Source organism: Hemicordylus capensis, chromosome 5 (genome assembly GCF_027244095.1).
Source record: "Hemicordylus capensis ecotype Gifberg chromosome 5, rHemCap1.1.pri, whole genome shotgun sequence".
NCBI classification, from domain to species: domain Eukaryota; kingdom Metazoa; phylum Chordata; class Lepidosauria; order Squamata; family Cordylidae; genus Hemicordylus; species Hemicordylus capensis.
In genome coordinates, this window is record NC_069661.1 from 145353976 (window position 1) to 145498154 (window position 144179).

The 144179-nt window shown below is 44.2% G+C and overlaps 1 protein-coding gene and 1 long non-coding RNA gene across 2 annotated transcripts; both read left to right on the forward strand.

The window, feature by feature from the left end:
• Positions 1-43441: 43441 nt before the first annotated feature.
• On the forward strand, positions 43442-48340 carry LOC128326003 (uncharacterized). Its single transcript, XM_053252016.1, has 5 exons — positions 43442-43458; positions 44567-44595; positions 45751-46425; positions 46606-46731; positions 48074-48340. The coding sequence occupies exons 3-5, from the start codon at positions 45876-45878 to the stop codon at positions 48268-48270; spliced, it is 873 nt and encodes a 290-aa protein (XP_053107991.1). The 5' UTR covers positions 43442-43458; positions 44567-44595; positions 45751-45875; the 3' UTR covers positions 48271-48340.
• A 2880-nt stretch (positions 48341-51220) lies between these two features.
• LOC128326004 (uncharacterized) lies at positions 51221-100287 on the forward strand. Its single transcript, XR_008307793.1, has 4 exons — positions 51221-51327; positions 96340-96468; positions 97091-97188; positions 99744-100287. It is a non-coding gene; the product is annotated as an uncharacterized LOC128326004 (long non-coding RNA).
• Positions 100288-144179: the final 43892 nt, after the last annotated feature.

Here is a 144179-nt window from a genome sequence, read left to right on the forward strand (position 1 = left end):
GAGATGAAGGGGCAGTCTTCTGGCCTGGGGTCTGGCATTCTTCTTCCTCTGCTTGATCTAATTCTACCTGTTGCTGGTGATGGTGTGGGAAGGGCTGGTTCTTGACTGGGCTCAAGTTCTAAGGATGTCACTTCAGGGGCTCAGACTCTGAGGGATCTGTTTTAGGGAGCTCTTTCAGGCTGAGCGAGTGTCAAGGCCTGGAAATGCCAAGCTCTAGTGCTGGTCCTGCCTCCTCAGAGTTAGTCTCAGAGTCAGGGCAGAGGTTGTGACAAATAACCCAGCCCTAGCATGTGGGGCTTGAGTTTTTTGCCCCTGATACCCTGCAGAAAAACTTACAGAAATTTACAGACAAAGAAATCAACCATGCTATTAACATAGCATGTAGTTTTGCTCAGTATTTTCAGGAAAAAGTCTGTGAAGTTCAGATTTGCATAAAGGTGGTGCTGGCATCCTATGACAAAAGTCTTCTGGAAGATGTATGCTCTTTTTCATTGAGAAAAAACTTTGTTTCCTGAAAAAAGTGGAGATTTGTAAATTTGAAACGTTTTGTGTTTATATTGTATATCAGGTTTACATTGCAAAAAATAAAAATGAAAGCAAGCTACTCATGTCAGATTTACCATTAAGGGAAGATGATGCTTTCTGAGGGGCGTCTTTTAGAAGATGTATGGTGAACAGAATGTGTGATTGTTCTGAGGGGTGCCCATTCTCTGAAAGTTTACCTCAAAGAGCTTGAAATTCTCTTTTATGCCTGTTTTGTTAACTAGGTTCCCCGAGAAGCAACAAATTTGCATGAGAAAATGACACTGCTCTGATCTTTTTAATTAAAGTGTGTAATGCATCAGTGGCTGACTAAAAACAAACATCACAGTCATCAGCTGCACTGCACAGCCACACAAAGCATCGTGAAAGATAAACCAGCCCTTCTGCTTAGAACACATAAAGCAAGCCATCAGCCACGTAGAGAGTTGGATTTTATACATCAAGAGCTTGAGGAATATTTTTGGCTTCCACTCTCTCAGCTTCTTCAAATGTCACTGATTTTTGTCTTCATTGAATTCTTCATTGTGTTATATGGCCCTGATCCAAAGCCACTGAAATCCAAGCAAAGTGTGACGAGCAAAACTATTTCTTTCTATCTCTTGTTGAAGCATTCATCCCGTTGAAAGACATATCATAGATCTCCCATCAGTCTGCCCAACTCCCCACCCAGTGTGCTTAGATAATTTCTGAGACCCAGTTCTAGGAGCCATGGCTTCAGAGGCTAATACTAGTGGCTATGAGGAGCAAGGCCTTTTCCAAGGAACTCTTCTGGAGCTCCTTCTGAGACACAGGCTCAGCAAGGTTGCTCCCTGCTATGTTTTAGAGAGCAAAACTACTTTTGTTTTCAGAAAGTCTTTGGTGAATCTTAAATATTCACTTATCCCTCCCACATTCAGTGAACATATGAGAGGGACGTGGGATTGTGTCCTCATAGGACCAGCGGAATGAGTGAGCGCCTTGTACTCTCATGAACTCCAGAAACTTGGCCTGGAAAATGTTCTGCCATATATTAGACATTGAGTTGCTGCCTCATATTCAGGTCAAAAAAAAGGTGGGCTTCTCTTTTCCTCTACCCATCAAGGTAAGGTAACCACCTATCACATCAACTAACTGTGGAAAGAGAGTGGACTTCATAGGATGCATGAATAATCTCAGAGCATATTAGTTAGCACAATGTCCTTACTCCTGCAAAAAAGGTCACATAAGAAAGCATCCATAGATCATCTTATATTAATTATTTTTAATAAACCTCATTAGAAATTGACAGTCCCTTAATGAACAAGGTAAGATGATATAGTGCTATATTTATAAATTGTGCTATATTTAGTGCTAGTGCTATATTTATAAATTGACTCTGCTATATTTTTACCCCATTCTTCAAAGTTTGTTTGTTGTTTTTTTTAAAAAATTCCTGCTTTCTTAGTTTCCAACCTCTGATGCAGGTAATATTTAACAAAATAATCCAAGATGTATTTGATTTTAAAAGGCTCTGTCAACAATAAAGAGATTATCTTTCGGCACAGTTTACAGCATCATATGGTGACTAAGCAAGTGGCAAAAAATGCATACTTAATATGCAATTCCGCTGATTTATGCTTACCGACCTCCTGTAGAAAATTACAGTTCCTTTAATAAAAATCTCATTACTTTGAGAAGGATGTGTTTGCAGACAGAAATTATATATAAAACATTGACAGTGTACTTTCAAAGATATTAATGGTCTGTAAAGAACTACAGTAGTGGTAGATATCGGTGATATCTGATTTGTTCTGTCTGTTTAACTCCTGTTGTCAGAAGTACTTCTCAAAACAACTGCAAAAGCATTTTTTAAAAGTTTGTTTAATATATTTATGAATACCACATAATCAGCTGTGTTCACCAGACTACTAGTTAGGGCTTACCCCTCAGACCTGTTTGGGTGCTTTGACTTAGACCTAGAACATGTGAAAAGTGTGCGCTTCATAAACATATGAATTCTACTTAGATCAGCACATGCTTTACTTCATGATCCCTCCACTCAAGAGAGAAGCATCATTATATATATTTTAATAATACAATAAACAAAGTCTGTGCTCCGAAGGAGCTTACAATCTAAATTTGGCCACTGCAAGACAACAAGGGAAGGGAGAGGCAATGGTAAGAAACAAGAGAGAAAAGGGAAGAGTAGAAAGGCAAGAGAGAGCCAATGGATTATATAAAGGAAAGCAGCAGCAGTTATACAAATGTAGGCATCAATGAAAAACAAGATGAAGACTAATGGCTTCATGGCAAAGGAAAGTTTTGTAGAGAGAGATTTAAAGGAAGAGAGAAGATGTTATAATACAGGAGCCTGGAAGAGAGTTATTAGCATAAGGGACAACAAGGGAAAGTGGACACCCATTTGGTTGGCAGTGGCACTTAAAAGAATTTTCAGCTATTTTTCAGTCCATCCTTCTGTTGTTAGTGGCAAGTGGATATAAAATGCAGCTTCCCTCCCAGGCCTTTGGTACTGCCTTTGAGTGTGAAACAATAGAGTATAATCTGATCTGGTCAATCCTTCTGCCTAGGCATTGTTTTATGCCTAGACGGCTGCTGTTATTTTTATTAGTTTTTAAATGCTGATTTTGATGTTATATGATTGTATTCTATCCTTATCCACATACACACACAGGCTCAAGATAGTTCACAAAAATGCAACATAACCATATACATTCATAATTAAACATAAAAGAATGGTAAATTCTGGTAAATGGTGAACAAATAGCTGCAATTTGCTGCTAAGAATTATCAACCCAGGAAAATTCTCTCATCAAGCCTTGATAAGCCACCCTAAATAGCTGCAATATTCTGGACCAGCTACAGGTTCTGAGTTGTCTTCAATGTGGTTCCACAATCCACATAAAGCACATTACGTAATTAATCTTTAAATTTCCAGAAGCAAGGACTCCCACCTTATAAGCAGAGAAGTCGGTTTTTAAAATGAGCTTATAAGGCAGGTGGATTTTAATATGTGCACAATATATTTCCCTCACCACTGACTAACCACAGGCACCTGGAATCCAGAGTGCAAAGAAAGCTTGTACCTTAACACCTACAGAAAGAAGAGAAAGATCATTTGTTATGACTGGAGCAAATAGGCTTATAATTCCTAAGTAAGAAACTCACCCATTAAATATTTTCCCTATATTGACAAACTGAGAAGAAAGTTGAGTGTAGCATGCATTCACTTGTCCCCCCCCACCCATGAATATCTGTTGTTTTGAGAGAGTTATTATTATTCATTGTTGCACAAGTGTTAAAATGAAGATGAGAGAGAAATCTGTACTCCTACAACGTAAATTCATGACATAAATGAGACCTGATCAGAGACAAGTTCAGGTATCCATCTTTTGGTTCCCAGTGTTTTACTTAAATGGATGCTGATGACAGATCTGTTCCTGGGCAAATAGTTATGGGAGGGGATTTTCATCAGGAGCATGGTATGGAGCCAGGGGCATAGCAAGGTTGGAGTGGCCCCAGAGACAAGATTTTAAAATGCCCCCCCCCCGAAGCTCAGCTCATGAAGTAAAGAAATCTTATATGAGGCTGAATAGTGGTAACAAAAAGCAGTTTTGTAAATTGTGGACAATGCAAGTCATTTAATGGTACTAGAGAAAGACATGCTGTTCTGGTAGCTCCAGGTCTTAACACTCACATCAGTTTCGGAGGATGAATACAACTGAAGGAAGCCTGGGCGGATGTGCAGCTGGGGGAGTCAATCATGCGACTTGCCTCTGGGGGGGCCTCCAAAGGCAGTGGGCCCCCAGACAACTGTCTCCCCTTGCCCTATTATAGTTACGCCTCTGTGTGGAGCTAAATGATTAACCTCCCTACATGTTGTGGTCCTAATCCAGCTCACCTGCCCTTGGTTGCTACTTTTTTTTTTTAAGGGCTCCATATATTCAGCTTTGTCTACCAGATCATTGAGGAGAAATGCATGGAGCACCTAGCTGTGCCTACAAGTTTTGCTTCTAGTGAGATATATACACACAGGAGACTGTTTCTGTATTAATGTGTACTTCTAATGATATAAGTGAACTTACTTGGGAAGAAGTGAGTTGGAGGTTATTGTATATTGGAGGCTCCCACCCACTCCCATGTTGGAGTCCCAGATAGATATCAAGTCAGCAGATTGAACTCTTGTTAGGCTGCTTTACATGAATGAGATCAGCTTTTGGTGCGTTACTAAGTAGTGCAGGCCTTTTCTAGTGGTTCCATCCTAAAGTTCTATAATTATGGGATGAAAATAAAACCCCAAGTGTTTATTTTTTAAAACTGTATAAACAAATCCAGATAGAATGCCAGTTAAACCATTCAACCCCACCGGAAAATACAAAGATAATTAAGCCTGCTGTCAATTTTCTCGGGAAGAAAAGTACTGATCTCAAAGGATAGCTTTGACAGTTGTTTTTCATCATCCTAGAGATAGTTCACAGGAATAAACTGAATATATATTTCTGAAAATATTCATGTTTTGGGCATTAATTATAATTATTACAAAAAGGCAAAGTTTCCAATTACCATGCAAATACACACCAAATGTTTCTCTACTTATTCTGATCTGTAAAGTTGCCCTAAATTTTGCAACAGATTTTTCTTTCCATTAAATGATATTCCCCATCACCACTTCTGCAAGCATTTTAGATCAGAACAACCCTGCAATAAGTGCTGTAACAGCACTTTTACTGTAAATACTGTTAAGTGAACCTTGTAATCCTATGCAGCTGACCCCCTTTTCCTCAATGCAAACAGGAGGGTTTTTTAAACATCTTGTCAAAATTTCTTTTTTCTAGGTTAATGTAAATGTAATAAAACAAAATGATAGCAGCACTTTCCCACTTGGCTTGCAGGAACTCTGTGTGTGTGTGTGTGTGTGTGTGTGTGTAGTTGCCAACACAGCGCAAAGCATTGGCCTGTCTTTGCCAATGGCTACTCTAAACTGATTAGTAGAAAGTTGACAAACCTTATCATAGAGGTTTGCAACAGAGAACCGATATACCTTTGGGTACCAGATGCTGGGGACAAACCAAAAAGGTTGATTAGCACCTTACCTTTGAGATCCTTCTTGTGCAAAACATCTACAGAATTTCAAGCAAAAGGGTTGAATATTTTTTTTATTTCAAGCAGAAAGCATTTGAATATTTGAGTTTTGTCCATAGAAGTGAACTAGATATAGTTCCGGCCCAGAAAAATAGTTTTAAATATATCAGAAGAATCTTGCATCTTTTATGAAGTGAGATAATTCTCACTTTTACAGATTAGAGCTTAAGCGGCATATCCGTTAAGCAATCATGGTCTCCAGCTATAACTTCACATGGCTAAAATAGGTTCCTTTCATACCATGTGTATTTTGCACATGTTGAGATAGCAGTAGGAAATATTTGGAGTTTGCTTATTCACCATATTATTGTCAAAGTATATATATATATGATGGCTGACTAAACTAAAAGGACAAGTTAGGCAAGGCCTCATCATGGATTGTAAGCCAATGTATTCCATTCAGAAATTGGACAGTTTACAGAGATTCAAAATGGATAGAATATGCCTATATATAGACAGGTTCTGTCCAGTATAGAAAAAAACATAAGAGGAAGCATAATGCACAAGGAAAGAGACTGGGAAATGAAAGGGGGAGAGGAAGCAAATTATTTAAGGAAGGTCTGGATGAAGGGACAAATTTTTCAGTTGGCACCATGTTGACTGTATGGTAATGCAACATGAAGGGACTTCATGCAGAGATAAATTGAGGTTGACTTCATCTATGAGCAAAGGTTTTAGGATTTGCTTTCACAGTTTAAAAGGCATATTATTGCAACTACAATCTAGCACTGAAAATGAGAATCAGTACAAGAACCTATAAAATTTCTCAGGGCCTTGCTAATATTACATTTAAAAATAATAATAATACTGTGCAACTGCAGTTGTATGGAGGGCAATCTCCTCCATTGGTGGTTCCCTGTTTTCTCTTCTTACAGATACATCTAAAAGCCAATTGACTTTCTATTCTGTATGCTGGTAGATAAGACAGGACTTCTTTGGCCATTCCCACATTGTATATTAAATGCTTCCTCCAAAATGGGTATTAATGCTTTTTTTTTTTTAAAGGAATGTGGTAAATGAGATGCCACAAAGATTTAGCTCGTGTGTAATCTGTGGCTATGATGCCATATTGTAATTGTCAGTTTGAGATTAGTTAATTATAATAATGACTGTTAAGTTTCAGACACCAACTCCATAGATCTTTGGACTATGAGAAGCCTTATATGATATTTGCAACACATACACATCTCCTTTTGGAATGAATTTGTAGCCAAAACATTGGGCCAATGTTTCCAGCAACACATTGACGTCAATAGCCTTCACAGTAAGCTGTCTGAGAGCTGTGGTTTCCAAGAGACGGCAGCAGCTGTGTCGTTCTTTGAGATGTACCCAAATGTGAGTCCAGCAAAGCACTTAAAATGGGAAAACAGACAGCTCAGTAGCCAAACCTACTATCCCAATGAGGGAATGCTGCAGGGTATAATAATATTATATAAAATAGAATCCCATTAGTTGGATGATTTCTCTGGTCTCAAGGAGGCTTAAGATGCTGAAGATTTATTCCCCTCTTCAAAATGTCCTGAAGACTGGTTACAGCTAGAACAATAGGCATTAGTACCATGCCCTCCTTGGAAGCAAAAAAAAAAATTAGACTTGTAGATGTGGCTTACAATCTCAGATTAAAGCAGCATGCCTTAAAAGGAGATGTTACAATGTGAGAATTAAAAACTTCCACTGAAATGTAGTATATTAAATGAAATCTGTTTTCCTAACAAAACATAATAATAGTCCAAAAGGTCAATTTATTCTCTCTCCAAACTTGAGTATTTACATGATTTCCTCTATTTGATAAGGAGGTACTTTTTAATGTCCACCATTCTTTTACCTGGCTTCATAATATTTTCTAGAAATATTTTTCAAAACTGTAGCCTTTCTGCAGCTCTTATGATGACGACAAATATTTATATACCACTTTTCAACAAAAGTTCCCAAAGTGCTTTACTTAGAGAAATAAAAATAAATAAAGATGGATCCCTGTCCCCAAAGGGCTCACAGTCTAAAAAGAAACCTAAGATAGACAACAGCAACAGCCACCAGAGGGATGCTGTGCTGTGGACTGGATAGGGCCAGTTGCTTTCCCCCTGCTAAACAAAAGAGAACCACCACTTTAAAAAGGTGCCTCTTTGCTCAATTAGAAGGGCCCAGAACAGTTATAAGCCAAAATAGCTTTCATGCAGTCATGGCTTACGCTTCTAAAGACAGCATGCCTAAGTCTGCTTCTTTCTTGATAGATAGGCTCCAGCATACCCTCCAACATTTCACAGATTAAAACATTATTGTGTACACTCTTGTGTATTTGCAAAACTCCATGCTCATACCAAGAATGCCTGAGATCACTGTCTCTCCACTCTACAATTGTACATTACCAAAGACTCTTCCGTTGCTGTACACCATGGTGGCTGGGAATGATGGGAGTGAATGAAGTCCAACAACATCTGGGGACCCAAGTTTGAGAACCCTTGCTGTACATTGTATTAATTAACTCTGTCATAGCCTGTTCTGCATTGCCTACTACTGTACAGCAGATGTGTTAGTAAATAGAACATAATAGTATTCCATGCTACGAAAACAATGTTTGTGTTTAATATCAGAATGGATCTATTTATATATACAGTATTACAGACTAGTGAAATTCAAACACATTCAGCAACATTTAGTATAAGGATATGCATTGCATTTTATGGGGAAAGAGGGAAGAGAAGCAGTACACTGGTGTTTTGTGTCCATGGTCATATATTTATATGCATGTGCTAGAGTCTAGATGGATCTGCCCCCTCCTAAGTTATTTAACTCTTAGAGACCTGGGGCAGGAGGATAATCCAGAAACACTGTACTGTACATGTATGCACACAAACACTTTTGAAAACGCATCTTCCAAATATCTCATTTATTTATTTAGTACATTTATATACTGCCCCATACAAAAATGTCCCTGGACGGTTCACAATATTAAAACATAACATAATTAGATCAATTTAAAATACAATAAAAACTCTAAAACTGCAGCTTTGAAACTATAAACTAAAAGCCTGACTAAACAGGTATGTTTTTAGGTCCTTAAAAACATTCAGAGAAGGGCAAACTCTAATTTCATTAGGAAACACATTCCAAAAATATCTTTCCAAAATGGTAGATACAAAATAACAATAGATATTTACCTGGACTGGTATCAGAAAGTCTGTTCCTGGTAAACAGGGGCAGATTGAGCATATGGTTACAATCCTTCCATCTGTAGATGCAGAGGGGGAGTGGAGGGGGAAATTCTGACCAAGCAAGAAGCAAGTCCCAATAAAATGTGATGCTTTCTGAATTATTCTCTTGTGCACTGTGGCACAATGGAACTGAAATAACCTAACCAACCGAACTGAATTCAGCACCCATGAAGTGATTCAAAAGGAATGGTTCTTTTAGTTCCGAACCACAAATTTAAACCTAATGTCTGTACATCTAACTGGGTCATTAATGATGTCTGTTTCCCATCTATCTCAGACCACATCAGCTATGCTCGAATCATATTGCCAGTGACTACACTGGCATTGCCTGTGTCAGATATTCTCCTCTGATAATATTAATAAGATTGGTTGGTAAGGGTCAAGAAATCCACTTTATTACAGTCTCATCATGACTCCTGCTGTTACAGAAGTGCTCCAACCACACTAATCCCAACTTGACCAGCATATTTCCCTCCCATTGTTCAATTCTGTGGGCATATGTACTCTTCAGATGTAAACTGGTTTAACTGTTATTGCCTTCTTATTACCCTAGAATTGTAGTTCTGTGAAGGTTAAGATATTTCTAATTGAGAATTCACAGCAAACTACAATCAATCCCCCTCGATTATTGGCAAAAAGGAAGCCAGACCAGCTAAACTGGCACATAACTGATACATTTGTACTACATATTAGATATTGCATGTCTTGGTATAGCTATACACCGATTTCTGATGTGATATACATGCAGTTGTTGGACTAAAAGGTATAGGAACAGAGAGTATTCAAAAATTGTCCTTGCAGAACTCACAGTTTTCACATACTGCTAACGTATACATTGTATATGTCAAATTTGAGAAGTTGTATTACAAAAGGAAGTCATTTGCTTAGTTCATAAGACTGATAACACGGCTCCAAATAGTACAGCTATGACGTTGTTCTTACATATTCAAGCATGAGTCATTCCACTTTTTCAATGTATATTTAACAATGACATAAAATAAGCTAGACAATAGCTTGCAATGATTTAATAACTTTCATGTGCCAGCCATTTCTATAAAAATTTAATGGAATACAAAGTGAAGAGTTTAATGTATTCTGGAGAATGCAGACAACTCTGTAAACTACTTTTTTTTAAAGGGGACTGCTAGCAGTAAATACAAAGTTTATTAAAACAATATATTATGTTAGGATTATGAAAATAGAAGACTCAAGAGTCATATCACTATTTTATTAGCTAACAGTTTTTAGAAGTTCATTTCAAAGTGAAGCGACAGAAGGTCAATGGAATTAAATTCTATAAATTGTCTTTGTCTTTAGCCTTTACTGAAAATGTTTTTAAGTCTAGTAAAAAAGAGAGAGGCAACATATTACCTGATATTCAGTGAGTGCCACCCTTAGGAATGTGATCATGGTACTTTATTGTTCTCGACTAGAAATAGATTCCAGACAGAAATCAAATTTTGAACCAGGGGCTGATCATCCTTGAGGTCAAACTAAGGGAGAACTGAGCATGAGAAAAACCACACAAGGACAACACAGTACATTTTAAAAAGTTTTGTAAAATGTGGTCTTCTTGGATCATATAATAAGAGGAAAAGAGCATATTTCCTTAGGCTTACATTGTCTAAAGTTCAACTTCCTAGATTTTTAACTTTCAAAGTTGTAAAAAGTGCAAAGCCAAGCTCTCTTGTGCTTGACCCGAGGAGTATCTGGAAAGAAGGGACATTTGTCATACTTTAAAGAGCAGCTCCTAAAGTAAAATAAGCAAGTTTCTCCTCCACCTATTGATCTGCTGTAAATTAATGCTATTAGAAATGTATAGACTGTGTGAAATGTGAAATTTAATTACCCCTTGTATAGCCAGTGTATTTCTGCTGCAAAAGCTGTTTCTTCCATGGATTATGCTTTGTCTTGGACCTGATTTGTGATCAGTGGCCTTCTCAAATATGCAGACAGCATTTTAGTTCTTTAAATAAGTCTTGAATCCCTAAGTCTCCTTGGTAAGTCTAATTTGATGTAATCCTGGAGAAAAGAAAAATGGTCCATAGGTACAAAAATGCCTTGTTTTTAAGTATTGTGCTTCCAAACTAAACTTGCTTGAGTGCTAAACCTGCCCAGTTATAATTACCACTCATAGAAACTTGCGGATATCATGGATTCTCTGTGTGCTTGTCTTTGACTTACGGCTGGTTTACACACAGGCAGGTTCATCACTAGATGATTGCAACTTCAAATGCTGACTTGTATGAATGAATGAATCATCAGCAGATCAAAACCATATATAAAAGTTTCCTAAAGCCGTTCTTGACAATAAAGACAGTCCATATACATCAAGTTGCAAATAAGCAAGAACTGGACTAAATGGAATTTAAATTTTTATTTCTTGCCAAGTTTACTGCAATATTTTGGTAAATTAATAGAATTTACAGTCAAGACACTGAAGTTCAAAGTGGAGAAAATTACTGCAGGTTCCAGGTAGTTCATTACCACAGAGATGCATTTCTTCAGGTTTTGATTATTCCTGTGAAGAAGACAATTTCTATCCTGGTCGATATCCAAACATGTATCATTCAAATGACAATTCCAACCATAGTCCATGGCTAAGGTGACAACTGTTAAGGTGCAAGTGCCTGATGGGAGTAGACTCAAACTGCTGTTGCTTTTACTATAGGCCACCAATAGGAGTCTTGTTTGCTTATTACTGTACTGTCTGAACATGAAGCAGCTGAGAAAGACAGTCTTTCTGTCACAGCTTCAGTCTGCCTGCTGCTCAGACATTCTTCGTCTACTTCCCACTGATTATAAAACAAGCACGTGTATTGCTGTTTTAGATTACTGCTGTGACAATAATGTATTAATGCATTACTAGCCAACCCGCACCGAGCATCTGTGCGCTCTTTGGGGCTGGCTGTTCCCTTCTCCCTCCTGCCCCACTCTCCCTCTCTCCCTTCTGCCCCACACTCTTGCCTCTCTTCCCCTCCCTCCCACCCCACTCTCTCTTGCCCTCTCTCCCCCTCCCTTCCACCCCACTCTCTCTTGCCCTCCCTCCCCCTCCCACCCCCCTCTCTCACCCTCCTCTCCCTCTCACCTTCCCGCCTCAGTCTCTCCTGCCCTCCCTCCCCTGCTCCTCTCTCCTGCCCTCCCCTCCCCCCTGATCCTCTCTCCTGCCATCCCCTGCCCCACTCCCTCTTGCCCTCCCCCTCCCTATTGCTCTCCCCTGCCCCACTCCCTCTTGCCCTCCCCTCCCCCTCCCCTCCCTTTTGCCCTACACTCGCCATCCCCCACTCCCTCTTGCCCTCCCCCTCCCTATTGCTCTCCCCTGCCCCACTCCCTCTTGCCCTCCCCTCCCCCCTCACCCTCCCTTTTGCCCTACACTCGCCATCCCCCACTCCCTCTTGCCCTCCCCCTCCCCCTGCCCCACTCCCTCTTGACCTCCCCCCTCCCCCTGCATTTTTAAAAGTTCTACTTACCGGGCCGCTGCTGCTGCTTCTCCTTCCGGGCGGTGAACAGGAAAGTCCCGCCACCCGGTTCCCTCCCACCCCAGTCTCCCATGGGCTCCTCCTGGCCTCGGCGGCTGGTCCCGACACCACCAGGCCGAGAGCCGCCTCTGTGGCCTGTCCCGCCGGCAGGCCCGTCACGCCAAGTGCCGCCTCTGTGGCCTGTCGTGCCCGCTGCCGTTGCTTGCCAGTCTTTGCGGCCAGCCCCAGGCCAGCCACCTCTCCCCCCACCTTCTGCCCTGGTATTGGGGCCCGCGGCCTGGCTGCTAGCCACCGGCTGCCTCACCAACTCGGCCCTCGGCTGGGCCTGCCACCGCTTTGCTGCTGCTGGGCCAGGCCCGCAGCCCTCACCCATCGCCAGGCCGGGCCCGCCAGTGGCCCTGGCTTGCAGGCGGCCAATTCTCCTCCTCCTGGGTGTCCCAGCCAATCAGGCGCCTCTGCAGCCCAGCCAATCAGCTGGGCTGCCAGGACGCATTTTCCCTGGCACACCCAGGTGAAGTGTGTGTGTGTGTGTATATATACACACACACATTATTGCAGTAACAATACTGCTGTAGCAACAGCCAACATTTTAGAGAACCTTCAGCAATTTCACTCTACAATGAGCAATTTTTCCATGATGGTATTTTGACCGGGACTGTCTACAGTTTGACCCTATGTGTGTTCCCTTAGAATTCAATGGGACTTACACAGAAGTAGGTGTGCACAGAATTGCAGCCTCAATTAATTAATTCATGTAGCAAGTAAAAGTTGATGTTATGGTATGAGACAGGAGCCTGAACACATTTAGGTAACATTATTTCTAGAATAAAACACTTGAAGTGGAAGGCGATTATTTGGAAAATCTTCCTGAACGTAAGGCCCAAATGGACAAAGGCAGCCAGTCCAGATTAGGCAACAAATGGACTCCAATACAACAAGAGTGATCTGCAGGTGCTTGGGAAAGTATCATGATCCTGGACCCCCAAACCCTGGGGGATGGAGTAGGGAGTTCAGATGAGAAAACTGACTGGGAGATATCAGCAACCCATGCACACTACAACCCTGTGCTTCTGGGACCTCCTATATGAGGTGAGCCAGTGGATCCCCAAGCAGTGACCCCATGAAAACATGAAATCCATGTCTTCTAAGTCAGAAGAGTCTCCAGTGGCTCTCCAGCATTGCCAGAGCAAATGCCTGCAATATCAGGCATGGCTCCTTTAAACACCAACGCCTGCCTATGGAAGGCGTGAGGCCGAGTCACCCATCCTGCCTCAGTAGCAGACTATAAAACTGATCAGTTGCTTAAGAGACACCACTGTAGCACCATTCCTTTGTTGCATTATCTAGCCTGGGCAGCTCCAGCTCCTGGCCACTTTCCAGATTAGACCCTGCAACGGGGTCTGCGAAGTGTGCTTCTGCACTTTCTGTGTTGTGACACTGCAGTCCTTAAGCTGTCAGCAGAGTGCCATTCACATTTCAGATGTTGCCTTGTTTTGGATTTAATCACTGTGATTTATTGCTATAACATATGTCCGGCGTAAAAACTTTGCCTTTCCAGGTTACCCATGCAACAGCGGCAAAATGTGTTGGTTCGGGCAAATTGCCTTCAAAACATAAATAGCAAAGCTACCAGCAGGGGGAGCAGTCTTGCAAAAACTAACAACCTGAAAAAACAACAACTTTTTAACGCTGGAAATACAACGTTATAGCAATAAATGGCAGAGATTAAATCCAAAACAAGGTATCCGAAATGCGAACAGCACCCTTCTGACTGCCCAGGGATTGCAGTGTTACAACACAGGAAGTATGGAAGCACACTTCGCAGATATGTCTTGACCCTGTTACAGGGTCTAATCTGGAAAGTGTCCTGGTGAGCTGTAGCTGTGGTTCTGACACTGGCAGGTGTGAGGCATCCCTGGTCTGTGCTGTTGAGGTGTACGGACCAGGCTTTCAAGTGCTGTTCTCATTCTGGATCAGGTACCATGAACATAAAAGAATGCCACAAGGGGTAAAGCTCTCACATCCAACTCTTGGGGCTGCAAGCAGTGTCCTATGTGGGATTGGATCCATATGCATGCCATGTTGCAAAGAAGCTGCATGACCTTCAAGGCCACTTTTCTTCAGTCTATATACACACTTGTTATAATGCTAAGAATTCCAGCTTGCCTGCTTTTTTAAAATGGTGAGGTCTTCTCTTTATTAGTGCTCCACCCATCGTCATACATGCAGTTTAAGAATAACTAAATGGCCTTAAGCAACCTTAGCCTCACATTCACCAAGTGATACTCCCAATTATGTGAGGAAGCTACCCCTTTCTGCGGGGAGGAAGCCTGAAAGTGCTTACCTCCCCACAGGCGATCGCAGCCAGGGCTCTGGGTGGGCACATAGGAGACACAGACAAGTGGCAGCTCTCCTGCCACCCACCCACACCTCACCTGGCAGCTCCAGGGGTTGGGTGAAGGGAAGCACTCCTATGCAGCACCCCACCCCTGGATCCCCAGTAATGTACTGTGCGAGTGCGCAGTGCATTTCTGGGAGCTCCCCCACCAAGTGTCAGTGTATCAGACACATGGTCTGATAACCTGATTCTTGGGTGTGCCCATGCCCCAAACCCAGGTTAAGCGGCGGGCTCCATAAGTGGGCTTGCCGCACGACCCAGTGGTTCTCACAACCAGCAGGAACCAGGCTGGACTCCTTTAGACCAGCTCCTGCTGGTCATAAGAATAGCCTCTATAAGACAAAGCTTTCATGACCCAATTCTGAGTTGACTCTCATTGCTGAACAAGTTGCCCTTCCTTGACAAAGTATTTACAAACACTGCAATTGCCATCAGCTCAGTTTACAATTGAGGAAATCTTCTGATGTTACCTATGTTGGCATGGAGGCTGCTAGAGTACAACTACTTGCCATATCACTTGGTAATGCAGAAGTCTGAAGTCCTGTGGAAGGAATCCAGACCACAGTTTCTTCCCAGGCCAGCATAGCTTCAATTCCCAAGAGGGACAATATGATGCATGAAGCAAGTGTAGGCACCTGATGTTACAGAGTAGCCATCTCTCCAGTGCTGCTAAAGGTGATGTTGGAAGAAGACTTTAGCAAGATGGAGATCAAAATGGTCAGAGAAAGCTGGTTTCTTGGACCAGAGGGTGTCTCCCAGGCAAGGTAGTAAACTGTGCCCATGTAGATCCTGTTTTGAGATTCACAATGCCTTATCCATAAAAAATTGTCACTAATCAGGTATGACAACACTGGACAATAAGGGCAATTGGTCTGACTTAGCAGAAGGCCATATTTATCCTGAGAAGTGGCTCACTGATGCAACATAGCAAAATTGATACACACTCTGTGATCAGTACAGCACAAGGTAATGCAACTAGGGAACACGACGCATCAGGCAAGGCAAAGCCCTTCACTCCTGCCAATCTTCTGATGTATTGATAATGTCAGGCAGTCATGTCATTGACGCTTTTCTCAGAATCCTTTCCAGCAAGTGTTTCTATTACTTCTGTTTTCAGGGTGTGTTGTTTGTTTGTTTGTTAAGTTACAGACCAGATGATCACTAGCTCAAAATTTCATCTTGCTAACTTTTTGAATGGCTAAGGTGAAAAAATCACAAGTAGATTGTTTATCGGGAGCAGATTTAGAATATTCGATTCCAAGCAAGGGCAATGTTTTCTGCCGTAAGGGATTAAAGCCTTTGTCTCAGAGCTAGCTCACTTGAGGGGGAAAAATGCCGGGTCATCTCTGGTGAGCAGCCTGGCTGGACTTCTCATAAAACTATTCTATATTTCTGGTAGATTGAAAATGCTGCCGCCACCACCCCTCTTATGGACAGAGCCTGAACCTCCTTGGGCTTGGGGTGGACTATCCCAGATAAAATTCTCTTAATTTTGTTATTGGATAAGTCATCTGAGGAGATGCGTCTCCAGTTACTGCCAACTTGTTTGGTGGCTACACAGAGACGGGCCTTCTCGGTCACTGCCCCGAGATTGTGGAATGCACTCCCTGCTAAGATACGATCCTCCCCATCTCTGGCAATTTTCAAAAAACACCTGAAAACCCTTCTTTTCACCCAAGCTTTTTCAGCTTCCTAAGTTGTGGGGGTTTTAATTTCTGGTTTATTTTAAAATTCAAAACCCAATTTAGGGTTTTTAAATGTTGTAATTATTTAATTGTTGTTTTAAAATGTTTTTAAATTGTTAATTGTTATGTTGTTTTTTAATTTGTTTTAGCTCTTTACTGTTTTAGTGGTGTGTTTTAATTGTAAACCGCCCTGAGCCATTTTGGAGGGGCAGTATACAAATCAAATCAAATAATCAATCAATCAATCAAACCAAAAAACCTTCCATGAGTATGCCTATACGTGGTGAGAATAGCTACAGAGCTCTTGAGGATGCTTTTGCACCAGAGAAATCTACCTTCTGCCCCCCCACTTTTCCTGAGTTAAAAACCAAATCTGAGATGCTTGTGAAAAAGAAAAGAATTTTTTAAAAAAAGACCCAGTTTTATTCAATTACTACAGACTGTTTCCATCTGAGGCTTTTAGCTTTTTGATACACTTCAAAATACTTAGTAGGTTACAAAAATAGGTTGTCTTAGGCAGGGGCGTAACTACCATTAGGCAAGGGGAGACCGTTGTCTTGGGGCCCCACTGCCTTGAGGCCCCCCCCAGAGGCACATCACATGACTTCCTGCCCACCCATGTTGCACCCCCTATGAATTATGTTGAATCTCTTGGAGATCGGCAGTAGCAGAGAGTAAAAAAAAACTAGATTCAATGTGAACTAGATATTCACCGTATTCATAATGGGGATGTGAGTGTGAGTGCACTATATACTGTGAAGTGTGTTTGTGTGTGTATATCAGCGAGGGGCCCTATTTTAAAATCTTGTCTCTGGGCCCACTCCAACCTTGCTATGCCCCTGGTCTTAGGCTTCAGTTTTAGGTTGCATTTAGGCACACTTAGATGTTTACTGAGTCTTTTGCAATGTCTTTGGTGGGTTGAGATTAGGCTAGTGTTTCTTATTTTAATTATGTTACAGGTAAACAATAATAGAACAGTATAAGGGACTTACAAAGCACACACTCAAATCAAAATAAATTTCCTGACACAAATTCTGTCTACTCAAACTATCCCCTAAGATGGGTTCCCGATGCCAAAAGCCTTGGCTTCTCCATTTCCTTGAAAACTCACCAAAACTCCTGATGAGAATCAAGCTTCCTGCAACCTTGTCTTTCAAGGATCTGCAGAGTTACTCCGTGAGAGAAACCTCCATGCTGGCTTCTGCCATGAGGGAGCAAGACTCCATGGCCCTCACTAAGCCTTTTCGCATGTGCTCCTCTCTCTAATTTCCTCCTTCTTGTTCCCAGAAAGCTCAGCAACAACTCACATGTCCCACCACCTGTTGGATTGATTGGTCAATCCCTGGAGGTCACCAGCCTGGCATTCAAGATGGGTTCACTTCCAGTTAACCCTTTAGAGGGAGAGGAGGCTGGTCACTACACTTGCCCTCATGGATTTGGCTTTGTAACAATATCAAATCTGATTAGCTTCATGATGTGACATCATAGCACTGCCGAGGTGATTCACCTTTAAAAACAATTGTTCCAACACTACAGATTGGGAAAAGAAGCAACTGTGAACAGTGAACTGTGCATGAAAAAGCAATGAGGTGGGTGGTGAAACTTTCCTTGACCTGCTCTGCTCTTTTGTGTCCCAGGTTTTCTTGGATAACAGTTCTGCACAGCCCTAATTTAGAATCCATCTGCACTAAGCAGCCATTTCATTCCTGTTGCTTCATACTTTTCAACAACAACAACATGTTCTCTTCTCTTGTAATCCAATAACATGAGCGATATAGTTCTTTTCAGTAAATTCAGCGAGATCATGAGGTTAGAATTCTTTTTCTAACCTTCAGTCTACAGCTATTGTGTAAGCTTGCAGTCTCATGTATGACAACATGTCACAAATGGCACACCATTTCTGTAATACTGCATGACAAAGACCCATTACTCACCTATAATCCAGTCACTGTTGGTTGCAAGAGGCAAGGCAGTCAAAATGATTTTCTTTTTTGATGGAACAAAAAAAGAAGAGGACAAAGAGGAGCTATATGACAGGCTGACAGATATATGAGCTTTCTATGGGTTATTTAATCAGGCCTTCACAGACTTCCCATTCACAGATATAATGAAAGTGGAATTGAAGACCTTGACCATTCACTGAATAAAATACCAATAATGGAATACTGGGTGGAATGGAGAACAGTAATAAAAATAATCCCAGTAATTTATCTTAAAATGCCCTTGTCAGGGTTAAATGGCATGCTGTCAGGGCTGGCAACACCGGGCAACTGTCAAGGGTCCAGGTTCATAAGAAGGGTCCACTGCTGATCCCGGAGACCATCTATCTTTCTGCCCATAGCCTTTGGGTGTGGCGGCAGAATAACTGTCAGCCAAGACAGCAATTCCTTTATTGCCTCTCCTCTCTCATACCATCTGCTAAGCTAAGTCCCACCACGATCTCTAGTGGGGTTCAGGTAGAACTACCATGAAGGCAGTTCGCTGGTGTTTCTACTGCTAGAAAGCAAGTGAGGGAAGGGCTTGCCGCTTGTTTGCCCATGGGGGCAGCAGCAGCACTGCTGACAGGGAAACTTGAAGATTTGGGTTAAAAAAAAATGACTGACATCCAGATTCACAATAGTTCTGGCCAATGGGTGACCTAGGTCTTTTTTATTTCCTTGGATCTAGAAGCGGTGATTACTAAATTCTTCTTTTCTTTTCTTTTTTCTTTTCTTTTTTTGCAGAGTGGGTCATCGCAGCACTGTTGGAATTTGATAGATTTACAACGTTGTATATTAATTTATATCTACCAGAGGCATAACTATAATAGGGCAAGGGGACACACTGCCTTGCCCCCACCCCCCGGCAAGTCACATGACTGACTCTCCCAGCCACGCACCCACCTGGTGCATGGCTTCAGTTGTATTCAGTTGTATTTATCCTCTTCCTTCAGTTGTATTCATCCTCTGAAACTGATGTGAGTGTTAAGACTTGGAGCTACCAGAACAGCATGTCTTTCTCTAGTACCATTGAATGACTTGCATCGTACACAATTTACAAAACCTTTTGAAAATAATTTAGGATGATGTTCTATTGATGTGTGTGTGTGTGTGTGTGTGTGTGTGTGTGTGCGCGCGTGTGCTTTTTGTTACCACTATTCAGCCTCATTTAAGATTTCTTTACTTCATGAGCTGAGCTTCAGTGAGGGGGGCGCCATTTTAAAATCTTGTCTCTGGGCCCGCTCCAACCTTGCTACGCCCCTGATCAGTACCTCCACAAAATATTCATGCTCAGGTTAGACATCTTTGGAAGCAAGTGGAACAGTATCTTGAGACACGTGTAGACAAGTATCTTTCCACAAATACTGTATCATCTTAGGGGGATATTTTAATGCCATAATAGTGCCAATAATACTGCCTTATTTTCAGGCTACCATGAAGCATAGCTCTCCCCTCTTTCCTAGGACATCCAGGGATGTAATAAGTAATGTGGCTGGCTTATGTTTAGCCCATCTTGCCAATATGCTGGACCTGTTTATCCTGAATGGCACAGTACCAGATGATTATCTGGGCCAGTTTACATTGTGGTCTGGTCATAAATTGTCTACTATTAACTATCTTCTGATTTTCCTTTATTTGATTCACTTCCTTATACACTTATACGTGGCGGTCAGACTGGAAAGTGACCACCTACCATTGATTTTCATCTGTAAGCCCCTGGTGAGCAATGTCAAGGCCACTTATAATCTGATGCTTTAGAGGAAGCTGGACACCTTAGAATTAGGTGATGTGGACAAATTAGTGAACTGTCGAGCAGTTGGTTGAACTTGGAGGAGGGTTCCTCACTGCGTTTAGCAATGGTGAATGCTGAAGCAGACCCCGCTTTGGGTTCTATCTTGGATCTCTATGAAACCCTTATTGAAAAGTTGCATGTATTCATTATGAGAAGCACATCTAAGTCACCGCAGAGAAGATTCAGATCCAAAGAATGGTTTGGCTATGAATATTGCACTGCAAAGAGGGAGTTAATTGACATTTTTATTCAAAATACGAGGGACCCCTCATCTGAGTCCAAACAGATTATAAAGGATGTAAAAAGACAGTGCAAAGACTTGCACTGCTGGGCAAGAAAAAAGACTAGCTTTGCAACAAGCTGATAGAAGCAACAGCTGATAGAAGCAGCCAGACTTAAAAACTCTTCTTTATTCTGGTGAGTTATTTCAGGTTGCTCTGGTCGGGACTCAACATCCCTGACTTGCTGCATTCTAGCTACAGTGTGGGAGGCATGTTTTAATGCACTTTTTGGTCGTGCCAATCATCCCACCCCTGAGGCAGAACTCTCACTCAAAGTATTCAGAATTGGCCCCCAGTATCAACTGCAGAGGCCAAACAACTTATTGATCAACTTAAAGAGTGGCAAAGCCCCTAGAAATGATTTTATCCCAGTTGAGATGATCAAGGCAAATCCCAAGTGGTATGCACAAGTGTTGGCAGCTTTATTTACCAATATAAACAATTGAGCCCACATTCCAGAAGACTGGGGTCTGGCAACTGTGGAACCTTTTTTTGAAAAGGGTACTAGAAATGTTCAATCTAATTACATACCCATAAGCCTACTTAACATTATTAGCAAAATGTATGCTAGGCTATTAAATTCTCCTTCTCTCACAACACTCGAACCAGGGGTCACCCCATGAATCTGAAGGTTGGGAAATTTAGGACCGACAAGAGGAAGTACTTTTTCACACAGCACATAACTAATCTATGGAATTATTTGCCATGGGATGTGATGATGGCCAGCAGCTTGGATGGCTTTAAAAGGGGCTTAGACAAATTCATGGAGGACAGGTCTATCAATGGCTACTAGTCTGGTGGCTGTGGACCAACATAAGCCCCAGAGGCACAATGCCTTTCAATACCAGTTTCAGGGGAGCAACAGCAGCAGAAAGGGCATGGACATGCCTCTTGCCTGTGGGCTCCCCAGAGGCATCTGGTGGACCACTGTGTGAAACAGGATGCTGGACTAGATGGGCCTTGTGCCTGATCCTGCAGGGCTGTTCTTATGTTCTAAATCAGAAACTCATGGACTGGCTGGCACAGGAGCAATTCCTGGAAAATGTGCAGGCAGGTTTTAGACCAGGGCATTCTATTATTAACTACTGTCTGGTCGTACAACATTTAGTTGAGAAATAGACAAGATCCCCAAATCTACCCCCCCCTTTTTTGCTGCATTTATGGACTTTAAAACAGCGTTTGATTCCATTTCTAGAGTATGCCTATGGTCCAGGCACCTTGATTGATAAGAGGCTCTTGCTGATCATGATCAAACTGTATGACAATACAAGCATTAGAGTGAGATGCAACCAGCAGGGTCAGTTATCTAGGCCTATTAGGACATCTAGGGTAGGGGAGCATGCTGGCCCCTTCGTTGTTCAATATCTATGTAAACTGTTTAATCAAGTGCCTGCAGGGCTTAGTTATACACACACCAACGTTGGCAGACAGACGGCTTCCTGTACTTTTATATGCAGATGACACTGTGGGGATGAGAAGAGCTCTTAAGGCCTTAGCCTTCTATCAAAAGGAAGAGCAAATGGATATTAATGATCAGAAAACCAAAATCTTGGCCTTCTCCAATAGGAGGGGGGGAAATAAGGAGGATTGACAATCAGGATATAGAGCAGGTTAAATATTTTAAGTATTTGGGGGTTGTATTTCAGGAATCTGGGATGAAGACCCCCCCCCCAATCAGTTATGCTGCTGCTCAGGCACAGATTCTCAGCTTCCACAGGCAGCAAGGAGAGATGTTCATTCCAGCTGCCATAAACTTATTCAAGGTGAAGTCGATGGCTCAAATGTTATATGGGGCACAGCTGGGACCTATGCTAACTATTTCCTACTGGAGTGGGTCCAAGCCAGGTTCTTAAGAACATTATTTCTAACCCTGAAATGTATTTCTAATGCCACTCTGAGACTGGAATCGAGAGTTATCACGATAGAAGCCAGAGCTTGGTATCTAATAATAATAAACTGGGCAAGAATCAACTTAATGCTCTCTGGTCTCCTTCCCTTGTTATTATTGGATAGGCACTGCTCGAGCTGGTGGGAGAATTGTGTCAGGAAACTCCGTACCTATGGTATTTCACCTGAGGCAATCTTCTCTGTGGGTTTGGTCAGGACCAAATAACTTATTTTAAAAAGGATCTGGAAATTTTCTGAGTTTCAGAAAGGCCTGTGGACATCTGGGTCAATCCATCTGCTCAGTGGTGGGATGAGACCTTGCCCAGCATATGATCTATTCCTCCTTACTTTCCCTAAATATAGATGTGCCATTTTGAGGGCCCATATGAATGCTCTCCCTTCAGAACTTTTGGCTGGTAGATATAGTAGAACTACAGTTGAGCAGAGATATTGCCCTAGCCCAAATATTCTTCATGACATTCATTGAATTTAGTGAAATGAATGCATATACAATGATTTACATGGAAATATGTTTACATGTAGACATTTGCATGTGTGTACCACATAACTTCTGAATAGCCTTTTTTGCAACATTTGAATCAGGTGCTGGGGTATGCAAACCGGCTTGGATCCAAACCAGTTTGACATTGAACTGGTATGGTTTGAAGGTTCGGGGTTGAGCTGAACCACCCCCAGTTCAGTTAGACTACAAACCACCACCCCTCACATTTGAGAGTTCGTAGAGCTTTTTAAATCCCCCCTTTTAAACTTACCCCCTCTGCGGGGCTTCTCCAAGTTGTTGTTGTTGGTGGTGGGGGTCCGCATCAGCCCTTTCCAGGCCTATTCCTTGGTGCAGTGGACATTTTGGAGGCCGTTCCTGCACAGTGGGACCCTGTGTGGCCTGGGTGACACAGGCACGGCCTAAAAAATGGCCATCGCACCAGGGAATAGGCCCAGAAAGGGCCAAAGATTCCTGAACTGGGCAATTTTTAAGAAAAGGAAGGCTGGCAGGCGGAGGAGGAACCTCTGCGGACCCTCCCATCACCTTGGAGAAACCCTCCGGAAGGGGTAATTAAAAAAAAGAAAAAAGAACATGGGTTTTTTTAAAAAAAGTTTGTCATCCCGCCCCCCCCAAACCAAACTGACCTGGTGCAGTTCGAATTCAGTTTGAACTTGAATCAAATCGGGTCAGGTGGTTTTGTGCACACCCCTATCAGGTGCAAGTGTCACTGAAGTAAACCAGGGAGATGGTGGCAGGTTTGTAAACAAGTGTGTCTGAGGGACATGTCATCATTCATATGCATGCTGAGGAACATTCTGCACATAAAATCGTAATGTCAAACACATGTTTCCAACTGCATGTTTTAAGCAGACACATGCAACAGGGAGCTGGAATGGGCTTTCCTTCCTTGCCCTGGCCCTCGTACTCTCAAGAGAGCATGCATGGAGTGTTGGAGATGGAGTTCCAGTGCATTGAACTTTGGCGTCAACTATCCTAATGACCACTAGGGACACCGGGAGTAGAGGTAGTGGTAGTTAGTGAGGGTCTCCTTACCTGTCCATTCCTGCCTCTACTATATGACCCATGCTTTGACACCTCAAGTACTTTCTGTAGTGAATCAGTTGTTCTCCTTTCCTCCTAGAAAGAAGATGGAAACATCTCTCCCAATCCCTGCCTTTTCATTATGTAGCCTTTAGATAGGATTAGGTCTTTCCTATCCTAATGTATTTCACCTAGTTACGTAACTTTGACTCTGCAATGATCTCCAGGGGTGTTCTTTAAGTAGCTGCAACAATTAAACTCCACACTCTGTAACTGGAATGGTAACTTCCTTGGCACTCTGGCTAAATAATCATAACTCCCAACATGGAGCACATGGGACTATATGCTCATAGCCCTCGAAAAAGGTAAGTTGAAATCACTCCAACCACTTGTTTGGTAAGGAAGGGGGAAAGCGGGGCTAAGAGCATGTAGCCACAGCTATGGGACTGGTTTGGAGAAACAAGCATGCCTGATTGCATACATCATTTCCCATCTAGCTAGGCACCCATGTATAGAAGTCTGTTTCCATGTGCACATATTACCTAGCTGAATCAGGGTGAAGGTGCATAAGTGGGGAGAAACCATGCATAACTGAATAATGTATGAGGTGGTCTAACCATTACAATGATGCAAATCTTCAGCGATTTTCAGGTTGAAATAAGTAGGGAGACAATGCAAAGAAGGAATTAAAGTTAGAAGTGCTCATAATGCGTCAGCCCTTGGAAATCTCCAGAAAGCCTCACACACAGTCACGAAAAGGGAGTCAGGACAAAAGACTAAACTGAATTCAAGGTGGAAATCTGGACTCAAGGTTAGAGATCTGGAGTATGTTTTATAGTGTTTCTGTGCTGTAGTGCAGAGCAGAGCAAACAGTGGGTACTCAATGGTTTTGTCACGGCAATGCTTTGTGTAAGCATTATTCCTCAGTTTTCAAATGAAATGGTAACAGAGGAAGAGGGAGGTAACTAGTACACTGCATCTCTTCTTTTGTATATGCTGCAGCAGAATGGTGAATGTCAAGGTTTGTACCTCATTTGTGGTTACGTTATGAAATGATTTCACCTTCATCCCATTAGAGGTATCAACATGCACAATGGGGGTTTACAATCAAATACAAAGAGAAACATCCTTGGACTCAGAAATCGTGCTTCTCCATTAGCTGTGTAAAATAATGGGTTTCTGGCAGGTGTTGGTGACTGATGATGGGCCAAGAGTTCAGGGTTACATCCCTTTCATGTTCCAAACTGAGTTCAGTTCAGTTTTTACCAGATTATTATTTTTTTTTAAAGACCACATATTTTGAAACCAAAGGGAGTTCTAAGTATATAGTTTAATCAAAATAGACCTTAAAATGCACCTCCCTCCCTCCCACCAACAAAAAGTCAAGGCGCAGGGACGGGCCTTCTCTGCTACGGCCCCGAGACTTTGGAATGCGCTCCCTGCTGAAATAAGAGCCTCCCCCTCTCTGACAACTTTAAAAAAGACAACCAAGACACATTTGTCCACCCAGGCTTTTAATTAGTTCTACAGTTTTTAAGTTTTAACATTTTATTATCTTCTAAATTATGTTGATGTTTTAATTTTTTAAAATCTTGTTTTAATTTTTATTTCATTAAAAACTTCCCAGAGACATGAGTTTTGGGCGGTATACAAATATGTTAAATAAATTAAAATAATAATAATACCAGGGTGCATTAATGCAGATTTGTTGGGGGACAATAAGCACAATTATCTTTAAATTCACACACACAGGTTAAAGTGATGGCTATGCAATAATAGGAATTGTTAAAGTGAAGCTACAAACTACTACAACGGATATTTATATACTACTCTTCAAGCAAAGTTCTCCAAGCGGGTTACATAGACAAATAATACATAAGGAAGATGGTCCCCTGTCCCCAAAGGGCTCACAATCTAAAAAGAAACATAAAGCAGATACCAGCAAAAGCCACTGGAGGGATGATGTGCTGGGGTTGAATAGGGCCAGTTGTTCTCCCCCTGCTATATATAAAAGAATCACCCCTTTAAAAGATGTCTCTTTGCTCAGTTAGCAGGGATGCAATAATGGGAATTACCCACTGCTGGATAATTCTTGGAATGACCAGAGGTCTGGACTACCATATCCAATAGTCCTGTATATTTATCTTGTATATTTTCATATACAGGAGAGGCAATTCCAGCAAATGCAGCTTCTCATGCACTGCTACCCCTGCTGGGAAATTTCCAATTTCACACAATTATTAAAAGGTATAGAGGCCTTTTACTGCATAGATTTTCCTTCCAAGAGCCAGTGTTCTGTGGTGACTGATATAAGGTACTAAAATCCATTCCACCTGATGAAGTTATCAAGTGAACACAAATATTTACATGTGAATAAAATCCAGTGATGGATTTTGAACATGTGAAGGAAAAATAGAGTATTAGAATGCATGTCCAGAGTAGGGATGAGACTGAAGCATTTCGGCGCCTCTTTGGACGGCTCCTTGACACCAAAACATTTTGGCACGGGGCGAGGGGTTCCCTTAATAGGAGGCAGGCAGGTCCTACTGGAAATACCTCTGTGCAAGTGGCAGCTTGTGCCGCTTGCCCCTTTAAAACGCCACACTGTGGCAATGGAATGCATTCCCCGGCATCCCTTGCATGGCGTTAGCATTGCCAGCCCCACAAATGGTGCTGACGCATGCACTGCTGCCATTTATGTGTTGATGCCACGTGAGGGATGCTGGGGATGCATCCCATCACCTCAGTGCAGCATTTTAAAGGGGCAAGGGGCACAAGTTGCCACTTGCACTGAAGTAGTTCCATTTAAACAGTGCCGCAGTGGGGTGGTGGGGGCTTGGAGGACGGGCAGGTAGGACCTGCCCGCCTCCTCTTAAGGGAACCCCTTGCCGCCCTTGGATGTGCACCAAAGCGATTTGGTGCACATCCCTAGTACAGAGTACACGTGTGGGGGAAAACAATATGTATTTTGAATATCATCCATATTTCTTCACCTCTCCTTGAAACACCTGTTTTGTCTGAGTAGTGCTCACCAAATTCACCCTGAAATTTTGCTTGATGAAAAACCCAGTGGCAACTTTACTACAGAATAGGGATGTGCGTTTTGTTTCAGATACAAAACATTTTGTGCACAAAACAGGCCATTTCGGCTGTTTTGTAGCCAAAACAAAACACCCAATGCTCAAAACAGAAAATTTTGTAGCCAAAACAAAACGTCCCTGTTTCAGATACAAAACGTTTTGTTGTTTCAGCTGTTTTGGAACTCCATTTTGCAGTCGCAAAAAGTCTTTCTCCTTCAGTCTCCATTTTGAGTTTTGACATCTGTTTGAATTTCCAGCCCTTCCAGCCCACAGATTGGCCAGTGAAAGCATGGGCTGATCTGCTGGCAATTGCCTCCTTATTCCTTTTAAGCAAATTTAAGGGTAAATTTTACCCTCATTGGCTAGTGGGGCAGTGTGCATTTCCCCTCATTGGCCAGTGGGGCAGTGTGCATTTCATTGTTGTTGTTTCACACTGTTGCATGTAGATCAATTGCATTTCAGGCAGGGAGGATGTGGATGTGCATGACCTTTGGAAATCTGCCTGATTTTTTCCCAAAGCTCTGCTGTTGTTGATGTGTGATGTTGATGTTATTTGGGGTGGATTCGGGGCAGAAAGGGAGCTTTGGGGGCAGAAGAGTGGTTCAGGTGGTAGTGCCCCAATGGGTGCCTGCTACCACCCAGATTCCAAAGGAATTGGGAAAAGGGCTGATTTTTAAAGGATTTCTGAAGTTGACATGTCTTTAGGGCAGATTTGGGGCAGGAAGGTGGCCTGGGGGCCAAAACAGTAGGTTGGGGGGCAAAACAGTGGGTTGGGTGGCAGTGCCCCAAGGGGTGCCTGACATAACCCAGATTCCAAAGGAATAAGGCAAAGGGCTGATTTATTAGGAATTGTTGAAGTTTACACTTCTTTAAGGTTTCCCCCCCTAGGGAATAATGGAGGTTTCACCAGACCCATAACTCCACCTGGGGGGGCACTGGGGTGGCTGGGAGCGAGTGGTGGTGTAGTGCACATAGGGTGCCAACCACCCCCATGGGTTGCTAACCCATGGGGTGCTGGGTTCTTGTTGTTTCTGAGGTGTTCTGAGTGTAGATTCTCTGGTAGCATATGAGATTTTCAATGACAAACCATGAATCCACTCTCATATGCTACCAGAGGATCTGAATCTACACTCAAACATCTCAGAAACAACAGAACCCAGTACCCCATGGGTTAGCAACCCATGGGAGTGGTTGGCACCCTATGTGCTCTACACCACCACTTGCTCTGGGCCACCCTGGTGCCCCCCAAGTGCAGTTATGGGGCAGGAATTATGGAGGTCCATCATTCCCTATGGGGAAGAACTTTACAGACGCGCAAACTCCATTACATCTTTAAAAATCAGCCCTCTGCCCAATTCCTTTGAAATAATTCTGGCAGCTTCCTTGCCCCCACTATCACTACCACCCACCCTACTATGCTCTGGGCCACCCCTTTCCCCCCAACATGAAGCTATACTTTTGCTGAAACCTCCATTCTTTCCTATGGGAAAAATCCTATACTTCAAAAAATTCACCCAATATCAGCCCTTTGCCCAATTCCTCTGAAATTTGAGTGGTAGTTTCCACCCATTGGGCACTACCACCCAGGGGTGGAGCCACCATTGGGTGAAAGGGTTCAAAGAACCCAAGCCGCCAATGGCGAGAAGCCTCCGAGAGAGCCCCGCCCTGTGTGGCTCGGGCTCTATAGGAGCCCAGAGCGAACTCCCCCCCCCATGCCCGGGCCACCGAGAGCCCGGGCAAACTTTCTGCCAAGTATTTCAGGCAGCTCCGACTGCCTAATAGAACTTTTTTCCCTTCCTCTCCCTCTCTGGAGGGAGGGGGGGGAAATGTCCTATTAGGCAGCCGACCCTGCCTGAAATGACGCTCCGAGAGCTCGTTCGGGCTCTCAGCAGCCAAGGCCATGCCCCCTTGCACGTGACAAAGTCACATGACAAGGGGGTGTGGCCTGGGTTGCCGAGAGCCAGAACAAGCTCTTGGAGCGTCATTTCAGGCAGGGTCGGCTGCCTAATAGGACGTTTTCCCCTCTCTCTCCCTCCAGAGAGGGAGAGGAAGGGAAAAACGTTCTATTAGGCAGTCGGAGCTGCCTGAAATACTTGGCAGAAAGTTTGCCTGGGCTCTCGGCAGCCCGGGCGTGGGAGGGGGGAGTTTGCGCTGGCCTCCTATGGAGCCCAAGCCACGCCCCGTGCGTGTGACATCACGCGCACGGGCATTTTGGAAGGGGCCGCCAAGCAGGGCTGGACACAGGCCGCCGCTCGGCTGGCTCTGCGCCTGCTACCACCCCCACCCACTAGTTTCCCCCCAGGGCCATTTTTAAAAATCCAAAATATTTTGGATTCAGATTTTGCAATTTCGAACAAAGAACAAAATTGGGGTGTTTTGGATTGGCTGATTTTGAACAAAGAACAAAATGGGAGTGTTTTGGATTCGGGCCAAAAACAAAACAGAAAAAAGAAGAAAACGCACAACCTTACTATAGAATAGCCACATTTAGAGCCTCTGCTCACGATCATTGAGAAGGACTAGAGGGCTGTTTGTGGGGAAGGTGGGTTATACTTACCTTCCCCACAGACGATCGAGCCAGCATTGCTGGGTGTGCTCCCTGTGTGTCCAGATGATTCCCTGCATGCTGACACAGTCAGGAAGGCTGGGGGCCGGGATGTGTCATTCTGGCTCCTGGAAATACATTGTGTGAGTGCACGGTGCATCATGGGGATCCCCCCTCCCCATGCTCCCTGCAGTGTGGCAGCAACGGCTGCCACATTATCAAGAAAATTGGGTTAAAGGAGCGCTCATTCCCTTAACCTCGTTTTCAAAGATGGCTACATAGGCAAGTTTGCTGCCGTGTTGCTGCCGGGATCGGACATGATCCCGGTGGTTCATGCACAAGTGCAAAACTGGGCTGGGCTCCCTCAGCCCAGTTTCGCACGCACGTGCCAATAGCCTCATACATACATAAACATACATATATTTATTTATTTCAAAACTTATAGACCACATTTTTGCCCAAAGTGCACAACAAAACAAAAAGGTAACAATAGAAAACAAACAGCAAGATTCAAAGATAAAAATATTCCAAAATCAAATAACAGAACTTCCAAAGAGCAGAAAGACACATAATTACAACTGATGAAACTGGGATGAAAATGAAAATAGTTGACAAAAAAAGGGGGGGGGGACTATTTGCTAAAGTATGGTGAAAGAAATGTTTTGAAAATAGGTCTAAAATAATAGGATGTGATTGTCTGCCATGCCTACAGGGAGGGATAATTCCAGATGCCACTATTGAGAAAGCTCTTTCAAGTAGCAAAGAGCTGGACCTTCTGAGGTTCCTCCTTCTGAGGAACAAGGCCTCCACATAGCAGCTGGGAAGTCTCATAGCAAAGAAAATGTCCCTGAAACTATGCTGCACCCACACTGTGTACAACTTTGAAGGTCATAACCCTCATTTTAAACTGAACCAAGAAGCATGATGACAGGCAATGCTAACTAGCCATAACATATATAATATGGGTTTTCCATCCTGCCACTGTCATCAAGCAGGCAACCACATTTTTCATAAGCCAAAGCTTCCAAACTATCTTCAAGGACAGCCTCATGTGGAGCATGAGGATGAGAGGTAGACAACACATACGAACTGGCAGTGGTCAGAGCTTGGTCATCTGAAAGAGAGGCATCAGGCATATCATATGTAATTGAAAAGGCACACCCTTGGCCATGCTCCATCTGGGCATCCACAGGGAGAGCTCTAGTCAGGAGTACATTACACCAAAGTGCAAACCTGAAAATTCAAAGAGAATGTGATCCAATTAAACACAGGCATTTTCCTCTCACCACAAAGGCTGCCAATCATCAACAGTTCTGTTTTGTCTAGACTGGATTTTAGTTTTCCTGCATCCTGACCAAGACAGCCTAAACACAGTTATTTGGGGATACATATTGTGTATCTTGATTAGATGAAAAAGAAAAATAGAGCTGGGTATCATCAAACTATTGTTGATTCCTCATTTCAAAATAAGGGATAATTTCTCCCAGAAATGTCATCTAACCATTTGATAATATAAATAATAAGATGGAGCCCAGGTTGAAGCCCTCAATGGTATCATTGCCAAGATGGATAAATCTCATGGAGCCAAGCAGAAGCCTTCCATAACTACTTTTCTGAATATTCCCTGACCAATGGGAATGAAACCACTAGAAAGTACTACCCCAAAGCAATCCTTCAAGGCATCTCATTGACATTGGAGGTAGATAACATCAATAGCTTCTGAGAGGTCTGACTAAGACAAAGGCCATAAACCAGGTCACCAAAGCAGTTAAAGTTCTGAAATCAGATCAGAAGCTTAACTAAAGAGAGTACGGAAAATCAGCATAACCCAGAAGCACCTAGAGCTGATCCACCGCCATCTGCTTAATCATCTTGCCTATAAATGATGGATTAGAAATTAGCCAGTAATTCCCCAAATATTGCAAGTGTCATATCATCTCTAAGAGAGGTATTAATAATATGAGCAGTAACTGGAGCCATCCTTTCCCCAAAAAATCTTAAAATAATCAAGGAATCTCATGGGTCAAAGGATGATAAGCCCAATCATCCTCAAGCAAAACAAGTCAAAATTCTTCCAAGTAACTGCAATGAAAAGATGCATCAACCCATGCTAACACAGTCACTGCCAGAGTAGCGGAGTGCAAGTCAGACTGGATGCAAGCTATTTTATCTGCAAAGTATCTCACAAAAGCTACAAAAGCTTCAGCAGTGTCCAAATCATATATTACTGTTGTAGAAATCCCCATACATTATTGTATCACTAACAAACATTTATATTCCATGAAGTAGCATTAAAATTAATACTGACAAGGTACAGGAAATCACAACACATTAACTCTCCTCTTATCTTATTGTAACTGTTCCCTCAAACTGTTCCCTCTACATCTAATTTAAGCCCACATTAAGACACAAACCCAATATCCATGCCTTTCCTCTACAACAAAACAACAAAAGCTCTAGTTATACTGTCAAAGTACACCAATTTCCACAAGAGATAATCATCACAGGGCATATGATATTAAAAAATTATTACAAATTCTATCAATCCCTCTCTTAAACTAAGTGGGTTTTTTCACATCTCCAGGAGATGCTTTTATTTTCCAGTTTTTAAGTATTAGATGCTTTGTGCAACTATGAGAAAGCATGGCTTCTTGATATCGGTAATTTCCATCCAGTATTTTAAAGAGCTCATCTGGACAACACTCTACAGGCATGACGATGGTGGTGGACTACTATATTTTCACCACTATCACTGCCATGATGGCAGCTTTCAGATAAAATCTATGAGATATTTTGTCTGACTCTTCAATCAGCTGCATCACCCTCACTGCCCCATAAAGGCCAGCTCTCCAGATGACTATGGATTGGCAGGGAAGTTTATAGGCAGTGTTAACCTAGGCACATTGCCAAGAGCGTAACTACAATAGGGCAAGGGGAGAGAGTTGTTTGGGGGCCCACTGCCTTGCCCCGCCCAGAGACAAGTCACATGACTGACTACCCCAGCCACGCACGGCCCGGGCTTCCTTCAGTTATATTCATCCTCCAGAATTAATGTGAGTGTTAAGACCTTGAGCTACCAGAACAGCATGTCTTTCTCTAGTACCATTAAATGACTTGCTGAGCTTCAATAGGGGGTTGCATTTTAAAATCTTGTTTCTAGGCCCACTCCAACCTTGCTATGCCCCTGCACATTGCTACTTTCTACTTAAAATTAACCATTATGGAAAACAAAGATTGAACCAGAACAAAGCTGAAATAGCTATAGCCTTATGTAGGCTTGATTATGTATTACAACAAAATGTCTTTGCCTAGTTATAAATTGCTATTTGGGTTGCAGAGAGGAAAAGCTCAAGGAACAACTCCTCAGTTAAAGTTTTAGGCGAGGGTGGGTCTGCACTCTTGCTCTTATGCAATTCTCCTCTCTAAGCATATGACAGTTATTCATCATGTGATAGAAAAGTAGGAGGAATGATTCCTCATTTTACAATGCAAATAAGGAGTTAACCCCTACTAACAGGGCAAAGAGGAACTTTTTCAAGTGTCATCGCATGTTTAGTAGGGGGAAAGCAACTTTTCTTCTCAAATCCCAGAACAGCCTCCCTCCCAATCAGTGTACCCTCTAACAAGGATTCCCAGATGTTCTTGACTACAGCTCCCATAATTCCCAGCCAAAGGCTGTTGCAGCTGGGGATGCTGGGAATTGAATATCATCTGGGAACCCCTGTTAGAGGGAACACTTCTCCCAATGGCTGTTGGTGGTGTGTCCCTTGGGTTTCCCTTTTAGATTCTGAGCCCCTTTGGAGCAGAAACATTTCATTTCTGGTGCTTTGTAAACCACTTTAAGAACCTGTTTGTTTGTTTGTTTGTTTGTTAAAAAGCAGTATATAAATGTAATAACAAAAATAATTTTAACTGTGGAGACCAGGAGCTGCTTCACATTTATTAGATACATGTTCAACCAAGAGGGAAAATGCAAAGAGACCCACAGCAGCAAACATGGGTCTTTTTGCATTTTCCCTCTTGGTTGAACATATATCTTCTCCAATACTTGAAAGGCACTCAGAAATCTGAAAACACTTTGTTAACATCCAGGAGCCTCAGCCAATGATGAGAATGCAAAGGGGAGGAAAAATCCAATACAACACATCTCAAAATATAAGTAGTATTATAGAATTACACAGTGTAATCCCACAAATGTATAAGTAACCGTGCAAATATGTATGAGAGGGAATTTATAAGCCCTATCAAATTACTAATAAATAATGTTTTTCCATGAATGCTGTGTAATCCAAACAATGGATAGTTCATATCTGTAGGATTTTTCTTGCCCAGTAATGATAATTTTGTCAAGAAATGCACCCATAGTCCTAGGATCTAGCAAATATTACTCTGTAAGTCAAAAATGTTAGCTGGGGAAAGATGGGAAATAAGCCATTAAGTTGAGAGCAAAATGAGAAATGTTTTCAGTAATAAATACAATTAAGAGTGTAAAAGAGAGATCTTGCTGATTTATGAGTTGCATATTCAATGACAACACATTCATAAAATGTTATCCACTGAGCAATCCAATATATTTGTTTATCTGTGTGCCTGGGTTAAGCAAGTAATGGTGCCAACCAACCAACCAACTGCAGACATTAGAGATTTTAGATTAATTACCATCTGCATGGGACAGATGTTAAAAATCTGCAGTTTCACAGCACTCCATCTTTTGCTTGTTTCCCAGGGAGTGTTCCTTTCTCTGATCAATAAATGTACCAGGCAGGCCGTTCATCTTGCCAGAGAGGTCAGAGCAATGACAGAGGTACATCTGTTTTTGTGTCACATAAAGGCTAAGGAAATGAATCTTATCTAAGCAGATCTGCTAAAATAGCCCCTCACTCTTCTGCTAGCCTGTACTAATTATGATTACATTTCAAACACTGGAACATTTGGAATGCTGGTGTTTTAAATATCTTTTTACACATTCTCTGGCTTGCCTTGATTCCGGAGACTGGTACAAAAACGACAATCAGCTCCACTTTTCAAGAAAGAAATATTAAGTCTTTATTAAATGTTCAATGCAGCATGAAGTAAAGCCAGTTTTACTCAGATACTGTGCTGTATGGGCCCATTTAAACTGGCTGACATCCTGAATTACTCATGAATAATTCCTTTGAAATTAATAGGACAAGTTGGTAATTACTAACTTGTCCCATTAATTTCAATAGGATGAGTAACTCAGGATATCAGCTATCGTACAAATTAAGTGGCAAAGCTCTTCCTGGCCTGTACTGCTTCAGCCATGTATGGGGGTGAAGGGCTTGAATACTCCACTACCACTGACCCCAAACATTCCTGTTATCTGCTGTCCCTTCCTGGGTGTGTGTTTGCTATCATACCCTGTGACTATGCTTTTGCTCTGAGCTGGGGAAATTAGCTTTGAAACTCATTGCAAATGTACATACAACAATACATTTTTGGACTGCTAGTCACCAGTGGAGCAACAGACTGGAAACAAGGCTTTTTGAAAGCAAAGAAAATGTTTATTGCATAAGTAAATAGCAACAGTTGGCTATTTCCAGAGAGCCTGGCAGGGCTATGCCACTACAAGAATGCTGTTTTTTAAGCAGAGCACAAAACTGTCAATTAATACATCCTTGAGAGGACTCTCAAGCATAGTGGGGAAGGGAAGGAAGAGGGGATGACCAAGGAGAGAGAGATTGAGAGAAACAGATCAGATACCTTTCCTAATTCTGTGAAGCTCCCACGCAGAGCCTTCAAGTATGTTGGCAGTTCTTCTTTAGGTCTTCCAGCAGGTGTGAATGAAGTGGTATGTATGCAGGTGTAGCACCCACAAACTGGGGGAGTCTAGGCAGTTCAGGATTCAAGTTTACAACTCACAACCAACCCATCTAGGGGAACTTCAGCCTCTGCTGGAAATCCTGAAGAGAGCTAGAGGATCCTGGGCAGCTCAAGAACCAAGTCCTGGGTCTTACAACTGGCCCACATGGGAAACTTAGCTTCGATGGAAGTTACTAGCTATGGACAGGAACTCAAGTTTCAGCTCCTAGAGAAGGAGCAAGTTGGTGGAGATCTGGTGCAGTGGAAGGCAGCTTAAAGTCACCAAAACCCCAGCAGAAGCAATTCCAAGAGGGATCTCAAGGAATGCCTGGCCAGAGTCCAGTCCTATCTTTCCGAGCGTGCATGAACAAACACACTGAGGGGAAAGAGGGGGTTCTTATATGGATTTTTGTGTCTAAGGACATATCTGGGCTGGTAATTGGGTCAGAAATAGAGGTTAATGGTTGTAAACAAAGAGCTGGCGAAGTTTGGGGAAGGAATATTCTCTGTCCATTTGGGTAGCATGGCAGTGCTCTCCTTCAATCTTGCATACTTGATTTGACATTCTTGGTTGATTACATTAAAATGTGTTTATGATGCATCATGCTTGGGAGGGGGAAGAGGCACACATGGCTCTGAGTGCTCCTGAGCCAGAAAGACCTTGTTTTGTCCCATGGCCTTTACACTCCTTCAAGGCTGGTGGGAGAGATGCTGCTGCATAATATTATTGGCCAAGGCAGCTCTTGCTCCGTTTCCCAGAGAGCCTCTTTTCCTGTTTGCCACCATTGCCATTTTAGTCCGGTGTGTGATTGGCTTCTTCTAGAGCACTAAAATGTCAAATACCAGTGCTGGTCATCTGCCCATGCCATGTATTAGGTGTTATGGACCAAAAAGGTCCATAAGAAGGGGAGCAGGCAGCTTGTCTGCTAACTATCCCTGGAAGGTGCCCACTGGACTCTTACCCATCGCCCTGCCTTTTCTATATCCATATTCAAGAGATAAGGGTTGTGCCCAGGGGTGATTGGTGAATACCCCAAAATTGTGCTCGGGCCCTTTGTGGGGAAATCAGCTCAGAGTGTAGCAGTTCCACATCAGAATAATTTTTATGCAAAGCTTGGGTGGTAGGAAAAAGGACTGAGAAAGAGATTGCTGAAGTTCAAAAACAAAGAAGGTTTTTATTTAAAGGTACAATGTACTAAGAGAGTCACTTAACAACAACAACAACAAATATTTATATACCGCTTTTCAACAGAAGTTTCCAAAGCGGTTTACATAGAGAAATAAATACTAAAATAAAATAAAATGGATCCCTGTCCCCACTGTGCACCCTGAACAGCTCACAATCTAAAAAGAAGCATAAGAAAGACACCAGCAACAGTCACTGGAGGTAATGTACTGGGGGTGTACAGGGCCAGTTACTCTCCCCTTGCTGAATAAAGAGAATCAACATGTTAAAAAGGTGCCTCTTTGCCCAGTTAGCAGAGCAAAGTGATATTATTACTAAAAATATGTTACAAATCAACCATATAACTCCTAAGAGGAAATTTAGCTTAGTGTACAAATTAAAGTAGCTTCCAGGCTAACCAGAGAAAGGAGGATCAGAGAAACAGGCTTAGGAGAGAAGAAACAGGGATAGAGGGAGCCCAGATTGGGATGTAGTAGATATCATACATCCTTGTTCCTTCCTTTATTGGCGGGTGGATCCTTGTAGCTTGGGAGCAACCGAAGGACCTCTTTCCTTCGGGATGGACCAGGAAGCAACAGGCAGAGGTGGGAAACTCAAGGGATTAGGTAACAGAGTTAGATCCAAGAAGTGTCTATTCTCAAGTGTCCAGCCTCTCGTGGCAGCAAGGTTGCATGGATTAGGGATGTGCACGGAACTCGCTGGCCCGGTTCAGTTCAAGTCCGGACTAGACTCAAACCTGACCAGACCAGTTCAGTCCGGCACCCCCTTGAACCCCCCGGCCCGGCCCGGGTTTTTTTCCACCAATTTACTTTTTAATTCTGATTTAAAACACACACACCTTTCTCCCCTTTGGGGGAGTTCATTGGGGCAGCGGGGGGGGCGTTCCATGGAGGTTCCCCCTTCTCCCCACTGGCCTCTGTAATCACCACCTCTGGCCCGTTTGGCCGGGTCTTCTGTCTGTTCGGGCCTCCATAGTTCGGCACAGGAGCTCAAGGAGGAGGACCACATGGTCTGACAGGTGTGGGAAGGCTTCTGTTTCAACTATATTGCTTAGCTGATCATTGTCACCAACTGTGGTGACAACAGGAAGGAAAGGGTTGTTCTTGGGGAGTCACTCCACTGCTTGCTCAAGCTATACTTGTCTTCACCATGAAACAAAGATTGTGGTAATTGTGTTTGCAGTCTTTGTTTTGATGGGTCTTCCTAGCTATATATGTTGGTGTAGAAGCCAAGCGATTCATTTTCTGGTAGTCCTGAAATGTATAGAGGCAATGCCAAAGTGGAAGTTGAAAATAATTCATTATTTTCTAATTTGAGGGTCTGCGCCTAGAGCAGACCTACATAAGATGAACACAGCCCACCAGCTCTGTATTATGGCCTCCCATTCACTTGACAGTCCTCCTTCTCAGCTTTTGCAATTCCAGACAAGTATTCTAGACAGCCCCTGCTAGGCTGTCGTACATAGCTACTGGGCTGTGTTCAGCTTGCTAGATTACAAGTTGTGCAGGCTTTGCATAAAGGCCCTAAAATATCCTATCAAATTTCACAGTGCTTTAGCCTGTCTAGTTCTCAAGCCTCTCCAGGGCTTTGTGCCTTCTACTACACTATACCCAGCTGCTACTGCTTCCTGTCCCACTTGGCTTGGCTCTGCTTGGTTGAACATATCTCTGACAGACTCTTCTCTCTCATCATCTATGCAAGAAGAAAGGCAGACAGATGTGTGGCACCAGTAGTGTGCTTATATGGTACAAACCACTAGGGAAGTGTAACCAGAAGTGTGGTGCATTTTAGCCTCTTAATCACTTCCAAGCCCACAGTTAACCATTGCATCCTGAATGTATGTCAGAATTTATTGGCAAAAATAATTATTGGGGCTTCAGCACAGCCAGTTTCTACACCAGAATGTATTGCCAATAAATGAATATGCCAGCTTGCTCTAATGGAGCAGATAAGTAGAACACTGGAGGAGATGTGGCTAGGCACAAACTCCCTCCATGTGAAATCTTTTGCGCCTAAATCACACCGTCTCAATGTGTTGGGAAAGGCTTAGCATGGGCTTTAACGATTATAGCATGACTGCACTACCTGTTTCTCTAGAATATGCTCCAAGGAACAGCTAGTACCAACTATAGTTAGATTATAGATGATGTATAGTTATATACATAATCCATGATTATTATGTCATGTGGAATGAGTATTGTATGGGGTTGTGGTTTATGAGGTTATGTAAGATATATTTTTATGGAATTGTGTTGCTGTGTTTGTTATTGCTTGCAAGCCACCTGAGTCCTATGGGAGTAGGGCGACATATAAATCTAACTAACTTGCTAAATAAATAATAGTACCCAGGTTCCATATTTGGGCTCTGTTTTGGGGCATCAGTATATCTTTAGTGATACTAACTATTCCAGCAATGTTCTTTGTGATATCTGGGCAGCCATTTCAAGGAACGCCCCCACCCCACCAAAGCTGGAGGCTTAAAGTGGTAGATTGGAGGCACTTATTTTTAATAATTACATATTTTCCCCCTGAATGTATAATTAGGGGACAGGCACTAATAATCAGAGCTAGTGAAATGTTCTGTGTGGGTTGCTTTCTCTGGATTGTTGGATGTAATGATGTGATCTTCCACAAGGGGGTACTGGAATGCTGTGCTGGAAAATGATCCTTTGCTCCCCACCCACCTTTTGCTTTTGTTTTATTACCAGTATTGAAAACTTGAAGCTTTCAGGCAACTTCTCCCACTTGATGAGATACCAATAAGACACACTGAACTTAGGCACACCAGCCTATTTAGATTCCTCAGAATCATTGCAATTCCAATTTCAAATAAGTTCAATTAGTTTCCATTTATCACAATCTCTATGTAATTGACAAGTATAAGAGTTAAATAACTCACACTTCATCTTGTATAGAGGACAATCCTGTGCTTTACAAATTGAAGCTGAATTCCATAATCCACCAAAACAATCTCCGAGGTCACAGACAGAACAAGGGGGAAGGGTGTCATTTACAGCCTTGCATTTAAAAAAAACAAAAAACAAAAACAAACCCATTGAAACTTCCTAAATGGTTCATTTCAAATCATCATTGTAACTTCCTAAACTTCCACATCGCTGAGTCCAGCAAGCTCCATTCCTCCTTGCTTAACCTGGTACAGGAGAACACAAACAATAGGATTCTACATTTTAAGGTAAGTTTATTGTCAGACTTTCTTCCATGTAAGTGTAGGACTGCCAAGTCTGATTGAAGCTGTTCCTGGAGGTCCACCCACTCCAGTATTTCCTCCCCAATATTTTCCATGACATGAATCCATTCAAATCTCCAAGATTGCTTTCCACAGTCACCTGGAGATTGATCTGATGCCTGTCCCTGGATGGTTAGCACATGTGCCTTGTCAGCATTGGTATCAACCAGTGTCTTTATGCCACCAATATGCATTATATATTTTGTAAACATTCCTATGGCAAAATGCATGTGTTGCTACATTGTATTCATGACAGAATCATGCCATCTTCTCCATAACTGGCTATTGATAGCCCCTGATATAGTTTGATTGGTTGGTCGGTCAATAAAAGATATTATAAAAACAGCATAAAATGCTAGTGCTGTTTCCTTTTAAGGAAATTGAAGTGTGCTCCTTGGACTGCCATGTAAGCATACTTGGAATCAGTGTCCTTGAAAGCATATTATGTGTACAAATAAGCCCTATTCACAAGTTACGTTCAATGCACAAACAATGGTACACTTCATATCTGTAGCCTGTGTTTGAGGGGCCTGTACCCAGGTCCAGCTTTTAAATAAATCCATGTACAAGCATTCACAGAAAAATGTGTACATGTGTAGCATCTGTAACATCTGAACATAATCTAACATCTGAATAGGGCTATAGATATAAAGAAAATCAGAATTTATCTGATGGCATTTTCAGCTCAGTACAGAAAGGAGTGCTTACACATGCATTGTAGAATGTGGAGCTGGTTTTTTCACCCTTTTGAGACGGAGGATGTGTCTGGATGTGGATTTTAAAACATCAGCACATGTGGTACAAGAAGTCCGTAAAGAGTTTTGTGACCCCTTCTTTGCATTTGTGCACCTTTTGGAAGTTTGGAACTCATGAAGCTATTATTGAAAGAATAGTTGGTGCTTTTAGATTTTATGTATTAGCCCATATGAAATATTAACATAATGGGTATTATTGGTTATTTTAATGTGTATGTGTATGTGAATTTTGATGATTTTAAGGATTTATGTATTGATTTGAGTATATATGTGGGTAATTCTAAAACAGTATATATTAAATATCCAGCAACTTTCATCCTCTGTTATGTTTTGAGAAAAATCCTTACAATATTAGGTTGCAGTGGAATGTGTCCCCTTAATGTCTTTTTACAGATTTATTTAATATTGCATACAGCAAAGGTTTTGTGTGGGTGGGTTCTTGTGGTGCAATATAGAGTTGCTATTGGACTCACCTAGGTCCTTCTTCTTTTTGTTGCCATTCTTTCACCTGAAACATGTCCTTTATTTTTATTTATTTTTTGTGGGGCGGGGGGCTCTTTAAAAAGTTGAAAAACTTCTGTGGAGAGGGGTGGGAAAGTTGGCCTCATGACTGTAAACTATGAGAGCAGGTCCACCCTTCCCAGTGCCAGGGATGCACCTAGGCAATTGGGGTGCCTCCAGCAGCCACCCTGCGCCCGCCACGCCATGCCTCTGTTTTTTGTTTTTGCATAATTCAAGCCACCATGGCATGTGCGTGGCTGAGGGGTGGGCCGGGGGGTGAGCTGAGCAGGACTTGCCTCCCACCCCCGGTGGTGGTGACCGGAGTGACCACTCAGCCTGTCCATTCGGCCCAGAGGCTCTTGTTTACTGCGAGGTGCTACAGTGCACCGGTGCAGTTAAAATAGATTGCCACAAGCCCATGATGCCATTCGCTGGAGTGCCTCGCAGTTATCATTCGCTGGAATGCCTCGCAGTTATCTGAATAGACAAGCCCAGCGGTCACTTCGGACAACACCGGGGGAGCAGGCAGGCAAGTCTTGCTAAGCTCACTCTCCAGCTGCCACTCCTCGCTTAAATTATACAAAACAAAAAACACCGGACGTACAGTGTGGCGAGGCAGGCACAGGTGGTTGCAGGAGGGCCCCCCCTGACCATTTGGAGTCTGCCCCTGGAGGCCATGGACCAGGGCCCCAATGTCTGGGGGTATGGCACCTCTGCCCCCACCAACCAGTCAATCCTCAAGGAAAAACATTCTGAGCAAAAAACACTCTGAGCAAAGTGACTTTCAACAGCAACTGAGTGCTTCCGTATTTCTATGTGACACCTTTTTGCTTCCTGATAAAATAATATACTGGAGAGTAATTGCAGTGCTGTTGGTGGCAGCAGCAGCCAGAGGGGCAGGAAGTGAGGGATACATACCAGCTGACAGAATGTCAACAAAACATTAAGCAAAAGCACTTCCAACAACAACATATGGTTTAAATATAGTGGCAGAAATAATAGCTGTAAGGAGGCAATCGCTAGAATGCCTAAACATGTAAGAGTAGCATCCTTAGCGGGATTCATCCATCCCCTGTGGGGCCATGAGCTACCATGGTGGGTCTTTTGAGAGGACAGAGAGGAGGTCCCTTTGTCCAATGTTCATTTTAATGTGTCGTACGTCAAACTATGTGCAGCAGAAACTAAGATTTTGTACAGTTGGGCCTATTGAGTTTAATAAGAATGTGGGTTGTTTCCTAAGAAGAAACAGAGGGGGCGGGGATAATTGTTTGCTTTCCATTGTCATAACCTTATACAAAAAGTACATTACAGCCTTCTGTTGCGCCCTCTCATTCTTTGTGGGCCATCTTCATTTTTTGTGCTTCCCCTCTTTCTTTGTCCTTCTTATTTCCCCTCCCTCCCTCTCAGTCACTTTTGATTCATTCGCCTTTTTCCTTCTGTAAGCAAATTCTGAAGGAAGGGGATGCTTGTGGGTAGGGGTGGGCTGCAGCCGCTGCTTGTGCAGTTGGACACAAAGTTTATAATAAACCTGCATGCTTCCTCTGTAACATGTAAGAATGCAAAGGCAACAGCCACGCCCACTGCATGTCCCCAGCATCTGGGATTCAGCCTGTGCACCTGGAGATTCTCTATAGCCATCATGACTAATAGACACAGAAAGATCTCTCTTCCCCCGTGAATATTTCTAACCCCCTTTCAAGCCCATCTAAGCCAGTGGTCATCACCACATCTAGAGGTGGTGAGTTCCACAAGTTAACTGGCTTTCTTTTTGTGTATTCTGAACAGAGACGGGCCTCAGTGCTGAATGTGATTTAGAGGAATTTCCTAGCTAAAGAACTTCAGCAAGTGATTAGGTGGAAATCTAATCTAAGTGTTTAGGTGGGAAATTAGCTGGGGACATGCAATGGATGTGGCTGTTGCCTTTGCCCTCTTACATGTTACAGAGGACTCATGCAAGGCTTATTATAAACTTTGTGTCCAACTGTACAAGCAGCAGCTGCAGCCCATCCCTATCCACAAGCATCCCCTTCCTTCAGAATTTGTTAACAGAAGGGGAAATTCAAATGAATAGAAAGTGACATGTGGGGAGCAGGGAGGGCAGGACTGGGATGACTCACCCCAGGTGCTCTGACTCTTTGAGCTGCACCCCCAAGACCGTGTTTGGATTCAAACCAGAGCCAGCATGACCAGTAACAGTAACTTGTGACTTCACAGTCAGCCACAGAATTCTGCCATCATGGTTCCCCTTGGAAACCTGCGAAGATTCTGCAGCAGGCTCACTTGGCAGCGTTTTAGATTAGCTGAAGCATCTTCGATAAATTGGCTGTCTTCGGCTGTCAGTTTATTAGCAGCTTAGCAGCTTAGTTGTCAAGATAGGTGGCTGTTGGTCATGTGTGGCCTGCAGGTAGGTCTCTGGTATGGTGGGTGAAGCAAAATCTAATGGCAGTGTGGACTTGGTTTTTAAAGATGCCCTTCTGTTGTTTTAGCCTGTCTGGGCAGAGAACTGAAGCCCAGCCTGCTGTGTTCACACGTGATTGTGCTCCCTGTGGGAACTTCAGTGGTCACAAGTTCACCACCACTATTCACACCACACAGCTTCTCCTTGAAATGCAGGCAGCCCTTGAAGGTCACCTGCTTGGCTGATTTCCACTGTGTTTCTTAAGCTTGGAGGTCCTAGACCGGTGAAGCTGTATCACTCAGGAGCTACTGGCTGGCTCCTGTGGGCCCACTTGGGGGGTTGTGGGGAAATCCTGCCCACCAGTTGAAGCACCCCCGTGTTATTTCCAAGAACATGCCTAACCTTTTCTTCTTTCATGTTCCCATAGGTCTCACCCAGAGGCAGAACCAAAGTGAGTTGCTCTCTTCTCTACCCTTGACTCCTCTTAATGCTTTTGGCTCTGGTGTGGCCAGCTGAAGGGATGGGGGTGGGGAGTGATGAGCGGGAGGTGTTCAGACATAGCCCAAACCCAGGTGTGGCATATATTGCCTCATCAAGGTGAGCCCATCTCCTTTCCATGTTCAGAATGCCAGTAATTGGCTGCTGAATCAAATGCCAATTTCGTCAACTGTCCCCTTGATACCTTTGGCAGGCTGCCTCCCTCCTATTTAAAACACAAAACAGCATGTATGTGTCCCTTGTGGGGGGGGGGAACTACACTGGAGAGGGGTGGGAAAGCTGGACTCATGACTGTGAACTACGAGAGCAGGCCCACCCCCCGTCCCGCCACAACCAGTCAATCCTCAATGAAAAATACTCTGAGCAAAATGCAGTGAGTGACATTCAACGGCAATTACATCACTGCTCCCAACTATGGAATCATCCAAAATTAGCAGGGCCAGCTAGAAGGATTAGGGGAGAGGACATACTTGGCTGCATGTGAATTAAAATTAGAGGGAGGGCACATACTTGTAATACCTCTAGTAATACTAGTAATACCCCAAGTATTACTGGGAGAGGAGACCCTCTCTTTCCTGTGATTTGCTACTAAGAATATTTCTCCTTATCTCTGCAGGGATGAAGATGAAGAGGGGGCACTGACAGGTAAGTGGATGATGAGAGTGCCTGCTTCTCCTCAGGGCTCCCCAGCCCCCCAGGGAAAGCCTCCTTGGAGAACTGTTTCTCTTAGACAATGGAGAAAGATGGGCAGACATCCATCCGATGGATGGATAGCAGGAGGGCAGGTTCAGCAGCCGAAAGTGCAGCCGGAAGTGGGGGGGGGGCTCTGTGAGTCACATCTAGCTATCCTCCATTCAAAGAGGAGATGGGGAAAGGGCTGTGGCAGCAGGCAGGTAGGTTTGGTCATTTTCCTTGTGAGGTTGTGCACTTTTGAAAAAGTCCTGCAAGAACCCTTTGCCCACACCCAGCCCCAAGACATCCTCTGGGTCTTTTTCTCCCTGCCTTCAAGAAGAGGAAGCTAATTGTTTCCAAAGTATCTCATTTTTTGACAATTACATGGGTCAAGATGGAATTGGAGGATCACCTGAAAACAAGGGCAACATTTCCTGGTCAATGTGCTCTGAGCTCGGACCAGAGACTCTTTATTTCTCCAACCACAGTTTTCTACCTCTAGGAGCCAGGCCCGCATTCCTGAGATCACAGCTCTGCTTCCTGCTTATGGCATCCAGGCAGATTTTCAAGTCCCCCCACACCCCACTAGGCCAAGAGGCTGTAACTGGGGGTTGGTTCGTGAACCAGAGATAGTCCATGTCAACCATCAGCTCCCATTCTGCTCAAAGGAGAAGCTTCTTTCCTCACCCAGAAGGGAAAGCCCATAGCCCAGTAGTGAAACAATTGCTTTGCATGCACAAGGTCTCCTGTTGAGACTTCATCATCTTCTGTTAAAGGATCTTAGCTAGCTAGGAAAAGGCCTCTGCCCAATAGTGGCTGCCAGCCAGAGTAGGGCAAAGAGAGCCAAGAGCATGACATGGTAGAAGGCAGCTGCACTTGTATGTACAGCAGGCAGAGCCTGGCCATTGCACTCCCTTCTGAAGTGTACTTGGTGAGGGCTGTCTTGCCAGTCAGTGCTATGCAATGTACTCCTCTTCATTCCTTGCTTGGTTCCTTGGGTGGCCCACCTCACCCACAATCCCAGGCTACTTCCCAGCTGGCTAACCTAGGCAGAAAAGGGAGGCCATTTCTATCAGGCCTACAAGCCACGATCATTTCCTGATTCCTGCTTTATTTCCTCTCTTTCAGGTCATCCCAGAAACCCAACCCATGTTGCACCATTTTCTGGGGGACTCCCCAATGTTTTGGGGGACACTCTGGGGAAAGAGCTCACTGAGGAACCCTCCGTGCCAGAACCTCTTCCAGCACCTCGCATGACCAATGACATCCTGGGGGAAGAGCTCACTGAGGAACTCTCCATGCCAGAACCTCTTCCAGCACCATGCATCACTGACAACATCCTGGGGGAAGAGCTCACTGAGGAACCCTCCGTGACAGAACCCTTTCCAGCACCTCGCATGACCAATGACATCCTGGGGGAAGAGCTCACTGAGGAACCCTCCATGCCAGAACCTCTTCCAGCACCTTGCATCACTGACAACATCCTGGGGGAAGCGCTCATTGAGGAACCCTCCATGCCAGAACCCCTTCCAGCAACTCACATCACCAACAACATCCTGGGCGAAGTGCTCATTGAGGAAACCTCCATGCCAGGGCCCCTTCCAACACCTTGCATCACCAATGACCTGTTGGGGAAAGTGCTCATTGAGGCTACCTCAGTGCCAGGTCCTTCCATCCTCACAGACACTCCAAAGGAAGCAGCTTCTGTGTCAAAGCCCTTACTAGAGCCTTCCATTGCTGATAATTATCTTCAGCAAGATGTAGAACTCCTCAAAGGGTTACAGCATGACTATGTCCAGCAGCGTAAGTATTGCGACACCTCAGAAACCTTTTGCATATACACCCAGCACAATGATCAGCTACAGTTTTGATACCCAGCCCAGATGATGGACTAAGCCCTAACACTGCCCTTTTTGCAAGTCACCAGCACTCAGCCTGGTCAGCACATACAACATTTGTTCCTTTTTGTTCTCTTTGTTGCAGAACTGAGGGTTCGCCGCATTTCCCAACAGTTCCCTCGTTCTCTCCGGGCCATCAACCTGCAAATTGGACACATGCGGACAAGGCTCATCCGCAGTGAAGTTCGGCTGCAGTGGTGGGAAAGGGAAGGTATGTTCACAGCATGCCCCTGAAATTGCTGCTGGGCTAAGAACGGCTCTTTTCCTCTGTTTCTTTCATGTTGAAATGCTTGATTTGAGTCTGCATCTAAGGTTTCAGGGGGGAGGCCTGTGAGTGGGTTGTCAGTGCTTGCTGAAGTGTTCCTTTGTTTTCTGTCTTTCATGTGTCCAAGCTCCAATGCCTGCAATCCAAGCAGCTTCTCAGAGTGAGCAGTGAGGGCAAGTGATGGTGGGTGTGGTAGGATGTCAGCCTTTGCAGCTGACCTCCTGCTGCTGCTTCTCTCTTGCAGATGTTCCTGCAGACCCTGCTGCACTTCTCCAGCCCTCAGGGTCGGATTCATCATTGTCCTCTGCCTCCCTTGAGGTTGCCTCCATCCCACCCTCCACCTCCACCTCTTCCCTCCTCCTGCATCCCTCTCCACCTCCTCCTCCTTCCCCACCTCCTCTGGAGCTGGACCTCAGCAATGTGAAAGAAACTCTGCAGAGTTTGGTAGAGATGCAGGTCCATCAGCTGCGTGACCGTAAGTCTCACAGAGGCAGCACTCCATAACCTCTACCTTTTCCATCCTCATTGTGATTTTTCAATCTAAAAAACTTATAGTCTAAAAACAGAGGCAGGGATACAACAGAAGAAGTAGAGGGAAGCTGAGGTGGGGGCAAGTGGGGGAAAGATGTGTATGTATTTCAGCCGCAGCTCCTTAGGACCAGGAAGACCCAGGTTTGAATTCTCATCCAGCCATAAAACTCGCTGGGTGACTTTGGGCCAGTCACTTGTCCCACAGCCTAACTTACCTCTTAGGGTTATTGTGAGGAAAAAATAACCATGTACAAACCTCCCTGAGCTGCTTGAGGAAGAGCAGAATATGAATGCTAAAAGGAAAACAAATATCAGCCCTTTTGAGTTTAAGCTGAGATGAAACAGGAAACCAAGGAGGATGATATACAATTGTGCATATTGCAAATCCTCCTTATAGTGTCATCAATGTACATGGGCAAAAGTTCCCTGCCACCAGGAGCATACAGTCTAAAGTTTGGCTTTGGAGAGAGAAGTGAGGAAGAGGAGGAATGGGAGAGGAAAGCATAAGGGGCATTCAATTCAAGCCAATGGAGCTGCCTCTACTGAGGCATTACGCCAAAGGCTGCGCAGTGGAGGTGGGTTTTCAGGTATCATTGGAGGGATAGGAGAGAGACAAGGGGCCACATCTGAGTGGCTGTTCCAGACCCAAGGCTCAGCGAGAGGGAAGAGAAAGAGTTGTTTTAGAGAGCAGGAGACCTTCAGGTGGCTCCTGAAGACGGACAGGCCCCTTCACCCTGTTTGTTTTCTCTCCTTCAAGGCCAAAGAGACCTCCACAGCTGCCAGGAATACTTACAAAGCTTCAAGGCACTGAGGGGACAGTTGAGGCAGCTAAGGAGCAGACTGGCCAGGGTGGAAGCCACTATGGGGATCATGGTTCCTCCAAGGGAGCTGGACGTTGCTGAGGAAGACGGGGAAGGCAAATTAAAAGAGACAACTGTGTTACTATTTATATAAGTGGCAATAAAATGCTGTGTATATATATTTAAAATATTAAATATTTGTTTTAATAGGATGCAGAGATAGAACAGCAATAAAATGCATATTTATTGTTTAAAAAAATAAAATGTTTTATTTTAAAGAAAATACATTTGTCTTGCTTGGAATATTCTTTGGGTAGAGTTGGGTAAAAAGGTCTTTGGGTCAAACTCAACTACAGAAAAGATTCTCTTGGCCAGTCCACTCAGGGCCAAGAGATGTTTGAGAGGTTCAAGATGTAGCTCAAGATAGACAGTTCCTTGCCAGGAGGCTCATATAGAGCTTGTCTGCCCCAACATGTATGGCTAGGAGGCTGGATTTTGGCCCTGAAGAGGGATCTGCCCCGTGTGGAAGAGGATGGAATGGTGATGCGGAAGCTTGATTTAGGGCAGGGCTGTACAACTCCAGCCCTCCAGCTGCTGTTTGGCTACAGTTCCCATCAACCCTGACTATTGGCTACTGCGACTACTGGGGACTATGGGAGCTGTAATCAAACAACAGCTGGAAGGCCCAAGTTCGAAGCCAAATGTTATTCTCCAGCCCTCTTATTTTCCACCAAGAGCCAAAGCAGCAGCTGGAGGCTTAGATCCAGGTGGAGTCAAACTGAGTGACTGATTTGGCCCTGGGGAAACAGCTAGGAGGTGGCACCTCCATTTCCTTTGCAGGAAGAAAAGCCGTGGGGGTGGCTCTCTGTAGAGCATGACAGGAAAGAACCAAAAAAGGCAGCCTCCATATCAGGCCACCTCTCAGGACCTTCCAGCTTTGCTTGTACTCTGGCAGAAGAACCCCAGTAGACCACCTTTATATCATGAGAGCTCTGTATCAGACCTCCACCCAGGGCAATCCATCCCTGCTGATACTTCAGGGAAAGAGAATGAAGAGGCCCCCTACATAGCAGGCCTCCTCCCAAATGCAGGATCAGCAATGAGATTAGACCTTTAGCCTCCAGGCTGTTTTTCTGCCGGAGAAGAGAGAAGAAGGAAAGCCTGAAAGAGAGCACTTGTCACTGCAGATGTTAGATTTGATATGACAATGAAATAAGACAGCAATGCAGGGACCACTGCATTAGCTACACAACTCAGTGGTCAAATGTCTGTCCTCAGGGGCGTAACGATAGTGGGGGCAGGCAGGGCACGTGCCCTGGGCGCCACTTTGGTGGGTCTCGTGCGGGGGCGCCAAAAAGTGCCACGACCCCCCCGATCCCCCCATGGATCGCACAGCGGTGGCGGGTGGCGGCGGATCATCATCGTGTGCCCTGATCATGGCTTGTGGCGGTGAGCGTGGCGGCGGCAGGCGGCAGCAGGAGTGAGCGCGGCAGTGTCGGGCGGCGGCGGATCGCTGAGTGCAGCAGAGCGATGCTGAGGCCTGCCGTCTGGCCCGGCGTCGCTTCCCAACTGCACTGTGCAGTTGGGAAGCGACGCTGGGCCAGACAGCAGGCCTCGGCGTCGCTCTGATGCACTCGGCGATCCGCCGCCGCCTGCCACCGCCGCGCTCACTCCCGCCGCCGCCCGCCACGCTCACCGCCACAAGCCATGATCAGGAAACATGATGACGATCCGCCGCCGCCCGCCGCCGCCACGCGATCAGCCGCCGCCCACCACTGCCGCGCTCACTCCGGCCAGGGCGCAGGTATGTGGGGGGGGTTGGGGGGGGGCAGAGGGAGGGCGCAATTTCAGTGGCAGAGCTTGCCCTGGGCGCCGTTTTCCCCAGCTACGCCTCTGCCTGTCCTTGACCATCTCTAAGAGCCCTTAAAGATGGTCAAGTGTAAGGACAAGAATACGTTTGCTCTTGAGGCTCATTGTGCATGCACTGAGAAGAATCATTAGAATCAACAGAAGATGCCTTCTTAATGGGATACATTGGGCTGAGTGTTTGCACCTAGAACAACACATCACCATGGGAGTGCTGTGCCCATGAATGCAGTAATGCAAAGAGGTGATGTTTCAGACAAATGGTGCGCCTGATTTAGACAGCTCTAGGCAACAAGCTTGATACTCTGGCAATGATTCAGGAATATCATCCAATCTTCAAGGTCAGTTTCCTTTTAAAAGTGAAGAGAGAGTTTCTGTAATCCTGACACCATTATTATATTTTATTAACATTATGCTAACTGGATGGTCATACATTGATTTTCTTAAAAGGATTCAATTTCCTGGCCAGAGTGACCAACATAAGTCTACTGATTGTTTTAACTTAAGAGAAATAAACAGCTCCAGGAGATATGACTGTTTTGGATGCCCCTTAATAAAAATGGAACTACTTTTATAGAATTTCCTTATTTTCCCAAGACCAGATGGCTGAATTTTGAAAGCACATTTAGCAAATAGTTTCTCTCTCTCTCTCTCTCTCTCTCTCTCTCTTTTCTTCTGATAGGGAATAGTTCATATCTGTATCAATATATGCCAGCCCAGGGCCAACTCCAAAAGTAAATGGGATATTTGGCCCAGGGGTCGGGGAGCCAACAAATCAGCAGCTGAAAGTCCCTTGCTGTTGCCTAGCAACTGATTCACATCCCTTTGCCTTGGCTCAGCCAAATTGCCAAATCAGATCTCAACATGGATATCACAAGCCACTGCACACCTAACCATGACAGTACCTGCAACGAGGCAAGAAAGGATGCATCTTGTCAAGAGAAAGGCACACCAGCTGCATTCAAGGGTGGAACTTGGGGGGGGGGGTGGCAGCCAGGGCACGTGCCCTAGGCACCACTGAGGAGGGGGCGCCACACCAGTTCCTGCCACCCCCACCCCATTGCCCACCGGCCCGGCCCCAGGGCCCCTCAGCCACTTGCCATCCTGCTTGCCTTGCCCTCCGGCTCTGGCCTAGGATCCGAGCGGCCTGCAAACTGCAGAGAGCTCTTCTTCAATCCTCGCCTCTCAGCTGATTGGCAGGTGGGCGGGGCTTCCAGAGAGGCCTCTGTGTAGGCCTCCCTGAAGCCTGGACTTGGCATTCCCCAGCAAGCCAGGAAGGAGGCAGGATGGAAGAGTTCACTGCAGCAGACTCTCTGCCCAGACCATCCAACACAGCTTTTGCAAGGTAGACTGTGAATTCCTTTTTGTGGTTACCCCCACCCCCCATATATAGGGATCTGCTTGCCATAGGGCTTTGATGGGTTTGGGGGAGAGACTGAGAAGTCTCTGAATATTTAATTTAAAACAGATTGAAAAATTTCTGGCTTTAAATTTCTGGCTTTTTACTATCTAAAAAGGCCTGTGGCTTGTTTCATGGCAGAAAATTACAAAAACTTCTGGAACAAACAATATTATATTCATTCATTCATTCATGTATAAATGCACTTACGTTCAAGTTGTTTTGCACCCCAGAAGGTCTGAGTGAGAACTGTGAAGCATGTGTTGTGCTTTTATTTTATTTTATTTTATTTTATTTTATTTTATTTTTCTTGTGTGTGAACTGCTCTCCAATAACTCACAGGACTTCAGGGTACATCTGGCCAACATGTGAATGCAGCACCTCCATTCCAGAGGAGATGTGTGTTAAAGGGCTTTAAAAACCTCATGTGAAAAACCTCCTGGAATCAAACTTTACTGAATCTGTTCAAGAATTCTAAGAAAACAAACATAGGCTCACCCTGCATGGTTTAAAGTCTCCTTTGCTAATCTGCAGCGAGGAGGCCATTTTAATAATTAGTGTTTCTAGTGTGTTCTAGGCATTAAAAGTAGCACAAATATATAGTACTCACTGTATCCTCTATAATAAAACCCTTGGTGTCCGTCCGTGGACAGCCAAGCGTGCGTCCGTGCCTCCCTGGGCTGTTCTGGGCATGTGTGAAGCGGCGCTCCACTTCCTCCCACTTCCAAGCGGCGCTCCACTTCCTCCCGTCCTGTCTTTGGCCGCGCCAGCGAAGTGGGTCCGCCCTGGCTATCGAGCGAGATGCAGCTCAGTACCACTGGGAGCTGACCAACCTTGGTAAATCCCCATTCACAAAGAATGTGGTGTATAAAGAAATACTATGAGGGTTGGGTGGGGGGGGGACCAAAAAAAGAATAAAATGAGTAAATTAAGTTAAAAACTGAGTTGAACAAAAAAATAAAATAATTTAAACAAAAAATATGATCTACAATTAGCCTCATAAGTATTTAAAAACTAAATAAGGGAGATGGCAGATCAAAAGAAAGTGGGACAGAGGGAAGAGGGAAAAAGAAGAGACAGAGGGACAAGGGGGAGAAGAAATGAAAGAAGAGAGTACGGGAGAGGTAAGGGTAGAATAAAAAAGGGTGGGGAGGGAGAAAGAAAAATGGATACAAAAATAAGGGTCAAAAGACAGGAAGAGCGAGCAAAAATTACCCCACTCCACACCAGAAAAGACAATGGCCCAGCGATAAGGAGGAGGTCACAGGGCAGCCAGAGGAGGGAGGGAGGGAAATTATGAAACAAAGGAGTAAGAAAGGAAGGAAAAAGAAAGAAAAAAGAATGAAGGAAGAAGGACAGAAAACAGACAGAAAAAAGGGAAGAACAGCCAACCGCAAAGAGCGATCCCGTTAAAGAAAGAAAAGAGGAAAAGAGAAATAAGAAAGAACGATGGGAGTGAGAAGAGGTGGAAGAAAGGAAGAAAAGGAGAGAGAGAGGTAGAGAGAAGAAAGGAAGGAAAGGAAACAGAGGAAGAGGGAGAGAAAAGGAAGGAGTGCAAGAGAGAAAGAGAAAAATAAAAAAGGAGAGGACGGCAAAAGAAAGAGGTAGAAGCAATAAAGGAAACAACAACAACAACAAAAAGGTTCTAGCGCCCGTTATTTTAACGGGCTTAAAAATACTAGTATCACTATATATTGTGAAGTGTCCGTGTGTGTATTCAATGAAATGTATTTCCAGGCAGCATACTTATTTTGAAATATCAGACTTAAATCCTTGGGGGCCTGGGGTGCGTGGAGGCCCTGGACATTGAGGGGCTGGGGGCCCATTTTAAAATCTCATCTTGGCCCATTCCAACCTTGCTATGCCCCTGGCAGTCACTACATGGGTTTCTGCACAACACCTGCACAGAAGAAACTTCCATGTAGAAAGTGTGTCTCTTGTAAACTGACCTTGAATTTTCCATCCATGACTGGGATATCTGAGATTTAGAGTCAATAATAAAAGAACAGCACACTGCTTGTGACAGGAAGGGGCAAATTACAATGATTTCTTAGTCTGGCAGGGGCTTGTTTTGGCCCTGGCAGAACTTGGCTGTCTGCTCCTGTTGAAAATTCCTCTGTCTAGTGTGGCAAACTAATGTATCCTCCTCCCTCCTGGTGTCAAAGTAGGCACTAGAATGGTGAATGCACATATACCCCATCATGAGCCAACAGTCATCACAAGACAAAGACTGGTAGGAATCATTCACTGGTTTATAGACCCCCCCCCCGCCACCTTCTTCTTCCCCTATTTTGCTAGTGGCTATTTGGGCAGGTGATCCTCTAGTCTAGGACAAAGTCATGTTTTTTAAAAAAGCATGATATGAGACAGAGAAAATGACACTTGGAATCCTCACATAACTCCTGCCTGTTGTTCTAAGTCTTTTACAGAGATGGCTCATGTTTTCAGGTTTTGATCAACAACCATGCCTAGATGGTACAGTGTTCCTCTTAACAGGGATTTCCAGATATTGTTGACTACAAGTCCCATCATTCCTGTTTGGACAAGGGCACAATTTCAGTGCTTGCCCTAGGCGCTATTTTCCCTAGATACACCTCTGGTTAGCAAGCAACTCTAGGTCCATGCTACAGGCAACCACCTCTAGTCCTTTCATTGGCGCTCCCCTCTCTTTTTCCTAAGGCCTCCTATCTTCACAGCAGGTACACCAGGAACAGTTCTTCACCTCTCCACTAATTCTCCCGGCTAATGCAGGGACTGAAAGTCGCTTTCTCTTAGGGCAGAGATGATCACCTGTTCTTGCCCCTGCTTCCAAGTTATTTCAAAGCAGCCCTGAAAGTGCAACTTGCCCTGCGCTTCTCTGTGGGGCTTCTGTATGCCATCTCTGCCTCCCCTCTTTCTTTCCCTTCCTCCTTTCCTTCCCATTCTTATATACCCCAGTTAGCACAAATGAAACTGGCTTGGCTCCATTCAAACTGCCCCCTCAATCGTTCTGTTTAATTTTCATGTTATGATTATAGTAAGGCAAGACTACTAAATGGGCCCCATAGGCTTACCTTAAATAAGTGGCAGAAATAAAGATTTCTGCCACTAGGAACTCATCTCAGTCCACTAACCCACAATAGATCTTATGCATAGATACCTTGACCATCATTTTGCAACAATTTATATTGAGAGGCTTGAGAGTCATCTTGGTTCTGGTTCAAGTGCACTGGCTGTTCTGTGGCCACCTCCTTTCTCTGGTCCACAAATAAAGGACAGAATATGTTGAGTGGGATAGGACAACATGCAATCAGCTACAGTGTCAGAGGCTGTGCAGGAGATATGCTCTGAAACCCTCATTCTTACCATGCTTTCATTCTATACACTTTGTCAAACTGGTAAACAAACTTGGATTAAACAAAACAATTTGGTTTGGTGATTGATGGCTAAATCTCAGTGGCTGACATCCTGACTCAATAGTACTAGGGAGGTGTCTATAGCACTACTAAATTTCAATAGTACCTTCTCTAGTAAACTTAATCAGAATGCCAGCCATTGTTTCTGTATCAATTGAGAACTTGTCACAACAGGAAGCCTTTCATTGCTTACTAAAATAAATTGGATTTGTGTATGTTTCATAGAGTTCTGCATAAATGTTAAAAATATTCTCTTTGGTTATTAAAATTACTTAATTCATACTGTTTTAGACACTGTGAGGCTCAAACACTTCCATTGTTAAAAATCTTACTTCCATTGTTAAAAAGAGGAATAAACTAGAGGCATGACAAATAAGTTTAGATTAAATTAAGCAAATGAGAGTAAAATGTATATCAAAGACAGCATATCTCAGCACAGCATATTGGCCAACATTTATAGGTCTGAACTGAAACATTTCAGTTTTGTTTTTTCTGAAATTTTTTCTGCTTTCTTCAGCTTATTTTGGTGCCCTTTTTGGAATATTCACTTATTTTAACCTATCCTTACAACTGCACACTGCTTCAGAGATGACAAGTCCTACAGCAATATCTTGCTGTTCTGCTGTTCCACGTAAAGAATTCCACATGCTGTGCTGTGTTTTGTTGGCTGCATAGCCCGATGTGGCTTGATTTTCTGAAGAACAGATACTAATCTTTTTGCTACTTGGTACTGGCTTAGATCCATGTGATTTTTTTAAATTGGAAATTTCTGCAGACCTCGAAGGTGGAAGCAACTGTGCAAAAAGGGGCACCAAACAGTTTGCAGTATAGTGGGTAATCCATTTGGTGAGAGTATATTGCTTTTCAAAACCCTAATTTTGAACTAAAAATTCACACATCACAATATACAAGTACAGCCCTGTTTAAATATGAAAATTTCTTCTCCCACTCTGAAACGTGGCTACAATTATTTTTACCCTATTTCTATGAGATAAGTTAGGATAAAAAGGACACTGCCAACAGTGTCTGCTGCGTGCAGTGATTTTGCCCCACCCAGCCTTTGATAAAGCATGAGGCTGGTGAGGTTATTTAATCGGTTGAGGATTTGGGTGGGTGGAGCCAGAGAGCTTACAGAGTTCTCTGTAGCCCAGACTAGCAAGCGATGTGGCCGTCGTGGTGTTGTGGATAAGCCTTGAGGGTGAAGCTAAGAACACTGCATTGGCATTCTCTCTCTCTCTCTCTCTCTCTCTCTCTCTCTCTCTCTCTCTCTCTCTCTCTCTGTGTGTGTGAAGCATTACATGTATTTTTTGTTCTTATGGGAGCTATACTTGTAGTGGTGTGCCCGAACCGGTCCGGCGGCCATTCCAAAGAATGGCCGAACTGCCGGACCGGTTCGGACTGGGCTGGTTCGGGTCCGGGTGGGGGGTATATCTTTAAGGGCGGGGAGGGCTTGCTTAGCCCTCCCGCCTCCTTGCCCCCGCCAGCGCCCGTATTTAACATTATAGGGGCGCTGGAAACCAGCCGCCCCCCCCCCGCCGCCGCCACCGCCGCCGCCGCGAAATCACTCTTAAAAACATCCAGCCCTCCCTCCCTCCCAGCTAGCTGCCCGCCCGCCCCCCCACCCACCCACCCAGTCGCTCACCCGGTCGGTAGATACTAAGCGAGAGGAGCTCCGGCACAGAGCTCCTCTCGCTAGGAAGGCCTCCGGGAGAATGGTGGCTTGCGCGCGCGCGCATGCGCGCGCCGCAAACCACGCCGTTCTCCGGAGGCCCGGTCTACCCGCCGGGAAAGCTAGCTGGGAGGGAGGGAGGGCTGGATGTTTTTAAGAGTGATTTCGCGGCGGCGGCGGGTGGCGGCGGCGGGGGGGGGGGGCGGCTGGTTTCCAGCGCCCCTATAATGTTAAATACGGGCGCTGGCGGGGGCAAGGAGGCGGGAGGGCTAAGCAAGCCCTCCCCGCCCTAAAAACAAGGCCCCCCTTCGGTGCCGGTCCGGACTTCTCCGGACCGTGCACATCCCTATATACTTGTTCTAAGAGCTCACTGCTGGTTTGGTCACTGTTCATGAGTGACTCTTTTTCTCCTGGCAGATCAATTTGCATCCGGACTGGTTAAGGTTCCAGTTTTGGCTACTCCATAATTTTCTGGGCCCCATGCAGCAGGGGAATTCAACTTCACTTTGATTTGCTGGATCAGGAGATGGGAGTGGCTTTGGGAGCCATTCCAGCCTGCTATCTGGAAGTTTCTGGGTTTCAATCTTCCCCTTAATGTTGTTGTTGTCCACTTGGGTTTGGTAGCCAGAAAAGGAACATCATCTCTTTAGCAATCAGCTCTATCCTTCTGGGCCCTAATATTTACTTGAATAATTTGCAGCAGGGATTGGGCTGAGTTTCTAAGCACTTGGTGGGGGATGGGGGGGGGGTAAGCTAGGCTAGGCTAAACCCCCATGTCAGGTACAGTGCAGGTTGGAGTGCAGTTAGGCACAGCTGGTGAGCAGCCTAAAGTGCATGGTTTTTGCATGAAGGGGAGTTCCAGTCATTTCATAGAGGCTTCATGGCCCAAGATAATTGGTCTGGGGCTTCTCTCCACATTGAGGCATTGTCAACTTTAAAGTCTGTGTGGCTTGAGTGGGAGCAATGCTTCTTGATGACACCTTGACCCTATATGGGTCAGCTAAGAAGAGCCGTGCTCAGCCTTGGGGCCATGGGGCTGCTTCGAGTTGGGGTATAATCGCCCAACAAGAGTTAGATATAGAGATGGCATCTTGACTTAGAAGCTGTTAGGGCCCACACTATGGGGAAGTGGAGAGCCCATTCTCACTTCAATATTAATTAGATTTGAATGAATAAAGTTATGGCCCTTACCTCCAAGAAATCTTGCCTCATGTCTTCTAATGGTGTGGGTAGAAAAGATATTTTCTAAATCTACTTCAGTGAACCTCATGGTTGAACTGGGATTTGAAACTGCAGCTTAATGTTCTGATGAACATACTGTATTTACCTGAATCCAAGACTAAGTTTTTTTTCCTAGTTATTTGATTTTAGAAATTGCTGGGTCATGTTAAATTCAGGGTCTTCTTCTTTTGGGGTAAATAATGACTTGACTAGCAAGCCAGAGGTTGCTGGTTCGAATCCCTGCTGGTATGTTCCCAAGACTATGGGAAACACCTATATCAGGCAGCAGCGATATAGGAAGATGCTGAAAGGCATTAACTCATTCTGTGCGGGAGGAAGCAATGGTAAACCCCTCCTGTATTATACCAAAAGAAAACCACAGGGCTCTGTGGGTACCAGGAGTCGACATTGACTCAACGGCACACGACAATTGTTGAATGTCAAAAATTTCAGAGATATACCCATGAATACTGATGCTAAATGTGACTGTCGGTATTCTGTAATGCATGGCCAAAAAGTGGGTAAAAATTGTAATTTATTTAGTTTTAGATTCACAAAATTTATCTTGGATTGTCAGCATTCTCAAGTGTATGCCAATTTCTATTAAATTTTGAATAGTCTCTCTCTCTCTCTCTCTCTCTCTCTCTCTCTCACACACACACACACACACACACACACACACACACACACACACTCTTCAAAGCACAGAAACATTCTTTATCCCCATAAATTTTTTCTCTCCAATCTATTAACATTTGAAGGAGGGGGAACTCCCAGAACCCACCATTCTGTGTGGCATGTTCTGTTTTCAAATTGATGTTTCTGGTTGCCTGTGTAAATTCCGTCTTTCCCCAACCCCATGGCATTTCAGTTTCTGATGGGGAACTCCCATGCCTATCTTCTGTCACATGTATGGCTTGATTTGTTCACTGCTGGAGTGTTTGCTGCTGTTATGAGGTAAATTTTTTAGTATGCCTTTTGATGCTTAGACATAAAAAATACCCAATTTCTAAGTCCCTGTGAAACATTCCCTAGAAAGAAACAACCCCCTGGTTGATTATGGCTACAGTATGGTATTTTGAATTATATATTTTCAATGAATCCTTTTTCAAGAACATATTTGTCTATTTGACTCAACACATTCAATCACTCCCCTGTGGAAGATGCATATAAAAAGGTGGAAAGAAAATGGTAAAACGTTCGAAGGGACCTTTATCTGAAAATGTAATGCTTTCCATTGATGTTGATCAGTTGTCTTCTCTATTGGTCTCCCTCTGGATCTTTCATGTCCTCCAAAATACAATTGCTTGGTTACTGCCTCCAAATACTCTTCCGTGACACTACGTACAAACTCAAAAGCGTTACCAACTCTTGAAAAAAAGGGAAAGGGCTGGTACCAGAAGCATTTTCCTGCAAGAATCAGTGCATGTCCTTAAGTAGATTTAAATGTGGCTTATTTTTAGAGCACAGAATATCCAAACAGCTCCACTCACTAGGACCTCTGGCAAACCTTTAGAAGTCTACCTTCAGTCTGAAGCATGATACTGGAAATACCACTTACCGTTCTGAGCTTATATTTACACTACAACATATATCACTTTTATCTATTTATGAATTTAATTCTCATGGCTATCCCCAAAGAATTCTCAGAATTCTTTGGGGAGTTTGGTGTTGGTGTTGAGAATTCCATTAGAGATCCAAAATGCAGGTATATATAGGATGCACACTACTGTACATGCACTGAATATAATGTGTGAATAACTGTGCTTGCATACAGATCCGTAGGTGCATATACTATAGACAGACGGTAGTATGTTGAAAAGAATGTTGGTATTGGTAGCCCAAGTGAGACCTTTTAGGTGGCGTAGTGGTGGTTGGTCTCGAGGCAAATAGGGCTGCTACCTATGAAGTTTTTTCATTTATGAAAACTCCCCTTATGGAATCTGTGTGGTTACCCAGTGATAGTATTTTTTAGTCACAGTCCAATACACTTGTTTTATGACAGGCTGCATTGTGCCTTTTGTCAGCTATGTGCATTCTGAAATATGATTTATATGATCTTGTTGCTAAGTTGGTCTTTTTTTCCCTTTGCATTTTCTTTTGCATTTTCTTTGGCATTTTGTATCTTAATTTTTAATCATTTAGGGATTGCAACTCTTCTGCCTCCCTCCTGCTGCCAGGGTTAAACAGGCCTCACGAGGGTGGGGAGGGTGTTGTCAACCATCCTAGTCCTCCTCCACCTGCTAGGGAGAGAGACTGCCCTGCTCCTCCAGGGAGCCTCTAAGGGCCACCACCTTGCGACTCCTCTGGCTGCCTCATCATTGGCCATGGGCTCATTAAATAGCTCCCCATACAAAGGACAATCAGCTGCCTCCCTTCCTAGCCCCTCCTCCATTGCCTGGTCATTTCCCCTTTCATCCCCTCTTGCAGCCTCAGAGATTGTTGTCATCCTGGGCCCCGCACCTTCTCCCTAAGACGTCATGTAGTGCCACAATTGAGGGACAAGGGCTGCTATCTTCTCAGCACAGGCTTCCTGAAAACTACCCCCACCCATTTTTTGGTTTGTTTGTTTTTTTGCATCTAGGCAACACAGATTCTATTTGCATTTCTAAAGAATGCTTTGCTCTTATAATGTTAATGATTATGCAAAGACTGTGTGCTGCCTCTCCCTAGCAGCTGCTCAGGTGTATCGAGAAAACTCGCTAAGACACAGGATTTTTAAAACACGGAAATACATTGGCACAAGCTAGAATTTGGAAAAGAAAGCCCAATTTGTGTGGGGGGTGCTTCCAAAGCTCTTGCATGGACTTCAGGGTAAATCTGGCCGATGTATGTATGCACACACTCCCTTCCAGCAGAGATTAGAAGTAACAGCCCTGTGTGGGAAAGTTCCAGCTTGGATGGCTTTAAAGGGGGCTTAGACAAATTCATGGAGGTCAGGTCTATCAATGGCTACTAGTCTGATGGCTGTAGACCACCTCCAGGCTCAGAGGTAAGATGCCTCTGAAGACCAGGTGCAGGGGAGCAACAGCAGAAGACAAGAACGTGCCTTAATCTCTTGTCTGTGGGCTTCCCAAAGGCATCTATTGGGCCACTGTGAGCAACAGGATACTGGGCTAGATAGGCCTTGGACCTGATCCAACAGGGCTATTCTTATGTACCATCCCTGGGTGTAGTCCCTTATCAGATTCCATGTTTTTCAGTATCATCAACTGTTTGTTTGATATTTCAGCTTGAAATGAGTCATCACTATCTCTACTTCAATATGTCCAAGACTGGACTGCTCTCCTTTTCTCCAAAGCCCTCCTCTTGTTGGGGGCACCCATACCCCAACATCAGACCCAGAGGTACCAACCCAGAAGTATATGGAATGCAGGCCTGTTTCTGATTCCATTTTATTAAGGAATGAATTAATGCCTGAACTGAAGGTGAACTGAGACCCAGGTCTCATGACTGCCTCTGCTAACTGCTCTGTGAAGGAAGAGGCAATACAGCATTGTATTGTGAAATGGGTACTCAAGAAACACAAAGGCCAGGCCTGAGCAATCCAAATGCTAAAATCTAACCCATTATCAGACAATGCCTGGAAGAAGTGAGAAGCTGAGCTCTCATTTCCTCCTGAAAGGTCTATGTAAATACTTGTCAATGATTGCTCTGCTATGCCCAAAGGGGATACTCAATTGCTGTCTATAGAGATTCCACTCTAGGTAAATGCACACAAAGAAAACACCTATAGATTTTAATTCTTACTTTACTAACATCTTTTAACACCTTCTGGGACCAAGCACCAGAAATCGAGGGACAAGAGAAGATACCCATTTGCAGCTCAGAGATGCAGATTTGGGCAAAGTAGAATGTCCCCCCGCCACCTCGCCTAAGTGGCAGCTTACAGAAGATGGGATTCAGATCTCCCTGGACTGAGCTAATATCCTGAATAATTAAAAGACAATATCCAGAAGGTAACAGCAAATTGTCACCTTTTTGGGGACCCAGGAAGGGTGAGGATATTTTGAATAGACTCTATGGAGATCAAAGGAAGATACAACTATAAAGAATGAGGCTTACTGGACAGAGTCAGCAATCTTGCCTAACAAGCATACTTGCTCACGAGCCATCCCAGAGTTTGCTGCTAAGCCACGGGTAACAAGCAGGATCTCTGTCCATGGACAGGAACTGTCTGTGACTTCTGCTGCGCAGTGAGAAGTCAAGACTTCCCCAGCCATGGTGCTCTCACTCTCTGCCTCGCTTTGAGCAAACTGCCAGCTTGACCATCGCTCCCAAGCTCCTGTCTCCAGCTACAGCCTCTCTCCTTCAGCTGAAAGTGCCACCGCTCTCAAGCCTCTGACCCTGGTAATATGCTGCTCCACAAGCCTTGGATCCCTTCTTCTCCTTTCTCCTCTTCCCTCTACTAATTCCTGATCTCCCCAACCCATGCCAGTCCTGAACCTTCCTTACCCCCCTTTTTTCTGTCTATATCTGAATTATATTAGGCTCTAGGAAGATTTAATACACACACATATGTTAGTTAGGAACACTGGGTGAATGTTGTTGCTGGCTATGGTTGAAATATTGTTAGTAATACTGATAGATTGTTCTGTTTTCTGCTCAGATTGATGTTATTCTTTTATACTCAATAAAGCCCATTGAATCATTTAGGATTGCTTTGATCACCTTTCTTCCTTGCGCCCAGACTATACATGGTCACCATATAAAAGAACTGGTCACTTTGTGACACTGGTGAAGCCAGCCTAATTTCAGATGCTAGCTCCTGAGCATATCTAGTATACAAATCAGGCTTGGTTCACAGCACTCTCCTAATGCACTTATCTTATGCCATCCAGGCTGCTGAAGAGGTGCAAAGCCTTGGCTTTATCTTTGGCTTCTTTCTTTCCTTTATTCTCCATATTCAGTCTGTTGTCAAATCATGCTGGTTCCTCCTTCACAGTATTACAAGAAGATGGTCTCTCCTCTCTTCCCCCTTGGCAAAACCTTTAGTTCACATCCTGATAGTATCCCACCTTGACTACTACAACCTCATCTTGGTCCTCTCACCTCCATCTAGCTGGACCCACTTCACAGAGAAAAAATGTGTAAACAAATGACCACAAAATGCAAGAGGTATAGTCTGACCATTCTACGTAAAACTTAAAATGTAAATAGCATAAGTAGTGTGATCTAAAGAAGCAATGTGCCTATATTTAAGCTTTACACAGAATGATCAGACTGTACCTCTTGCATTTCATAGCTGATTAACCTCACTGTTTAGGTTCCCCCACCACATACCCACTACACACACCACACTACCTGTATCAATAGAGGATAATATTTAATGCATCGAATGAAGTGGGCTCTAATCCACACAAGCTTAAGCAAAAGAAAAATGTAGCTGTAAGTGTTTAGAATTTTAAAATGTGGTTTTCAGTTTTTGAAAGTGGAAATAATCCTTTTTGCTATCAGATCACAAATCGTGGCAGTGCATCAATGTGCCTCAAGCACCAATACACCTCAACTTTGACCTGGAGGGAGCCTCTCTAAGGGTGAAAGGTCAATCCTGTCCATTCCACTCTAGGTTTTTTCCCCTGAAGTTGCCAATAGGGATACCAATTACTGCCAGTTATGCTGGTAATTATATTCTATTTAACCTCCTGTTTTGAACTTGTCTTTAAATAACATAGTTTGAAGAAGAGGCAGCAGCTGATTTTGACTTTCAGACCCTAGGTCGATATCTAGGCCATATAGCCAGCTGCTTATTCAAATGCTTAAATATAGGATAAAGTCTTTGCTAATTATATTATCCAAGCCACATTTTCTTACAAACCTGGCCCACTGAAATTAATGGAGAATTTATTTCAGCAGAAGCTCTGGTTCACACCCTGGTAATCTCTTGCCCCAGTTACTGTCACTTTCTCCTCTTTTGTCTCCCTTTGTCTCACCTCTTGACTAGCACTCTGCTCACCTCTTGGCTAGCACATATGCCTCTCTTCTTGCTCCAACCAGATCACACGCTACACTGGCTACCTTGTCCACTCCGAGATCTTGCATAAGCTTCTTGCCCTTAGCTTCAAAACTCTTCATGGCATCACCCTTCCTTTCCTTTCTGTGCACATATCCCTGCCTGTGTCCATTGCTTGTGTACCTCCACCACACTCAGCTGTCCAAAGATGCCCCGAATGTACAACCTTCTATTAAGCATTCAGCTCAGGGAAACCCAGTTCTTCCTGTCTGTAGGTGAAACCATACAGGTGAAATGCAGTTTTGGTCAGCTAGTCCTTATGTCCGTGATAAAACCAACTCCTCAAAGCCGCTTTTCCAAGTTGAAATATAAATTAACAAGATATCAAACAAAGTTTCAGTTACCATATCTACCTGAATAGAAGGTGACTCTGAATTTGAGATGATGCCTTAAAAGAGAGAGGATAAATACAAGTTATACCTATTTACTACGTACCCAAAAGAAAAAGGAGTCTGAACCGTCCTGCCCCATATTTAACAGGAAAGATTTGGGTAAATGTATTTGCAAAGTACAGGTGGACCTTGTCACATGTGGTCCCAACACCTGTGGTTTCACATATTCGTGGTCAGGCAATTGGGACCCGACCTCAGTATACATGGTTTAAAAGCTATTAAAATCCATGTATCCGTGGTTCCTAGGTGGCTGGAAATGAACTCTGAGGTCGTTTCTGGCCACCATTCTGCTGAAAGGAGCCATTTTGTGGATCTTTCCTGGACACCCCCCCCCCCGCAATTTTTCATGGAAAAAAATTATTATTATTATTTATTCAATTTCTATACAGCCCTTCCAAAAATGGCTCAGGGTGGTTTACACAGAAAAATACGAAATAAATAAGATGGCTCCCTGTCCCCAAAGGGCTCACAATCTAAAAAGAAACATAAGATAGACACCAGCAACAGTCACTGGAGGTACTGTACTGTGGGTGGATAGGGCCAGTTACTCTACCCCTGTTAAATAAAGAGGGTCACCATGTTAAAAGGGGCAGAATTGGAGCTTGGGGGAGGCAGTGCTGGACATCCAGAGACCTGCACAGCATGGCACATCATATTATTCCTTTATTCTCATTCTCTCTCTCTCTCTCTCTCTCTCTCTCTCTCTCGCATGTAAAAGCTTTTTCACCACATCCAGGAACCTAACCCCCCCTGCCCCAATTCCCATTGCCTCAAGGTCTTATTATCTGTGGTTGTACCCAAGAACAAACCCCTAAGGATAATGAGGTCCACCTGTATTTGGAGAAAGAGATACAACCTACCAGGGGAGAGGCAAAGAGTAAGAGAAAATTGTTGTTGGATTCTAAGGCAAATATATTTGTCTTTGTGGAGCAAAGTCAGGAGGAAGCTAATCTCTATCATCAGCGGGGGGAAGGGGGAATCCCCAATTCATATTTTTGGTACATGTGTATTTACCCTAGGTTTTACAGAAAAAACCAGGAGCAAGGAAAGCCTCCAGCAGCTGAGTCACTACCAATGCAAAGGCCTGATGTAGATGTAATGCTGTCTATGTCCTAACCAGGATTAGGAGATGGACTCATGCTTCTCCCACTACCTTTTTCTTTTCATTTTGCACAATAATTCCCTCTTTCTTGGTTTTGAAGCTAAATGTAGATATTTGGATATTATTTGTACATATGTACAGATGTTTGTATACATGTATATGTTTTTGGGTGAATGAGTGTACATATGTTCACTTTAAAAGTGAACCTGGGTACAGGGCCCCTCAGATGCAGGGTACAGATAGGAAGCCTACTGCTGTACATGTGCTGAACATAACATGTGAACAGGGCTTATGGCTATTGTTATGGTTGCACCAATGTTTTTGCTAACGATAGTTACCTCAATGTACATTTTGTAAAACTGCTTCTAATAATGGTTGCTGGTCTTGTGGTAGCAAACATGACTTGTCACCTTAGCTAAGCAGGGTCTGCCCTGGTTGCAAATGAATGGGAGACTAGAAGTGTGAGCACTGTAAGATATTCCCCTCAGGGGATGGAGTCGCTCTGGGAAGAGCAGAAGGTTTCAAGTTCCCTCCCTGGCTTTTCCAAGATAGAGCTGAGAGAGATTCCTGCCTGCAACCTTGAAGAAGCTGCTGCCAGTCTGTGAAGACAATACTGAGCTAGATAGACCAATGGTCTGACTCAGTATATGGCCACTTCCTATGTTCCTATCGTTAAGCTTCAAAATTAAGCAGGAGGATGAATTTCTACATGAAAAGGGAGGAATATGTTATCTTCAGACCATAATTCGGAGACTTGTAGTCAACATTGTGAGTGGTTTCACATGACTGGTGCCAAGTTAGTATGACAGGAGCTTCTGGTTCCCAGCAAGTGCACACTGCCAGTGGGTAGGTTCAGATGTCACAGCTAAGTCTGATTCCCCTGCCAGATTCTGGAGATTCACCCAATATTTTCCCAAGTTTCTTCACCTAGTCTCAAATGTAGGTTGCAAGTGGGTATATAATATTGGGAGAATGCCAAGTGAATCTCAGAAATCTAGCACTGGAACAGGACTTTGGCAGGTTCAGATGTCACACCCACTGGGAGCAGGCACGCACTGAGAACCAGAGGATACTGACTTGGCAATTGTGTGAAGCCACCCTATGGCTGCTTCACATAAGCCTCGAATCCTAAGCAGATTTAAGGTAGGGCTGTCTAAACACTGGTGTGGATGTTGTTTTAAATCACCAGAGCATTTAATGCCCTCCTTGAATTGCAATCAACAGCATTTTCCAATTCATGTAATTTAACAGTATGGTACCATCAAAAAAATTAAAGTTTTGAATTTCTGCAGAATAACCAATATACGAGTGAGAACTTGCATTTTCCAAAGTACAATATGGAAATCAATACTAAACAAAAATGCCATAAATATGCAAATAAGTGTTTGACAAATGTCCTCATTAAAAACCTAAAATAGCAGAATTTATGAAGTTTTTACTTAATTATTAATAATAAATTAAGGTGAATAATAATAATGTCAACCATCCTAATTCACAGTCACAATGTGGTTGTGTAATGCAAATATTCAATCTAAGGAACAGCTTTAAGTTAAAAAGTGGGAGCTCTTTCTTATCTGTACTTTGAAGATTTTGTGATGATGTCACCTTTTTTTTTTACACCTAACTATAAATGAAGTATGTCTGGCTGGGGGTCGAGGAGGCAAGAACAGCCAATACTTTGCAATTACTAGTGTGTACTTTTATTTGTTGCTACACAGAGCCTCAGAAATGTAGCTTGCTTTTTTCATTTCATCAGCTCCACTGAATCTCACCCACATAAAATTCTTGTGATCTGGAAAGCCTTTAACATTTACTTGAGGTTCAGCAGTTGAGGTGAGTTAGATGGATATATTTAGTTCTGAAGATTTGTATAAGGTGACTGGCAAAGATAGTTGGATTTGAAGGATGTATGACCTTGAAGGTACAGGTTGCCCAAGCTCAAATCAGGCCTAGTTTTAATACTTTCACCCAATAGGGGAATATGAATACGATGAATATGGAAGCTATTATACTGCTGTGATTTTTCAGGTAAGATTCTTCAGCAGCATATTAGATTCCTGCTAACTGGCTATGCTTAATGAGGAAATATAGCAGCAGATAATGAACTATTGTCATGATATAATTATATGCTTCTTACCTGAGGAGAATAGATGTAAATTCTATCTTCTACACAAGCAACAAAGGCAAACCATGCATTCATAGGTCATCACGGGTACTAAAAGGGACAAATAAACAACCCTGAGAGGCCCTAGAGTCACTACTAAGTCAGAGTAGATGTGAATACTGAGCTAGATGGACCAGTAGTCTGATTTTGCATAAGGCAAGTTCATATATCTGACCTGTTGAGTTTCCCTCTACTACACAATTTACTTTTTAGCATTTCCATCCTTCTTTGGATTACGTCACTGTAAGATTAGTAGGATGTTCCAAACTACAAAAATAACCTGAAGAAAATACTTTATTTTGAGCAAGTATATTTGTCCCAGACTATAACAAATACTGAAAAGATTCTGATGCATTAGAAGATGGAGATAATGAATAAAAATTAGTTCAACACTGGAAGCAACCAAGTGGAATGCATTCTAGGATGATCCAGAGGAAAATACCTAGCGAAAGAATACCGGGAAAAAAAGGTTTTAAGAATCTTGGGTGTCCGTGAATGAACAATTAGGAGCTAGAAGGTTTGATACTGCTATAAGATAGAACTTGCTGTGATCTCATAACTCTTCAGATCCAAGTTTCATCCAAGGGAGACTGGAGATTGGCCTATAACTATCCATCACTAAGAGGTCCAGGGATGGATTCTTAAGAAGAGGTCTAACCATTGCCTCCTTCAAACATGGAGGCACCCTTTAAATCAAATTGATTTAAATCATGATTTAAATGGCTTTATAAAAGGACTTGGGTTTAATTATTTAAATCACTAGTCAGTAAGATTGCTTGTTTAATTTTCTCATAAATACATTCTTGTTGTCTAATATAACCTTAATACATATTCAGAGATAGATGTAGGTTTCATTTTTAGAAGGTAGGTGATACATACATCTCATAATGCTGTTTCATTCAGGACTTGCATTTCTTTGTTGCACTGCTTTTATTTTCGCACATTTGCCTGTCTTACCCACTGGTATAGGCACTTCATTAAAATATTCCCAGATGGGGTTACATCCGGCTGCTATGATAGGTGCTCCCTTCTACAATGGAGGATAGACTCCAAAAAGGTTTGCAAGAATATATTCTGTTCACCTTTGGTTTCACTTGCTATTCTCCTCATCCCTCTATCCCTTGTATTTATAATCAGACTCTTCCTCCTTGCTCAGATCTATTTCATCCCCCCCAAATCCTCTATTCATTCATTGGCCTTCTCTGTATTTGCACTTTTAGAGTGGGGGCGGAGACAAGGGCTTGAGAGAGAGAGAGAGAGAGAGAGAGAGAGAGTGTGTGTGTGTGTGTGTGCATGCAAACCACCAGGTTGGGCTGGGAAAGACTGCTGAAGCCTTAGAGAAGCTGCTGCCAGTCAGGTACTAAATACCCAGCTAGATGGACTAATGGTCTGAATTGTTATATGGCAGCTTCCTATGGCTCAAGATACCTAGAAGTCCTTCCTCTTAGATAGCAGGAGTAGTGGAGTCAACTACTGAACCTTTATTTATCATCAACAATATGTTAAGCGTTGTGATTGTTCAGTACTTGGCAGAGATGTACTTTGCAGATGCTCCAAGCTAGTATCTTCATTTACCAAGCCTATTGACCACTAGGGGCATTAGGGGTAGAGACAACCAGTAAGGGCATTCCCCTCTGACTATGCTTTCTCTACTCTGATTCCCCTTTGTTAGACTTATAATCTCAGGTTTCATTCTCTCACCTGGGCATTTTCCAGATTACACACTGCAATAGTTTTGCAATGTGTCCATTAAGCACCCCTCTGCGTTTCTCGTTGTTGGAAGTGAAGGACTATACGCTGTCTCTTGTCTCAATGACAGTGGAGGACAGACTAGTGAGTCAGAGGGCTAGAGGGTCAAGACAGTGGTCACCCCTTCTCTACTGCTCTGACACTATCCCTTTGGAATGTAGATTGCTACTCTTAGGGACTAACTTCCTTCCTTCCTGCTTTGCACTTCCTCTCTCCCTTCTCTTCCTGTTCCTTCTACCTTGCAACATGCAAGCTCCTCTTCCCTTCACCATGTGTGCAGAGATGCAGAATCCATCTGCATCCAGCTTGTTAGATAGATTAGAGATCCTAACTCCTCACTTTCCTGTCCAGAATGGAGTTCTCTAATAAATACCATATATATTGATTTGAAACCATGAACTGGCTCCAAGTTACTTTACTCTCAGCATACATGCATGCCTAACTAAATTCCATTGTGTTGTGCCTCTGTGCACTCTGCTATAATGAAAAAGGATTTCTCCTACCAGAGAGAATTCCCAACACTCATGTTGTGACATTGCAGTCGCTATGCTGTCAACAGGATGCCGTCCATATTTCCAATGCCTTGATTTGGGTTTTATTGATGTGTTTTGGCCCTATAATGTAACACTGTTGCAGGAAAGTGCTATGTTTTTCCATTGTACAGAGGTGTGGTCTGGACAGTTCACCTGAATTTGCCAATTTTTACAGCCCTTTCTGCCCATTCCTTAAATAATGTTGCCACTCATGTAATTTTAATTTTTTTTTTAATACAAGTTCTTGTGAAAGGGTGCAACTCGTTTCTCATCTGCTTTTGGCTTTTTATTTCGATTGCTCATGTTTTTCATTAATACCTCTTTTTTGGTACAAATTCACACTGTAGATTTGCTGCTCATTAGGCAGATCGAGGCTCTGTTGATATGTAAAGCCATGCAATATATTTTTCTTAATATATTGTTGCCTCTTGGTTTTTCATTTTTGCCTTTGGCCCTAGGTTTCGGTCACATTTGTCTCTAGAATTTGATATGTAAACCCTCCCCCCCTTTAAAAATATATCTAATGTATTTCCGCTCCATTTCATTTCCATTTTCATCCTTGGCTTTTAATCCCATTGGTCTTATGCCCCATGGGTTCAGTGCTTCTGCTTGGAGAAAGCGGTGGGGAAATGCTGATGTGACAAACTCTTTAAAAACAAAAGAACAAAAACACAATTTCTCGGTGCTTTTGTGAAAATGTGCAAAGTTGTTGCACATTTGCACAAAAGCACCGAGAAATGGTCTTTTTGTTCTTTTGTTTTTAAAGAGTTTGTCACATCAGCATTTCCCCACCCCTTCCACGACCCTATTGGCTGGAAATGGAGGAGAAGGAAGGGACAGTGAATGCAATCCAGGTAGGATATGGACACCTCCTGACTGCAAAATCCGCTGCAGTTGCGGACAATACAGATGTCCAAAATCCTGTCAATTTGCATAGAAAACTGCATCAAAGCCACTGCACTCGTGGTTTCAAACCACTGCCTAATTCTGCTGCACTTTGCAACACTTTAACCATTGCAAATCCTGTAGTCTGGAAAACACCTTGGAGAGACATTCTCCCACCTGGAGAGATCGACTTCATTCTTCTCCCTTCCCCCCGCTTACTGTCCGTAGCTAGCAATGAGACATATAAGCCTCAATCTATCTCCCTAATGCATTTCCTAAATTAACTACTTTATTTGAAACTTCAACTGCATGTCTCCAGACAATATTAATGAGCAATGCTCCCTTACCTGCACTTCCACTGTAGCTGGGGCAGATAAAGAAATCTCCCCTCCTGATTTCTCTAACATAACAGACAATCCAAGTTAAGTTGCTCATGCCAGTGCAGTGTTTTCCTGGAAGAACTTCTTCCCTTTCAATTGGCCTGCTAAACTGATAAACAAGAACTTTAAAAACCCTCCGAGTAGATCCCACCAGTCTATTTAAATACCAGCTGAAAAACCTCTTAAACAGACACCAGAGTCACAGGTGCCAGTTGCCTCATTCAATTCCTCTCTGAGGAGCATGCTGGCTTACATTAGCACATGCACTGCTCTGCCAGCTGGCCTTGGAGGGGCATCAGCTGCCTTGGCAGACGGATGAATGAATGCTGCACTGTATAGGTCATCCACCAAAACAGAGTGAGTAGGAAGGAAAAGGCGATTCAGCAATTTGACAGCAGGCCATATCATCGTTCCATCTGCTTATTGCACTTGTTTTGTTTGATATCAGTACAATAGCTGAGACTGAGACTTCTATGAAAAGCCAAGTCTATATAGCAAAACAGCTGAGGAGCACATGTGCTTCTTTCTTTAGGGTCCCTCCCCAGAATGGTCAAAACACTGCACCCAGTCAATTTCTACAAACTAATCAAAATCCTTGGGCTATCACAATGCCCAATTGTTTGGTGTTTCAGAATTAGAGTATATGTTAAACTGTGATGAAGTTGCAAATTCAGAAGTGTAGGCACTCTCCATGACAGCCCCCATGGCCATGCCCACCCCAACAGCCAGAGAAGCCGAGAAGTACCAGCAGTCCATCTCTGTGTGTCACCCCTGCTCAATCAACCAATTTTTTTTTTTTTTGCCTAGAACAGTTTTGAGAATTTGTGGTTTATTTTTTGCAATATTTATATACTGCTTTCCAAGAACAAAGATTCAAAAGGTGGTTTATGTAGAACAAGAAGAGACAAGATGGTTCCCTGTCCCAAAGGGGACTCAGTCTAAAAAGAAACAAAAGGGAGACACTAACAACAGCTACTAGAAGGATACTATGCTGGGAGGAGGGTACTATGTAGGGAGAGTTCGCTCAATTATACCCTTTCACTCAATTATAACTACGCCCCTGCAGAGTAGGCAGCAAACATTTCTTCTTCTTCTCTAAAGAAAACAACAAGCAGGCAGGCAAGCAAGCAAATATATAAATAAATAGAAAACAAGGGGAAAGGACAAGCTAAGTTTATTAGGCCTAGTTTTTCCTAATGTCTGGTTCCTGGCTTGCTAATTTCTCAACAGGGAAAGAAACTTCTGAGTCTTGTCTGGTCAAAAGCTACTTTCAAAATGAAGCACCTCAGGAATGTGACCCCTCCCACCAACTATGTGACTCATGTGAAGCTACTGCTTCACCCACACCTGGAAGTGCCTAGAAGTTTCTTTACCTGTCAAGAAACTAGCCAGCCTAAGCTAGAAAGTCTGGTTTCTCTCTTAGACTTTTCTAAATTAGAAACTAGCTTAGAAAAGTCTAGCCCTAACAAACTTGACTTATCCTTTCCCCCTTGTTTTCCTGTTTATTTTTTTAATATACTTGCTTTCCTGCCTGCTTGCTGTCTTCTTTAGAAAACAAAAATGTTTGCTGCCTTGTCTAGTCAAGAGTTGCTTTCAAAATGAGGGACCTCAAAAATTGTCCCCTACCACAAGCTGTGTGACACGCTGCCCCACCCACCATCTCTCCAGGCACACCTGGAAGTGCCTTGAAGTTTCTTTCCCCATCAAGAAACTAGGCGGTCAGAAACCAACCCTAGAAAAGATTAGCACAAACAAACACCTTGTACTTTCCCCCTTGGTTTCTTGATTTATATATCTATTTGCTTGCTTTCGTGTTTGCTGTCTTCTTTAGAGAAGAAAACAAAAGTGTTTGCTGCTTCCTCTGGTCATAGCCTTGTCTGGTCAAGAGCTGCTTGCATAATGGGGCACCTTAATAATGTGGCCCCTTAATAATGTGGCCCCTGGCACAAGCTGTGTGATTCACCTGCAGCTAGTACACCATCTGGGCCTAGGACTCTTTTGGCCCATAAGGAGGTCAGCGACAGATCTCTGCAAAATTAGAACAGGTCCCACAAAGCTCTCTCACACTAAGAAATCTGCACTAAGGAACTCCGTGTCCAGAGAAAATCTCTGTGCCAGTCTCTATGCACAGTTTACACCAGAATAAAGGTATTTTCACACAAGAGGGCTTCATCAGCTGTGGTAATGGATGGGAACTAACTTTAATGCTGCTGCTTTTGTTTTTATTGATCACATATTTTAATGTATTGTTTTTTGTTTCTATGTCTTTTTGATAATGTTCAATAGTCCACTTGGAACATGCATTTTTTAAAATAGAAAATTAACCAAAAAAAAAAAAAAAGATTATTCTTGTCCTGCCTTATCTCTCAATAACTATTACACTTGTACTGGATTACACATAAATCAGAAAGAGAGGATTTCCTTGTTTACATTCCTTTATTGCCATGTTTGTTCTTCTTTACCTAGCTTTTCGTTTCCTTGCTGCTCCACTACACTGCTTTTATTGTATGTTTTTTTAATCGATCATGTTTTTAAAACTTTAAGTAAACCACTTTGGGAGACCTGGCCTGAAAAGCAATATACAATTTCTATAACCCTAAGCAGAACATATATGTGAACCAGGATGTAGCCAACTTGGGGACTCTTCAGAGAGGGTAAGGAACCCTGAGGAGTTGTGATCAGCCACCACTTTCGCTCTACTGGATTAGATTCCAGCAAGTGAGCAGCACAAGAGGATGCTGACCCTAGCTGGGCCATCATCCCACAAGTCTCGCCTCACCTGGGACTAGTGAGCAAGGACCTCATCCCTTACACTTGATAAGGATGTTGGGCCACATAGGTCCAGGTGATGCAGATGGAGAACAACTCTGACTATAATCTCCAGAAGATATCACATACCAGCTGAGACATGTGGAGGAAGGTAAAGGGCCATAGGTGCTCCCTCTGAAGTCAGAACCAGCACCAAGCATAATGAATCACACAAGTTCACAGGCAAGGACTCGAGGGGTGATATGAACACATTTATTAAAGCCACATTGTGAATGTAATAAAGCATACTGTTGGTGGATATACATGAGACATCTCCTAGGGCCTTTTGATGTTGAGCTTCCCCCTTGTGGGAAGGAAACACCAACAATGTCCTCTGCTAATTTACATTTATATGTCTCTTTTTCTCTCATTGCGCAAGCCTTCCTGTAGCCCAAGGCGTCCAGGTATGGGGAGTCTATAATATAGCCAATCTCCTTTCTTTGATATCAGCTGTCTTCTGTGTAACACTACCAATTAGTTGATATACACATGTCCTTTCTCTAGTGACTAAAGGATTAAATTGGAGCAGTTGGCATTAACATCTGAGCTATATCAGCAGGAATTTATTGCCACAGCACTCTGTTGCTGAAACCTGCAGAAACACATACCTGCTTTCTCCCAAAGGCATCAGACATTAATCCCAATCGATCTATCATGGCAACACTGTGATCTCTTAAAGCATGCTGTTCAAGTATTAAGGGAGAACAGTGTGGCTTTTAAGACTCTCAAGTGACAATGGACTGTGACTGCCTGAGGTTCATTCTTCACTAATGACAGTGAAAATGCCACAGGATAATAAGATGGTAATAGAAATTGCAAGTGATGAAAACTAGGAGAACCCAATTAGGTTAAATGCCAACCTCCCTTCCTTTAAAAAGAAATCCAGTAAGAGGCTTCTTCCCACTTGCATACTGGATTTATCTAAGCCAGCAAAGATAATGGTGAATTATACTTTAACATCATAAAGGACCAAATGTAATTTAGTCCAAATCCATGCCTAAGGGCAGGATTATCTACAGCTGCCTACTACCCTGGACAGGCTACTTTAAACAATCTATCTTCTCAATACACATCAAACAAAGTCCACATATGAAGGGCATGCATGCAATTTTTTTTGGAGCCCCATTTGTTTTCAGGCCTTCATTTATCCCCCACCCCTTCAGGGCCATTTCTAATCATTTTGGGACCCACTGGAGGTTGCAGTTTATTTGTTTAAAACCATTAGTTTTCAGGGGCTTTTTTTTTTACAAAGGATGAATAGAGGTAAAACTCTTTTTTGTACCTTTAGTTCTTTGCGGGAGCATCTATGCACATCCACCTCCTGGCAGGAACTATCTTGAATACCCATTCTGCCCAGAGACATAGCATCGTTGCAGGGCACTGCAAGTAAAACAAGTGTCCACTATCATGAAAAATAGTGGCCACTATTTTTCAGGGTAATGGTCATTTTTTACCCACACTTCCCTAATGTATCAGTGGTTCCAGTGATGATGCTGTGACAATGCTGTGTCTGAGGCAGAACTGATATTAAAAGTGGTGCTTGTCACTAGCTAGTTGTGAATGGACATTCCTGCAGAAAGCCACAGAAATAAGGTTTCAAGTAAGAGTTTAGAACTTCTAGGTAAGCCTGCCCTCCCTTGAAAATAAATGGCAATGAATAAGAGATTCCAATAAAAGATCTCCCCATTCACCCTACTCATTCCCTAGCCCATTTATTTTGGAACAAACAGATACAACTTTAGTTCATTTGTATGGACTTCATTTGTTCAGAAAATAAATACATATCCCTAACAGCTGTTGGATAAATGTTGGAGACACATGTTGGAAGCACAAGTTCCAAATGGCTTCAGATCAGAATTGCCACCAAAAGTGAAATTTTGAAGCAAATTAGAAGTTGCTCCTAAGAATAATTACAAGGGAGATTTCCCATACTAATTGTATTAAGCATTTTTGAACATTGTACAGTGCTCTGAGGAAGAGCATTACAATACTGAGAAATATTGCACAGCAGTATTATAGAAACAATCTGGTTGGTTCTAAACACACTTACTATGGAGTAAACTCAATTGAAGACAGTGGGTTTTTACTTTTAAGTAAATGTGTAGGGGACAAATACAAGCCCCAACCCTGCAAAACAAAACACACACACACACAAACCCACCCACCCCCCAAAAACTCATAAGGAATAAATGACATTGTTCACACAACCAGCCCTTCAGAGGTAGAAAAAGACAACCCCAGGTAGGGCTGGTCATGTGCAATTGGGAACTGTGAGATTGGGAACAATGTGGGATTGTTCCCAATCCCAGCACGCCACCTTTAGGTAGCCCTGGTTTTAAACCTGGGCTAAAAGTTAGGTAGGAGGATGCATGCACACCTTTTACCTCACTGCCCAGTCATGTGGATGTTCAGGCTGCCGGCAGCCCCAGAGGAGCCACATTGTGGTCATAGAGGCAAGGGGACGGAGCAGCCCAGCAGCAGTGAGATATCCTAATGCATGCGCTCATGTTTTGCATTGTGGGATGTGCTGGATATGGAGTTCCAGTGCATCAACTATCCTAATGATCACTAGGGAGTAGAGGTAGTTAGTAAGGGTCTCCTTACCTGTCCCTGATTTCCTTTGCTCTATGACCCCTGCTTTGACTCCTCAGGTATTTCCTGTAGTGAGTCAGTCCACTTACTTTCCTCCTAGAGAGAAGATGGAAACATCTCTCTCTCCCACTACCTATTCATTATGTAGCTGATAGATAGGTCTCTCCTATCTCAAATGTATTTCACCAATAAATTAGTTAACTAACTTAGAATCTACAGTGATCTTCATGTGTGTTACTTAAATAGCTACAACAACTAAACTCTGCACTCTGTAACTGAAGTGGTAGATTTCATGGTGCTTTGCTACATAATCACAAACCCCAACAGGATATTTGTCTTTCCCCTACCTCCTCCTCACCGCACCAGTTGCTGCCATGCTGGTCGTCTGGCCATGCAAGCAGCAGAGCCTCCTTTGGCTTGGATCATGTGGGGGAAGGCAGGTAGGCTCCTCCTTTCCTCAGCTGATTTGGTCATGAGAATGACCTTAATGTCTTTCAGCACTGAAAAATTTAAATCTTCCTTTTACAAGCCTTCCTTTTTCCTGTTTCCCATTGTGTGGGGAGGGTCATATGCCTACTCAACCATTCCTTCAGTGAAAAGAGCCAAGCTCCATGCTGCAGGTATTATTACAGCCCTTTGGGGGGCACTTCGGTGTGCCTCTAAAACTTAGCCTTTTTGCCATGTTCTTCCCTTAGTCTTTTTGGAAGAGAAACACTGGCTGCATTCCAGGCAAAAGGTCATTCTGGCAAGGTGTTTTCCCAAAAAGAGCTTTCCAGGGTCATTTGCAAAGAACTGCAGTAATCCAGAGGAAATGCCCCTCTCTGATTGCATTAGAGCACAGGCAGAGAGAAATGCAGGACAGACCCAATTAAAGTTGAAAAGAAACAAAAGGGAAAGGAATGCAAGCTGTCTTCCATTTTCAGTAAGCTCAAGGTTGCATGGTACTTGCCTCATCCTCCTTCCTTTTATCAGAGTTAAACAGGTATATGCCAGAATGCTTGATGTACTCTTCCCAAAATCTATTTCAGTGATTGCCCAGGAAAATCTCTCTTTTCAGGAAACTTTGTCTATAGACGTATATGGGGAGCACCAGACAAAACTTAATACCAAATATGTTGGAGATGTAGTTCCTGATAGTATCACATCTAAGTGCCAACATGACCACTAGTAGAGACAGCCAGTAAGGGCATTCATTCTCTATGCTTGCTCTATTCTACTTCCCTTTTGTTTAGGGGCATAGCAAAATAAAATAAAATAAAATAAAATAGCAAGGTTGGAGAGGGCCCAAAGACAAGATTTTAAAATGGGCACCCCCTCACTGAAGCTGAGCTCATGAAGTAAAGAAATCTTAAATGAGGCTGAATAGTGGTAACAAAAAGCATAGTAAAAATTTGATAGATAGATATAGATATAGATATAGATATTCATAACCCATGTGCCACAATAGAACATCATCCAAAATTATTTTTTAAAAGGTTTTGTAAATTGTGGACAATTCAAGTCATTTAATGGTACTAGAGAAAGACATGCTGTTCTGGTAGCTCCAGGTCTTAACACTGACATCAATTTCGGAGGATGAATACAACTGAAGGAAGCCCGGGTGGGTGTGTGGCTGGGGGAGTCAGTCATGTGACTTGCCTCTGCCCCCCCCAAGGCAGTGGGCCCCCAGACAACTGTCTCCCCTTGCCCTATTATAGTTATGCCCCTGCTTTTGTTAGACTGATAGTCCCAGGTTTCATTCTCTCACTTGGAGACACAGACTTCCTTCTTCTCCCTTCACCTCTTCCTGTATGTAGCTGGCAGCAAGGCATATATGTTGCTGGCAGCAAGGTATGTCTCCAGATAATAATAATTAGCAGTGCTCTCCTTACCTATGCACTATTGGAAGTGAAGGACTCTGTGCTGCCTCATGCCTCAATGACAGAGGGGGACAGATTAGTGAGTCAGTGGGCTAGAGGAGTCAAGACATTGGTCATCCCTTATCTCTACTGCTCTGACACTATCCTTTTGATATGTAGATTGCTACTCTCAGGGACTTCCTTCCTTCCTGCTTCTCTCTCACTTCCTTTCTTCCCTCTATCACACACATGCTCGCCTTCTCTCTCTGCACCATGTGTGCAGAGATGCATGCAACATCTCTCTGCATCCAGCTAGCTAGATAAATTAGAGATTCTGTCTCTCCACTTTCCTATCTAGAATGGAGTTCTCCAATAAATACTCCTCATATTGATTAGAAACTATGAACTGGCTCCAAGTTTCTTTTGCTCTCAGCAGAACACGCATGCCTGGGCAGACTCTGCTGTGTTTTGCCTCTGTGCACTCTGCTGTAATAGAAGGGTATCTCTTACCAGAGAGAATTCCCAACATGCACTACCGCTGCAGCTGGGGTAGATAAAGAAATCTCCCCTCCAAGCTCTCTAACACAATATTTATGCTTTATCAGCAACAGTAACTCCTCAATTCCTAAAGGAGACCATCTACCAGTCTCCTCTAGCCTTCAGTCAGGGTATGTTCTTGAGAGCCAGCGTGGTACGAGAGCCAGCGTAGTGTAGTGGTTAGAGTGCTGAACTAGGACCAGGGAGACCCGAATTCAAATCCCCATTCAGCCATGATACTAGCTGGGTGACTCTGGGCCAGTCACTTCTCTCCTAGCCTAACCTACTTCACAGGGTTGTTGTGAAAGAGAAACTTAAGTATGTAGTACACCACTCTGAGCTCCTTGGAGGAAGAGTGGGATATAAATGTGAGTGACACAAAGGAACACCTCAATGATGTAGTTTGTGATGTCATCCTCCACAATTCAAGATGGTGGACGTGTGAATGTATGTGGATGCAAGTGGACTAACTTGTGAACTATCTAACTGATTTGGACCAAATTTAGACCACTTGTAGAGACAGTGAAAGAAAATTAGGTAGATAGTTCTTACCAGAAAAATTTGTTTATTGTTTAGTTCATCTAATACAGGGATTCTCAAACTTGGGTTCTCAGGTGTTATTGGATTTCAACTCCCATAATCCCCAGCCTCAGTGGCCTTTGGTTGGGGATTATGGGAGTTGAAGTCCAATAACACCTGAGGACCCAAGTTTGAGAATCACTGAAATAGAATGAGTAATTTAGAGGATTGTTATAAATATACACATCTCTTTATTTGTCAGTACTCAAATCTGATAACCCAGATGATATCTGGTCGCAGATTGCCTCTCGTTGATGACCTTTTACCTCAGTTTTTTACATGTCAGTTTTTTTATTAGCTGTAAGCAATATCAGGAAACTGTCAGGTACAAGGCTCTAACACTGCAGCATGGGCACATTCTCAGAAGAGTACGGTAACAATAATAATTAAAGATAAGTGCTCAAAAGAAAAGGCTTCTATAAAAATACTAGTTTCCTTACATCTTCTATAAAAGTGTATGAAGGCACTATAACAAACGTTTAAGACATCAATATAGTAATTACGCAGGGCATATCATGAAAAATAGTTTCAAGGATCATTGTACTTACTTACAAACCATAAAATAAAAGAGTGTCAAATGAAGAAACCAGAAGGGAGGAGAGCTGGTCTTGGGGATTTGCTAAGCAGGGTCCACCATGGTTTGCATTTGAAATGGGAGAATACATGTGCAAACACTGTAAGATATTCCCCTTCAGGGATGGGGTCACTCTGGGAAGACCATCTGCATCCTTACATGCAGAAGGTTTCAAGTTCCCTCCCTGGCATCTCCAGAGAGGGCTGAGAGAGATGCCTGTCTGTAACCTTGGAGATGCCACTGCCAATCTTTGTAGACAATACTGAGCTAGATGGACGAAACAACCAGAAGGACAAATACATTTATGGTGCCTCCTTAATAACAAAACTTTCTCTTATCACCTGTTTCCTGTTATCTGGAGTGAAAATTGATGTTCAACCTGCTTATCACAGATGATAGCTATTTACACTGTAGAAAGTAGAACCAAAAGACAATCTAGAACATAAGAAAATAAGAACAGCAATGCTGGATCAGGCCCAAGGTCCATCTAGTCCAGCATCCTCTTTCACACAGTGGCCCACCAGATGCTGCTGGAAGCCACAAGCAGGAGTTGAGGGCATGCCCTCTCTCCTGCTGTTACTCCCCTGCAACTGGTACTCAGAGGCATCCTGCCTCTGCGGCTGGAGGTGGCCTATAGCTCTCTGTCTAGTAGCCAGTGATAGACCTCTCCTCCATGAAGTTATCCAAACCCCTCTTAAAGCCATCCAGGTTGTTGGCTGTTACCACATCTTGTGGCAGAGAATTCCACAAGTGGATTATGCGTTGTGTGAAAAAGTACTTCTGTTTGTTGGTCCTAGATTTCCTGGCAATCAATTTCATGGGATGACCCCTGGTTCTTGTGTTACGTGAGAGGAAGAATAATTTATCTCTTTCCTCCACACAATGCATGATTTTATAGACCTGCAGTCATCTTTTTTCTAAACTAAAAAGCCCCAGATATTGTAGCCTTGCCTCATAAGAAAGGTGCCCTAGGCCCCTGATCATCTTGGTTGCCCTCTTCTGTACCTTTTCTAGTTCTACAGTGTCCTTTTTTAGATGTGGTGACCAGAATTGTACACAGTTCTCCAGGTCTGGCTGCACCATAGTTTTGTCTAAGGGCATTATAATATTAGCCATTTTATTTTCAATCCCCTTCCTAATGATCCCTAGCATGGAATTGGCCTTTTTCACAGCTGCCGCACATTGAGTCGACACTTTCAACGAGCTGTCCACCACGACCCCAAGTTCCCTCTCCTGGTCAGTCACCGACAACTCAGATCCCATCAGCGTATACTTGAAGATGGGGTTTTTCTTCCCAATGTGCATAACCTTATACTTGCCAACAATGAACCACATTTGCCAGTTTGTCGCCCACTCACTAAGTTTAGAGAGATCCTTTTGGAGCTTCTCACAATCTGTTTTGGATTTCACTACCCGGAAGAGTTTGGTATCATCTGCAAATGTGGCCACCTCACTTTTTACCCCTGCTTCTAGATCATTTATGAATAAATTAAAAAGCACCGATCCCAGTACAGATCCCTGGGGGACCCCACATCTTACTTCCCTCCATTGTGAAAACTCTCCATTTATACCTACCCTCTCTTTCTTGTCTTTCAACCAGTTAGCAATCCACACATGTACTTGTCCCCTTATCCCATGACTGCTAAGTTTCCTCAGAAGTCTTTGATGAGGAACTTTGTCAAAAGCTTTTTGGAAGTCCAGATATACTATGTCAAATGGATCACCTTGATCCACACACTTGTTGACACTCTCAAAGAACTCCAAAAGGTTGGTGAGGCAAGATTTACCTTTGCAGAAGCCATGCTGGTTCTCTCCCAGCAGGGCATGTTCTTCTATGTGCTTTACAATTTTGTCCTTGAGGATGCTTTCCATCAATTTGCCTGGAACGGATTTTAAGCTAACCAGCCTGTAATTATCCGGATCGCTCCTGGATCCCTTTTTGAAAATTGGTGTTACATTTGCTACTTTCCAGTCCTCTGGTACAGAGCCCGATTGCAGGGATAAGTTATATATTTTAGCAAGGAGGTCAGCAATTTCATATTTGAGTTCTTTGAGGACTCTTGGATAGATGCCATCCGGCCCTGGTGATTTGTTAGTTTTTAGTTTCTCCAGACAGTTTAGAACTGTCTATCTAGGATACACTGACATTATTTCACTGATGTGCTGCCCTCCTCTTTTTTGGAAAGGAGGTTTGCTAAGGATTCTTCAGCTACGTTTTTTTGCACTTGTGGCTCTGGCTTCCTGGAAACTGTTACCCATGTTTTGTTATATTGCTCTTTATATCAAGGTGTTAGAGAAGAACTTATTTCCCCCCTTTTAGTTATATTACCTGGAAGGTGTGAGCTTTTTTATACACAATATTGCCTTGCGGATACAAGCTGTGAGATCACAAAAGTGGTGGCAAATTTTTTTATATTGCTATGAGATTAAGGTCTCAATTTTAGGAGTTGTTTTACCGTTTTTAATGTAATCTATCCTTTACTGTTTTTAATGTAATCTATCCTTTACTGTTTTTAATGTAATCTATCCTAGATGCTTGTATACCGTTTTATGGTGTGTAATTATCAGTCACTATTTGTATATATCAGTTATGTTTGTTATTCTGATTTTTATCTCTTGGCTGTAATAAAAACTGACTGATTTCACTGATCATGATCCTCTTAGGAGGGAAAAAAACAACAGCATTATGTATCCCTGTTCTTATCATTACTGTGAATAGGGTGGAAGTCAGTATACTCATCTGAAAACACCCTAAGGAACTCCATTAAGTTCCGTCTGTTTTGTGTATATTATGTCAACACAATCTAAGTAATAAATGGCTGGATTGTTTTAAACCATTGTCTTGAGAAGAATAGCAAATGTGGCTGAAGAGTTGCTTTTTGGGAACTCTCTTTCTGTCATATTCTGATCTACTACAGTTGGAAGAGATCCAACAAATATACTATGCTAAATCTATTTGCTTTGGAATGCACTCCCTGTTAAAATAAGAGCTTCTCCATCTCCAATTGCTTTTTAAAAGACCCTTAAGACACACCTGTTTTCTCAGGCTTTTAATGAAAACTAATTTTAAACTATCTGTTTTATTCTTTGGAATTGTTTGAATTGTTTTTATTCTGTCAAAGTGTTTCAATTGTTTTCTATTCTGTTTTTATATTGTATTTTGGATAATGTACACTGCTCAGTTTGGATTATGTACATATATCAAATGGTATATAAATATAATAAATATTTGGATTAAAATCTTCAACAGATAAGAAATTTATTTTAAACACACACACACACACACACACACACACACACACACACACACACACACCACCCCTCCAGTACATTACTGCTCAGGGCAACTTACAACATTGATAAAATAGATACAATATAAACAATAACGATACTAAAAGTTAAAAGACCAAACTAAAACCACATTTAAAAGTTACAAATTTTAAGTTTCAAAAAGTTATAAGTAAAAAACTAAAAAGCAGCAGATAAAACATACCAGAAAACCACTCGCTGAGGTCTCCTGTATTCAGTCATTGCTAAAGAAAGCCAGTTCCCATGGCCACATTTCTTACAGAGTTGCCACTGTTAGGTTATATTTCGGTAGCAAGTTTAAAACATGTAATAGTTCATATTTTTTTAGAAAATTTATGAAGGCTATCATATACAGACATATATATCATATATACATCACAGACCAATTTTCTACCTCTTTCTTAGTCACGTGAGGTAGAGTGAACTAAGTAGTTTTAGCTGAAGTTTCACTAAAGCATGAGAACCCAGGAAAAGTTAAGCATGCTCAGCTTCTTATAAGGTCAGACTTTGATGAAAATCGCTGCAGGACTTAGTTCCAGTCTTCTACATAAGACTACAAATTGATTCATAAAATATCACTACAAGCAATTTATTCAGCAGTTTTCTAACTTCTCTTTGCCCTCATATACTTCATATGTCTGCAGCTCTGGGTCTTTTGTTGAAATGTGTAGGCGGTGTGCTGTGACTGCATAGAAACTGTGCCTGTATTCAGTTGCTAGGCAAACTCTCCTCCCTCCCTCCCAGTGGACCAAATTCCCAAGCAGGTTCCCTGCTTAGGCACACTTGTACACAACCTTAGCTTCCTTGCTCAGGCTGGAAGAAAGTTGACACGGTGTTAAACAGGATACCTATGTGTTTCATTTAATGGAGCCAAACAGGCAGGGCTTCACACTGACTTTATTATGGACAGTGTCCGACAGCAAGATTATGGTCCGATTAATCTTGAATGTATCAGGAGTTGAAAGCAAACCACTTTGCCTGTCCTTTATCACTGAAAAGCAAATGTGTACTCAGTGTGCAGCACTACATGTTACACAAGATACAAACAGACACTGTAATCTTTTCACAGCTACACTGATAAACAAAATTGTGCCTTCACTATAGTTTCTCTCTTGTAACACACTCCTTAAGTCTACAGATGTAACAAATATCTGTTTTCAGGAGTGAAGATCTCATGTTGACAGGTGCAAATAAGTTTACTAAATATAGCAACAGGTTTCCAAATAATTATTGAAGACTCACAAAGTGGTGCCTTGGTCTGCAAATTATTTCAGCTGCAATCCTATGCACATATTCTTGGGAGTAAGCTCCATTGAATGCAATGGGATTTTCTTCTGCATTAACATTCACAGTTTTGTGTTGTAAGCCTATTGCATGGTAAACAACAGCAGAATAGGAAGACAGTCAGCACTATGCATAATAAACAATAATTATCAATAACCTGACTTCTTGTGAACATAACAATTATCCAATAAAACAAACCATAAATCTAACTGTGCCTGTCAGGTTGAGAGCCATGTGTCTTTTTAACCCTTTAATGGGTAACAGTGCACAATAATGCTAAAATGTGAGCCAACATCAAAGTAACAGGCAAATGAAGAATTTAGGAAACACTGCTTTTGCCAAAAAAAATTGCATATACTAGCCAATCCTGCACAGAGCATCTGCGCACTCTTGGGGGCTGGCAGTTACCTCTCCCACACACACCCGACCTTCTGCCCCAGTCTCCACTTCCAGGCCCAGCTGCCGAAAGGCAATGCTCATGTTCCTTTGCAAAAGTGATGGACTAATGCCATGCTATGACCAGAGCCCAAGCAGCAATGAGGCATCCTTCGGACCAACCTAGGTGGGTCGCTTTTCTAAAAGTGCAAAAGATCCACTTTCTGACTGCATTTGCATACTGGGGCTCACAAAGCCCCCGCTTGGCGCCGCTTGGCACAGCATGTTTACATCTGCAGCGAGCAAGTCCCAAACAATGAGAAAGTGTTCTCTGCCTCGCAGTGCCCACTGTCCGTGTACGGGGGAGGGCACGGTTCACTTGGTTTCCATGGAAATGGGTGCCTGCAAGTTCCGTCTAGCAAAGGGTTAACTGTCAGGAGCTGCCTCTCCTCCCCACCGTTGCTTCTGCCCCCCTCCCCCCTGGGCCTTGCCTCCGCAGCTGGGCTGGTCTCCTCCATGGCCGGGTCTGCCGGTGCTGCCGCTCTCCTCTGCGGCGGGGGCCGCCGGGCTCCCTGGCCATGGCTGCTGACGGGGCCGGTCTCCTCTGCGGCCGGGCCCGCCTGGTTTCCCGGCCATGGCTGCCACCTCTGTTCTCCTGGGTGCGCCTTACCCAATCAGGCACCCCGCAGCCCAGCCAATCAGCTGGGCTGCCGGGACACACGTTTTAAAGGCACACCCAGGAGAATTAAATATATAGATGTTCTCAGTATGTAATGCAATATCTCTTTTCACAGAGGGATAAATATCCCTGTAATTTTAGGGAAGGTTCCACACATCCCTAATCAGCTCCTTTCATATTCCCCAACATCAATGAAGACTAAATTATTCAACCATAGTCCCACTGAAATCAACAGGACAAGACAGTCATGACTAAATTGTCCTATTAATTTCAGTGGGACTCCCATTGAGTAATACAGTCAGCATGTCAGTCATGGTACTCAACTTTATGTGTGGCAAAAATGGAATATCTCTTGCATGTTAAGCCTTTTCAAAATGATGGTTGCATTTTCAGCACTCAGATTGCTTTTCTGTCTCAGTCACGCTTGCAACTGGGAGGTGAATGGAGCCATGACCTGGGGTCTCCTGTGCCTAAGACCAGCACATTAAACCACTGCAGTACAGTGGCTCTCAGCAAGAACTATCACTGTGCGCTCAGTCAGAACTCATTCAGCTTGGAAGGGCAGGTGCATAGCTATTTATAAAAATGATTTGTAGGAAGTGTTTTTCTTCATTCTGTGACAAATTCATTTTTAATATATCTATAAGACACAACACATAAAGTAAAAATTCATATCAGTGAGGCCCTTTCTAGAAGCACGTACTGTGCCAGCAAATAGATTCTCAAATAAGGTACTGTGCACTATATCATCCCAAGTAAAACATGTTATATTGCTCACAATTTCTTGCCACTAGTTTAATATTGTCTTGCAGAGAAAAAAATTAAGAACTGAGATGGTGCACAAAAATGAACACACTGTCAGGCTATTCTAGCAACAGGATTCTTGTGAAGGTTATTCTCCTTTTGAGTACACAAACCTAGCAATGCTGGTGTACTTGAAGTACTTCTTTGTATGGTTGCTGTGATCTTTCATAACATTAGAATTTCCAGATTGAACTAAGTCAATAATTACATTTTGGAAAGGCAAAATGGTACAGGGAATATTTGCCATGAAGCTGTCCATCATGAACTAAATACTGTAATTGCAGCCAGAGCCAGCATAAGCCCAAGGCATCCTTGGGCAGTTAAACAGGCTCAACGTCCTAAGGTGGCCCAATGCCAAGACCTGCCCTGTTTCCCTGGAGATGATTGGGCATAGGCAGCAAGCAGGACCTAGCCATGGTGACCTCTGACAGGTAATGGGCCTTCCTCCTCTGACCAGAGTGGTGAATATGGTTTTATTTTATTCCTAGGGGCCAGCAGTAGCAACAAAAGAGTTCTAGTCAGTGCAATATGGGATGTTGTGGTGGGGGGTGGGGGCTGGGGGGCTGGAGACATGATGAGAAGTAGCTGCCAGCTCAAATGCTGTTGTTGCTACTGCCAGTCCTCTGAGAGTGAAAAAGACCCGATGCCCATCATCATGGTAAAGGGAGGAGGTCCTCCAATCTGGAGCCGACCCTGATTTCAGTTCTTATGGTAGTAGAAGAACTCTGGAGTGTAAACTGGCAATTCCTACATTAAGTTTTCCAAGCTGTTTTGTTGTTTGACAACATATTTTGAAAACAAAATTCAGGGTTATCCAATATTATGAAATGGAAGCTACAGCAGCAACCTAGCAACAAGTAACATTTAGGACTCACCAACGTCAGTTTTTGCATAGGACTTCAGGTAGCCTAGAGCCAGAGACAAGAGAGATACAGCTGGAACAGTCACAGATTTATAGAAAGCATCGCTGATGGGGTGAATTGAATTCTGATATCACCATGCAAAAACTAGAGAGCAGGGAGAGAGTGTCTATATTTCTATTCAAGCAAGACCCCTTTTGCTGTGAATGCTGCACTAAAGGCAGGAGAGCAACAGGCCCAGTTTCCCTCTATCACTGCTGGATATAGCAGCATCTGATCTACTGCTGTCAGTGTCTAGCATATACCTGGAAGACATAGGAAGCCAAAGAAAGAACCTCACTGAGAATAATGGATTCCCCACTGGCTACTGCTGCTGGTTTTGCTGTAGGGCTTGCCTGTGGACAGCACTGCACTGGGGGTGGGTGTTATCTTTGCCTCTGCATCCATGGAGAGCTGCTGATTGCCTATGAAGAGACAAGACATACAGCAAGATAATGGTCAGCAGTCGCAACAGAGCAGGTCTGTGCAGGGAGACATGATAGAGGTCTATAAAATCATGCATGGTGTGGAGAAAGTGGATAGAGAGAAATTCTTCTCCCTCTCACATAACACTAGAACCAGGGGTCATCCCATGAAATTGATTGCCAGGAAGTTTAGGACCAACAAACGGAAGTACTTTTTCACACAACGCATAATCAACCTGTGGATTTCTCTGCCACAAGATGTGGTGACAGCCAACAACCTGGATGACTTCACGAGGGGTATGGATAACTTCATGGAGGAGAGGTCTATCAATGGCTACTAATCGGAGGGCTATATGCCACCTCCAGCCTCAAAGGCAGGATGCCTCTAAGTACCAGTTGCAGGGGAGTAAAAACAGGAGAGAGGGCATGCGCTCAACTCCTGCCTGTAGGCTTCCAGCGGCACTGTGGACACTTGTGGGCCACTGTGTGAAACAGGATGCTGGACTAGATGGACCTTGGGCCTGATCCAGCAGAGATGTTCTTATGCTTAGGTGACTCTGATAGATGCTCAGTAGGGTTTGGCAAGCAAGGGTTAAGCACACACCCCTTTATGCTGCTTAAACATACAACTTTGAAAGTTGCTCTTGGTTTGGTTTTTTAAAGTCAGGGGAAAGATACATATGATTGTATGTCACATGTAGTCTCAGTTTCATACGTCAAAAAATCCTGACAGCCTCACCAAAATCTACAAAATAAATGTGCTGTACTTTCTTCATTCAGGACATTTTAAGAGTTTTCATACCAATAACACCACAGTCATTCTGTGTTCTTGGCATTTAAAAAGGCTTTCACATCACACCACCTCCATAATTTCTTCAGATTCCACATTAACACCTTTTGCATCAAAACTGTACATTAACAGTCACAAACAATCCCTTGGCAAACCAGGGATGCCCAAGAAACTGCAGCACCTGAAGCAAGGGGCCAAATGTTGCCTTGCCTCACAACTCCAGAGGAGAGCTGGTCTTGTGGTAGCAAGCATGACTTGTCTCCCTAGCTAAGCAGGATCCACCCTGGTTGCATATGAATGGGAGACTTGATGTGTGAGCACTGCAAGATATTCTGCTCAGGGGATACAGCCTCTCTGGGAAGAGCAGAAGGTTTCAAGTTCCCGCCCTGGCTTCTCCAAGATAGGGCTGGGAGAGATTCCTGCCTGCAACTTTAGAGAAGCTGCTGCCAGTCTGTGAAGACAATACTGAGAATGGTCTGATTCAGTATAGAACAGCATCCTATGTTCCTAACCCCAATGAGGGCCAGCCCTTTTTCAAAATTAATCTTTGCAAGCTTTGAAATTGGCATAGGAAATTGCCAGCAATCTCCACTTCACTATTCATGCTGCTTGGAAGCAGTGTTCCCTCTAACAGAAATTTCCAGATGTTGTTCAATACAGCTCCCAACATCCCCAGCTGCAATGGCCTTTGGCTGGGGGTTATAGGAGTTGTAGTCATCAACATCTGGGAATCCCTGTTAGAAGGAACACTGCTTGGAAGGAATGCAAGGAGAGACAGTCTTTGCAAAGCCTGCAAGAGTCAAATCTGTCCCAAAGAGCTGCTCCAGTGGCAGGGGCATCTTGCTACTCTGTCCCCCTGCTAACTGAGCAAAGAGGCACCTTTTAAAAGTGGTGATTTCTTTACTGAGCAGGGGGAGAGCAACTGGCCTGATCCAACCCCAGGACAGCATCCCTCCAGTGGCTGTTGCTGGTGTCTATCTTATGTTTCTTTTTAGACTGTGAGCCCTTTGGGGACAGGGAACCTTATTTATTTATTTATTTATTTATTTTTATTTTTATTTTTATTTTTATTTTTATTTTTATTTCTCTATGTAAACTGCTTTGGGAACTTCTGTTGGAAATCAGTATATAAATATTTGTAGTCGTTTGCTGGTGCCCCAATAATATTCCACCTGAGGCAACTGCCTCACCTCACAAAAGGACTGGTAATAGTTTTATAAGGCTGACGTATGGATCTGAGATAGTCCACAGAGACATACTGGAGTCCTCCAGAGATATGGTAAATGGGATGTACACAACACTTTCCCACAAGGTATTTTGAACTTGAGTCTGGATACTTGCATACTGCATCAATTGTAATCGTAGGTATTTCTCTTTTGAAATACACAGAAAAGCAGGAAATTGTCAAGGAAAAGCTGTATCTGGAATAGTGCATTCTTCATAATGGATGCATACTTATATATTTTATATTCATATCTAGTCCCAAGTACAAATACAATAAACGGGATTCAAATAACTACAAGCAGAAGTATTACTACCCGCTCCTCTCCATCTCATGCCTCTATTCATGCAAAGTGCCTCAACCCCAATTCAACAGACCTCCCTTTCCCTTCCACTGTTCCCAAGGTAGCAAATTTTTGGGAAGCACAGCGTGCTACATTGGGGAAGAAATCCTGTTCCATGACACTGTGAACCACCTAGAGCCTTTGGAGTCAGGCAGTATATACATCAAATAAATAAATAAATAAATAAATAAAATTCCTCTATACATAGTTGAGTTGTATAGTAGTTTAGATTTCATCCATTGTGAGGACCTGTTCTTAAAAGCTTTTCAAATCCCATGAAGGGCAAGAAAAATCCTGTAAAGCAGTCTATTGAAGGCCCATTCGGTCTCTGTACATTTTATAAATAAAGATTTAATACATACTACATGCCAGTTTGGAGGCAGATAGGGAATGGTCATCACTGTCATGCCTTGTGACCTTCTCAGGGACAGCTGGCTGATCCCTGTTAGACATGAAGCCTGACTAGATAGAGACCACCTTTGATAGCATGTTTTCATGCTAGGAAGAATAGCTGCAAGTGCTGAAGTTGTAAACGCACACACTTGGTTGAGGAGGGGACTGGTGAAGCTTAAAAATTACAGAACACTATCTGAACTGTATATTGTCTTATTATTATAATTATGATTATATCAAAGATGCATTTGACAAGATCCAGCCAAAGCTAATAAGCACATTTCAGTCCTGCCAATTTCAGCAAGAGTTAAGTGCCTGCTTAAATATCATGGGATTAAATTAGTGGGAATTAAAAGTACTTAACTTTGACTAGATCACGTCCGTTCTGCTTAGGGCTATTGACTGAGAGCATGGTTATATCATTTATATTCTATTAAAATGCATACACACAAAAATAAAAAATCACTGTCTGTAAAAGTCTCCACAGCAGACCAAACTCATCTGAGAATGAGATGATGGAAATAAGGGAAATTACACTGCACTCTTAATGGGCTCCTTTGGAATCAGCCCAAGTACATGTCCAAACTATGAGATTTCAGATACAAGACTGAAGTTTATAACCAAGGATAAGTGAAATTAAAAAGTGAGGGAGGGGGGATGTAGATTTCACTGTCCTCTTTCTCAGTCCTTATATTTTATTTATTTATTTATTTAGATCTATGTAAACTTCTTTGGGAACTTTTGTTGAAAAGTGGAATATAAATATTTATCATATGGAATTGGGATTGGAATTAGGATTTAGTATGCTCATCAGGTAATTCACTCACAGTATAGTTTTACTATATCCCCCCCCCTTCACCTTCTGCAAATTGATTCAGTTGGTACTGTGTGCTATGCTCAAACTTCTGGCAAGGAGAAACTGCTTAATCTCAAACTTACATAAGGATCATTCATTTGCTATGTTCAGCACCCATGCAATGAGTGTACAGTTTACATAGATACAGATAGATACAGTTATTAATATGGTATGCTAAATGCAGGTATAGCAGTATGCTTCCTATCTGTACCATGCTTTTGAAGGGCGTGTGTCCAGGTTCACTTTTAAAATGAACACAGGTACAGTCATTCACACAAGCACGTTGTTACAGACCAGGCCTGATCTATATACTAAATATGCTCATTAGCTAGTATACAAAACCGGTCTGGACCAAGTTCTTTTATATTGATGACCACGTATGATGTGGAAGCAATGAAGGAAAGGAGATCAAACTACTCAGAAGGATTCAATGGGCTTTATTGAGTATAAAGACTAACAACATAATCTAGCAAAGCAGAAAGCAGAATACTCTATTAATATCAGCAACAGTATTTCCTAACCAGCACCAATATTCACCCGTGTGCCTAACTACATATGTGTGGGCATTTAAATCTTCCTAGAGTCTAATACATTTCAGATACAGGCAGAAAAGAAGTGGGGGGGGGGAAGGTTGAGGGCTGATAAGGTTTTGGGGGAGATCAGAGATTAGTAGAAGGAAAAGGGGGGGGAGAGAAGGGAGCAGGGAAAGGGGAAGGGATGAGGGAATTCCAGGGTTGTAGCAGCAGCATATTTACCAGAGACTTGAACGTGGTGAATCTCTTCAGCTGAGGCCTTTGGCGGAGACAGGAGTTGTTGCAGTGCTCAGATCACGGCTGCGAATCAGAGCCCTATGGCTGGGGGAAAGCCTTGACTTCTCACTGCTCAGTAGAAGCCACAGACAGTCCCTTCTCCCATGGCAAGAGTTCCTGCTTTTTAGCCCCGCGGTTTGGGCAGCAAACTCTGGGATCTTGTGAGCAGCCTTGCTGTAGGCAAAGATTGCTAAACTCTCTGTCCACTGGCCTGCTTCTTTATAGTGTATTTTCTCTTTGATCTCTCATAGATTTGTTCAAAATCTCATCTTTTCCTGGGTGTCCAAAAAGGTGTCAACTTCCTGCCACCTTCTGAACAAAATCTTAATTATTCAGGATATCGGCCAGTCCAGAGAGATCTCTGGATCTCATCTTCCGTAAACTGCGTGCGCTCAGGAAGGGAGGGGTGGGGAAATCTGCATCTTAAGATGCTGCAAATTACATCTTGGCAGTCTGGTCCCCAGAAGGTGTTAAAATTCAGAGTTAGTAATGGAATTGTGGAATTGGTCCCATTTGGTGTGAGACAGCCATTCTTACTTCTTGTGTACCTCTTATCCAGTGTTTTTCTTGTAAATGAAAACAAGATAATATTTAAAGTAACATAAAAAGGTGTGCCTGTGTGAGACTGAGTTAATCAATACATTTGTCAGTGAGGTAAGATTAAAATCTACAGATGGATCTCTGTATGCACTTGGCTATGTTGAACTTCCATGGAGAACAATACAAGCATTTAACACTAACTTCTTGTAACAGGAAAAAAAAGGGGGGGGGAATCAGCCCCCTGTCTCCTTCCACAGACACTTGGTAGTCAGATATAATTTTGCATATGCATTGTAGCATTCAGCATTCAGGCCTGGCTATTGTGTTCTCTTGCATATCCCATTTTAACAACACAATGCCAGGTTCCTCCTCTCTTCACAGAGCAGGGAACAGTATGCCAGAGTTCAGGTTTCATTTCATTTCTTGATATAAAATTGAGTCAGACACAGGCCTATATTTCACCATACTTCTGAGTCTGATATGTTATAGACTGTTCATAACAACGTGTATGAGCATACAGACATCTATACACTCTCACAGCAGAATGTCTGAATTGGACTTATACTCTGATTGTTGCCAAACACAAATTATTGTCTTCATAGCAAACCAAAAATATATCTTTGGGGTACAGTTTCAAGATTTCAGGAATGGTAGCATTTTAGTTTCCAAGAGCATATCTGCACTACACCATCTTTAACATTTCCTTTATGCCATATCCCCTAATTGGCTAACATTTATCCCTATTACATTAACACACCAGGATTAAATGGTTTGAAAAGATAAGAGCTTCAAGGTTCTCTAAGCATGACAGAATGCCTTAACCACAACTTGCTGAGAACTATACGCTTAAGTGACCTGTGCTGGGCGTCTAGAATGAAACTACTTAATGCTCTATTTGGATATACTCTATTTGGAGATACACTAAACAATAATGCTAGCCATAAGTTTCTTTTTCTATATATACATGGTGCAGAGAAAAGTTGTAGTTGGTGCACCCAGGTAATTTCGGAGCCTGGACCTAAAGGCTGGCCCCCTCGCAAGTTAAGCATTACCCCACTACACACACACACACACACACATACACACACACACAGTGACACACACACATTATTTTTAACACATGGGTTCTTGAGGACACAAACAGCAACTTAACTCACAAGAATGTAAGAATATAAAACAAGTATATTTATACAAATATGGATTAGCAGAAACATTTCAACATACAACTTAACATATTCCCATCCCACATATTTTTCCCCACCGTCTCTAATGCTGAGGTCACGTTCGGCTGCCTGGCACAGGTCACAGTCATGCTCGGCCATTTGGCCATCCAGAATGGCGACCACACCACCAGCGACAGACTAAAGAGGCAAGAGGGCCTCTGGGTACATCTTTGCTTCCTGTCTGGGGACAGAGTCCTCAAATCTGTGGTGGTTGTCAGCCTCATTAATTAATCTAGAATTAAAGCTGTGCAGGCATGCACGTTTACTCCGAACTAAGTCTCACTGTGCTCCATGCCATATAACCATAGATGTGTTTAGGACTGCTGTTTTAACTGTGCAGATAAACCAACTAAAGCTGCAGTCTTATGCACATTTTCCTAGGAGCGCTCTACTGTGCATTCCTCAGACGGAGGTGCAGTGCATAGTCTTGAGATGAGAAAAACAATGCATAGTTATACTTGGGCTATTAAGCTTGTGGACCGAACTGAAATTCTTGGATGAACATAAAGCAGCCACCACATGGAGCTAACTGTAAATTGTTTCCCACAGCAAGCCATTGCTCTGCACTAGGTTATGACCCAACAAACCACTGCACAGTTTTTACTAGATTTCTTTTAGACCCTCCACCAAGCTGAAGAGCACCAAGCTTTTAGCAGAGAGCTGTTAATGACACTGGACAATGCTGTCCAAAGCTGATGGGAATATACTAGCCTTTTCTACAACAGCATTACCAGTGAGACAAAGTACTTGTTTCCACAGTGGACAGTTTGAAACAATGGACACCTGTTTCCAGAGTTACCTGTCCACAGCAGTAGTGCTGTTGATGCAAAGTTTGTAACATTTTCTTCTGTGTAAAATAGATCCCAACAATACCAAATCCAGTAGCACTCTCCCTTGGAATATCTTACTGAATATTCATGAGCAGCACACATTCACAAACCCTTGTACTGAAGAACTGCCACTGTTCTCTCACCTGTCTTTCTCATCATGAGGCCTTCTGGGCTTGTCTCTTAAAGAGGCAGTACACAATTCTTCTCACCACTTGAGAAATCTAGCCAGCAGGAATCAAACCACTCATTACAAGAAGGTAGCTTCCAGGAGCTGGGCAAGTTTCATTTCTACAGAGAAGCTATTGGATTTCTAATTTGCTGATGGTAAAGGAAAATAGAACAGAATTCAATGGGCAGGCTGTAGTCATTTATACACTTCACAGATTTTAAGGTCAAGCAAGTGAGATTGAGAAAACTGACCTTCAGAAGTGCCTCGGATTTCAAATTTTGGGAGGTCATCTGACATTTGGACTGTAGGAAGCTGTTACGAAGAAAAAGAACAAATATTAATATTAATATTATTAATAGTAATCTATTAATAATAGCTTTCTGCAAACATACCTAGGCATGAAACAGGTTACTTGTATCACTGTTTTCAAGAAATACTAATAGGCTGCTGTTTAATGTAATTGAGTGTGTGGGCCTAAGATGAAACATTATGGGCCAAATGATTTGGCATTATTTCTGAAGAGGCAATGTTAATTTATTCTCCTCCAGTTAACTGAAGATGACCAAAAATATTTGTTTGGGGTTTTTCACAAAAACTTTCCAATGTAAGCATTTAATTTTGCATGCAGAAATTAGATAATTTTGTTCATTTCTGTTGAGATAAATACATGAAGCAGATACACAGATGTACAATCAATGCTAAAAGCCCTCAAATATAGTTATTAAACACTATAGTGGTTGTGGTTTACAGCATGACAGCATCGGGGGGAAATATTGCGGGGGAGGGGCGGTGGTAGAAAGGGACAAAGATTTGGAGGGAAGCAAACTCTGTTTCACATGTTGTTAAATCTTGTCAGCCAGAAACAATTCTGTACTGTATTTCATTTTCACTCTGGTCCTAAATATGTTTACTTTTATATTAATAACACTGGATTTCAATACAATTCAGATCCAAGTATATTTTAGATTGTAGCCTATATTAAAATTTTAATGTAAGATTATGTTAATTTTTGTTTTACATGTATTGCCTACATGTTACTAAAATGCACATGTTTTTTCTGAACAGAGAATAATAATAATATAATTAGTATTATAATTAGTATTTTGATATGACTTGTGGAATAGTGCTGATGGAAAGGTAGCTACATGAGAAATTCAACAGGAGAAGCTTAATGTGTGAGATTTCTGCCTGTTATGCAGCTCTTACAGGTGCAGGAGTTATGGATAAAGTTATTCAGTCTTAAAATATGTTAATTAGTATATTTACCTTTATAGTCCAAGTGTTAGTGAAGAATTTGCTCTTTATAGTCCAAGAGTCTGTAACAAGTTTGCCCTCTTCAAATTGGCATAATTTGTAACCATTGCAATGGTTAAATTAGTTTTTGTATGTGTATTAAATAAATGCAAGTCTTACTAACCAATTTGTTGGCTTTTAAACTATAGGGCGTCCCCAAAGCCTCCCTCCAAATATCACTGATTGATTTCATAATTTTGAAATCAAAATTTCTAATTCATTCAAAATGCTGATTTCAGCATTTCATAGCTGAAAACTGTGCCATTTTGTGTTTATACCAACAGATTGAGAAAATGAAGCTGAGAAGGACTCATTTAATGGAAACATGGAAAGAACTGTTGGAGAGGCAAGAAGAAAAACTATAAGGCCATTCTCATGATTAGCTCTATCCAGGCTAGTATTGCCCTACCCAGGTAGGACTCGTTGTAAGAATACTGGGATCTGTTCTTAGCCCAGCACTCCTCTTCCACATAGCCTGGCCTGCAAAGCCTGGCATGACCTAGAGCCTCACAGAGGCCATTTGAGCATGCACGGTGGCCATTTTGTTTTTGGCAGCCATTTTTTTTAAAAAAAATAATTTTACAAAATGGCGCCCCCCTTCAAGTGGCACCCGGGGCATGTGCCCTGCCTGCCCACCCCTAGATACGCCCCTGTCTCTAGGTAGCCTTGAGGAAGATACTGTTCTATCAGTAGCAGTTCTGCTTTTTACTAATGCTGACCTATATTACAGGACTGTTGGGGGGGATTACTGAGATAATGTATGTGAAGCATTTTGAACACTTGAAATGTGCTATATAAGTGTGTGAACAGCTTTAGTGCTCCAAATTAAATCTGCTTTTAGGTTCTAAAATAAAACAACGGAGATAACCATGATCGGTTTGTGCTTCTAAAGAATTCCTTCGAGTGATATTAAAACCTGGTAATAACATTGATTCTGCCCTAATTTTCACAGACTATTTCCATTCAGATATCAAAATGTTATTGCTCCTTGGTCATTTTCACACATAAAGCTTAAATTGTCTTTGTTTTAAATAGGCCCTAAAGTGAACGTAAAGCCTGCATATGCTGGGATGTACATTTGATTCTTCCTTTCCCACATGAACAGCATCCATACAAGACAAAAACAAGAAGTTGTAAGTAAAATTAATGGAGCTTATTTTCTACTTCTTTCAGCATGGTGAATCTTACAGTACTCTATGGAAGTATCATAGAATGCATTATTGTCCCTAGCAGTTTGGATAAGATTTAACTGCTTTTTATCTGAATGCTACCACCTTGTTTCAAGACAGTGAATCTCAATAAAAAATAGTCCCTGCTAGGAACTGTAAGTTTGTTTTGTATCCAATTGTAAACACACAAGTGCTAAATAGGAATGTGCAAAATGTTTCAAGCTCTAAACATGCTGTACCTAGTGTTCCAGACCCAAAACAAAACACTCTTAAAATAAAGGGCCTGTTTCAAGCTTGAAACAAAACAACACTGTTTTGAGTTGAAACATGTTGAATGTTTTGAGCATCATTTTGGAAGTCTTTTCCGGGGAGAGCTTGTCTACCGATTGAGGCCAGCAGATATACCTGCCTGAAGCCTTGAAGAGTTATGTCTAGTCAGATTACACAGACAAGACAGGGCTAGATGGGCCAGTAGTCTGACGTGGTGTATAAGGCAGCTTCGTATATTAGCCTAATACATTACAAACCTTGAGTTCTCCTCTCATTACAGTGATCACATTTAACATTGAATGCATTAAAGTATGTCAGCATAAGATAACCTTCATTTTGTCTATCCTGTCCATTTGCTGCCAATTAGTTAGAAATGATTTGTCACTTGTCACTTCACAAGTTGTCTTGTACAACTTGTCTGGGAGCACCTGCTGTGCAGCTAGAGTAACAGAGCAACTCAACTTTGGCCCTCCTCCAGGTGTTAAGAACAGCCCTGCTGGATCAGGCCCAAGGCCCATCTAGTCCAGCATCCTGTTTCGCACAGTGGCCACCAGATGCTTCTGGAAGTCACAGGCAGGAGTTGAGGGCATGACCTCTCTCCTGTTGTTACTCCCCTGCAACTGGTACTCAGAGGCATCCTGCCTCTGAGGTTGAAGGTGGCCTTTAGCTGTCTGTCTAGTATCCGGTGATAGACCTCTCCTCCATGAAGTTATCCAAACCCCTCTTAAAGCCATCCAGGTTGTTGGCTGTCACCACATCTTATGGCAGAGAATTCCACAAGTGGATTATGCGTTGTGTGAAAAAGTACTTCTGTTTGTTGGTCCTAGATTTCCTGGCAATCAATTTCATGGGATGACCATTGGTTCTAGTGTTATGTGAGAGGGAGAAGAATTTCTCTCTATCCACTTTCTCCACACCATGCATGATTTTATAGACCTCAATCATGTCTCCCTGCAGTTGTCTTTTTTCTAAACTAAAAAGCCCCAGGTATTGTAGCCTTGCCTCATAAGAAAGGTTCTCTAGGCACCTTTGATCAGGGGATCATCTTGGTTCCCCTCTTCTGCACCTTTTCCAGTTCTACAGTGTCCTTTTTTAGATGTGGTGACCAGAATTGTACGCAGTACTCCAAGTGTGGTCACACCATAGTCTTGTATAAGGGCATTATAATATTAGCCGTTTTATTTTCAGTCCCCTTCCTAATGATCCCTAGCATGGAATTGGCCTTTTTCACAGCTGCCGCACATTGAGTCGACACTTTCAACGAGCTGTCCACCACAACCCCAAGATCCCTCTCCTGGTCAGTCACCGACAACTCAGATCCCATCAGCGTATACTTGAAGTTGGGGTTTTTCGTCCCATTGTGCATCTCCTTAAACTTGCCAACACTGAACCGCATTTGCCACTTTGCCGCCCACTCACTCAGTTTGGAGAGATCCTTTTGGAGCTCCTCACAATCTGTTTTGGATTTCACTACCCGAAAGAGTTTGGTATCATCTCAAAATTTGGCCACCTCGCTGCTTATCCCTGCTTCTAGATCATTTATGAATAAATTAAAAAGCACCAGTCCCAGTACAGATCCCTGGGGGACCCCACTTCTTATTTCCCTCCATTGTGAAAACTCTCCATTTATACCTACCCTCCATTTCCTGTCTTTCAACCAGTTAGCAATCCACACATGTACTTGTCCCCTTATCCCATGACTGCTAAGTTTTCTCAGGAGTCTTTGATGAGGAACTTTGTCAAAAGTTTTTTGTTGGTCTACAGTTCCCATAATCCCAGGCTATTGGCCACTGTGGCTGGGAATTATGGGAGTTGTAGTCCAAAAACAGCTGGGGGGACACACGCTAAGTTGAGCAGGCCTGCTTTAAATGAACCAGCCATTTGGGCAGGATTAGGAGGTGAGGTCCAATCTTGTTGAAAAGACCCATGTGAGCACCCCCCTTCCATGTGGTTGGGTCATTTAAAGCTCCCTCCATGTGGCTCAGGTAGCATGCAAAGGGCATCTGACCACTCAGTTTATGGAGGACAGTATTTGGCTGGGATTCATCCAGTTTTCTTATGGATGTATAATATGTAGGGAAGGAGGGCCTTCTTGGGTGTAACAGAAAACAAGTTCTATTACTGTACTTTGGAATACATATCTATGAAACTGATGTGACTCATAAAGGAACTCTGTTCTACTTCATGCCAGCTGTGCATATGTGCAAACATTTATAACTCTTAACTCCTGTCTTTTTTCACATCTTTAGATGCTTTGCAAACATTATAGGATAACACAGAAGCAGACTTCAAAACAGCATACCATACCAAATAGCAGAATTCAGTAACTATGGATACTGATTTTCATTCAAAATGAGTGAAATTCCTAGCCTTACAAATAGCAGAATGTGTGGTGGGATAGGCCTGCTAACTGGACAATGAGATACCTAGATCCCCTGCTAAAAGACAAGGACAATTTTTAAAGTAGAATTTCTCTTCTGCTGAGCAGGGGTAGAGCAATTGTCACTACCCAACCACAGCACAGCATCCTTCCAGTGGTTGTTGCTGGTGTCTGCTTTGTGTTTTGTTTCAGATTGTGAGCCATATGGGACAGATATCCATCTTATTTCTTTTTCTGTGGGGCTCTTCACATGATCAGTGCCATGTCAGACAAAATTGGAGATTTCAGTGACATGCATACTCCCATGGAGCATGTTGTGTGAGCTCGGGATTTTCAAGAAATCTCTGGTTCTTCATGCACCAAGCTGACTTGGTGACAAAATCGACAAGCCCACTTTAGATCATAGATTACAGATTTCAGCTCCATGTCATCTTGATGTGTTGCGAATCAGAGATCACCAAAAAATGCTGGTGACACACTTGGTGGAAGTGTATGTGCCACCAGAATCTTCGGTTTTTGCTTGACATCATGATGATCGTGTGAAGAGCCCCTAAGCAAACTACTCAGAACATTTCATTGAAAAGTGGTATATAAATATTAATCATCATAATTAATAGCATATATATTACAGAGAGTGGGAGGGAAGCATTATTTATATCTGTTCACACCTTGACGGGAGTCCTGGTCAATAAAGACTGAGTCACCCAAGATCAGAACCAATGGACAATGTCCCACCACAACGTCTTTAAGCTTTGTATTCAATATGCAGGAAGAGCTGCACATTGTAGACCTTTTCTAACAAGGTAATTATTTATTACTAACATCACATTGGAAGCTGAGTTATGCACTGCTGCATAAAACTTACTGCAGGCAAGGGGGATAGGTCACCAACATTCTATTGCCTGAATATGGGACAGAAGGTGGGGGAGTGTCTTGGAGGCAAGGTCATCTAGAGATAGTGGTCATCCCAAGGATAACCAGAAGCCTGAATAGCAATGCAATTGTAAACAATAACAACAAAACTGCACAAGCCCCATGATTTCACAAAGCTTCTTGTTCACACAGACCATCCCACTTAGACATAGAGTAAGTATCAGGTAAAAAATTAAGATAATCCCCCAGGTCTCCCCACACACGTGCTACATCCCCAGTCCATCTTGCTGTGGCTGTCACTGAAAGGCTGCTTTATCTGCCAGGTGGTGAGTTAGTTAGCAGGAGTCTGTGGGTCTATTTACATTAGATAAGTCAATAATTAGCAGCTTGCAAGATATAAATAAACCCAGTCAATTGCTCCTGCAAGTTTGCAGAACAATTGAGGGTTCTTTTGTGAACTTTGTTGTTTCTTTCATATTGTAATATGGACTTCACCCAGACTTCAAAGGGCTCAATGCAAATACATTGAGGGATGATGGACAGTCCCCGGCTCGGGAAATAATACAGGAAAAACAGTATGGGACAAGAGATTTTTGCCTTAGATACAGGACTTCCAGTATAATACAGGACTGTTGGCAACACTGAGGAGGGGGATATGGTGGCTGCAGGTGGCCTCTGGAGTCCAGCAGCTGGAGGATATTTGTCCCTCTGCCACTCAGTTATACCTATACCTCTAGCTGAATGACTTTGTGTTAATTTAAAAAATAATAATTTTGTTTCCTTTCTTGTGACTGCATCCAAACTTCAGCCTACAATGAAATTTAGTGAACTGTAGCTAAAATACAATGAACACAAATTTCTCCAGTGACTGAAAAATGGTTATGTTAATCTCCAATTATGTGTTGCATAACATGTCATGCATGTAAGTACCAAATATATGATGTATATTGTTTGATGTTTCATTAGAATCACTATTGTAAACCGGCCAGATACACAAGTTTTAGGCAGTTTAAAATATGTTAAATAAATAAAATATAGCTGCGAAGTTTCATTAAAATCACTGTAATGCTAAAAAAATTGTTGTCTTTTTTTTTTATTTTAAAGGCCTACAAGTAGACCTTCAAGCCAGGATGCCACACACTTGTTAAAGATTTATATGTTTCAAAGTCTTATTATTCAAATATTGCTAATAACTTTATATATGCTTTTGCAGAAAACAGGTTCTGATAAAACTAAATTAAATTATACGCTTGTTGAAAAATGATAGAAAACAGCAATATGGGCTTTGGTTCAGTTTTATATATGAGAAGATCAATGGGATTCAATTATCCTCTTATTTCAGTTAGGTGGAGCTGGAATAGGAGGGAGCAGTGCATTGTAGTACTACTGGTATCAAACAAAATGTGTCAACCAAAATAAAACTGTTTTCCCATTGAATCTACTGACTTAGAGAAGAAACTCTCTCATGAATGAGTGATCTAAAATGTAGTTATTAAAAATGGCACTAGCATGGAAAATGTTCTTAGTCTTCTTAGTAACACATTACATGAAAGAGCATAAGGCCACTATTCCTTTACATTACTTGCCTGCTGGAATGACTGTCAAATTGACCACTGAGAGGTTCCCCCATCCCATCCCTAAAACAGATCTACACCCCCATGTGACCTGTCCTTAATTAACAAGCTTTGTAAGGTTTGCTAGGAGATGATATTTAAGTCTATATCAGGAGAGAAGAGCCAGAGCGGCCAAGAACCACCATTTTCCTGTGTACTTTGGCTAGGACAGGTTCTGGTCTTACCTTAGTGGCATGGCTCTTTCTTTCACTGTTGTTTTGGTACTGACCCAAAGGCATACAAGAAGGATCTCACAGGGGCAACAGCTGTCCCTGTTGGAGAGGAGGGCTTGTCTTGTGGTAGCAAGCATGACTTGTCCCCTTAGCTAAGCAGAGTCTGCCCTGGTTGCATATGAATGGGAGACTGGAAGTGTGAACACTATAAAATATTCCCCTCAGGGGATGGAGCTGCTCTGGGAAGAGCAGAAGGTTTCAAGTTCCCTCCCTGGCTTCTCCAAGATAGGTCTGAGAGAGATTCCTGCCTGCAACCTTGGAGAAGCTGCTGCCAGTCTGAGACAATACTGAGCTAGATAAGACTAATGGTCTGACTCAGTATATGGCAGCTTCCTATGTTCCTATGTCATTAGTCCCTTACACATGATCTAATATTATGTACCCGGACTGCATTCACCCATATGAATCTACCAGGGCCCTCTGTTCATCATCTCAGGCCCTGCCACTAACTGAGATCTGGTTTGCAGGGACTAGAGACAGGGCCTTTTCTGTTGCGGGCCCTCAGCTTTAAACAAAGACGCACCTTTTAAAGGATACTTTTTAATGCTCCATCTTTGGTTATATCTGGTAGATTCTTTAGTTTTTAGTTTCTATAATTTTCAGTTTTTAGCTTTTAAAATAACTTTTAATGTGAACTTAATACTTAATTGTGGTTTTTAACTTGACTTTTTACTTGATTACTCAATTTGGTTAATTTTATTACTTTTATTGTATATTGTATCTGTTTTATTGTTGTGAGCCACCCTGAGCAGTAGTGTACTGGAGGGGTGGGGTATAAATATTTTGAATAAAATAATAATAGATAAATTTATTACTAAAGCATTTATTATTTTATTTACCTTTATTACTGAAGCAGCAGGCTATGGTGACTTCTATATCAATGAAGTAATGCCAGAACCATCCCTTTGTTAATGAGATTTCTACAAAGGCCGCAACTGTCCTATTTACCAGGAATAGCCCCTGTTTTCAGGAATCTGGTAAATCACTGTCTTTGTTTTGTCCCTCGTTTTGCATCTTGGGTAAGGCTAGTTCAATTTTTTTTTCACATGAGTTGCTAAAGTTGTCATTCTTCAGGAATGTCTTTTTCAGACTCTCTACCAATTAAATCTACAAATGGCTAGCTGTGCATTGTATTGTAAATGGGTGCATAACACTAAGGCACTCTACAGTGCACAGCATATAGTGGGTGGAATCCAGTCCTCAGCAATGTGTAAGAGTAGATGGGGACATGGGCAAGTAAAAAAATCCACTATTTGCATCGGTTTTGGGGGACAACTTTGAGTTCACAGTAAAACCTCCCAGTAAATTCACGGTAAAGCCTGCTGTGTGTAAAACAACAACAACCATCTATATACCGCTTTTCAACAAAAGTTTGCAAAGCGGTTTACATATTCCTGATGATGTGAACAAGCTGCTTGGAGCGGTGAGGCCTACCACTAGTCCTCTTGATCCTTGTCCAACATGGCTTGTTCTATCTAGCAGGGAGGCTGTTGTAGGCGGCCTTGTAGAAAAAATAAATGCTTCTCTGAGGGAGGGCAGGATGCCTCCTTGTCTTAAGGAGGCAATTATTAGACCACTTCTAAAGAAGCCTGTATTAGGTCCCTCAGAGTTGAGCAATTATAGGCCAGTTTCCAATCTCCCATGGCTGGGCAAGGTAATTGAGAGGGTGGTGGCCTCTCAGCTCCAGGCGGTCTTGGAGGAAACTGATTATCTAGACCCATTTCAAACTGGTTTTCGGGCGGGCTATGGGGTGGAGACTGCCTTGGTCGGCCTGATGGATGATCTCCAATTGGCAATTGACAGAGGACGTGTGACTCTGTTGGTCCTCTTGGATCTCTCAGTGGCTTTTGATACTATCAACCATAGTATCCTTCTGGAATGTCTGAGGGTGTTGGGGGTGGGAGGCACTGTTTTACAGTGGTTCCGCTCCTACCTTTCGGACAGATTCCAGATGGTGTCGATTGGAGATTGTTGCTCTTCAAAATCTGAGCTTAAGTATGGTGTTCCTCAAGGCTCCATACTCTCTCCAATGCTTTTTAACATCTACATGAAACCGCTGGGAGAGATCATCAGGGGATTTGGAGCTGGGTATTACCAGTATGCTGATGACACTCAGATCTACTTCTCCATGTCAACTTCTTCAGGAGTTGGCATATCCTCCCTAAATGCCTGCCTGGAAGCAGTAATGGGCTGGATGAGGGAGAACAAACTGAAGCTGAATCTAGATAAGACGGAGGTACTTATTGTGCAGGGTCGGAACTCTAGAGACGATTTTGATCTGCCTGTTCTAGATGGGGTCACACTTCCCCAAAAGGAACAGATTCGCAGTCTGGGAGTACTTCTGGATCAACGTCTCTCCTTGGTTTCTCAGGTTGAGGTGGTGGCCAGGGGTGCTTTCTATCAGCTCCGGCTGATACGCCAGCTGCGCCCGTTTCTCGAGATCAATGACCTCAAAACAGTGGTACATTTGTTGGTAACCTCCAGACTGGACTTCTGTAATGCGCTCTACGTGGGGCTGCCTTTATACATAGTCCGGAAACTTCAGTTGGTTCAGAATGCGGCAGCCAGGTTGGTCTCTGGGTCATCTCGGAGAGACCACATTACTCCTTTGTTGATGGAGTTACACTGGCTGCCAATAGGTTTCCTCTGTGGTCACCAGGAGTCGACATCGACTCAACGGCTCAACTTTATCTTTACCTTTAACTGGAAGAAGAATTACAGTATTTAAAAAAATAATCGGAAGAAATTATGAGCAGTAGTAGTGGTTTTAGGGGTCAGAGAAAAAGATAAAGGCCCCAAAGGATTGCTAGATTTAACAACTAGCCTACATGTTAGCTATGTCCCTAAGCCATGATTAAAACAGATGAGCATGTATAAAATAGGAGGGAACCCTCAGTGAACATTATCTTCATTCCCCCTGGAGAAGTTCCAAGCTGCAACATGCAGTTCCTCCTGGGGCCAATTATATGCTGGCTATCTACAGTACATTTAAAGGGCTAAAGTTCTACATTGCCAAGCACACACATGCAGAAAGAACAAAGCCATCATCATGATTTTGCATCTTTTTCCCCACAGCTCAGGAGCATCATTAATTCAAAGCAAATGCACTCTGTATTGCCAATAGGAATTTAGTGTAGGCAGAAATTAACGACTCTGCTCCCGGTGGACTTGGTAGGAAGACATATATCTTTGATGACACATTTCACAGCTCTCCTATGCAGCACAATAGGGTCACATTTACGAAACTTCCACACAACTTTTTATACGCTGAACCAACATAAGACATAATACCCACACATTTGAGAAACCTATATTGAACAATGTGAAAAAATCAGAGATGGGGGAGAGATTCACAGTTGCTATTCCCTTAAGGCTGACTCACACTGCCAGGAGCACTAGAACCTACTTTCTCTTGGATAATTACACAGTAATCTCAAAATGATACAATGATATTGTTTTAATTTCATGCCATTGTTTATGGCCACTTTGGGAAACAAGATGCTAGATTAGATGGCATTTTGCTTGATTCAGAAAGGAAGTTGGTCCCTTGGGGGAATAGGGAGTAGGACTAGGGGAGTAGGCCCTTCTTGCCATCACCCACCATGACCAACATCACCTCTCCCTCTGCCTGCCACTCTGTTCCTGCCTCTGACTTGCACTCTCTTGGGTATCCTGAGGTTTTAAAAATTCAAGCACTAACTCTGATGGGCACAGGGGTGGGGGTGGGGAGAGAAGGAGCACCTTTAAGGTGGGTATTTAAAAAGGGGGTGTGGGGTCAGGGTGGTCTATTTATGTAGTGCACACACAGAAAGCTATAAAAGTTAAACCCCCCAAATAACGAAGCAGGCTTCATGGGGTGGTGGTGGAAGGGGAGTGAGCAATAATGGGGTAAGTTGAAGGGAAGGGAAGGGAAAGAGGATTACAGTTGCCTCTCCTAACCCACCCCTCCTGTTCTACAGTCCTACCTAGTACCTAATCCCTTCTCCAAACTAGGCCCTATTTCAAGAACACTAACCTGACTCTGGGGGAGGGGGGCTTATCTTACAGTGTCTTCTACTGCAGTCTGGCCAGGTGCTGCTCTCAGAGGCACTTGAGCCAAGCAGACACTGGGACTCAACAGCTGGGGGTAGGCAGGTGGGTGCCCACTCACCCAAAAAAGGAAAAAAAGGGAAAGGTGGGGAAATCCCCCCAAACACCAAGGAAACAGAGAGAGCCTGGCAGGCTGGACTCCAGACAGAAGTTACAGAACACACCAGTCTACAAAAACAAACAAAAATACCAAGTCCAATTCAGGCACATGGCAGCAGCAAAGGTGCAGCTTAGGGCTATAAAATAAAATAAAATAAAATAAAATAAAATAAAATAAAATAAAATAAAATAAAATAGTCAGCACAGCACCACAGTTATTAAAGACAAGGATGGCTGGGAAAGAATCAGGAGCTGGAAGAAAAGGCAGAAAGATAGCCACTGAAGTTAAGAACAGAGCTGAAGCAATAGCAGCAGCCGGAATTATTATTTATTATTTATTTATTTATTAGATTTATATACCGCCCTTCCAAAATGGCTCAGGGAGGTTCACAGCATGATAAAAACAATTAAAACACAATAAAACCAATAAAACAGCAAAAAGCCCTGAAAATCAGGGCAACAATTTAAAACAATTTAAAACAGTTAATCATTTAAAACCCTGGAAGGCCAGGCCAAATATGTAGGTTTTAAGGGCTCTCCTGAAGGATGGCAATGATCTCAAATTACGAATTTCTGCTGGGAGTGCATTCCACAGCCCAGGAGCAGCTACAGAGAAGGCCCGCCTCTGCATCGCCACCAGACGAACCAGTGGCAACTGGAGACGGACCTCCTCAGATGATCTTAAGGTGCGGTGGGGATCATGTAAAATTATGGGAATTATGGGAAGAGGAAGCCTTCTGGAGAGAGCTCTAAGGACCAGAGACTCAGTTGGACAGTATATCTTGAGCCTTCACAAGAGGGTAGGTTTTCATGTAGAAAACTTCATAGTCAGATAAGCCTTCAGCTGCTAAGCCTTACCAGAAAGAAGACTAGTTACTTCAGCTCTGTGAGTTCTTAGTGAGAGTAATTTAAGGATTTATAGGAAATTGACCTAACCTAGGATTATAGCCAGATCACTTAAGATATCAGTACCTGGCCTATAACTATTTTACTTGTATGTACAATACTTAGTTAAAAGGTGTTTTTATTTAAAAAATTAATTATTAACAATTTTGTCTCAGGTCATTCTATTTCATGTCTGCAGCCTAACCTAGCTATTTAAGAGGGGTGAGTAAAAGGGCTTTGAGGGGAAAGGTATCAGGATCACTTTTAGACAGCGACTTTACTGTGACTTTATTTTGGGAGGGTGAGTGTGCGTTCACATATTGGCCAGATTTACCCCAAAGTCTGTGTGATATTTCAGAGAGCATTTCATACACAGTTCAGGTTTTTCCCTCTGTATTGGAACCTAGCCCAATTTATATCCAGTGTTAAAAAAAATAAATCCTCTTTTTGCATTGGAGTATCCTCTTTTTGCATTGGAGTATACTGTCAGGAAAACCTCACAATAAACCCGAGGTAAAGCCTGCTATCTGAAAAGCCTCCTGGTGACTGTGAGAAAAGAGCAAAAATTAGCAGAAGTTAGGCTTAGAAACCAGGCTCGTACATTCACATTGAGACAGCGTGGACTGCTCAAACCTAGAACTAGTGCCCATTGCAGTACTGATCTTAATTGCAGATGAGACTTCCCCTTAAAATCGTGTTACAGCACACAGAAAAGTTTATAGCTATTTCCTACATATTAGAGGGTTATCATCTCCTTAATGATCGAGTTCGTGTCGACTCCTGGTGACTACAGAGCCTTGTGGTTTTCTTGGTAGAATACAGGAGTGGTTTACCATTGCCTTCTCCTGCGCAGTATGAGATGATGCCTATCAGCACCTTCCTGTATCACTGCTGCCTGATATAGGAGTTTCCCAGATTCTGGGAAACACAACAGTAGGGATTCGAACCAACAGTCTCCTGCTCTCTAGGGAGGTTACTTCACCACTGCGCCATTAGGTGGCCTATATCATTTCCTTAAGGACATGGAAATTCCTGTGACTTTACCTAAGAAACAACAGTTTCCAGGTTAAGAAAACAATCTCAATGCCTCAGATGAGAAATGGTCTTGAGGATGAGATGCACAAATTAGAAACCAGGATCTCTCTGGCAAACTCTGCAGGATATTGACAATATTGCAGAAGTCATGAGTGTATGCTCGGTGCAAGTAGTTCCTACAAGTTCGTTCCCTCGAAGCCAAGATGGCTGATCTGGAGAAGCTCAGAGAGTCAGAGAATGAGACCTTCAGGGATGTGACAGAGGCATTCCACTCCTTGCTGCCAGGCTCCCCTGCTGTCAGGGACAATGAAGGTCTCGGGGAAGGAGGATATCATTCTGAGGAAGAGGGAAATGCTCCCTTAGAAAGAACCCCTTCCATGGATGATGAGCCCATATCCTCTTACACAGGAAATACTCTCAAGGAACAAGTTCATTCCCTCGAAGCCAAGATAGCTGATCTGGAGAATCTCAGAGAGTCAGAGAATTGCGTGGACGAGACCTTCAGGGATGTGACAGAGGCATCCCACTCCTTGCTGTCAGGCTCCTATGCTGTAAGGGAGAATGAAGTTCTCAGGGAAGGAGGACAACATTCTTAGGAAGAGGGAAATTCTCCCTTAGAAAGGACCCCTTCCATGGATGATGAGCCTATATCTTCTTGCACAGGGCATACTCCTCGGGGGTGTGCGGGCTTCCTAGTAGTGGGCAATTTGATCCATGTGTAGACTGCACTGTGACTTGCCTGCCTGGTGCAAAGGTTGTGGACATCACAGGGTGTCTAGGTAGGCTGTTAGTCAGTGCTGGGGAGGAGTCATAAGAACATAAGAACAGCCCTGCTGGATCAGGCGCAAGGCCCATCTAGTCCAGCATCCTGTTTCGCACAGTGGCCCACCAGATGCCGCTGGAAGCCACAGACAGGAGTTGAGGGCGTGCCCTCTCTCCTGCCATTACTCCCCTGCAACTGGTACTCAGAGGCATCCTGCAGAGTCAGTTGTTGTGGTGCACGCTTGCCCCATCGATATTGGGAGGTCCTGGAAGCAAAATTTGGGCTGCTACTTTGGACCCCCAAAGTAGTATTCTCAGAAATGCTACCTGTTTCACATGCAGGGCCAGTGAGGCAGGCAGAGCTGAGGGGTCTCAATGTGTTGATAAGATGGTGGTACTGGGAGGATGGGTTTAGATTTGTTAGGCACTGGGATACATTTTGGGACAAGATGAACCTTTCAAGAGGGATGGGCTCCATTTGAACCAAGGTGGAACCAAACTGCTGGCATTTAAAATAAAAAGGGTCGCAGAGCAGTTTTTTTTAATGATATCTGGGAGACAGTTGACAGGAGCTGGGCAGTATCTGGTAAATGCTGAACAATTAACACTCTTGGGCAATATTTGGCAGTTTACAAGATGTGAGGGTGTAAATGCTTCAGATAAACCAGAAAGGGGGACAGAGCAGAACCAGATAAAGAGCAGACAGAAAGATGTGCTAGCTGGTCAAAGAGATCAAAAGAAAGAAAACACACACTAGGTAAGAGATGCAGCATATAGATGCTTATATGCCAGTTCCAGAAGCCTCCAAGCCAAAATGGGTGAGCAAAAGTGCTTGATTGCTAATGAAAACATAGATATAATGGGCATAATGGAAACATAGTGGAATAGTGAGAACCAGCAGGACACTCTTATTCCTGGATATAAACTCTATAGAAAGGACAGGGAGGGGTGCCTTGGAGGTGGAGCAGAACTGTATGTTAAAGAAGGGATAGAATCTAGCAAGCTAGTAAACTTAGGAAGACCAGAGTTCTGCACAGAAACTCTGTGGGTGACAATACAAGGCTTGAAAGGAAATGTGCTACTAGGAACGTGCTACCACCTTCCTGATCAAAATGCTGATATAGACTGGGAGCAGCAGAAAGAAATCAGGGAGGCATCAAAGAGAGTCAGAGCTGTAATAATGGGTGACTTCAATTATCCACACATAGACTGGGTAAATTCTAGGGATGTGCGAATAGGTTTGAGGTTGATCAGGTCTGGTTCAATGGTCTGGTGTCTAACCAACCCCCCCCCCCGTTCGGCTTGGCACTGGACCGAACCCCCCAGCTGGGGTGTGTGTGTGTTTTGCAATCAATTTTTAATTTTTTTAAAGAAAAAAATTCTACCTATGCCCTCCGGGGAGGGCTTCTGCAAGAACATGGGGGTCTTCGGTGGCCCCCCCTTCCTCCGCTGGCCTCCATTATGTTTGAAATTGCCCTGTTCAGGTGGTCTTCCGACCATTCTGGGCCTCACCCCCATCACGGTGGCCATTTTGGAGGTTGCTGTGCATGTCCAAGGGGTGGACCATGCAGGGGCTCATTGGGCATGTGTGGCGGCCTCCAAAATGGCCACAGTGAAGGGGGTGAGGCCCAGAACTGGCCAGAGAGCACCCAAATGGTGATTTCACACAGAATGGAGGCCAGTGGGGGGAGGGGGAACCTCCGGAGACTCCCCAGCAGCCTGAGAGAAGCCCCCCAGAGGGGGCAAGTACAAAATAAACAAACAAACAAATAATTTTTTATAAATTGTTTGCAAATTCCCCCAGACCGAACTGAACCAGGGGAGTTTTGATGGGGGGTGTCGGTATAGCAACAGAAGGACAGTATATAAATTGAATAAATAAACTGAATAAATAAATAAGAGAGAGTGCATGCCCTCCGCTTTTGCCTGTGGGCTTCCCAGAGGCATCAGGTGGGCACTGTGTGAAAGAGGATGCTGGACTACATAACTCCAGATCCAGCAGGGCTGTTTTTATGTTCTTATGAATAAGTTCAGGGGTGTAGCTATAATTGAGCGGATGGGTTCAAAGAATCTGGGACCCCCAACTCCTGAGGGGCCCCCAGCTCCACACATCCCTATTTTCTTCATTATCTCCCTCAGTCTGAGGGGCCACTTGGAAGAGGGGTGAATATGGGCCCCCTCTCCCCTAGCTATGCCCCTGAATAAATTATATACTTGTGTTTTTGCCTTATCTGGGATGACGTGTACACAACTGTATTTTGAACTTTGGGTCTTACTATATTATCAGAAGGTTATTAGGCGAGATAGAACCCAGTTCCTATCTATATATTTATTTCTCCTGGGTATGCCACGGAATGTGCATCCCAGCAACCCAGCTGATTGGCTGGGGCGCAGGCCAATGGTGGTGACAGGCTGGCCTGCTGGGACTGGCTGGCACTGGGAGGCAAGCAGTGGCTGCGGAGGCCAGTGGCGGGCCGCAGAACTGGTACTCGGCCCCGGCTGAGGAGGCGAGGCAGCGGTGAGCCTGGCCATGGTGGCGCGGCGGCAGGCCGGCCCGCTGGAAATAGCTGGCACTGGGAGGCAAGTGGCAGGCCGCGGAGCTGGTACCAGCCCGGCTGCGGGCCTGAGGGCCCGGCTGCAGAGGCAAGGCGGCGGGCCGGCCGCGGAGCCGCCCGTGGAGCCAAGGCACCTGTGGGAGGCCGGGGCAGGCGGGAACTGGGTGGTGGAACTTCCCTGTTTGCCACCCGGGAGGAGGAACGGCGGGGGCCTTTTTGGCCGCCCACCACCCGGTAAGGAGGGCCTGGCCTGTGGCAGTGGAGGGAAGGTACTTAGTGTGGGGAGGGGAGGGCAGGGGGGAGGGCAAGAGGGGGGAGGGCAAGAGGGGAGAGCAAGGGGGAAGGGGAGGGCAAGAGAGAGTGTGGCAGGGGGAGGGGGAGGGAGGGCAGGAGAGAGTGGGGCAGGAGGGGAAAGGAAGGGCAGGAGAGAATTGGGTGGGAGGGGAGAGGGCAGGAGAGAATTGGGTGGGAGGGAGGGTGTAGGGAGGGCAGGAGAGAATTGGGTGGGAGGGGGAGGGGCAGGAGAGTGGGGCAGGAGGGGGGAGGGGGAGGGGGCAGGAGGGAGGGGGGAACAGCTGGCCCCAAAGAGCACACAGATGCTCTGTGCGGGTCAGCTAGTATATTTTAATTACTTGTTGGTTTTCAAAGTGGAAGGTTGGGCTTTCTCTCTAGAATCCCTTTACAGTCCTTTTAATATGATAAAAATGATTAATGCTATGTTAGTACTACGCTTGTTCTGTGGCAATTGCCATTATCTAGTCTCCATACATGATAAAAATGACTTTTAAAATCATTTGGAAGCACTACTGGGTCTCAGTAGTGACTCTCTAACCTCACAGGAATGGAGAAGGCAGCGCAGCCAAAGAAAGAAAAGGAGCTCCTCACTTCCACCCAACTCACAAGACACCTACCTGCCCAGCTGGCTCCATCATCTCCCTCCTCTAGCAGTGGCTGTAATTTACTGATTGTCTTTGGAGAGAAGGAGGCTGTGGTTACTCTAGGGAAGGTGAACTCAGGGCAGAAGAAAGAAAAGAGGTAGTCAGCACCTGGGAAGAAGGATTAGGTGACCCTCTTAATCCTCCAAGATGCTGGTCTACTCTTTTCTCTTCCCACTATCACTGTAGCAGATTCACATGTTTTTCAGAAGGGCTTCTGTGTGCATCTGAGGTGGAAAACACATAATTTAATTTTTAAAAATTACAAAGCAGTGGGTAACACTGACAAGGTTTTCCACCCACACTCTGACTTTAACCAGAAAGTTGAGAGGGGGATGGGAAGGGAATGTGAAAGTAATAAGTAATTTAAGCAGGTGGAGTTACACATCACCAATGATACCAAGTTATTGACTACTTATCTGCATTAGGTAGACTACCATGATAATTTTTTGCTGTAAAACGCCTTGGGATTGCTTTAATGAAAGGCGGTATATAAATTTAACAATAAAATAAATAAATAAATAAATAAATAAATCAACTGAACTTTTTAAAGAGTTGCACTGCATTTCCAGTGGATGTTTTTTAAAAAATAAACAATAGGGAAAATGCAAGGATGTTTGGGACATATGTCTTCTGGATTATCAGAATGTAATGAGCAAACCAAGAAAAAGGTTAGAACTACACAGTATTTCCTTTTTTATAGGAATAGGTGCTATATGTTTTCTGCCAGTAGGTGGCAGCAATATTTTAACGTTGCCTTCTTAGGCAGCTTATTAACATTCTTGTTTTCAGTTTGTTTCAAGGCTTGAATATTTCTGTAATTGTGAACAATGACACCAGAGTCCAACCTCTCTATTCCTGATGCTGAATGATAGGCCAAAAGTCTTCGTTTTGCAACAAATGCTTTCATGTATTAGCATCTTTTGGTTGAACACACATCTAGACTGGATTGTAGTTGTGAAATGAAGTCTATGATACTAGTGGTGCTGGTGTGATGTTGTAGTACAGTCATCTCTTGCCAACCATGAGGGTTCCATTCTGGAAAAACCTCACTATTGACAAATTCGCGGTTGGTGAGGCATTAAAGTCTATGGGAAACAGGGGGTTAGGGGAACTGCAGCCGTGAAAAGACCAAAAAATGAAAGCATAAATACAAAAAAATGCCCCCAAATCATCCAGAATCCCTTAAAACCACACACACACACACACGCAACACTAAAAAAATCTCACCAAACCATGGATACTTGGGTCATGGTTGGCAACAATTTCCCAGTCGTGGATACTCAAATCCATGATTGGGGAAACCGCGGTTTGCAAGGGTTTGGCTTCAATGTTCCAGTTGCTCATGTAACAGAAGTGTTGAAATGTTGTAGTCCACTTTGAGCAAGGGAAGGGAAAAATTTGACTGGGATTTAAACCTCATGCAAGACATGACACTTTATGAGGAACACTGAGGACTGGGGATGGATGCCAGGGAACCCACTGGGGAAATAGCTGAAGGAAGGGTACAGGGGCGCACCTAGGTAATTTTGGAGCCTGGACCTGAAGGGCTTCAGAGACCCCACCACCACTTGAGGGCTTAGGGGTGGGGTTCGGGGGCAAGTAAACTCTTTTTTTCTTACTTTATGTGCAAAAGTAAAAAAGTAATTTTTGTGTGTGCAAAGAACCCTGAAATGGGCCAAAACCCTCTCATCTGGGAGGCAGCTCTTGCTGCTGCCTCCCCTGCCTTGCTCTCCCCTTGGATGAGTGCCCACACATCCTGTTGGCTGTCCATGTCCCCGCCGCACAGTGGTGGCTGAAAAAAGTTTTATAATTTTTTAAAACTTGCATGGTAGGCAGCAGGCGCAGGGTGGGTGCAGGGCAGCAGCGGGGCTCTGGGGAGCCCCCCCCAACATTTGGAGGCCCCCCCAGAGACAGGAGGCCACAGACCAAATTCCCAAGGTCCGTGGCTAAGCCTGCCTCTGAGAGTACTCAACAAAGTGAGAAAGAGGAAACTGAGGGAAGGATAGATCAAGGAGCCTTGAAGGGGAAAGGGAGAAGATATAGAAATGTTTGAGAAGAAAAAACCAATGAGAGAGTGTGGTGTGTGTGTGTTCTGAAGCCTCATCATGCTTCAGGGCAAAAGGGGCAGAAAATAGCAGTGTTTGGGCAGTGGCAAAAGACAGTGCTAAAAGGACTGGGACAGAATGGGCAATATATTGATAGGCAGAGACCTGAGGAAACAATTGGAAGAAAGAAGGGGCCACAGACAAACTGAATCGCCTCCCAAGCACATCAGGGACTGTGTATTCTTGGCAGGAAGGAAGTGAATAGACATGGATGTTTTTGAGGGCTGGAAACTTATATGAAGTATGAAACCTCGGGTAGATGAACCTGTGGTTCATCTGTGAGCCTGGAAATCATCCTGCAGACAATTGTCAAGTTCTAGTCTTGAAGCTCCTGGCTGATAGGAAGAGAGGCCCCTCCCTCTTCCTTGTGTGCTGAGGCTGCACCCCAACAAACTCTGTAGCACCCGCATCACCAGACTGTGGGCAAGGCATCAGAACATCATTAGAGCAGCAACCATTGGCCACAATCTTCGAGGGAGTGTGCCCAGAGCCAGGGGTGTAACGATGGGGGGGCAGGCAGGGCACGTGCCCTGGGCACCACTCTGGTGGTTCACGTGGGGGGTGCCAAAAAGTGGCATGCCCCCCGACCCCACCCGGATCGCGCGTCGCGGTGGCGGGCGGCAGCGGGAGTGAGCGCGGCGGTGGATCGCTGAGTGTGGCGGTGGCGGGCGGCGGCGGATCGGCGAGTGCATCAGAGCGACGTGGAGGCCTGCTGCCAGGCCCAGCATCGCTTCCCAACTGCACAGGTGCGCCTGCGCAGTTCATAGAATGAACTGTGTCACTCTGCTGCACTGGGCGATCTGTCGCCGCCCGCCACCGCCGCACTCGGTGATCCGCCGCTGCCCGCCACCACCGCACTCGGCGATCCGCCGCCGCCCGCCACCGCTGCGCTCACTCCCGCCGCCCGCCGCCGCCACGTTCACTCTGGCCAGCCCAGGGGGGCGCAGGTATGTGGGGGGGGGGGGCGGGGGGGTGCAATTTCAGGGGCAGAGCTTGCCCTGGGTGCCGTTTCCCCCCGTTACGCCTCTGCCCAGAGCAATCATGCCTTTTTGGCACTGATTGCCCTCCCTTGGCAGGGAAAGAGCATTTAAACCTGTTTCTCACACCACTTGCACCACTGCCCTTGCAAGGGCCCCACAGCCATACAGTCTCACACAAGCACAACTACTGGTATCGGGGGATGCAGAGGGGCACTAGTTTTCTGTTATTCCAGGAAAGGGTCATGATAACTTTTTAGGAGGGAACATGTATATGAGGGATTCTGGGGTTTGGTCCAATGTGCCAAGGTGTGTGTTGCAGGTTGCTCAAGTAACACAAGTAAATGGACAGATGCAGAAAGATTTGTGGGGATACCCATTGTCCCTCTCTTTATATGACTGGGCAACGGGAAGGTTTCTACGGATGGGGCTTCCACTGGTTTTGGCACTGGGTCAGCACATTGTTTTTTCTGCTAAGTAATGTGATATCACTCCCCTGGCATGTATGATCTTTGCTGGGGAACAACCACATTGACCAGTTCCTGGTGTCACCAGGGCTCCATTTGTTTGTGCACATACTTCTGCAGTCCTTGATTGCTGGAGACCTCTCCCACTGTGCCTGTCTTGTCGTCTCATCCTTTTTGTGTGGATTGACAAAGGGGGGACCATAAGATGCAGTGGAAAGTAGGATTTCTCCAATATGGTTCTCTCCCTTTAAATGTGGGATGCAGCAATGCAGCATCCCTGTTGCCAAGCAACAGCAGGAGTGTGGAGACTGCAGAGAGCAGGGCAACTGATCGGAGAGGCAGCCAGCAAAAAGCATGGCAGACATAGAGCTGACTTGTTTCTGGGCTGGTCTGAGCTGCCCTCTCTATGGTTTTGGGAGCAGCCACAACACAAAACCCAAGTTACAACAGCGGCAGAATTCAGACGATATGATTCCACCTTCAAACCTGAGGTTCTAGCAGTAAAACTCACTACAAACCAAAGGTTCAGGTTACGGTTTGGGGTTGAAAGCCTATGGTTGGTTGGGTGACGAAATCTCAGTTTCACACATTTGGATGACCTCTGAAATTGAACCTCTGGCATGGTTGCCTCTAGTTTGGCATTATGTCTGAAGGCAGCCTGTGGGTCAAGGGTTACGGATCACTCTGTTTAAAGCCTGACAGGGCTGCTGCACTTTTAAGAGTTGCATAGATGAGAAATCCTGCCAGCTATGGCTTCTACTGTCTCTGCAGCATTGTGATTTGGTAACCCCAAGGCTGCAAAGGTCCAAGAAGTGGGAGATATAACTCCATTTCACATATAGATTGAACTAACCAAATAGTTCTATGGCTGTAGGCCTCTCTACCCATTGGAACCATTCTTGAGAAGTTTTTCTGTGCACCCTGGGAATTGACACCAATCTATTTCCTGAGATGTTCTGCTAATACATTCTGGGACCCCAGTTCTGTTGCTCTTATTGACTCTATTGGGAGCCTGCCTTATGTGAAAATTGGAAGTTTCACACCTCTCTGTTCATTATCGTGACAACAGTGTGTCTTTCTTTTCTTTTTAAGCATAATATATGGCTTCCAACAATTCCTTTTTCATTAGGTAGATTTGCCATTCTGACCCACTGCCTGATAGAAACAAACAACAACAAAAACACCCCTATAGGTTTCTTTCATTAGTCTACCTCACATTAATTAAAATATGTACTAAGCTTTTGAACTTTCACAAGAACCCTCCATCAAAGCAAAATGGAACAAACTGGATTATGGGTTGTTACATATCCAGATGGTGTTTTATTTTGTTCTTGAATAAGAAAACTTTTGGGTAAGAGATGTTGACAGGATTACAGATTGGACATGTTGGTCCATAGGCTTGCTGTCTTTCTTAATGTCCCTACTCTGGGCTTTTAACAGTAGATTAGCACATAGGAAAGTTCTTCTGGCATTGAAGTAAGGGTGGGAAAAGCTTCACCAATCTCATTTCTATATACAAAACTATTATTAAAGGCACAGATGGCACCCCTAGCGATTTCAACAGAATGCAGCAGGCAAAGCCAATGAGGTACAACAGTGAATTAATTGATTAATTTCTAATGCATAAATATAAAAGCTTATATTAAACATAATTTATGCATTTAATATAAATCTGCCAAACACACTAAAATACTATTCATATAACCCACTAAAGAGATTCCTAAAGGGCCAATTTTTTTTAAATTCCCTAGTTTTAAAAAAAGGTGGAGGAGGGGAAGGAACAAGAATAAAAGCTCTATAGAATTATATTGTATGTTCTATTTAACAAAATGGATCTGTCTATTTAAACTATATATCATGAAAATTCTTAATATAGAAATTATATAGAACAAGCTACTTCAAAACATAGACGTTCTGATATTTTGAACATACTGGCTTTGTCTGTTGCATTCTTTCTGGATTTTAATACAGCCCTCTTCTTTTTTCTGATAACCTAGCAAATATATGCATTAGGGTTCATGGCACATTCACTACAAGAGCCATTCATAGCCGTTCACGCATGTATGCCTGTGCATGATTCCTTTTATTATTATTGGATATAACCTTTATGAACATATTCTGAACAGATCTAATAAAAGCAACAATCTCTATACTCAGGGACAGTCTCTCATGATGCAAGAAAAGGCAATGGCCTCAGGTGGTAAATATGCCATGGGATGGCAAATGCATCCCATTCTGCTTCTCACTGTGGGCATCATCTCACCTGCCTGATGCCGCCTCCTCTCCTCCACTGCTGCCACCTTATCCGTAGTTATCTCCCCCCTCCACTCCTGCCTCCCTTGCCACTCCAGTCCCACCTCCCTGACATTGCCCCTTCTCCATATTGCCAGGCCAGCCTCGCCTTCTGGGGTGCACCCCTGCTCAGTACTGTAGCTCTGGAGACAAAGCAGACAAGTCTGTTGCTAGAGGAGAGAGAGAAAGAGAGTGTGAGTGAATGAGCAAGCTGCAGCAGCTCTGGTGATAAAGAGAAGCCACTGCTGGATGCAAGCTCTTTCCATACTGCCTTGCTGCCAGCTTACAGTGCCAAGCAACTGGAGCCCCGGAAGTTGAGGTCAACCTGATGCAGAGGAGGAAGAGGGGCAGCATCAGGGGTAGGGGTGGGGAGAAAGGCAGGGTGTAGCTGGCAAGGAGGCAAGACAAATAAGGGGTTGGGCAGATTGCGAGGGAACTGTTGGCTTGTTCCCATTTGCCTCAGATATTGAACGGCAACAAGCCAGCACTGTCTATACCAGGACTGCTCAATTTAGCCCCCTCCCAGCTGTTTTTGGATTAAAACTCCCATAATCCACAGCCGCAGTGACCAATAGCCAGGGGTTATGGAATTTGTAGGCCAACATCTGCAGGAAGGCCAATACAATAGCAGCCCGGCTATACTCAGATGTTTTTTGTTGAATACATACAAAGCTTGTAATTGTGTTTTGTTGTCAGCTGCCTTGGATGCCTGCTATCAGCATAAAGGTGGGTTATACAGTACATATATACAAGAAATAGGAACATATCTATAATGATAAATATGATGAGAGAGATCAAAATGCACCAGGAGAAATGGTGTATGTAGTGGGTAAGATGCTAGGCTACAGGTGGCACGTCACTCTGTCTCAGCACCCCAATCTACAATATGGAGATAATAGTACTGTCTTATCTTACAGGGTTCTTGAAAGAATTGCAACAAGATAATACATGAAATATTCTGAGCACTCAAAAATATTCAGAATGTAGACATTTTACAGTATTATTTTATCAAATTTTAAGTATTATTAACTCTATTTTAATCTTAGAAGGCGTTCATGTTTGACTTGTCATAAGACCTTGTAAAACCAACATTTCATTACCCTGATGTAATGCTGCCAGTCATAGGCATCATGAACTGAGTGGGGATAGGTGAAGAACATGGCTGCTGGCCTTCGGTACATATTAGTGTACTACCACCACTCCCAGAGTGGGTGATTTTCTCAAAAGCATTGACAACCTTAAGCAAAAAGCAATCTAGGGTAGGGAGAGTTTCCTATTCCTCATGGTGAGTTGCCACAGATGTGAACAACTTGTACACAGAGACAGCCACCATGTGAAGCAGGTTAAAGCCTTTATATGGCCACGATGCCTTGTGCACAGGCATCTGCTTAATGTTGATTATGAATGACTTTTAACGTCTAAACTGGAATAAAAGCACCTTACCCAACAACCTATTCTGCCTGCCAGGAAGATATGTTCATTCACAATGATTCCCTTCACCTTTTCCTTCTCCAAGTCTACGGAGTAATAATGTTTTCCTCCAAATGCTGTGCTCTGAATATTGTTTCTTTCCATTTGTATGTATCATTTTTGTCCTTTGTGCTCGGGCCGTAGTGTTGAATGTTAATGAAAGATTGTCTGACAGTGACTTAATTCCTATAAAGACAGTGCTGATGCCATTTAATATTACCAAGTACACATTGTTCCCCTTATGAATCAAGAAGTTGCTTGAGTACATTGAAGAAGGCATGCATTTATTTAATAGATGAAGTAGGAGCCGTAATATCTTTTTAACTCCTTTGTAGGGGTGTGGGGACAATGGAGCAAGGGAGGGCGACTGTCCCTCAGCCACCAGAGACTGGGGGGGGCGGGCACCAAGGCACTTCCTTGCCCTCGGCCCCTCCCATACCAAGCCAGTGAAAGAAGCATTTGCAGGCTGGGAGCGTCTGGTTAGGCTAGAGGGGAAAACATAGCCAGTCAGCGTTTCAATGAAATACTGATGGGGAGAATGGGAGAGGGTCTGAACAGACCCTCTCCTGGGCAGTAGTCACACCTACTTCATCTGACATCAGACACAGGGTGTGGCTAATACCGGGTATGGGGCCAGTCCGGTCCTGCAGAGTTCCCCCAGTCAGCGGTTTGTTGAATTGCTGACTGGGAGCTCCTTTCTTTGCCTCCGTGGCAGGGAAAGGAGATCCCAGTCAGTGATTCAACAAACCGCTGACTGAGGAAACTCTGCAGAGGCTGACTGGCCCCGTCCCTGGTATTGGCCACACTCTTGCGACTGACATCAGAAGCATTGTTTGGGGGCATTGCTTGGGATGCACATGCTTTGTGCACGTGATAAAAAATCAAAAGATTGTGACACATCAAGCCAGACACAGCCCCATGGGTCACATATGGCAACCCATCAGGTCTCAATAAACCTCCTGGTTTTGTTGTTCACTGAGACTACAAACAAGCAAATCTGTGTGAAGCGCATGGTAGGGTATAGAATATGGCTCTTGTGGTGGGCTGCATTTGGCTTCATGGTTCACAAGCTGTGTGCATTCAGATTAGTTCTAAGTGATCAAACTGTTCCACTGGCACAAACTGTTTTTTGTTTCCAGTGGTTCATGACTTTGAGACTCAGTCTGTCCATTTTTCTGTCCTGAATTTATGTTGCTATGGCAGTTGTTGATGTCTAGAGAGAACAACTGAGCAAAACCCTGTTGTTTTATGAGAAGATATCCATCAAATAGATTAGTTGGATGTTTTCCATGGTAACAAGTTGCTTCCCCCTCTCCATTCCCTAGTTATTTCCACAAATGCAGAACACATATTAGCCACCTAACCAAACACCCCACGTTTGGCAAGTCTCCAGGGCCTCCGTAAGGGAATACCCAAGAACTCATAGACCAGAGAGTACAGCTGTCACTTTTCTCTCTTTTTGTTGTTTGTTTTTCATTTTTATTTATTTGCAGGGCTTTTTGAGACTTATGTATTCCCTTAAACAGCTGAGTACTTATGAAGATGATAAACAATAAGAACTGGTGATGCAAAAGCTTTCCATGCTCCAAGCAGAACTTTAAAAAGCAAGATAAGATGAAGACTATGCTGACAGGCATCTATTGTTTCCATTTAAATTTGTAAAATGGGAAATGCATATATAGTAAGCTGCTTAGTCTGAATCCTTAATTTTTCTTAAAGACATAAATGCAAGAATTTGATGAGCCATTTTTAACTGACACAAAGAATGCTTTGAAAACTCTTGTTGAAATAAAAATGTATTCTTTTGATTGAAACAAAGCCATATTTGTGAGTATATAAACACTGAATGCCTGTTTTTCAAATGAGAGAAATTTTATATTAATGTTTTCATTTGAGATAATGACTGCAAGCAGAAATTTAAAAAAAAGAAAGAAAAAGGATTGAACTATATGTTAGTGTAGTTCCATGATACCTTTTGAGATTTTTGTTTTGCACAGTACAGGCACTGAGGCTGTATTTCAAGAGAAACAATTGGTGCAACTTTTCTTAACTGTTTTCTCTTGTGGTCCCCCCCCCCCGCCGCTGAAAGTTACAGGCAGCTGCTTTTACCCCTACTGAGGGAAAAATATGCGTACTCTTATCTCCCCCCCTAGACCATTCTTCATAATGCCCTGGCACACTGTCTGCACACGATCCCATGTGCTTGTGCTGGAACAAGAGAGCAGACTGGGTTGCATCTACTCTAATGTGTGGTGTTTTTGGTTAATCCATTAGCTTAATCTATTTTGGTTAAACCGCCTAGAACCTTGGGAGTCAGGTAGTATATATATAAAATAAAATAAATAAATGAACGAATTCCTTGATCCAGGGCAGCTTTTGAATGGGGCTTTAGTTACTTGTATTCCAGTCAGGGGCGTAGCAAGGTTGGAATAGGCCCAGAGACAAGATTTTAAATTGCCCCCCCCCATCACTGAAGCTCAGGTCATGAAGTAAAGAAATCTTAAATGAGGCTGAATAGTGGTAACAAAAAGCATAGTAATTTTACACACACACATATATACACCTGTGTACCACAATAGAACATCATCCTGAAATAATTCTTAAAAGATTTTGTAAATTGTGGACGATGCAAGTCATTTAATGGTACTAGAGAAAGACATGCTGTTCTGGTAGCTCCAGGTCTTAAGACTCAAATAAATTTTGGAGGATGAATACAACTGAAGGAAGCCCAGGCAGGTGCGTGGCAGGGGGAGTCAGTCATGTGACTTGCCTGTGGGGGGGGGGAGGCAGTGTCTCCTATTATAGTTACGCGCCTGATTCCAGTCCTGGAGTAGAAGAGGGGCTACAAAGAGCCAGCAGCAAGAGCACGGGAAAAAATAGGCTGCACTTGCCTCTCTGTACATCATATTTATTTCATTACACTATTAAGATTCCCGATTCCACTCCACTGCCATGTCTTTGAATACCACACCTCTTTCCCTTGGAGTCTACATAATGCAATATATTTCAAATAGTGTGCTTTACTAGTGTACTCTGGTTCTGATACCAAAATATACTACTTACTTTTTAATTAGAAAGGTCACATACATTCAGACTCCATCATCATCTTGGGATAAGAGGACAGACTGGAGTGTTCTTACATGCAACTGTCATGCAAGTGTTAAATTCTAACATGCAAATAATAAGCAGGAAAGGATCATGGCACTGCCCACTTTTTTTTTTTTTTTAAAGGAAAAGGCTGCTATCAGTACAGGAATGCACTCTTAACTGGCATGATGATGTGCACATATTTTTCACTGGTACCAATACAAAAACTTTATCTTTTGATTTAAAAGCTAGACTACAGAATATCTCAGGAGAAGAGATTCTAAGAAAATAATGTGCCTTACAAAGGCTTGGCCATCAGTTTGCAATGAGAATGAAACCCATCTACATTATTACAAGTGATAATGAGAAGATGGTAAGTGGATTGTACCTTAAGTTCTGTGGCAGAGATCTGCTCACCATATGGTCTTGTGATGGTGGATCAATTCCCTGTAGAAAGGAAAGTGTTTGCTCCGCAATACTCTAACATGTCTCAGCAATTTCTGGATTGTGATCTGTGTTCTGGAAATTCTGCCCACTTGCTAAAATGGCAGATGAAGGAATATGTATGAAATGGCTAGAAATCTATGAAAAGCAAAATAAAGCAATGTATTTTCTTTCAGCATGGATAACTGCCCAAATGCTGCATTGTATATGGCCGTATTTCTAATGTGGTAGAATGGTGTACAACAGAAACAAGAGTGGGCAGCAAATATTTCTAACTTACATATGCATTGCTTATGATTCAAAACAAGGGGCCTGAAAATTGGCATCTGCACCTACATAAAGTTGGCAAAGGAACAGAGTTATATCTAATCTGTAGTCTACTGAAATAAAAGGCAAGGCTAGAGCATCTGGGGCTCTTTAGTTTGGAAAAGAGGCAACTACGAGGAAACATAATCAAGGTGTATAACATTATGCATGGAGTAGAGCGAGTGGACAGAGATAAATTCTTCTCTCTCTCTCTCTCTCACAACACTAGAACCAGGGGTCATCCCATGAAACTCAAGGTCAGGGAATTTACAACTGACAAAAGGAAGTACTTTTTCACTCAGCTCATAATCTATGGAATTCTTTGCCACAGGATGCAGTGATGGCCACTAGCCTGGATGGCTTTAAAAAGTGCTTAGAAAGATTCATGGATTTGACAAATTCAAATTCTATCAATGCTATCAAATTCTATCAAATTCAAATTCTATTAAGTCTGGTGTCTATAGACCACCTCCAGCCTTGGAGGCAGGATGCCACTAAATACCAGTTGCAGGGGAGCAACAGCAGGAGAGAGGGCATGCCTCCACCACTTGCTTGTGGGCTTCTCAGAGGCATCTGGTTGGCCACTGTGTGAAACAGGATGCTGGACTAGATAGGCCTTGCGTCTCATCCTGCGGGGCTGTTTTTATGTTCTAAAATGTTTTTTAAAATCATCAGCATGGAAACATGCATCTTGTTACTGCACTTGACCAAACATATGTATTCTGCACATGTATGCACATGTTTTGAGATTAAAATGGATACATTATTCAGAACCAAATTTGCGCAACCAAATTTGCAACCACATAATATCGCACTCCAGAAATTGTTGAGACATGTTAGAGTACAGTGGAGAAACAGACTAGCTTTGAGTACTGTGGAGGAAATTAAGGCACACTTCGAAAACATGGTTGGCAACCATTGGTATTTGGCCACCGTTAGTTTTGGAACATGAGTGAAGAAGACAGCTTTCAGTGAGAGAGGGGGAGTTCTGCAGAAATGGAATCTGGGAGGGAGGGAGAGAGAGTAGAGCAAGAGAGGGAAGCCAAGAGAGTGGATTTCATTGGAAAGATCCTGAGGCTGAGGGTCCTGACCACAGGAGAGCATTAGAAATCTTTAGTGCAGGGTCAGGAATAAATATGTGAGTGGAAAGGTTGCTGTTCAGATGGATCATTTTGTCAAAAGGACACTCACACTAGTATGCCAAATTTCCTCAATTGTCTTAGAACTTTTGATTACCTTTTAGGGTGTGATTACTCAGTTTCTCAGGGATTGGCTTTTGGCTGTCATCCGTGATTACTCCATCTGGAATCTGGGCCGCATTAAGAATGCAAGGTTAGTGGATACCTTGCCTCTCCAGGTCATTCACAGCAGTTCAGGCTGCATGACCGCTGTATTGGTACAAACAGAGGTTTGTTTCTTCTCTGCACACCAGATGCCCATCTCTGAAACTGTCTTACCCAAGCTCAAAACTGAAGTCCAAGATGGAGGGGAGGCTATCTGGTAATACATCTAAGCCTACATCATCAGAAGGGTGCAAATAGAGATAGCCCATTCCTGCCTCTTATGCACATGAAGAGTCCATAAACTCTTAGGGAAGGGATGCAAACATATTGACGTTTTATAACATCATCCTCATTAAGTTTTCTTTTTGTTACTTATCAAAGTTTTTACACCAGCAGATAATGTCCTTGACATCACTTTTATTATTTGTAGAAATATGAAGAAAATACTGATTAAATCTTTAATTAAAACTTGCCCTGTTTGTTAAGCTGAATGCAAGACTCTATGTTAAGCCTTTAGACTGAATTCTGATGTTACTTGTGGACATGCAGAAGTCTCTACTATATATTTGCATCTGTCAGTTTTAAATGGCAAATATTACTACAACAAACAACAACAACAACAACAACAACAGATATTTATATACCACTCTTCAACCAAAATTCTCAAAGCCCCTTACATAGAATAATAAATAATACAGAAATACCACTTTTGAATGTAAAATCATCATAGCAATAGCAATAGCAGCAATAGCACTTACATTTATATACCGCTTTATAGCCGGAGCTCTCTAAGCGGTTTACAATGATTTAGCATATTGCCCCCAACATTCTGGGTACTCATTTTACCGACCTCGGAAGGATGGAAGGCTGAGTCAACCTTGAGCCCCTGGTCAGGATTGAACTTGTAACCTTCTGGTTACAGGGCGGCAGTTTTACCACTGCGCCACCAGGGGCTCATCATAATAGTTCATTTATATGGTTGCCCCATAAGAAATGGCAGGGGTGTAGCTATAATTGAGTAGGTGGGTTCAAGGAACCCAGGGCCCCGAGCTCCTGAGGGGCCCCCCAGCTCCACCCCTCCCTATGTTCTTTATTCTCTCGCTCATTCTGAGGGGCTACCGGGGAGAAGGGCAAACACAGGCCCCCTCTCTCCTAGCTACCTCCCTGACAAAAAGTTCTCTGGGCAAATTACAAATACCATCACACGAGAAGATCCAAGCCCAGGTGTCAAGTGACATTTGTCCTCCCCTCCCTTTTAAAACCAGAAGACACTGCAATTCAGATGAGAAAACATATGGAGACATTATTGATGATAACAGTGATGACAGACCTTGTACAATAAATAAGTGAAATTTGCAGAGAAACTTGTATGAAAAGAAATAGGGCTTTGATTAAAGAGACTGGGCACATATTGACTATAAAAGAAAAAGAAAAGGGAGCTTGTAAGACACAACAGAGTACTACAGGGAAGAATCACAGTGTTGGAGCTGAGAGAATTATATAGACTGAGGGAGAATATTGACAATTAAACTAACACAAAAAACAAAGGATTACATCTTTGTTCTGTTACACCGTGTGGGAGTAGAAGAAATTTTGTTGCTGCAAGGAGGACTTAGCTTTCATAGTTTTTTAATACATGCTCAGAGTCAATTATCAGCTTTGTTATAAATTGGCTCTCTTTCAATGACTTGCTTAAAGCCAATATAGCTGTGGCAATGTATAATAGCTTAAAACATAATCCTGAAAAGTTTAAAGATTTTTTTAAAAAAAACATTTTTACCCCATTGTTTCATTCTTTTTTGTGATTTCTTGTCACCCCATTTTTATAACTGCATGCAGCTCCCAGGGAGAGGTTCCTGAGATCTTGCTTACTGTCACCTATTATTCTAAATCACTGGCCAATATCTGAGGATGACCAATTTCACTGACATGGGTCATCACATGACTACACAGTATGCGGGGGATATTCATGGTGATTTTTCCCCCTCAATAATGTTACTCAGACTTCCCTCACCTCAGATTTATGGACGATAATCAGTTTGAACCCATCCTAAAGAGGTCCTGGAAAAATCCCATCAGGACTTCAATGACTTTCATCTGACCATCAATCCAAGTTTTGTTCAGTCAAAACAACAACAACAACACACAAGTTCACTTTCTGGCCATCACGGTGTAATTTTATGAAGGCTATATCAAAATCATTATATGATGGAAATCCATTGACAGCTCTGTTTATCAGTCAACTCTAATGGTCACTCAGATCACACAACATGTTGTGTTACAGCTATGATCAGGGCCCTGCTCTTGCCTTGGCATAAATGCAACCCTCTCCAAAGACTGAATTCCACAGAAGTCCAAACATGGAAGGCATTTCCATCAGTGTTATAAATAATTTACCTCATACTTTAGTCATTAAACATGTAATGTAAAGTCATTAAAAGTGTATGTATTATTATTTTATGTGTCCACATCTTATTTTTAAATTATATGCTTCTGCTGTTTCTGAGTGTGTGCACTTGGTTTTAAAGAAAACCCAATTTGTGTTGGTTGTCCCTCTGTGGAGCAAGATGAAACCACATCAATCAACTCACAAAAAAGAAGGTAGAACTGACCTGTGATTGTATGGCCTCCCCACTGACACTGCCAGAGAGCCATAGGTCATTGTCCAGAATGGCTAACCATCTGATCTCATTCTCAGTAGGCTTTATGTGATTTACATTCAACTTGAAAAGAGGCAGCAGCAGGGGTGGAGCCACCATTGGGCGAACAGGTTCAAAGAACCCAGGCCACACCCACTCAGGGGCCATGGGTGCAGCCCCAGACATGCTTCCCGTATCTGACATCACACGCGGGGATGTTATTTCATTCCCAAATGGGGCTGTGCAGCTGAAATCGGCCCAAGCTGCATTGGCAGTGCGGCCGGAGCTACTCTCCCTGCCTTAAAGGCAAGGAGAGCCGCTCCTGGTCCTGCAGCCAATGCAGTGGGGCCGATCAATCTCCTTCCCAAATGGGGCCCCATGGCCCCATTTAGGAGAGAGATCAGCCTGCGCTGTTCAATAGGGATGTGTGAACAGGTCCGGAGGTTTGAACGTCCAGAGGTTTGGTCTGGAGGTTTGGTATCGAACCAAACCGCCCCCCCCGGTTCCGTCCGGACTGGAACCGAACCTTCATATGCGTTCACGGATGGTCACGAATTTTTAAAATTTTTTAAAAATGAATTTAAACTACCTTTAGCCCCTTCGGGGGGCTTCCTATATGCCATGGTGGGGGGAGGGTTCCACAAAGATTCCCCCTCCCCCTGGCGGCCTCTGAAGTCACTGCTGCAGCCCGGGAAATCGATCATTTTCAGCCCGTTCGGACCTCTGTAGTGTGCGCGGGGCAGCCATTTTGGCCACCACCGTGCATGCGTAAATGACCCTTGTGAGCCCTGACATGACCCAAGGCCTCGCAGAGGTCATTTGTGCATGCCCGGCAGTTTAAATTTATTAAAAACATTTTTTAAAAAAATAAATAAATTGTGAATATCCGTGAACATAGGGTAGACTATTACAGGAAGTAAAGAAGGGCGTTGTCTCTATAATTGGGGGCAGGTGATGCATAGCCTGTGAGGAGGCACGTAAGCAGCCGGCCAGGGATGAGAGGCTGGCTGGTGGTGAGTATCAGGGGTCTCTGGAGAGGAGCAGACACAAGGAGAAAGCAGCCTGGGATGGAAGAGGCGCAGGGTGACGCTCACCCCATCTCCGTCCCTGCTCTGAGGCTGGATCTGGTAAACCTAGCCAGGCTTGGTAAAGGGGACAGGGACATGTAGTCGGACAGCTGTATCTACTAGCCCTACACACCTGGCTAAGATGTAGTTCTAGGACTATCTCTCTTATTCAAGTTGTGCCCATCAGAGTTGTAACTACAGTTAAGTATGTATGTATGTATGTATGTATGTATGTATGTATGTATGTATCTCTTTTTTTTCCATGCATGTTGTTTAGCTGGTTATTGTGTCTTACTGTCTTATTATGTCATCTATTTTTCCTTTCTTTTATGTCATCTATTTTTCTTTAAGCTATTATGTTTTATGTTATTTTATTATGCTTTAATAATAGTTACATGTAGTTACAACAATAAACTTACTTACAACAATAAACTTACTTATAGTGTAATGCTTTTAAAACAGGAGTAATATGGTATCTCAAAGTTATCCTGGAGACCAACTTGGTCTTTATGCAGCCATTGTTCCTCATCCAGATCTAGCATCCTCCCTTGTTCCTGGATCTGTTTGTTTTGCTATGCAGAGAGGAATTTTCCTCTGTAATGCTGCTGCTGGGGTATTTGTGCAGGGCAAATGAAACCCATATACAATTCCCAGGAGGTGCACAGGTCATGACCCCATTAACTTGCATGTGCCAACATTATGAGATGTTGCAAATGAGCTTTTTCTGAGTGCCCCATATCCTTCCAAAACAGAAGATTAGTAAGATAAGGTAGTCAAAAATGCATTTCATGGGCAATTATAACAGTCACCCTACTTGCAGTATTCAAACGTATAAATTGGCTACATCAAAAATCCTTGAGAAAATGGGAGGATGTCAATAGGGCTATAAATGTCAGGTGACATTTAAATGCTAATCACTGATTAATTCATAAGTTGTCCATATTACTTAGACAATAACTATCTTCCCTTCTTCCATGCTGCATTGATTGTGCATTTGCAATGCATGAGTGAATTGAATGCTACCCTTTCCTTCGATCATTAAAAGTACACCACAATGCCTTGCAGGCTCTGGGTGTGTGTATTCAAATACATTGTACCACTAATAGCTGCTTGCGGTCCTTGAAGTTAAAGCTTGTTATCTATTCAGGTGTAGAGCACAAGCTATTACATGGTCAGATTAGTTCCAGGGGCGGAGGGGGGATGCAGGACAATTAAAGCTAGACAGACCATTGGTCTATCTAGCTCAGTATTGTCTACACAGACTGGCAGCGGCATCTCCAAGGTTGCAGGCAGGAATCTCTCTCAGCCCTATCTTGGAGAAGCCAGGGAGGGAACTTGGAACCTTCTACTCTTCCCAGAGCGGCTCCATCCCCTGAGGGGAATATCTTACAGTCCTCATACTTCTAGTCTCCCATTCATAAGCAACCATGGTAGACTCTGCTTACCTGTTCTGAAATGTTGTTACATTGATTTTTATTATTGAAAAGACACCTATTTAAATTATCGTTGACCTTATTTAGAGACTAAATTTAGTAAAATGCAAAAGTCATTATAGGATCCTTCTGAGATATGTGTATTCATGAGCACCTTTGAGTATTTTGTACCTGGTTTGTGCATACAAAACCCTATGCAGTTCTGAACAACTTACTAGCAAGTCCCACTGAACACACTCTGTGATTATTTGATTAATATGTTAGTGCTGGTGGAGGTTTTATTTTTTATTTGACCTCTGGATGAACTGGAACAGATACATTGTATTTAGTGAAAGTAATCGGCTAGTTCGCATGATCATTAATTGTGTAGAAGAAGTGTCCTACCCAATTTCAGGAGTTGTGCATACTCTATTTTTTGTGATCGTGTGCAAGTAAAAAGTAAGGCAGGAGGCGGGGGAAGTGATCATGTGTGGCACCATCCTACTGTGCCCAACAGTAGCCCTCCTACCCAATGCAAGCCTCATACACAGTAACCTCTGCTGCTTCCTGCTGTGTTTTTTACTTGCACATGGTCACAAATGGAAACGTGCATAGTTTACGAACTTAGGTAAGACACATGTCCTATTTCTTTAATGATCATGTGAACTAGCCTTGGCTGCCTGGTTCTTATTCTGTCTATATACAGACAGTAGTTCTTAAGGCTGTGCTGTCGTGTTGGTCCAACCAATACTAGGGATGTGCACAAAACCAGATTGCACAGTTCGGTTCAAATCTATACCAGATTCAAACCAAACCAAACATGTTCAGTTTTTGTGCCCCTAAACTTGGGGCCCAGTTTGGTTTGAATTTGAACCAGTTTGGTCCCAGTTTGGGGTGCCAGACATGTTAAAATTAGTAGGGGGGGAAGGTGGACTCACCACCGCCACCAAGTTTGGTGGGAAGAGAAGCCGCCGGAGGCCCCCCGCATGACCACAGCAGCACCCCCTGGGGCTGTTGAACCCAGCAGTGGCGGTGAGTCCATCTTTCCTCCCTACTAATTCTAACATGTCTGGCACCCCCAAACCAGCCTGGGTGGTTCGGGTGGACCTCAAGCCAAACCGGGCACGGTTCGAGGTTGAGCCTTCGAACCAAGCCGATTTGAACTTGAGCCAGCTCAAGATTGAGCCGGCTTGCACATCCCTAACTGACATGTCAGACTTGACTGACTGACAGACTGACTGAGTGCACTTAGGTGCAGAAGGGAGTGGGTGTGTGGGGAGCCAACTTTCCTACATGTCACCACCTATGCAGCTAACCATTCCTCTGCTGGTTGTACTGTGAACTGTTTTTACCTTTCCCTCCTTGAACAAGTTCTTTGATCAGGTTAGAAAAAATGTAGTAATGAAAATACACTGGTATTTAGGGATGTGCGGTTCGGTTCGGATCCGGACCGGTTCATCCGAACCGGTCCGTATCCGGCGGCTCGATCCCGGACCGAATCGGGCCCTTCCGGGGACCGAGCCGGACCGAATTCGAGCTGGTTCGGGAATGAAATTGAGTCTCTGGAGTGTCTCTTTAAAGTTCCAAGTGTGTCCTCCATTTTGTGTCTCCTTCCCGAAACTTTTGCTCCTCCTTGCATCCATTTTGTGATGCTATTTCCAGGCATTGTATTGGCTGCGCTATTGATCCTTGATTGGCCAGAATGAGTCCTTTGGTCTGGTAGGCTGCTTGGCTGTTGCACTGTTGAGAGCTGGCACCCTGTTGGCCGTGGGGGGAGTGCAAAGGTGGGGGCTCCCAAAGGAGGGAATTTCAAACCTATATAAACCCAAGCCTCTTCTCTGGAAACTTCTCTTGGCTGCAGTTGTGGGATCATCTCTGAGACCTGCTTGCCCTTTGCTGGCTGCTCTGGTGTCTCTGTGAGTCCTGACTGTGTCCTGTGTCTCTCTGTGTGTGCTCTGTCTAATCCTTTGTCCACCTGCCCTTTGTGACTCTCTGTGTGTCTCCTCTCTCTGTCTGTCTCTTGTCTGTATACTGTGTGTTACTTCACTTTACTTTCTTCTTAATTTCCCCCAATTTTCCCTGTTCCTTGTCTGTCTGCTTTTCTCCCCCCCCCCCTTTCCCTTCTCATCCTTTGGGCCTACCCTCCCCCTCCCCCACTCCCACCCACTGCATCCTCATTGCTTTAAATCTTCTTCCATTAATTATTGCTCTTTGTCCTGCCTTGTTGTTGTCCAACTTTTTGATTTTCACATTGCATTCCATTGGTTTCAGTTATATATTGCTTGCTGGTTTTGCTTAAATTGTACCATTTTGTTTGTTTCTGCTGACTGCTGCTGCCCTGCGAGTTGGTTCCCTGAATCCCTCCCCCCCACCCCCAGAGGATTCTGTTGTTGTTTCTTGTTGTCCCATATAATCAGTTTTGGTTCCCTGCTCCAAACTTGCCCCTCCAAGTCCAACCACACCCCACCCCAACCCCACCCCATCCAGCCTTCTCCCAAGTTTGCTGCTGCCAAACCGAGTCCAGTTTTCTTTGCTTGGTTCCACTTATTCATTTGCTATTATTAATTTGCAGCAATTGTGGTTTCATTGTCTCTGTTCACTTAGTGGCCCCCCTCAGAGTCTGTGTTTGGTTCCCCCTCCCCACACCCCCACCCCCAAGTTTTTTCTGCTGGTTATAGTCTTTCTTTTAATTTTTTTTTTAAACTTCTGGCTTGTGTTCTCTTGATATATATTGCTTTATATATTTTGCTACCCTCCTCCTCCTCCTCCCCCCCCTGCCTGCCCCCCCACCCTCCCTCCTCCCAGACCCTACCCTAGCCCAGGCCCAGCTCCTCCCCCAACCACCCCATCCAGCCTAATCGCTGCTGCTGCCCGAGTTGTTCCAGTTTCTCCTTTGCTGTTTGTTGTTGCCCCCTCCCCTTCCCCCCAACACCCCTCTGCCACACACTAGCCCCCAACCACACACACCCTCTCTGCTCCCCCCACCCCACCTCTTTTCCTCCTTGCCCCCGACTCTCTCCACTTACCCCAGGCCCCCTGCCACACACTAGCCCCCAACCACACACACCCTCTCTGCTCCCCCACCCCACCTCTTTTTCTCCTTGCCCCCGACTCTCTCCACTTACCCCAGGCCCCCTGCCACACACTAGCCCCCAACCACACACACCCTCTCTGCTCCCCCACCCCACCTCTTTTTCTCCTTGCCCCCGACTCTCTCCACTTACCCCAGGCCCCCTGCCACACACTAGCCCCCAACCACACACACCCTCTCTGCTCCCCCCACCCCACCTCTTTTCCTCCTTGCCCCCGACTCTCTCCACTTACCCCAGGCCCCCTGCCACACACTAGCCCCCAACCACACACACCCTCTCTGCTCCCCCCACCCCACCTCTTTTCCTCCTTGCCCCTGACTCTCTCCACTTACCCCAGGCCCCCTGCCACACACTAGCCCCAACCACACACACCCTCTCTGCTCCCCCCACCCCACCTCTTTTTCTCCTTGCCCCCGACTCTCTCCACTTACCCCAGGCCCCCTGCCACACACTAGCCCCCAACCACACACACCCTCTCTGCTCCCCCCCACCTCTTTTCCTCCTTGCCCCTGACTCTCTCCACTTACCCCAGGCCCCCTGCCACACACTAGCCCCCAACCACACACACCCTCTCTGCTCCCCCCACCTCTTTGGACCGCTGCTACTGCTGTGTCCTCCCCCCACACCTGAATCCCCCCTCCCTGCTGCGCTGCGCTTCTCCTCTCTCCTCTTTCTCTCTATCATCTCTCTTTCTCCTCTCTCTCTCTTTCTTTTCTCTCTCTCTCCTCTCTTTCTCTTTGTCCCTGCCCCCCCTCTCTTTTCTCTCTCTCTTAGTCTTTTCTCTCTCTGCTCCCCTTCACTTTCCACCTCCTCTCCCACAGCTGCAGCCACACACAGTAGCCTACCCACCTGGCGGCTGCCATCGGTTTTTTTTTTCTTTTTATAGTTTTTGGTTGATTTTGTCTCTGCTTGGGGGTGAGTTGAGCGACACAAATAGTGTTGTCTCCTCACTTCTGCCCCTCCATCGTTGTTGAACTACCCCGGTTGCCTGTGTGCCTCGTGCGGCTGCCCTGCTGTGTCTCAGCCCAGGGTGGCTGGCTGGCGGCGGCGAATCCGTGACCAGCAGTGAGCGGCAGGAGAAGGACCGGAAGAAGAGGGGTTAGTGCGTGTGCGATTGTGCACCTTTTGTTGCCCCTTTCTCTCCCTAGCTGGCGGTTTTAAATAGGGACACCCCTATTCTGAAATGCATTTGGGTGTGGGGAGGAGGGAGGGAACCTTGGAGAGGAGATGTACTGTTGTAAAACTTGTGTCTTCATGCCCATGCCCAGTAAAGAAATTGCTGCTGTGTGTTGCGTTGCATTGCATGCGTCTTGTAGGTGGTTTTTGAACAGGTGCCTTCCAGAGTGCTTCCTTGCCTCTGGGGCAGTCTGAGTGGGGTCCAGGGTTCTGATGCGATGCTGCCACTACATGCTGGGCCCATGCCATGCCAGAGTGCTTCCTTGCCTCTGGGGCAGTCTGAGTGGGGTCCTGGCTGGGCTCTGATGCTGCCACTACATGCTGGGCCAATACACACGTATGATGATGATCATGATGTTCAATCCATGAGGCTGCCATCAAGTGTTTGCTGCTGCTTGCTTGCCATGGCATTGGGCAGGCAGAGTCACAGAGTGGGTGGGTTCAACCTCTGTGTTGGTGTGACTGGGTTCTGGTTTTGGTTGTGTGCAATTTAGAGTCACTAAATAGGCTGCATTGAGTTTGATGCTCCCCCCACAGGAGCATTACTTGAGAACCACCCCCCAGAACCCACACTTTGTGTTCCAGTTCACTAAATAAGGGTTTCCTCCTTTGATCTGCAGGTTCCCAAGCGTTGACTGCATCCCTCCCCCACCCCCGGTAGGTGCTGTGCCCTCCCCCCATCCACTCTCCCCCCCCAAAAAAGCTAAAAACTTGCCACCCACACCACAACTACTCCACCCAACTGCCCGTGCCACCCTCCCACACCGGGGTTCCACCCTTTAACCCCCTATTTTTCTAAAAAAAACCCCTCCCAGACCCATCTCCCCAATTGGCTTGGTGGTTGACTCCCAAATTCAAAAAGGACACCCTCCCCCTCACTTCGATTGGCTTCCCCCCCCATATCAAAAAGTCTTCCTTTCCCCCCAATTGGCTTCCTTTTTTGAAAACAAACTTCCCCCCCGCCGCCTCCAAATCAGCTGCCTTTTTTTTGGCCCCTAAGCCCCTCCAAATTATTTTTTTGACCCTGTCTGGCCTTCCTCCTAAAGTCTCCCTCCTTCTGACCTAGCAGCATGTCTGAGCGCCGTGTGGCGGGCAGGGCTCGCTCAAGGCTGGCAGGCAGAGGTGGGAGAGGCCAGGTGCAGGGTGCGCCTGTGGCACGGGGAGGGAGAGGACGCGGGGAGCCTGAGGACACCCCAGTTCTCCCCATTGGAGAATTCTTTGCTCCGGCCCCATCTTTGGTGCGCAGGATTCAGTTCCCCACGCCTGCTGCCGCCAATCGCGGCAGAGGCAGAGGCACTGTTAGGGCTGTGGCGGGTCCCTCCTCGCCGGCGGCACCAGGTGCTGCTGAGCTACCGCCAGTTGTTGAGGTGGAGGAGACTGTGGAGTTGGAAGAGCAGGTAGAGGGCGGTGAGGACCGTGCGGCTGGCAGCGATGCAGCCAGGTTCTCCCTCCCTCTGGGGCCCCTTCCCCCTATCCTTTCGCCGCTCAGTGGGGCCCCCCCTCGTGAAGCCCGACACTCTGGTGGGGAGCGGTCTGGCGAGGGGGTGGAGGAGAGGCCTGCCTCTCCGATGCCAGTTGAGCCGGGCCCTTCCTCCGCTGTGGAGGGCGGAAGGGGCGGGTTGGGTGGCAGCAGTGGGCAGGCAGCGGCGGCCGCCCCCCCCAGGACTGCAGCCACCCTGCGAGAAACGGCCTAGGACGGCGCCCAGGGCGCAGGAGGCCAAGGGCAGTGGTGCATGGGTGCATTTTGAGGTCCCTCAAGATGCCCCATTCCACGCCCGCTGTGTCCACTGCAGGATGCTTGTCAGCCGTGGAAGGGACCCTGCGCACCTGGGTACGACGCCTATGTGGAGACACCTAGAGCGTCACCACCCAGGTCTCAGGGGACAGGCTGGCAGCGCTAGTGCGCCTTGTGCATCTGCCACTAGGGCGGGCAGCGGCAGTGTGCCAGCCAGCAGGCAGGCTACACTGCCCGTCCAGCGGTGGACGCAGTCCTCGGGCAGCCAGCGTATTGTTCGCGTGGACCATCATCACCTCACCCGCCTCATAGGGGAGATGATTTCCACCGATGACCAGCCGTTTCAGGTGGTCGAGAACAACGGCTTCCGCCGGATTCTCCAATACCTGGCTCCCGAATACGTCATCCCCTCAAGGACGACGTTCAGCCGGAACGTGGTCCCCTCCCTGTACCGCCGGTGCAGGGAGCTCGTGTCGGCCGAGCTGCGTGCAGCTCCGGCCGGGACAAGCGTGCATTTCACGACTGACCTCTGGACCAGTGTCAGTGGGATGCACGCTTCTTTCCTGGCCCTCACTGCCCACTGGTGGGGACCGGAGAGTGAGGGGACCTCCGCGGGCGATGCTTCCGGGTCCGGCGCGGCTCCCGATGCACTACGGCACAGGTGGGCCGTCCTGCACGTGGAGACGATGGACACGAGGCACACCGCGGAGGAGGTGGCGGCCGTACTCGACCGCCAGATAGAGGAGTGGATTGGCGGGTGTCCACACCTCTCCCGCGGCTTCATTGTCACCGACAATGGAGCCAACGTTACCGCCGCTGTCGAGACAGTCATGGACTGTGTGAACATACGGTGTATGGCACACACGCTCCATCTGACCGTCAGGGACGCCCTTGGCCTTAAGGAGCTGAGGGCGTCCCAGGAGAAGGGGGCCCGCCCCATCGCAGGTGCTGTTGCTGCCACGGCCACGCTTGTGGATAAGTCCCGCAAGCTGGCCGCCCACTTCCACCGCAGCGAGAAGTCCAGGAGACTGCTTCGCCAGAAGCAGGATGACCTTGGCCTTCCTCGCCATCTCATCCCTACGGATGTGGAGACGCGGTGGAACTCCACCTTCCTCCTGTTCCAGCGCCTGTTGGAGCAGGAGAGAGCCCTTGTCGCCCTGGCGAGGGACGAGTCCTTGGATGTCTGCGACTTCTCGAACGCAGAGTGGAAGCAGATGTCCGAGGCGGTGTCGGCACTCGAGCCCTTCCAGCTTGCCACGAAGGGCTTGTGTGGCGACACCACTCCCTTTAGCCAGGCGCTGCCCACAGCTGTTGGTCTCGAGAAGCTGATGGGTGGACTCCATATCTCTCTGACCACGCCAGAGGGTCGTGCTCTGGCTGGGAGGCTGAGGTCTGGGGTTGACAAGCGGCTCGTTGATGTGCTGGGAGACAGGGAGGAGTATGTCCTCGCTTGTCTCTGTCACCCAGCCCTCAAGGGCAATGCCGTGAGTGCCGACGACTTGCCCAGGTGGAAGGGCATCCTGGTCGAGAAGGTTAGGGAGGAGGAGGCCGCTAGGGCCCGCAGAGACCAGGGTGTTGGTAGTGGTGCGGGGGCAGCCCTCGCGGCCCAACCCGCACCCAGCAGCAGCATGGGCGGCCAGCCGGCGTCAGCTTCCCCTTCCCCTCCCTCTTCCCAGTCCAGCAGCGCGGCATCCCAGGCGGCGCCATCGCAGCAGCCATTTGCTACCGACTCGAGATCCGCCCAGTGGTTTCAGCGGTTCTGCTATGGCGCCATGCCTGGTATGCGGGAGGCTCGACCTGCCAGGCCCCCCTCCAGTGCTGAGCAATGCGTTGCGCAGTACTTGGAGGAGCCTGTGGAGGGAGACGGCGTGGACTGCGCACAGTTCTGGGCGAGCCGCCGCCAAGTCTGGCCGGACCTGGCGGTGGTGGCTGTGCACCTCCTCTCCTGCCCCCCAACCAGTGTCCAGAGCGAGCGGGTGTTTTCACGTGCCGGGGACGTGGTGACACCCTCTCACTCCCGCTTGGACCCTGGTCTGGTGGAGCAGCTGGTCTTCCTTAAGGTGAACCTCCCCCTGTTGGGCTACCCCAAGCTGCAGTTTGAGACGGGCGAGTGATTACCGTGGGTTGCCCCATGGTTGGTCACCTGCCTGGCTCGAACTCTGTGCTTATCCCTCCCCTCCCCCCTTCCACCTCTAGCTGAGCTGACGTGACAGATGCTGAGCCGTGCCAGCCAGTCGCAGCGTGTAGTGTGCCCACACAGAGATGCAGTTGTAGTAGTAGTTGTAGTGCTGCGACTGGCCAGATGTTTACAATGCCCACGCCCACCTAAAAAGAAACCCAATGCTGACCAGCACAGGCCCTTTATCTATCCACCTGTCAGCATTTGGGGACCTGGCGTGGGCACGGCACACCCCCCCAAAGTAGCACAGCCCACGGAGTACTAGACTTAGCGGCAGCGGCGGGTATACGTTCAAAAATGCAGTGTAGATATGTAAATACTGTATGTAAATAAACATGTAAATAATTTTTTCTTTAAAAACCCCATGTCAAAATCAAGCCTCAAAATTATGCAAAAGAAAGAAAAAAAGGTGACAAAGGGAGAACAAAATGATGAATGCCAAATGAATTGATTTTATTGAAAATGTCACCAGAAATCATGTGTGGGGGGCTTGGTTTACATGGAGAAAATGATTGGGTGATTTTTTGAAATGAAACGAATGAATTATTATCATCTTATGTTCATCTTGATTGTGGTCACTGTTGATGTTGGCTGATGGCAAAAAACCCAAAACCATCAGAATAGCAATGAACTGGCTGCCAACACAACATATTGATTGATAACTGTGCAGGGGGGGAATTGGGTCTGTGTGTGTGTGTGTGTGTGGTGCAGGCTCAGTCTGTCTCTTCCTGTTGTGTGTCTGTCTGTCTGTCTGTGTGAATGGATGCCTAGCACTGTCTCTGTGTGTGGATGCTTTCTGTGTGTAGTGTGGTGTGTGTCTGTCTACATGTTTTTTTTTCCTCCCCCCCATGCCTCCCTCCATCCTTCCCCTCTCATCCTCTCCCCTTCCTCTTCACCACCTTCCATCCTCCCTCCCTTCCAGCCCACCACCGCCTCACCTGCCCCCAACCCCGGTCTGGCAGATGATGAGAGTCTGGTCTCTCCCACCGAAGCACACACGTGAGCACGTGTGTGCACAAATATGTGGCTGACCAACTCTGAGCCGGACCCTCCCCCCTTCAATCCCCTCTACATCCCTCTCCCCCTCCCCTTTCCTCCCCCCTGCCTCCCAGCCTCCCTCCCTGCCTCCCTCCCCCCTCCTAGCTAGCAGCGCACACATACACACACAAAACACCTGTGGTGGCAAACACCACCAGCACACATGCACTCACACTGGTGCCACCACCTCTGCCTTGGGCCTCTGTGTCCTTGAGCAGATATGTGGTGGTGGACCAGAGAAGCATTTCTTTCCAGCAAGGCAAAAGGCATGCACTCACTGCACACACACACACACACACACACGAAGAGGTGAAGACGAGAAGAGGCAACTTCTAGAACCAGCAGCAGCAGGTGAGTGTCGTGTAATTGTGTTGCTTCCCAAGGCCACTGCCCATGCTCAATGCTCAGTCTGCTGAAACTAAAGAACTAGCTACAATCACCCTTCCTCACATGCAGCTCAGCTCAGCTCAGCTCAGCTGCACAGCACACTGACTAACTAGACACTACAGCTGGTGGTAGAAAAAACAGAAGTCTAGATTCTAGAAGATGTCCTGGTGGATTTTAAACTTTCAAATCTGTGCTAGGATTGCCTCGCCCGCCTCCTCCTCCTCCTCCTCCTCCTCCTGCCTGTAATTGTGCCCTCTCCCCTTGCAGTTGCGCCGTCGTGATGGGTTGGTGATGTGCGTGCGCCGTCTACTTGTTAGCTCTCTCCTCCTCATGTTGGCTGGGCTTGCCAGGCACTGGCTGGCAGCAGCTGTTGGCTGTGTGCTAGGCTCAGGCTGTGGCGCGCGTGACTGGACTGGGAATGTTATTGTAGCGGCAACACTGGTTGTGGTGGTAGCAGTAGTAGCTGTTGTTGTTGCTGGGCTGGTGGCTGCTGGCCTGTGCTGACTCTGCGCACTTGGTCTGGTCTGGTCTGGTCATTGGGATGCAGATGTAGGGTGTGTGTGCATCATCCATGGGGAGCATCAGAGCAGAGCAGAGCAGGTTGGCTGGCTTCTGTCTGTCGGGCCTAGTCAGTGGCAGGCACTGAGTGAGGCGGTGGTTTCTTTGGGCATCACGTCACCCATCATGCAGAGCGGCAGGTCTGCTGCTCTGCTGCTCCGCCTCCTGCTTCTTCTCTGTGTGTGCTGCTCTTGTGCTTAGTGTGCTGCTCCGCTGCTGCTGCTGTGCTGGCAGGCAGCACAGCAGTGGCCTTTTTGTTAGATCAGAGAGTGGGTGTTGTCTCTCTGAGTGTCCTCCTCTTACTTGCTTGGATAGGAGTGGTGGTAGTAGGTAGGCATTAAGATGGACTGACTAGGTGTTACGTGTTAGGGCGCCCAGAGAGAGGCGCCAAAAAGATGGGGTGGCAATTGTTGGGTTGCTCCTAGTATTATTGGTGAATTTCTGAAGAAAAATTTTTTTTCCATTGGCTAGAATGGGGGTTCGGGGCTGCCCCAGACCCGCCTCTGTGGGGTGGCAGCACCGCCAAAGTGGGTCCGGGGCCATGGCAAAAATGCCCTCAGTCCCTCCCAGCAATCCCCGTAGAGATAGGAGTGATGGTTCTGTTGTTTTTCTGAGGTGTTCTGAGTGAGTGTGGATTCTGTGATAGCAAATGAGAGTGGATTCATGGTGTCTCATTGGAAATCTCATAAGCTATCATAGAATCTACACTCAGAATACCTCAGAAAAACAACAGAACCATCACTCCTATCTCTACGGGGATTGCTGGGAGGGACTGAGGGCATTTTTGCCATGGCCCCGGACCCACTTTGGGGGTGCTGCCACCCCACAGAGGTGGGTCTGGGGCAGCCCCAAACCCCCATTCTAGCCAATGGAAAAAAAATTTTCTTCAGAAATTCACCAATAATACTAGGAGCCACCAATTGCCTTGGGATTTTTGGGGTGGAGGACACCCATGGGTGGCTACCACCCACCCCAGCTTTTTTGCCCCTAAGGGCTCCACATTGTGAGTTATGGGCAAAAATTTATTTTTTGAAAAAATTTTGTAAAAAATCAGAGGAAGGTCCAATCGACTTGAAATTTGGGTGGCAGGTAGAACACAATGTCCCCTTCAAAACCAGCCACTTTTTGTGATCTGAACCAGTTCAGTTCGGATCCGAACCGGTTCGAAACCGAACCGGACCAGGGGGTGGTCTGGCAAAACCAAAACCGAACCACCCCGGTCCGGTCCGGACCCGGTTCGGACCCGAACCGAACCGGGAGAACCGGTTTTATGCACATCCCTACTGGTATTTCATGAATTGGTAGTCAGAAGATGTGCAAAACACCATCTGGACCACCTGCAAAATTGCCCTATGTCTCTGGTCATTTTGGAATAAACCACCTTCTGGAAAGACCCAGTTTCTTTTGTGTTTTCATTTTAGATTGTGAGCCCTTTTGGTACAGAGAACAATTTTCACATAATTTTTGCTATGTAAACCACTTTGAAACCTTTTTTTGTTGAATAGATGTATACAGTAAACATGTTAATAACTTAAAATAATACCAAGAAAAATTGATAAGATTAAAACTGTTGGAACTGGAAATATTTTTTTTCTTCAACTGCAGCAGAAATATCACCAGCCAAGTGATGAAAATACTATTCTACCAAAATTTCTGGTTGATCATGAAAATTATGGGAGATGGCTTTATTTGGCTGAGAAAAGCAGACAAAACCCTGCTATTTGTTAGGCTGTTGGTATATCATAAAACGTACATTCTATTCTTACAATGATTCCCTTTGTCTAATAATAATAAATGGTAACAATTTATCCTTGGAGCAATAGGCACTATACTAAATAAAAAGAATTTGCACAGCCTGACAAATAGTGGTTACAATTACAATATTAATGTAGCTTACAAAGAGAAACCACTAGGTGGCAGGATAAGGAATAAAAACAAACAGTAAATCTAAAAAGTAGTAATGTTCTGTTCTCCAAAGCATTTTCTGGAGTACAAGATGTGCTATGGTTAATGCATTGCAAAGTGTGACAGAAAAGTGCAATGGTTTCAAAACGAGAGTAAAGGGTTGTTTAATGCTTTGTTGTAAGCTGGTGGCTATTCATATTTTCCCTCTGCTGCAATGATTTTCCAGGCAGGAGTGTCCATATTCTCCTTGAAACTCATTTATCTGCCCCTCCTCTTGCTCCATTTGGGTCAATGGAGTCGTGGAGTGTGTGCGACATGACAAACTTAAAAAAAAAAATATGATTTCTCGGCTGCCTTGTGCGAATCTGCCAGCAGGGGGAAGCGCCGTTGCAAAACCAAACCTTTAATTGTTGCATCCTTGTGCAAGTGATTCCAGGAATAAATTTTAAAAAATATTTTATACACACACACACACACACACACACACACATTTAAATAGGGGAATGAATGGGAATTCTGTGGCAAGCCTGGAAGTGGGAAAGAGAGGAACTGGGGTGGGTGCTCTCTTTCATGGCGAATGTGGCCAGTGGCCCCTCAGCTTCTCCACCGGGGCTTCTGGGGGTGGTCGTAGCAGCATCAGCATCCGCCACTCCTCCGCAATCAGTGACCCAGGAAGAGCCTCGCTAGGGCCAGGGAGCCTCACGGCAGTGGTGGGGTGCCTTTCTCCTCTCTGCCATCACCATCGCTGCTTCCCTCCTACTGGGCCTTCTCCTGAGGAGTGAGGATGGTAGCGGCAGCTACAGCCCTCCGACCTTCTGGCAACGAGGACTCCGTGTACCACAGAACTGATTTGCTTTGCAAGCCTTTTGAACTATGTTTGCATTTTCCAACAGCCTCACCAAGGGGAGGGGGCCAGGTTTTAATCAGTGTGCCAAGCTTTACTGCCAGATCGCCCGCGCTCTCCCTCACCTCCAATCTCTCTGGAAAAGCCTGCCTGCCCACTGCTCCCACTCCGCACAATGAAAAATAAGAAATAAGCAAAAGATTAGAAATAATAAGAAATAGAATGTAACGGAGTGGAAAGGGGCTGTAAAAATAAATAATGATTCAGTGCACTGGGCTTCCTTGTTTGCAGTAATCAAGGGGGGAAAACATCTGTAAACAAATGCAGTAAGCAAATGGGATTGAAATAAATGATTCAGTTAAATGGACTTCCTCTTAAGTAAGTGACCAAACCATCACACTGTGATTTGAACCATTAAAACAACACTTCATTGCAATGAACAAATGATGGAGCAAGCCTCCTACAACAGAAAAATAAAGCTATTTTCCTGCAATGCATTTAGAACGTTGTAGGGCTAAAATGCATCAATAAATTCCAAAACAGGGCATGCGAAATATGAACGACACCCTGCTGAGTGACAGAGCAATGACTGCAATGTCAAAACACAGGCAATATGGAGGGGCACTTAGCAGACACGTTGCAAAACTGTGGCAGTGCGGAATTTGGAAAACGCCCATAGGAGGAATTAGGTATCTCCTCTTGCTTTACCCTTTTTACTTGTTCAATTTTTCCATTACTTTTTACTTGTTGGATTCCATTC

What these genes read in the sequence shown, in the direction of transcription:
- LOC128326003 (XM_053252016.1), top strand. Translation starts at nt 45,876, where the DNA reads ATGACCAATGACATCCTGGGGGAAGAGCTCACTGAGGAACTCTCCATG. An exon ending in GCATGACTATGTCCAGCAGC is followed by an intron (nt 46,426 to 46,605) that starts GTAAGTATTGCG and finishes TCTTTGTTGCAG; the next exon opens with AACTGAGGGTTCGCCGCATT. An exon ending in GCAGTGGTGGGAAAGGGAAG is followed by an intron (nt 46,732 to 48,073) that starts GTATGTTCACAG and finishes CTCTCCTTCAAG; the next exon opens with GCCAAAGAGACCTCCACAGC.